Below are 121,896 nucleotides of genomic sequence, written 5' to 3'. Positions count from 1 at the left end.
CAATATAGCTCTACTGTACAACCAGAAGCTCTGAACACCGAATGACAGTAAAAGGTTGGCTCTGAGTTCCTGTCACTTTTCCTTGCAAAAGTAGGAGACTGCTACCTCCTTTCTTACATACCCTCACCTCCCACTTCGGTTCCTCTTTTCATAAACAAAGCCTATCCTTTGATGGCTGCTTATAAATTCAGGGGTAGTAGACACTACAGAAGAAAAAACTGTGTGTGTGTCATCCTAGGATAAGGGTCTCCTTGCCCTTCTTGCCTGTTTTGTCATGCAGATTTATCCTCTGGCTTCCGGCAACAGTGGCCTTAGGCTGCTGGGAGTTGAGAAATTCCCATCTATATTGCAAATGAGAAGCAGGAGGTAGCCAGAGATGGTGGTTCTGAGATCAGGTGCATGGTGGAGTGGGTTGCTAGAAAAACAATTTCTTCTAATCCATCCTGTTGTTTGGGGAGGCATTCAGAAATGAGAGTGTGCCAATGGTTTTGCCCCTGTTGAGGCTATATTTCTGAGGGAAGCTAAGCAGGATTAGGCCGAGGCGTTTCTTGGTTGGAGGAGGCCATCAAGGGAAGAAAGCATCAATGGGAAGGCCACACTGTTGCAGGAAGTGCTTGGTGGCAGTGACTCAGAAGGTGTGGTGCTCTTCTTTGTGAGTCACTTTGTGACACTTTGCAAGAGTATCGATGAGGGCTTTGATGATTTTTTCCCAGAAGTTGCTGGGAGGATACATGTCCTCATGGGGGTTCCTATGATGGTTTTATTTATGAATGGATGTGCTTCAATTTGGTTAGGATGCTGGAGTGGTTTAAGTACCTTCAAGCCTTATTTTTTTCTGGGTTTCAGTTGGACAGTGAGAGCCTTTACTTCCTGTCCTTATGCCTTTGTGTGGTGTTAATTGTGGGATGGCAGATGTCTTCTAAGCCATGATGAATCATCCAAGTAGGTGTGGAAGGAAGGTTGAAAGATGTTTTGTACATGTGAGCTGTAATTAATTGTTATTGTTAGTCTTATTAATTGCCAAAAGGAAGACACCTAGCAGGCAGAGCCTTGAAGGTTTCTGACATCTTTCCCCCTCCCCCTCCATCTTTAATATGGATCCAGTGTTGTAATAATTTACAATAGCTAAGCAACTCCAGAATTAGCACTTTCCCAACCATGCTGGAAAATAGGAAGACAGATAGTGAGGGGGGAGGGACCCCGCTGCGCCTACAGCACAGCTACTGTATATCTATGTTGTTTTCCTCCACTGGACTCTTAATCTTTCCATAATGTGTCTAGTCTGATATAACCTAAGAGTGTAAAGCAGGTAAGATGATGTAAACCTAAAGAAAAAGCAATCAGGCTGTACAGAATAAGTTGAACTCGAGAAGTTCTGATTCAAGAGGAAGACAAAAGGAAACTGCTTATACACAGCCAACAGAGCTCTAGATACAATAGGACTAATTTGGTTTACCCATTGGGAAATTAGGTTTACCTACATAGGTGCTTTATCATAGACAACACTTACCGGTACACTTTTTAAAAATCCCTCTCCTAAACTTTCCATTTATTTATAACATTTATATGGGGACAACATTGGGAAGTTAGTGCTCTCCTCCCTAGTAAAAATTCCTTTGTGCACATTACTCCTGAGTGATGAGGATGGAGAAATTATTTTGCAAGGTCTAGAAAGGTATTTGGGGATGGTTTCCCACTTGCACACCCCAGCTTCTACTCTGCACACCAGTTTGTGCACCAGTAAAGTTCCCAGACTATTGCTGTTTTCAGATGGGATCCAGGCAAATTCAAGCTGCACAATTATAGTTGATTGGGAGGCCTTGTGCAATAAACCCATTTCCTCAAAAGATCAGATATTTTTCTCTAAAGAAAGTGATGGGGGAAAGCATTGGGGAGTATAGATAACACTTGTTTTGATGCAGTGTCATCTAACCTTCCCAGACACAAATGAGAATAAATGCTAATTAAATAGTCAACACGGCCTAATCTCTCTGCAAACAAATCAGGGGAAATGTTTTTTAAAATGGTCTCCTGGAATCAACTTTTGTCTTAACTAAAAAGAAGCCTAAGTATGTTTAACAGCGGACTTCCGGGTTAGCGCCATCGGCGAATGGCGGAGTTCCTCCGACCGGAGGAACTGGCTCCGTGGAAACTGGGTCTTCCCGCCACGGCGAAGGTGGGGACCTGCTAGAAATCCCAGGCGGAGGAAGCCTGGGAACGTGGGGTTCGGCAGGGTACCAGGAGCGCCCCCACGCACCGGGAACCCCATTTTGGGGCTCCGGAGTGAAGTGGGGTGAGCGGCGCGGTGCTGCAAACTGATTGCTACTTTCACGGAGTGAAGCCGCACAGCCATTGCCGGACAGCGCTGACTTTTTCCTGTGGACAATTGGATTTAAAACAAGTACCCGTGAGTAGAAACAGAAAATTGGATCAAGAAATATCTTAATTTGGCACCGAAGCGGGAAGGTTCAAAACAGGAAGTCCGCCTTCCGCTTTTTGTACATAGACTGAAGCAAAAACCTTGTAAGCTAAAGTCTGGAAAGTCGTTTAAAAAGTTTAAATTTCCTTCATTTATAATTACTGAAACCCCCTTGGAAGCAGGAGAAAAGGGAGGGGACTTTGTTTAATGCCTGCAGGAGAGGGAGTGAAGAAAGATAAGTTTCCACCGTCTCTAACCTGGGAACGGGGTGTCAGAGACAGAAATTCTTGGAGAGGTTCATTGACTGTGAATGGAATACTTTGACAGATAGCTAAAAAAGAGAAATAAATTGATTCCAATGTTGCCTTCTGCATTCTAAAGAAACAAAATATCTGAAAAATGAAAGTAATTTTCCTTTGTTGGACTTGCCTTAAAAAAAATGGATACAAATAGAAATTGTCTCCTCTAGCGGGAGCTTGCTAAATTGTTGCTGCGTCTACTTGAGGACTCTATAGCTGTCAGATTAAGATCGTGGGACCAGTCCTTTTTGACCTTGACTAAATATGAGCTGGGAGGAGGTTTTGGTGCTTGCTTTATGCAAGACAAGTGCCTTGCTGGAACAGATGCATGAGAAGATGGATTTGATGAATGAGAAAATGGATTGTGGTTAATAACTGTTGTGGTTAATAACTGTGGACAAACAGGGAATATTGATACAGAAACTATTCAGGGACCAACTCAGGAACCTGTACTGATTGGGCAAGTGCAGAAGATAATGGAGGAGGTTGCGGTTGCACCTCAAATAATACAAATGGAGAGACCCGAGGCCCTACAGGAGTATAAGCCGCTGTCTTTGAAGATTGAAGTTGGAGTCGGCCAGGGGGAGTCTGGAGCTGAGGAGGTTCTTAACTTTGGAGAGACCTCGGAATATGTTTTCAAATATTTTTTGGACTACATTGATGATTGTGGGGAGTGGGACTCTGGTTGGATGAAGGGAGATGAAGATAATTTTGGGTTGGAATCCCCCAGAGACCTACTCCCCAACGAGAAAGGAAAGAAACTAAGAAAGAGACCAACAAAGACAAGGAAAAGTGCAAGTATAAACAAGAAGAAGAAGATCTGCAGAAGGGACATGGAAGAGACTTAAGGGCCTCGGACATTAGATTACCAGGTTGATGGACTAGATGGAATGGACAGTAAGGACTGACACGACCCGAGACCAGGAAGAAGAGACGTTGGATAAAGATTGGAAGAAAATTTATAAAGAAATTTTTTTTTCTAGGGAATTAGCCTAAAATTAATGAACATTAGAGAAAATGTTGGAATGAAACTATATGACTCTAGTAGAAAAGATATCAGGAGTTATGTATAATTGAGTATTAAGCGTTAAGCTCTAAAGTATTTTTTGGTAAGATAAGGTTAAATAACAAGGTAATTTGAATAACAGAATATGGGGAAAGGATGGAAAGGATTTGTTGAGTTAATTAATAGGTTAAATTGTCAAGATACATTATTTAGTAAAAATTGAGAAAGATGGAAAGAATTTGCTGAAATAATCAAACTAGAATACAAAAAGGGAGGTGTGAGGAGGTCAATGAAACAAGCAAATGGAAGTTAAAGATATGTAATATGGGATTTGTATCTTTTTTTCCTTCTTTTTTATCTTTTTGCTGTATTGTTGCATTGGTTTTTATGTCTTGTTTTTTTCCCTTGTTTTTTCCTATGTATTGTAGTGTTGTTTTTAATTTCTTTTCTTTCTTTTCTGTAATTTTGAAATTATTAATAAATATTATATATATTTTTTAAAAAAAGTATGTTTAACAGCATTTATTATCATTATTCCCTTGTTACTCTTGGCTTCCCATCGTAAGTTGGACTGTAAGCTTTTAGAGGACGAATCTGTGCTTTGTTTTTGGTGCACTGTAAAATGCAGTAATTGCCTTTTTTTATTACCAGCAGAATTATCTTTAGCATACAAGGAGTGTGGCTTTGTCCTCTGGTAGAATCAATAATAGAATTGTAGTATTGGAGGAGACCCCAAGGTTCATCTAGTCCAACCCCCTACAGGGCAGGGATCTCAACTAAAGCATGCATGACAGATGGCCATCCAACCTCTGCTTAAATACCTCCAATGAAGGGAAGTCCCCCACCTTCTGAGGGGGTCCGTTCCACTGCCAAACAGCTCTTACCGCCAGAAAGTGCTTCCTGATGTTTAGTTGGAATCTCCTGTCTTGTAACTTGAATCCATTGGTTTGGGTCCTATCCTCCAGAGCAGGATAAAACAAGCTTGCTCTGTCTTTTATGTGACAGCCATTTATGTGACTCCTCTCAGTCTCTTCTTTTCCAAGCTAAACATACTGAACTCCCTCAACTGTTCTTCATAAGGCTTGGTTTTCAGACCCTTGATCATCTTGGTTGCCCTCCTCTGCACACATTTCAGCTTGTCAATATCCTTCTTAAATTGTGGTGCCCAGAACTGAACACAGTACTCTAGGTATGGTCTGACAAAGGCAGAATAGAGCAGGACAATTATTTATCTTGAGCAGTACACTAGACTTCTGTTGATTCACCTAGAATAGCTTTAGCAGTTGTTGTTTTGCTGCTGTTGCTGCATCACACTACTGACTCATGTTAAGCATGTTAAGCTAGATCCTTTTCATATGTACTGCTGGCAAGCCAGGTGTCCCCCATCTTATATTTGTGCAGCTGACAAATATAGAATCTTACATTTGTCCCTATTGAAATTCATTTTGTTTGTTTGGGCCCAGTTCACCAAGGTCACCTTGAATCCTGATTCTGTCTTCTGCACAGAACTTTGGTGGGCCCAGCCCCTTCACTAAAAATTGGGAGAGAGGGGCTCAGGTCCCATGGCTTCACATAGATGGCACCCCTGCTTAGCAGGAAGAAGGATGGGGACTATACTAGAATTAGCTGGCTCTGCCTGTCATTGGCTAGGCTCTACCTACTGTTTTGGCTACCTGCATTCCATCTCACTAGTCTCAATGGGCACTGGTCGCCACTGGTTTTGAGAGGTCGCCCAGCTCACCCAACAATCCCACAGCAGTACTGAAAGTAAGCTGTTAGACGCCAGAGTTACAAATTATATAAATACAAATCGAATAAATACCCCAAAAGCAACTTATACATTTACATCTAACTAATTTAGATTAGTAGCTAGGCAGACCATGATTTTTAAAATGTCAAGAAATTGGAGCTTGTCCCACCACTTACTCTTTTATTGATGGTTATCAGTGGAGAGGAAAGAAACCCCAGCATCCATGTAAAACTTCCACATGTAAATTATAAATTATCAAAGAGAACCCACCACACCACCAATAATCTAAAGAAGTCAAATTCTCCTGGGATTCAAAGAACCAAACAATGGCTAGTATTGACTGTTAAGTATATATAAACACAGGAAGTGACTATTTGATAGCCTAAGACCATTAGCTGGTTCCAAATCCCTTGGCAGTAAGTAACTTAACAGAGACTATTTTTCCTCTGTTTTGTTTTGTAGCGTCCTAGAGTTATGGACCTTCCAGAACACTGCAGCGTAAAGCAGCTGTTTTGCTGGGGCTTGAGCACTGTTCCTTTTACAAGGCAAATGCCAAGGACATGTGTGTGCATATGGTGTTGCCAACTAGACCTACCCTGTGAATATGTGTTCGTGCTTATTGATTCTGCAAATTCTTCTTCTTCTTCTTCACCCAGTTGCATGTTGGAAACATTCAGCAATACCAGTTAAGCTGTTCTTCCTGTTCACACTATCTCATTTGCTTTATATCATCAGACAAATTCTTGTCCGCAGCAGACAGTCCAGATAGAAGGGGCTTTGTTTTGATTCCGCCTCTCTGGCCCAGACTCAGGACAACCTGGCCATGATGTGCTACTCGCAAGCCAGCTTCCCATCGAAGCTGGATAGGGCGATGGCAAAAGCTTGCACAGCACACAGTGGGTAGTTGTAGTCCAGGGTGAAAGTATCATCAGCTACGCGGCCAAACTGCAAGACGATGTAGTCCACTGTAGGAAAAGAGGTGAACACACCCATCAGTTCAGCAGATGGACCAAAAATAGGCTCTGCTACAATGCCATAACCCTCACCCCAAAATGAGTAATGACAACTTCTGGTCCTCTGTGCCTTCCAGTTGAAAAAGACTCTTCACCACTGGCCCACTGTCATGAGAAGAATGGGGTTCTGGAGAAAGACCCATTTCCAGAGCTGCCAAACTTTCATGCTCCCCCCCCAAAAAAAACAACCTTGCAGCATTTCTATCTTGACCAGAACCTTTTGATGTTATTATCTTGGCATAGCTGCCTCCAGACATTTGAAAGGAAGTTGGATGTTCCTAAGATGTCATCACCAAAGGTGATTTCCCAGAGAATGCCTGAAGAGAACAGGTTTTCTACCATATGGCTTATATCTCTATTTCCAGTGCTAAGGGAGTGTGGCTCACATGGAGCTGAACAAAACCTTTTTATTCCGGACCCTCCTATTCAAATGCTAAGGAGAAAAGAACAGGATGGGACAGGGAAGAGAACAGCAGAGTTCAGGAGTTGACTGGCCACCTGCTGGGCAATGAATGCCTGCTTCTTCTTCAACAGAGCTACCAAGTAAGTACATTTCTTTTTTCCAGCTGGGTGGACAGAGCACAAGACCCAATATGTGCTGCCTCCCCCCTAGAGACCTGCCCCCTCACCAGAATTCCTAACCAAGACATTTGTGGCATTCTAGAGGTCTCTCTGACTCACTGCTTCGGTCACGACTCCCTTTGTTACCAGTGAGAGCAGCAAGAAATCTGTAAAAATAACTGGGGCCCTGAGCAGGTTCTTTCTGTCCTGTAATCCTACACCCGAGACAGTAACATCCCCTGATTGGGCTGGACAGGTGACAAGCAGACAAGTCATACACTCAGCGAAATTGCTTGGCTGCCTATGTTTGTTGCTCTCATGTGAATTCTGCAGGGTGCTCACAGCCCCAGCACTCGCAAGGGGGATGGAAGTGTCAACGTTTTGTCCTCTTTTTGTATCAAGAGTTGCTTCTTTGAGCATCAACTAGCACAAGATCAAAGCACACACATGCACGCACCCCCTCCCCAAAAGGCTTAGGCCCAGATTCTTATAGTCACACAGCAATGTGCACACCCAATCAGATTTTTAAAGACTATGGATCCTGCTTGCATAAACTTTCAAGTTTGCAGCTGATTTCAGCATGTTGGATACATACTGGAGAGACTTTTGAGCTCATTGATCACAAAGCTTGGGCTATGGTTTCTAACGTGGTCCACCTGTACGCTCTCTTTAGGAGGATGTAATGTGGGCCAAATTAAGTGAGACACAAGTAGCAGTTGTGGGAATAGCTTTTAAGAATGGAATAGGAACGCTAGGAGGGTGGGCTCTAGATGTTGACCCTGGTGGTAGGGAGGCTTTAGCCTAGTGTGGTCCCAATCAAGGCTAAGCCCCAGTGCCTACCACCCTCTGCCAGGGTCCTGATCAGAATTAGATACCTCAGTCCTGCTACTTACTTTTTAAAAGCCCTTCACACAACTGCTCATTTCATGAATAACATTTCTTCCAATTTGACCTTGTCACCACCCAGCCGAGGGGGCACAAAACTGAGAAGCCTCCCAAAGTGGCTTGGGCAACCCAGTCAGGTGCGCAGGGTACAAATAATAAAATTATTATTATTATTATTATTATTATTATTATTATTATTATTATTAAGATCCGTTTGTGGTCTTGCTCAAGGCACCATATTACCAGAGATTATCAAAGTCCACCCCAGTCTTAATTTTGTTCTTATTTAGTAAATGCATCCCATATTATCTCATTTAGCAACCCCTAGCTCCTTCGGCCAATAAAGCGAGATGAGCGCCGCAACCCCAGAGTCGGCCACGACTGGACCTAACGGTCAGGTATCCCTTTACCCTTTACCTTTTTAAATGAATTGCACTTCTGATTAGTACGTTCAAGGATGAATCGGAGCTTGAAAACTAGTTGGCATCCCTTGGCAAGATCAGGGGCTCTTAGCTTAGTCACCCTTGGATCAATGATTGTGTATTTGCTGTTATCCTTGGAGGGTGTTCATAGAGGCATAGGAAAACTTACATTATGAGCTGTGTGAGTGACCCAAATCATCATCAAAGGCATAAGGGATCCTGGAATCCCTTGTTCTGCCTGTAGAATATGCTAACTCAAAATATCAGCACTGTGATTAGAAAAACACCCTTTAGATATTTATTACATAAATAAGTCTAACACTATTTGCACATGCCTCTTGAGTGAAATCAATGCAGTCCTTGGCATCTTGTACCCCAAGGTATTTCATGACCAATGGGAAATGCCAGAACAGTTCTTTTGAGTTGGAGGCTACATATCAATTGGGCAATTAGTGCCCAAGTGGTACCCGTTATTGGCCATTTTGGATTAGCTCCATCAGAAACTGGATGACTATTTTGAGTAATCAGGAACACCTTGTGTACATCATCAGAGTTTACGAGTGTCTCATAAATTAACATTCAAAACTTTGAAGCATACCCAGGAAGAATTCCAACCTCAAACAACACAGAGACAAAACCAGACGAAAACTTGGCTCCAAGTCATTCAGCAGATCCAAGGGGCTTAGCAAGGAACCCAAACCCTTATTATTCCTGTCTTCCGACTGTCATGCTCCCTCTCGTGGATGATTTGTGCATGCCTCCCTTCCTATCTACATTTAGGCAAACTCCTTAGAGAGTTTGGTGGCTCGTTCAGGTCTGGTTGTAAAACTCAACACATTCCCAAATTGTGATTACAGAGAACAGGCTTCAGGAAGGTTCTTCTCACAGCAGATAGGTCAGGTATCCTTGTATCTGGAAAGTGGACATTCTGGTTTCCTCTGGCCTAAATTACACAACAACTCAGACAACTTATTTCCAAACTCTGCTGCCTTTTCTTTTTAGGTCAGTCCTGGTCCACACATGTACTCTGTGATATGGCTGGCATTTGGGGGGAAAACACAACCAATTGCACAGAGGCAACTCCATGTGGCAAGTCATTCATGGGAAAGAGCTTCCCATGCAATCACAGAGATTGTCAACGTGCCACCATAAAACTCTCTCATCTGAACCTCCTCCTGAGTGTTGGTTTCATGCAGTTGCAGTTTCAAGTGGCTACTATGCCACAGATAGATGTGTGGTTCAGGCATGAAGCGGTCACCTGAGCATGCTATTATGTGTGGCAAACAGTCCTTTTGATGCCATTGTGTGACCACACAGCCCTCGTACAGCAGACACAATTTCAAGTCTGCTTTGACACTCAACTAGCATCTGAGTCAAAAGCATCTGCTTATCCAGCTTTCTGCATGCCTTGTCTCCAAATCTGATTGGTTCTATAACTATTGTTAATAATGAACCAGCATCCCAAGCAATTTATTAGCAAAACATAAACGTGAGAGAAAAGCAAACCCCAACATAGGTAATATAATGACGCTGTCATTATACCTTTCCTTTCTGCCCCATCTCTTTTCGGATTACAAGCTGTTTGGAGAGTATAATATAAGGACTACCTTGCTCCACACACTTTATTGCCTAGAGTAGCAATAATTCCAGAGCCAATCCTGGTTGACCTCCTAAGTTAGCACAATGTAGGATTGCTCAGTCGGTAGAGCATGAGAATCTCAGGGTTGTGGGCTCAAGCCCCACGTTGGGTAAAAGATTCCTGCATTTCAGGGGACTAGATGACCCTCTATGATTCTTTGAGGTCTGCCTTCACTCTTATGGGCCAAGAGAATTCCATAGGACTTACCGTCATTGCTGTGGACAATCTGGAAGTTCTTGACAGAGGCATGAGTAACTCTGCCATGGAAGTTGAGCACATAAGACTGGGTCTCGTCATTCCACACTGGGGCTTTGTTATGCAGTTCGATTAAGTTGTCCATTATCCTGTTCTGCCATCTGATGAGAAGTCCATCATTATCCTGGCAAGAAGTGTGAGAAAAGCACAAAATTAAATCATTTCCATACACGCTTCAGTGCCAGCTGCAGCATTTGGTTTATCTGTCTATGGATATACCTTTCTGGTTCCCAGAGATAAGGGACCATGTATAATATTATAGTGCTATACCTCACTTTCATTATTTTTTTTTGTGGGAATGAGAGGACTGATTAAGAAATAAAATAAAACCAGGGCCATAAATGGCACCCACTGCAACAGTTATACTGAATGTGGGCTGAGTTGCAAATGGACCCACTTATCGCAGCTTCCTCAAGGCCACCAGTGTGGCCAAAACAAAGGTTCAGGACTCTGAATGTGGAAAATCACTTGCAATTCCAACTTGTAACGTAAAATAGCAAAACAGTGATTGGATAGCACTAGTAACATCCTATCATAATAAGATACTATGGTTCCAGTATATTAAGGGTGTCATGCTATGGTGAACATCCCATAGGACAAGGATAACAGCTTGCTAGACGGAATGACCCCTTTTTCCTTCTCCTGTTCTGAGGATTCTTCCGATGCCTCCGAGCCAATTGGGGGGAGGGCCTGCAGGGAGAGGACAGAGGGGGAAAGCCCCCTTTGTGACAGCGGAAGACCTTACACGATTTGCACTGAGGGGACTTGTTAGGTTATTCTACCCCAAGTGTGTACACAGCACTGAGAGACACCTGCCAATCCTTCCAAGGTCTTCTGCCCCTCCTACTTTTAGTTGTTCATATTTTTTGAATGGCGGTCCCTGCCCCCTCTGGCCCTGGGGGCCCTTTTTAATGTTCCATTGGTGGTGCCAGGCTGGCTGGAGACTACAATGCTGGCATCCAGGCATCAAAATCTCCCATCTCCCTTTCCCCAGATTGCCTCTAGGATTGTGTCGTAGATGCTTATCATATTGGTAACTTACATTTCGGGGTCGTATTGGCACCCTCTCATTGTCTGAATTCATTCCAGGGATAATCACTGTCATTTTTCGAGGTCCCTTGAACCCTAATACATTTGTCTCCTGAAACAGAAACCCCAGAATGCTTATAACTTAATCACAGTCATGTATCCTCAAAACATGATTAATTTGTTTATATTTCCCCAAACTATCTGATTCGTAACAGCTTAAAGCAGCTATCCTGTCAGTCTCAAGCTTGTGCTACAGCTTTGCCATGGTAGTGTTGCATCCTCCCAACATATAAAACAAAAACAACATTGCTATAACATGAAAAGGAGTTAGATACCACTGATTTATTTATTTTTTAAAAAACCTTCCTTTCTCTGCCTTCTTAGCCTGGCAAGAGTATTTGCCAGTGATGATCAAATGTCAGCATGTGGGATCTACCTTTTCTCTCTCAAATAACCCCCCCAAGGTTTTGTGTTGTTTGTTTAAATAATGTTTTTATTATATGCTTCACAGTTTATTTTGTGTATGGAGAAGAATGGCTGTTTGACAATACACTCTAGCTGAGAACTATTTGTATATCTGGAAAAAAAAACTAATAAAAAGTACTTAAATAATAATAAAGACCCAAGGTCCACCAAGCAGTCAGATGCAAAATAGTGACTCAGGAGAGAAGAAATACGGTACATTTAAAATTAAAGAACAGGGTGCCTCTGAGCACATGCTGCTCAGCTCAATAATTTGTTTTCAGGGCCAGGATCTATCTTCTGCCTCTCCCTAGCCTAGAGAATGGAGGAGATATTGATGATATGAAGGTGCTTGCATCTGGAGATGGCAAACATGATTGTTCTGTTAGGTAAACACTATTGCTTATTATTTCCCCTCTAAGAATTCTGGGTAGTGCAGTTTAACCCTATCAGAGTTATAATTCCAAGCAACTCCTAACCAACTACCATTCTTATAAAGGCATGTGCCTTGAGAGAAGCCCTGGAGCATCCATGTCTGCAAAAATGGAGTCGGGTGAAGCTTGTGCCAGCTGCAGCATTTGCTTTACCTGTCTGTGGATGTAGATACCTTTTTGGTTCCCAGAAGATAAGGGACCACCCTTGGCTGGACTGAAATATGGCGGGTGGTTTAAAAAGTAAGCGGATTGGACAGGGACTTGGCTAATGTAACACATGCCTTGGAAACATCTGGGTTAGATTTGAAAAGGCATCAAGGTATGACAAGCATAACTCCACCCCCAGCCTTGAATTATCCCCAGCCACTCCATGCAATGTAGATCCTGCAGATTTTACCTGCATTGGGTGACACTAACTGGTTGGCATTAAGACTCTGTTCTACTCGGGAACAGTTTTTACAGCAGACAAAGAGTTCTCAAGCCTCCCTTGGGAAAGATACCTACAAGCATATTCTAGCCCAGGGCTAGGCAACCTAAGGCCCAGGGGCCAGATGCAGCCCAATCGCCTTCTCAATCCGGCCCGCAGACGGTCTGGGAATCAGTGTATTTTTACATGAGTAAAATGTGTCCTTTTATTTTAAATGCATCTCTGGGTTATTTGTGGGGCATAGGAATTCGTTCATTTTTTTTTTCAAAATATAGTCCGGCCAACCACATGGTCTGAGGGATGGTGGACCGGCCCACGGCTGAAAAAGGTTGCTGACTCCTGTTCTAGCCACTGCAAGCAGCTGCCCAGGAGATTATGGCTAGAAAAGATGGAGTGGCACAATGTGGTTCCTTACATAAACAACAGCTGCAAGCTCCTGGCGCACATTTGACCAATCCGAATTTGCTCTGTCAGGATTCACGCCATTATCAAACACCGAAAACCGAGTGCCCATCAAATTGGATCTAAAAGCAAAACAAAAAACCACAACAGCAATCAGGCAAAGCAGAGGAGGGTTTCAGAATCAAGGAGCCCCTTTGCACAATTACCCCTTTTCTGTTAAAATAAACACTGTAACATTGAGTTAACTAGGTATACTGTGCATCAGTGTGGGTATAGTCTATATGTGTATGTGTGTAAGAGAGGGAGGGAATATGGGAGTGGGATGGGATAAGGAGGGAATGGAAAGGTCACTCAATCAGGGCATCTTCAGTATTTCCAAATGCCCAGGCCTATTAAATTGCGACATGCCTCTCCTCTGGATAAGAACCGGCTAAACCACTTCTGCCCTGCCCCGAGGGACAATCTTGATACCAGATCTGATAACAGGGTGCGTCTGGCTTGCTGGGCTAGGGGTGTAATTATTGACAAATCTCCACACCAGGGGAAAGAGAGGCCACACTTTAAGGGAGAGGCTGTAACTTGGTGGCAAGCTCAGGTTTTGCATGCCAAAGATCCCAGGTTCAGTCCCCAGCATCTCCAGGCAGGGCTGGCAAAGACTGCTTGATCACTTAATCTAGATGGAACAATGGTCTGACTCTGCATAAAGCAGCTTCCTGTATTCTGGACATTTTTGATTTACCTGTGAGCCCCATCTGCAATGTAAATATGCAAAGACTCCCCTCCCCCTCCCCTCACATATAAGCTTGTTTGCAATCCTGCTACTTGGGAGGTCAATATGGGCTGCCCAAATAAGCTAAAGTAGCACTGAAAATGTGTGACTTTAACCATGCAACACTGTAAACTGCCATGCACATTTATGGTGCTGTATACAAAATAATGAGGGACACGGGTGGTGCTGTGGGTTAAACCATAGAGCCTAGGACTTGCTGATCAGAAGGTCGGCGGTTCAAATCCCTGCGATGGGGTGAGCTCCCGTTGCTTGGTCCCTGCTCCTGCCAACCTAGCAGTTCAAAAGTCCGTCAAAAGTGCAAGTAGATAAATAGGTAGCACTCCAGTGGGAAGGTAAACGGCGTTTCCGTACGCTGCTCTAGTTCGCCAGAAGCGGCTTAGTCATGCTGGCCACATGACCCGGAAGCTGTACGCCAGCTCCCTTGACCAGTAAAGCGAGATGAGCGCCGCAACCCCAGAGTCGGTCAGGACTGGACCTAATGGTCAGGGGTCCCTTTACCTTTACCTATACACAATAATAGTAATAACCAGTGGGACCTGCAACAAAATATTGTAGTGTGGAGAGTTCCCTCCTTAGTAATTAGAGTTGCTTTTGGAGTACCGTAATTCCAAGCAAGGAAATCCCAGTTTGTGGCACCTTGCAGCAACAGAATGCATAAAGCAAGCCATCTATCGCAGAGATGGGGAATTTGAGACCCTTTTTTATGTTGTTGGACTCCAACTCCCATCAGCCCCAGCTAGCATGGCCAATGCTCAGGGATGATGGGAGTTGTAGTCTGGAAACATCTGGAGGGCCATAAATAAAAGGCTATCTCATTGGCTCCCTTCTGTGTAAATGTGCCCCAACTAGGCAGAAATTGGGAACCAATCAGAAATGAATCTTTCCCAGACCCAAAAGCTAGCTTGTTTTTATCAGCCTTCCTGTATTTAAAGGGAACCCTATGTTGTGTGATGGCATTGCTCCCTGCAGAGTGTCCTGTTATGTCTGAACCATATCTTGATGTCAAGCCTAACCTCAGCTTTCCAATGAAGTTCTCTCCATCCCGAGACAAGTCAGTGGGATCCATGGAAATCAGGTAGTTAGAGGTCTTGCTCTTTTTGCGCTTGCGACCAGCAAGTAGGAAGACCTGCAAGAGACAGGTGGAAGTAATGGCGGCTGCAGTTTCTGTCTGTAATGCATACAAAAATCCCAAGCTCCACAATTATTATTATTTTATTCTAAGTCCTCAGGTAGCTTCCACGCTACATGCCTTTAGGGCTGTTGAGGCATTACTTTTCCACAGATGGGAAATGAATTAAGGTGGTTGTGCCACAGGGTACTTAGTACAGGACTGTGTTATCTCGCAACGCCCATCCCCATGACCCTCCTATGAAGTTTTCTTAAAAGTAAGTCCCATTTGGCAAACATCTCCTGAGACTTTAGTTAGAAGCATCCTTATTGCCGCTTCCATCTCTAGTTGCTTCAGCATTAGTGATAAATTACCCCCTTCATTAGGCAGTTTCTGTTCCATGCACAAGGGGTGGAGGGGGTTTAATTACTGGTTTCCTCTTGTTAAGAGTCTTTAAAATTGTGAAATAGCTCCGTTTCACAATTAGAGAAAGAAGAGACGCCAAAGAGCCACAGCAGCAGTGAGCGCATATTGGTTTGCCAGAGACAAATTGGGCAGAGGCTCCCGTTTCCAGAGTTGTGTGCATTCTGTAGATAGGAATGGAAATCGGCTTAAAGCTTTTTATCTCAAGAGTGGTTTGATCCATTTCTTCCCCTATGTATAGCTGCACTTGTGAGAAGAGATCGCTGTGTGTGCCTCTCCAAGCAAGGGAAAACTTGAGCAGCCTTGAGACTGTACAGTGGTACCTCAGGTTACATACGCTTCAGGTTACAGACTCTGCTAACCCAGAAATATTACCTCGGGTTAAGAACTTTGCTTCAGGATGAGAACACAAATCGTGCGGCGGCAGCGGGAGGCCCCATTCGCTAAAGTGGTGCTTCAGGTTAAGAACAGTTTCAGGTTAAGAATGGACCTCCCGAACGAATTAAGTACTTAACCCGAGGTACCACTGTACTGGGAGAGTGTGTGTTGAATTTCCTTTCTCCTTTCCCTATGGTTCTGAGGCCACTCAGGCTTCCCCTGCAGCTTCAACATACATAACGAAAGAGAGCACGCGCGTGTTTTGCAATTAATGCATGCAACCTGTTTGGCCCTTGGAAAAGAAGTTGACAAAGGATCTCTACCAAGTGGGATATATTATCAGCCCTTTTTGCCAATCCTTATAAGTGGCTTTGCTGCAGGGCCATCTCTGTTTCCGCACAAAAGGCAACACTCCCACTGAGCAACTCACCTTTTTGTCATTATCCAAATGAAGGTAGTATGTAGGATAGAGGCCCCGGTCCATCCCCTTCTTGTCTCGAGTGACCCGACACTTTATGGTCACTCCTTGCGGAGCTGGCTGCAGCACAAATTCCTCCAGATTGTCCACTTCAATGACTGGGGAAGGCGGTCTCTCTTCCTTCTACAGTCCAGCACCAAGAAAGAGAAGGGAGGTTTGTTTCAAGGACATTGTTCTGCCCCAGGCTTTCCAGCATGACCTCCACTAGTCACCTGCTGTTTTTGTGTTTCTTCTTCATCATCATCATCGTCACATATATGGCTTCATCCCCAACCATGTCTATCCTGGTTGCTTGGTTGGCTAATTTCCCTGCCCTGTCTGTTGCAGTAGATCTTCTGCTACCTAAATTCCACTTGCTTAAAAACCTCAAGTGCGACCCCTGGATTCTCTGAGCAGAGCATCCTGGGACAAAGGGCCAGATTGCACTGGGAAGGAGGTGTCAGGGGCAACAGTGGCTGGTCTCTGTGTGAACTGAGACTGCTGCACTCTCTGAAATCACATGCCCTCCCCATCAGGGAATCCATGGTTGGCTTCTCAGATCAGGAATGTCGTAGAGAAAAGCCAGACGGCAGCAAAGGTGAACAGGGCTGCAACCTGGGCTGGAAATTTGCTTCCCCAGCTGTAATTTAATTGTCTATTCTGGAAGCTGGTCCTATATAAAGAAAACGGAGGAAGACAAGCTGGGGAAGTGAACAGTGTGCCTGTACAGTGCCTTTGTTTCAATGCACAGAGGTGGCTAGCACTGTTAATAATACACCATAGCTTCATTCCTGCTTTTGGTAAAGATTTGTAGTCCCTCCCCCATGAGAAATGACTTCGCTAAAGAAACTGCTCTGACTTTCACAAAGCACCTTCTTTCAAAGGGGATTTTGAATCCCTCTCATGCCCTCTAGGTGCATTCCCAGCTATCTACCTTCTTGGATTTCTTTGTTTTTCCTTTTTTGTTGGTGTTCTTTTGAGCTACTGCTTCTGTGGGCTCATCCTCACTTTCATTTTCAGTGGCTTTGGGAAGAGCTGCAGGGGAAAAAAAGAACACTCTGCTTAGTGGCCACCCAGTGAGTCTGCAGACTGGCCTTTGTCAGAGTCCTGGTGGAGCAGGTTGGAGACCCATCTAGTCCAGCATCCTGTTCTCTAGTCTAGCATCCTGATGACTTGGACTTTTCTGTATTCAATCTGTGAAATGGGGGGTGGGGGTCCATACATTTTATGAAGTCCCCTAAACGATCATAAAATTTCCTTTTAGAACACGAACCAGTAATGGATACAAGATAACTGTAAGACAACTCTGCTTATTTCTGGGGGTGTAACAAATTAATGAACACAATTGCATCAACCAAGGTCAGGCTACAGTAGCAGTAACTATTATTATTATTATTATTATTATTATTATTATTATTATTATTATCAGTAGTAGTAGTAGTAGTATTATCTGAGCATGTCAACAGTGGGGGGGGGGCAGCAATCTGCATTAGCTAAAGTTGCTGGACCAGCTGCAATGACTGTGTTTCAGTCTTAACCGAATGCACCTTCTTGCTCCATCTCCTTACCCTGCTCACTGTTTGCAAGGGGCTGATGCTGCACCTACCTTTCTTTTTAGTTTTCTTCTCCTTGGCGCCTTCTGCCCCAGCCTGAAACATGGAAGCTGTGCTCTTCTTTTTTTCAGTTTTTGTTGGCTTGGTGCTAGAATCAGAATCACCTTCTGTCTCACTATCTTTCAGATCTAGTGTTGTGAAGAGCAAGGTTGTTAAATTGTAGAAAGGAATCAGGCTGTATTTTATTTTTGGTAATGATACCTGGCTATATCCTAATGCACGGGTCAGCAAACCATGGTCCACGGGCTGGATCTGGCCCAATTGCCCTCAAGATCCAGTCCACGGACGGTCCATGGATCGTGTAGATTTTGTTCATTAATTTTTTTTTCAGTGCCGCCATTTTTGGGGGTCACCATTTCTCCCTCCCCTTCTCACACACTGCTGTGCCTCCTCCCTCCCTCCTCCTGGCTTCTCCCCACCCTTCTCCCCACCCTGCGTAGAGGAGGAAGGGGGCTGGGCTGAGCTGGCTGAGCACCATTTTGGGCAGTGCCTCTCTGGAGCCAGCCAGCCCTTTTGGGCTGCTCGTCCCGCCACTGCTGCCACCAGCCTCTGCCACACACAAGGGCAGGCACAAGAGCCGTGGTTGGCAGAGCGCAGCACAGCGCCTCTCCAAAAGGGCTGGCTGGCTCCAGAGAGGCGCTGCACTGCGCCCTGCCAACCGCGGCTCCAGTGCCTGTCCTTGCAAGTGGCAGAGGCTGGCAGCGGTGGAGGGGCGAGCGGCCTGAAAGCAAGGGCAGGCACAGGAGCCACAATTAGCAGAGCGCAGCGCAGCACCTCTCCGGAGCCAGCTCGCTCTTGCGTTGGCAGCACCATAAGTAGGCAAGGCGAGGGGAGACAGGAGGAGGAGAGAGTAGTCCTCTCTGCCACAGGCACACAATGTGGCCTGCCACAAGGTCTGGGGGACTGGGGAACCAGCCCCCTCCAAAAAAAGTTTGCTGACCCCTGCCCACCTATGGGTTTCCCCCCAAACCCTCAGGAAGTGCTGATTAGCAGAAGAGTGTTTCTTAACATCGTATTTGCAAAATATAAGCATTGGCAATAGAACAATTCCACATCTTCATTCTAAATAATGAAGCTTGGATGCTTTCTCACTCAAAGTTTTGGAGACTTCTCATGCCTCAAACTAGGAACAAAAACACATACTTAGACTCACATGTGGGGTGGAAGAGTCTCTCCTATCAACCCCAGCTACCATGTCCATGCTGGCTGGAGCTCCTGGGAGTTGTAGTCCAGAGAATCTGGAGGGCATCAGGTTGGCATAAGCTTCTTTAAGCCTTCTTTAAGAGGCTACCAGAATTGTTTTGGTTTTCACTACGCAGCTCTAAATAAACATTTTGGTTCCTTCCCTAGTTCATTTATCTTTGCATGGCACCATGGCATCCATGTAAACTTAACTTTTAGAGGGGGGGAGATTATAGCACAGAATGCTTGCTTGACCCATTTATAAACTTCCTTTTTCATTTCATTTCATTTCATTTATTCTTGCCAAAGTAGGTACTTTACAATTTAAAATGCAAATGCTACAAAATACAGAACAGAGAGTTCTCTCTGATGATACAAGCTCTTTGATCTGGTCTTTTGGATCTTCTGCCACCCCCTCAGGGCATGCAAGTGTTATGTAGTCCTAAGAAAGGTGGGTGGGACTTTTATCATTCTTCCTCTGGAACCTTGAAAGTTCAAACTTGATGTTACACAAACACCTTATAACAAGAGCCCTTTAGCCTTTGTGGTGGTGGTGAGCCTGGAAAAACCACCTCAGTAGGGTACCATCTAGAGCAGAGAAGTGCTAGGGGAAGGTCCTCTCTAGTAGCTTTCCCTCCTCCCCCAATGCCCCCAAACCACTGTGCAGTTTTGCCCTGGGAGACCCAAATTATTTGAGAGAAATAACAACTCTCAGCACCCTTAACAAACTACAGCTCCTAAAATTCCTGGTGGGAATCCATGACTGTCTAAAGTGGTATAATCCTGCTTTAAATGTCTGGTCACCAACAGCTAAAGGGAATCCTGCAGAGGGTGGAGCTGGGGGAACCACAAAGCAGATCCCAGTGCAGGGGGGCGGGTTTCACCTTTCTTTTTAACTCTTTTCTCCTTTTTGTCCCCACTGACTTGGAAGACAGACACTGGTTCCTTCTTCAGCGTCTTGACAGTTCTTGTCTTGACATCAGCTTCAGCTTTGTCTCCTGTCCAAGGGGGAAATGATTAATAAAGGGATTCATCAAGAGGTTGGAGAAGACAGCGACTGGAAAGTGGCTGAAGAGAGAACAGTCAAGGGAGATGGATTGGGGCAGATGGGGCGGAGGAGGATACAGCAGGGGCTCCTCCAGGCTTCATTTTCTGCCAGGTTTCTAGGCAAAGGTTTGAGCTTCAAAGCTGAATGTCTGAGCAGTGTTGTTTGTTTGTTTGTTGTCTTGGCGCTTTCCCCAGGAAAACCCACGTTTTACCGCTGAATCGGGGCAAATGACAATTGGGTTTTCTATAGATGGACACTTGCTCTGATTCAGTGGTGAAATGCAGGTTTCCCTGGAGAAAGCGCCGGGACAACAATAACAATAGCTACTCTTGAATGCAAAGCCTTAAAGTGCAGGCCTGTGCCTGGAAAATGCAGTGCAACAGAAGTCAATGAGACTCAAAGAATGGAAACAACAAAAATGGAGAAACATTGCTGAAGAAAGGTAAGAGTTTTTATTCATTTAGTGCTCTTGTGCCTGCTATGAGCCAAAAAAGGCTGAATCAATCAATTAAGACAAGACACTCCCTGCCTGTAGGGTTTTAATCTAAAAGTCATGAGACAAAATGAGAAAGGCACAAGGAGGGAAGAAGAAAAAAGCAAACTTGGGCACAAATTATTTTAAGATAAATAGTATTTCTTGCAATGACCAGCTGGAATGGAAATAGTTCAGGGGCAGTAGGAGGTGGTTGATGGAGCCTGGCTTCAATCTAAACATATGGGCGATGAGCAGAAAGCAAGGGAAGGGGGGAAAGGATGGCTATAGGACGAGGAAGGGGAGGTGATTGCAAAACATATGAGTCTCCATTGTAGCTCACCCTCAAATGCCTTTCCTTAACAATATTTCCTGCAAGACATAAAAGTCATGTGCGGCTGTGTGTATAACTCTCTCCCATGGGAGGCAATGACGGTCACCAAGCTTGATGGCTTTAAAAGAGAAGTAGACACATTCATGGAGGAGAGGGCTACTGATGGCTACTAGCCATGATGGCTATGCACTGCCTGCACAGTTGGAGGCAGTGATGCTTCTGAATACCAGTTGCTAGAAACCAAAGGAGGACAGAGCGCTCTGGTGCTCAAATCCTGTTTGTGGGTTCCCCACAGGCATCTGGATGTCTCCTGTGAGACAGATTCCTGGTCTTCCTCACAGAATTACGGTTCCCAGGGGCTCCTAAGGAATAGGAAGTGACTCTTCAACCAGTATCTATGGCTTAAAGATGGCCACTGAAAGCCACTGACCTTTACTTTTGGGCTTCCTTTCCTTAATCCCAGCAGATGGAACATCTTTGTGGATCTTCCTTTTGGGTTTTTTGGGAGGATCTTCGCTTTCTACCTCATCTTCCTCCTCTTCATCATCATCATCATCTTCTTCTTCTTCATCAGAGTCCTCTAGAAGTTTGAAATTTGGACAAACAGCCGTTAAGGAAGGGAAGTGAGAGGAAACAACCACATCAATTGATATTATGAACAGAACCCAGTCGCATTGCACCTTGATGTATCCTTTAGTTTTGGAGCTGAGGACTTTGACACTGCATAAACAATCATTGTTGTTATTGTTGTTAGCCGCCCTGAGCCCGGCTTCGGCAGGGGAGGGCAGGATATAAATAAAATTATTATTTGTTGTTGTTGTTGTTGTTGTTGTTGTTGTTGTTGTTGTTGTTGTAGGATATAAATAAAATTATTTGTTGTTGTTGTTGTTGTTGTTGTTGTTGTTGTTATTATTATTATTATTATTATTATTATTATTATTATTATTACCTACCTCCCTGTAATAGTAACCCAAAGGAGGAGGTGGAGATTCCAAGATGTTTCAAGGAGGAAGGTGGTGGTGGTGGAAAGAGGACTGGCAAGTTGCTTATGGATTAATACTAATTAAGTTTCATTAACTATTCATTTTATCAATAAGTGCACCTCTGCCTCTTCTGCTTCAGAACAGATGTCTCTGTGACCTTTCTGTGAACTGTACATAGTGTCCTAGCCTATTTCTTTGATGCAGAAAAATTTAAGAAAAAGGGCTCCCATGAATGAATGAATGAATGCTCATTTCATTTCCATTCACACAAATTCCCATTCATTATTTTTTTTTACCATAACAATGGATGAACAAATGAAGTGCACACTTTTAATGACAAATGGGCAGCCACACTGAAAAACTGAAACTTTGACATAGAATCATAGAATCATAGAGTTGGAAGAGACCACAAGGGCCATCGAGTCCAACCCCCTGCCAAGCATTTCTGCTCTGGGAGACTTTTAGCATAACAGCCTCTGCCCTCTACACACTCACCCCTCAAATCTCTTGAAGAAAAACATTCAAGAGCTGGAAATCAGAGGCAGGGAAATGGAGCATCTTCTGCTGCTGCTGCTCAAAACACTGGCTGGAGCACAGAATGGGGAGCACCTTACCTTGTTTCTTTTTTGATGCCTTGGTCACAACGAGATGAGAAGAGGCAGCTTCCTTCTTCTTCCTGGGCTCTTTGGTGCTTTTGGCAGGTGGGTCCTTCTCACCTTCTTCTTCTGGCTTCTCTTCCTTCTTCTTTCTCACTTTTTTGACAGCAGCTTATGACAGAAGACACCAGAGTCAGATGTCTTCTGACAAAAGGCACCGGAGTCAGGATGGATGAGAAAAGAGCACTAGAGGTGCGCATACAATGGCAGACAACAGGAGGGAGGGAGTCTGTAGCTCAGTGGTAGAGCATCAGTTTTACATTCAGAAGGATCTAGATTTCATTTCCAGCATCTGCAGGAAAGATTCCCTGACTGAAATCCCATAGAACCTCTGCCTATCCGTGTAGACAATATTGAGCTGTATGGACCAAGGGTCTGGTTCGGTACAAGGTAGTTTCCTGTGTTTCTATGAGGGGGAGGGGTGTAGTGATGTGCAAATGGCCTGTCTGAGAGCCAGTCTTAGGATTTGTGAGGCTGCACATTTTATAAAGTGCAAGGGTGCCTCCAAGACTGTCAGTATTCTGCAGGAGGGATTCACACACATACTGGGGAACTGGATTTAAAGCACCCTGTCTCCCTAGCACAACAAACCCACTTTTAAACAGCATCAGACCCGTTGTAGTTTGGAAAGTGACAGAATGAATGAACAACTATCAAAGAAGACAGAAAAACATGCTGCAAGCAAATCAGGATGAATGCCAATCAACGCTCATTAAAGAGCAGTTGTAATCGAACCTCCATGTAAGCTTTGTGCAAGCAAATCAGGATGATTGATGCAATAAACAGGTCATCTGAAGGAGCCCCAAGTAACTCACAGAACCGGTGTTTTGGGAACAAGCACTCTCACAGCTGGGCCATTGGGAGAGTGGCAAGCACCTTACCTGTGTGAGAACAGAAAGAGTTTGCCCAGTGCTCTCATTTGAGGAGAAGGAATACCAGGAAGCTTTGGCTACATGTGGTAAAAGGATGATTTCACAGGAGCCAGTGGTGTGAGGGGCTGTTTGCAATGTCCTTCTGGCTGAGCTGCCTGCCTGTTGTGTTTCTGCCCTCTCCTGGATGAAGCAGATTAGGACACTGCGACCGCACTATGGCTGCAACATCAGGGTAAGGGCCAAGCTGAGGGGTTATCCCTGTTCTTTCCAGGCACAGGTTTGCATTTTAAAGCTCTGTGTCCGAGCACCCTATCTTTTCCTCTGGAGCTTTCTCTGTGAAAACTGGCTGAACCAGAGCCAACGGCTATTCGGGCTTTCCACAGATTTTGCTCCGATTCAGTTTTAAAGAGTGGGTTTTCATAGGGAAAGCTCCAGAGCAGAAAAAAGTGGTGTTTGTACATGGAATTTTAAAATGTGGACCATGCCTAGAAAGTAAGGAGGAAAGGTGCTCCAGGAGCATGGCATAAGTGGGCTCATGCCAAATTCCTGCAAAATGGGTATTTAAAGTACTGTAGGAGCGAGTGGGAGGAGGAAACTGAGCTCATCCCATTCCAAAGCACTTCTCCCCAACTTCTTTGTTTCCCAGTGGGGTTTACTTCTGGCATCAGCATCTCACCAGCATCAAATAGTGAAAAAACAAACACATGCAGGAAAAAGCATTAGCTTCTGCCCCAGCCACTATGCATGGCAGGGTTGTAGATGTGGCACCATCATAAACCCCTCTGAGCAGTAGCTAGCATTAGGGTTGAAGCCTAAATCACCTTTTACAACCCAGCCATGCAAACTGCTGTCACCTGAGCCAGCCCCTGTGTGGTTGCTGGCTGATGGAGACAGCAGTAGGGCCGGCATAAAACTTGTTTGTGGACCAGTACTTGAGATGACACTGCCATACTTCTGGTTTGGCTGTGGGGTGTAGGATATCCTGTGGGGAGGTACCTGAAAAGGGGAGAGCCCATTGCTCAGTATTAGATCACAGGCTTTGCATGCATAGGGTTTCATAACTGGTAGCATGGTTGGGAAAGACTCTTGGGGGAGGCCTTGGAGAGTCACTGCCAGATACGGGGACAAGTGGTCTGGATCACCATATGGCAGCTTCCTGTGCTAATATACCACAATTCCTGGAACATTGGTTGTGTCCCTTACCTGGTCGGGGGGCACTTGGCTCTTCCGCAGGGCTTGATTCCTCCTGCTTTTTCACTCTGGTCTTTCTTGGCTTGGCCTCCAGTGAAGTAGCCTCCTGCCGTTTCTTCTTTGGCTTCTGCTCCAGCAGGTGAAGCTGCATGAGGGGACATGGGTTGTGAAAACCAATGCAACATCTCTCTCCTGAAATGACCCCCCCCAAATGACCCTCTTCCAGACACCTGCTGAGAGTAGCCTGGTGACGTGCTGCCTTGTTCTCCGATAGTAGGTTGGGAGGCTTTGGGCTTTTGGGGAAATGGTAGTCCAAAGCCTACACAGCAAGCGTAGCCCATAAACAGTGCCCTGTATCTTGTTTTGATAAACTTGTGCCCCATTCTTGTTAGGAAGGGGCCCCAGTTTTGAGAGAAGGAAGCAGGCCCTGATGGCTACCATGAGAACAAGGTGTTGGACTAGATGGGCCATTGGCCTCATCCAATTGGCTCTGCTCATGTTCTTATGTTCACCTGACAGGTAGGTTGAAATCTTTACCATCTTGTTGCCCTAAGCTTTGCAACAGAGAAGAATTCCAAGGTCCTGTAAACTCAGGAGAGAGTGGCATAGTTCAGTAATTTTAGACTTATGTGGAGGCTCCATCTTTAGATGACAGTAGCGTGCCCTTCCTACCAAATGTGGAAAGCTAGCCCTGCTGCGTTTGGGGACCCTGGACATCAGCCTCAAAGTCCTGCCCTGATTGAACCACTGATCCAAAACATGCTCAAATGGAAGCGGGACTTCTCCTATGTAACCAGAATGTGGAGAGACCTCTGTAGCAGAGCAGAAGCATTGAATGTGGAAGGTTCAATCCTGGCATCTTATAATTAAAAGGTACCAGGTGAGGGAAAGGTCTCTGCCGGGGATCCCAGAGAGCCAGTACTGCATTAGGATGGCCAAATAGTCTGACCTGGTATAAGGCAATTTCTTAGGAGAACTGTGGATAACAGATGAACTTTCTAATAAAATCTAGTAGCAGTGGAGCCTGGTCTATAGGGGTGATTGGGACTCTGTCCCACCAACCTCAGCCTGCTTCCTTATTATACAACCATTCAGGGGACAGGGCTGCCTGTCATGGACTCTGGCTACACCTCTCTGCCTTCTGCTCCACCAGTACCGACCACCACGGTCCAATAAAAAGGATGAGGGCTGTGTATGTTGCGAGCAGAGAGGGACCGAGAGCCTTACTATTCCCACCGCTCTTCTCTGCCCTGATATTAGGCTACAATGGAAAGAAAATTGTGCAGCAAAGTACAGTAAACTGGTGACAAAGTGTGGGGATGGGGCACTGTTGGAAACAATCTCACATTCAGGTGATTCAAATGAGCAGCACTGATTTATAAACCAAAAGAAGGCTGAGCATGACTCCCTGTGGTCATGCACATCTCCAGGACTATTATTCCTTCACCTTCGTAAGTAAGTATCCTTCCTAAGGGACTGTCCACCTTTTTCATTTGATGAGCTATCTGGGCCAAGTCCAACATTTTTTAAAAAAATTAAAGGCCCACAATAAGAGAGAGCAGGGGCTTTGAAGTTGCCCATCAATAGAGTAGGCCAACAAAGGGCACAGATCACCAGGTCTTTCCCCACTGTAGTGAGATGTACTGCATTTCTAGTTAAATTACGGTAATTATTTCTAAAATTGAATCTGTATATATACGAATCAGCACGTGCCATTTTAATGCAAATCTTGTTCCTCTCCCCCCCCATTCAGCAATAAGTGACTACCATAACATATTCCTGAACTTAATGTCTTTCTTGCCACTCAATTTACATTTTGAGTCTTTGCTACTAAAATAATCCCAAGGTGAAAATGCTAATGGAAAGGGAAAATAAGCAAAATGGTTAAGCTGGTTAATTTATATTGGGTGCGGATTTTTCCCCCTTCTCCAGCTTGGCATCTGCGGGTGAGAACATGAACCAACCACACAATATGTGTGCATATGCAACATGCTTACAAAAGCAAGTGAGTTGAGTTGGCCCTGAATCAAAACCGTGAAGTAAACAAAGCACTCTCATATTTGCAAAGCGCGAAAAGATGTAGTAACTCAGGCCCACTCAGAACTGAACAATGCAGGGAGGAGTAGATGAGACACACAGCCTTTAGTTGAGGAGGGCCTTGTAGGCACCAGGATAGTAACTGGGTGTGTGTCAGAATAAACAGACAAGCCCCATGCAGCCAATATGCAAAACCAGTCCGCTCCTGCCAATCCCACATGCTTAAAACTCATGAATCATGCCTTTAGAATGATAAGGTTGGTAAAAATGAAAAGAGATTTAGGGTCTTTTTTATGTGGCTTCTGGGTGTTTTTTGTTTGTTTTAAATAGGGAACAAACCATAAGCACATTATCATGGTGAGGTGTCTTATAACCATCAAGGCTAGAAGTGGCTCCCCATCTGTGGAATGCTCTCCCCAGGGAAGTTTGCCTGGCGCCTTCATTATACACCTTTAGGCGCCAGGCAAAAACACTCTTTTTAACCAGGCCTTTGGTTGATCCGATTTACATCCTATGCCCTTTAAAATGTTTTTTTTGGGGGGGGGTATTGGGTTGCTGTTTTTATTTTTATTAGGTATTTTGTGGTTTTATATCTTTATTTTATTCTGTGAACTGCCCTGAGACCCGGTATATAAATTCAATAAATAATAATAATGATTTAAACTGAAGAGAAAAGTGGGGTGGGGGGAGAGACTTTAAAAAAGAAAACAATACTTTGTTTTGCATTTATCTCAAGTCAATTATTTTTTAAAATAATTGTAGTTAAGAAATTTGCTCCTGTCACCCCAATAATTCTGGGCACGTTTTAAATTTCACAACCAAGCAACCAACGAAAATGTGACGAAACTACACAGCAACTGAACAATGATGAATAGGGCAGAGTCAAATACACCCATCTCAATTATTTTAGGCTGCATCACAATTAGCACCACTAGGTGGCTCACTGATACCTATGGAGAAACTAAACCGTCTGGTTTATGTAGTGGTAAAAAAGAGAATAAGGAAAGGTGCTACTCAGCTCTGTTGAGTCATCTGGAATTTTTGCCATAGGGTGATGAATGTGTATTGCTCTCTAAATATGTTGCAGAAAATGCAAATGCGTATGCTGAAATAGTGTGTGGGGATTTCCCAGAAAACTGCAAGGTTAAAGTCAATATTGCCATATGCACCAGTTGTTGGTGTGGTGTCCTCTATCCAGCTGCCAGTACATACAACACCTCTCTGAGGTAATGGTTATTGGGAGTTTTAACAAAATTGCAACTAAAAACAGCAACCCACTGATGTGTACTTAAGTCATGATATCCAGACAGCTGGGAGGAGTGCAGTTGTTGCGCCAGTGTGTCTGAATGCAGTATGAGGAGACCTCTGAACCTAGTCACACCATGACATATTATTGTCAGTTGAAGAGACACAAAGCACCATATGAACTAGCTACTAGTTTCCTGAAATTCTTAAATGGCAGCACCATGACAATGTTTTTGTAGAAGGGAGTAAGGTACTGATTTATGAGTGGTGCAGAAAAGTAGGAATGGTTCACTGTGGAAATGCTGAAGAACTATTTAACTCAAAATCATGAAGGATTTTTTTTTAATACCACTATTAGCAACTGGTGTGGCTGCATTCTTAGACACCTTGCTGTGCTAATGCCCAGTCCTTCTGTGTCAAGGGTTTTTACATGGACCTCACCACTTCAGAAACAATAATAAACCAACATATCACCTCTCTGAGGTAATGGTTATTAGAGTTTTGAGAGAAGTTACTTCACTAACATCACATTAGTATACTTGTTTACTTAGAAGTTATTGAATCCAACAGGGCTTGCTCCCAAAGGAAGTGAGCATAGGATTGCCGCCTAAATACTCTACTGTGACTTCTGAAGTAAAATATCCACTGAATATTCAATAGCCAAGATTCATGGTTAACATTTGACATCCAATTTTCGGTAACAGTACTTCCAGTTGACAGAATGTGAAGTTGAAGGGAGAGAGAAAACATGAGAACATTTACCTCAGCTTCTCACATATAAACAACATAGCAAGAGCAGAACCATGTTACTAATTTAAGGCAGAAGCTGTGCCGGAATGTTCCCCACAGAGGTAACATCTGTAGTGTCTCCTCACCTACACAAAAATAATCTACTGAAGACTTCTATTTTGCAGTGGTGGTGGATAAAACCTTGACCTTCTTCTTGTGCAGAGAAAAGCTTAAATTGCAATAAAATATGCCTTCTTAAACTTGACAAGCAGAGTTCATACAACACTAATCTCATTATAAGGGTTATTTATGTGTTTTTTTAAAAAAACAGTTTATTAAGTACTACAGCCTTGTACCCGGCACTGCTTGGGAATCCTAATAATTTTTTTAAAAAAAAATGAGTGCAGTTTTGAAAGATTTAGCTCACCATCTTGATTCAAAATGGAATCTAATTGTATCCAAACGTAGATAAAAATGTGCTCTCAGGTACCATGATGCCAAATTTTGTTGAGTTATCGTAAGAGGTGCCCAAATGCAGAGCAAACAAAATATATAGCTGTCAGGGAACTGCCATCGGAGCATCAGGCGGTGGAGGGTCTCAGGGAGGAAGAAAGAGACTCAACAGCTGAGGCAGGAACCAGCAGGGGGAGGAGTGGATCTCTGAGGGAATGCGAGCAGGAGGGAGGGCTCAGAGACGCTTCCAGCGAGAACAGCGGGGAGGTATCTGAGTCTCCCATAGGGAGACCCACACCTCGCCGGAAACTGTCACGCCGTGAGTCCAGGAGACGCGTTTCCGTTAAGGAGCTTCTTTGCTGGAAACGCTTCCGCAGACAGCCACTGTCAGACTCTACGAGTGACTAAGAGCAGACATGTTTGTGGAGCTCTGTCACACACAGAGGTTTGTGGAGTCGCACGAACTCTGAGGGAGCACGATTTTACGCACAAGCAGCTAATCATCCCATTACAGCAGTCTGACAGTCTCTGTACGCTGCCTGTGCAGGAGAAAGCATCATGAGCGAACCAGCCGGAACCGGAGGAGCAGGAGTTGGCGCTGGTCCAAGCTTGGAAGAAAGGTACCGAGCGTTGGAAGTCCAACTTGCGCTGCAGACGGCGAGGCTTGAGGAGAGAAGGGCTCAGGATGCAGACAAGAAGGGGAGAGCCACTCAGTTCCCCAGAAAGGTACCAGGATTGGTGCAGAAGTTTGGGGGGGACCCCAAGGATTACCATGCCTTTAGGACAGAGATGCAATATGCCATTAATGTGCAGTTCGATGAGTTCCCTGATGAGGAATCGCGAGTTGCTTTCGTAATTGGGCATCTTGAGAAAGGGGCGCGGGACTGGGTTCGACCCCTAATGGCAACGCACAATGACGTCCTAAAGGACACGATGAAGTTCTTTAGAGCAATGGATATCATGTTTTCCAGCGATATTGAGGAAGGGGTGGTGCGCAGACAGCTAATGGCTTGCAAGCAGGGAAGCCGATCTGTCCGTGAGTACTGGACTGAGTTTACCATGCTGATTCACAGACTGGGTTGGGATTTATCGGCGGCACCTATTCAGATGCTGTTTGAAGAAGGTCTTTCTTCGGCTGTGAAAGACGAGCTGTCCCGGAGCCCCAGGGCGGTGTCTATGGATCAGTTGACCAAATCTGCGCTGACCATAGGAGCGCGTCAGGAGGCAAGAGCCTTGGAGAGGCGGGAAGGGAGAGGGGAACGTTGGAAGGAGTTCCGCATTCCAGACATTCCTGAGCCAGCTTTCCCGCCGGCAGAGCCGATGGAAATTGGAACAGCGCGCGCGCGCGCATTTTCAAAACCCAGTGAGGGGGTTAAGAAGGAGGGAAAAGGCGCCCGGAAATGCTATCTCTGCCAACAGCCAGGCCACTTTGCCAGAGTCTGCCCCCAGAGGAAGGAATGGCAAGGGATGGTGGGAGCTGTTGAGGGAGGAGAGCAGGGAGAAACGGAGCAGGTAAAAGCCAACGCCTGGTTGCCACAGTCGGGGCACTGCAGCCAGGCCAAAGAGCAGTGAAAGTGCCCGTGCCAGAAGCTCCTCAACCTGCTCTAGTTATTGATGTGTCGCTAGAGCTGCAAAATGGACACCCCCTAAAAATAAAGGCGCTGTTGGACTCAGGCAGCTCCTGCAATTTTATGAGCAAGGAGTTTGCTGCTGAACACCAGATACAGACGATCCCTTTAAGCAACCCCCTGCAGGTGACCACGATCGATGGCAGGGAGTTGTTGGGAGGAGGAGTCAGCTTGCAGACCGTCCCAATGATAATGAGGGTGGCAAGGCACACAGAACTGATAGCGTTTAATGTGGCCACCTTGGGAGGCGCTCCCATTATTTTGGGAATGAGCTGGCTAGCGCTACATGATCCGCTGGTGGGCTGGCATCAAAGAGTGGTTTCCTTTGGTTCAGCACATTGCTTAGAACACTGCAAAGGGGAAAAGGGTTCAGCAGGGGCCCAAGCCACCCTAGCAGGGACAGAAGTAATGGAGAAGGTGAAGGTACCACCACAGTATGCAGATCTCAGCGACGTGTTCAGCGAGAAGGAAGCTGACCAACTACCCCCTCATAGGCCCTTTGATTGCCAGATCAATCTACTCCCTGGAGCACAGCTTCCTGTGGGCAAGTTGTATGCCATGTCAGACAGAGAAATGCAGGAGTTGTGAGAATTTATTGACAAGAACCTGAAGAGGGGCTTCATCAGAGAGTCCAAAGCAGCGGGGGGTAGCCCAGTGTTTTTTGTGGATAAAAAGCACACGTACAAGCCGAGACTTGTATGTGATTTTAGGAGGTTAAATGCAGTGACTGAACCAGTGACTTTCCCTATGCCCAGGATTGATGATATTTTGACCAGGGTGAGGAAGGGAAAGATTTTTACAAAGCTGGATCTAAGGGGGGCGTACAACCTGATACGTATAAGGAAAGGGGATGAATGGAAAACCACCATGTTTACCCCTTTGGGGGCATTTGAATATCTCGTTATGCCTTTTGGATTACAAGCAGGCTCAGCGTGCTTTCAATCTTTTATGAACCACGTACTGGGTCCTTTGCTCTACAAGAATTGCGTTGCCTTCCTAGATGATGTGTTGGTGTATTCGGAGAATGAGGAGCAACATGTGAGAGACGTCAGAGAAGTGTTGAGCAGGCTGCAAGCCAACAGGCTGTGGGTGAAACTGGAGAAGTGTCAGTTTCATACCAAGGAGGTGGAATTCCTGGGGTACCGCCTGTCAGACAAGGGATTGGCCATGGATCCCAGTAAGGTGCAGGCGGTGCTGGATTGGAAAACACCCAAAACCAAGAAGGATGTGCAGAGGTTCCTAGGGTTTGGAAACTTTTATCGTAAGTTCATCCGAAACTTCGCCCACCTGACGGCGCCCATTACGGACTGTCTCAGCAGTAAAAAGAAGTTTGTATGGACGGCGGAGGCGGAGCGAGCGTTTGAGGAACTGAAGAGGGCCTTCGCCTCGGAAGAACAACTTCTGCATGTGGACTTACAAAAGAAGCTGAGGGTCGAAACAGACGCATCTGACAGAGCCATAGGGGCGGTGCTTCTTCTGCAGTCGGGGAAGGAGGAGTCAGAGTGGCGACCGTGTGCCTTCTTTTCGCGAAAGCTGAACAAATCCGAGAGGAACTACACGGTGTACGACCGGGAACTTCTTGCTATTCATGAAGCTTTCCGGAAATGGAGGCACCTGCTAATTGGTGCACAACATAAGGTGCAAGTGTGCACGGACCATAAGAATCTAGAGTATTGGAGAACTGCGCGAGTGCTCAACCAACGGCAGTTGAGATGGGCCCAGGAGTTCTCCAAATTTAACTTTGAGATTTGTTACGTGCCAGGCCCAGAGAACGTTAGGGCGGACGCTCTCTCACGCAAACCTGAATATTTGGAGGGGGAGGGAGCACCCGAAGAGACCCATGTCATTCCAGAGGACCGCTGGGTGTGTGGGGCGGCATTGGTGGGGCAAAGGGAGTTGGTAGAGGGTACGGTGCATGATGAATACGCCCAGGACAAACTCAGGGGTCTCAGGAGGGAGGGAGACAAACCCGGGGGTTTTGAGGAGAGAAACGGGGCATTGTACTACAAGGGAGCGTTATATATACCCGAAGGGGAATTGAGGGAGAAGGTACTCAAGCAACTGCACGATAGCCCCACAGCAGGGCATTTTGGGCAACACAAAACCATGTGGCTGGTTACCAGGGAATTTTGGTGGCCCAAGGTCAGGGAAGATGTGCGGGAGTATGTGAGAGGGTGTGAACAATGCCAACGAGCCAAGGGGGAGAGGCGGGCACCGGCAGGTTTATTAGAACCACTACCCACACCTGAAAGACCGTGGGAAGCAGTGGCCATAGATTTTATGACTGATCTGCCAAGGTCTAGAGGGAAAACAGCCATCATGGTTGTGGTAGACCTGTTAACTAAAATGGCCCACTTTATAGCCTGCTCACATGCGGTCACAGCAGAAGAAACAGCCAAATTGTTTGTAGAAAATGTGTTTAGGTTGCATGGCGCCCCCTTGAGGGTGGTTTCAGACCGAGGGAAACAATTTACTTCCAGGTTCTGGAGGAAGCTCATGAGCTTACTGCATGTTGAGGTTAATTTCTCAACGGCCCGTCATCCAGAAACCAACGGGCAGGCGGAAAGAGCTAATGGTGTTCTCCAGCAATATTTGAGGTGTTATGTGAAGGACAGAGAGAATGATTGGGTGGAGAAGCTGGCGTTGGCAGAATTTGCCTACAACAATGCAGAGAACGTGTCCACGGGGATGAGCCCCTTTTTGGCTAATCACGGGTGCCATCCCAGAGCCTTCCCAGGGGGGGAAGGGGAGAACTGGAGCGTTCCAGCTGCAGAACAGTTCGTTGAAGAAATGGAAGCGATCCATCGCCAGCTCCAACTCAACTTAAACAGGGCTAAGGAGGAATATAAGAGGCAGGCAGACAAAAACAGAAGGGAAGGTGAAAGCATCAGGGTGGGGGACCAGGTGTGGCTGTCAACCCAAGGGTTGCCATTCAAAGGGGGTTGTAAGAAGTTAAGACCCAAAAGGCTGGGACCATTTGAAGTCATGCAGCAGGTCAACCCAGTGGCTTTCAGACTCCGGTTACCGAACCACATGAAGCTGCACCCAGTTTTCCACAGGTCATTGCTGTCACCGTATAAAGGGGACAGTGAAGGGAGGGTCACTAGGGGACCAGCAATGGAGGAGAAGGAACACAGCTACCATGTAGCGGAGATCCTCGATTCCAGGTGGAAGGGAGATCAAGTTGAGTATTTGGTAATGTGGGAAGGGGAACCGGAGTCGGAAAACACCTGGGTTAGGGCAGAGGATGTCAATGACGAATTTTTAATAGAAACTTTTCATCAGAGGTTCCCACGCAAACCTCAGCCTGTAGCGAGGTTCCGAAGGAAATACTTTGCCACCACCGACGAGGAAGAGGAGTTGGAGGGGTTCACAGATTCCGAAGAGGAGGAGGATTCAGCGAGCCAGGACGGCGATCGATGGAGGGAGTTGTTCGAGACGTCTGAAGATGAAGAAGATTCTTTTCGGGGTTTTAACCCTTCACCTCCCAGGGAAGAGGAAATGGGAGGGGGTGAGGGGGGCCCTGGAGGGGAGGTGGATGTCAGGGAACTGCCATCGGAGCATCAGGCGGTGGAGGGTCTCAGGGAGGAAGAAAGAGACTCAACAGCTGAGGCAGGAACCAGCAGGGGGAGGAGTGGATCTCTGAGGGAATGCGAGCAGGAGGGAGGGCTCAGAGACGCTTCCAGCGAGAACAGCGGGGAGGTATCTGAGTCTCCCATAGGGAGACCCACACCTCGCCGGAAACTGTCACGCCGTGAGTCCAGGAGACGCGTTTCCGTTAAGGAGCTTCTTTGCTGGAAACGCTTCCGCAGACAGCCACTGTCAGACTCTACGAGTGACTAAGAGCAGACATGTTTGTGGAGCTCTGTCACACACAGAGGTTTGTGGAGTCGCACGAACTCTGAGGGAGCACGATTTTACGCACAAGCAGCTAATCATCCCATTACAATAGCAGAAGACTGACATACGATAGAAGGTTATATTCAAAGCACCCCAATAAAAATAACAACAGTAATAATAACAAGAATAACACAACTTACCAACCAGGTCCCCAATTGATGGCAAAGAGGGAAACAAATAAGATGTTTATTAACTTGGTCAGGTTAAAAATGGAATACTGCTACGTACTGAGAAAATATTGCACTCCAATATGGAGAAATCTTGGAATATGTAGATATAATTTATCTCAGCATTGTTACAATATGAGCTTCTTACTCAACATCTGAAGGGTCATAATTTCCCTCTCTGTGTTGCATTAACGGAGAGAGTGACTTCCTTCCAAATACAATATTCTAGGATCAATCCTGTCCCAGCAGGCTGAGGGGAAGCATATTTACTCATTTTTATTTTATTCATTAATTTTTAAAAAATTGGACTGTAGCTGGAAATAGCTAGTATATGTAAGTTCAAAGAAAATAAATGTTTTAAACCCACAAGGGAGGGATTGCATTGTGCATTATTTTCTTTCTAAGGGGCTTAATGAGAGCTTGTGTATAGGGATCCATTCCTTCAGTCTACCTTGGGAGCATTTTCACATTTCCTTTAAATGCTGGAAGATGTTTAACTCTGCCTGAACTGGCCACCTCATCTGCTTATGGAAGTGCTTAGGTAACTAAAGCCCTATAGGGATTTGCATTGTACAGAACACTGACCATTAGACAAAGAGACAAAGACTGATACTAGAAGACCTTTTGTAAGGAATGGACACCTCTCTCTCTCTCTCTCTCTCTCTCTCTCTCTCTCTCTCTCTGTGTGTGTGTGTGTGTGTGTGTAATGTCCTTGACGGGAAGACTCCACGTTGCAACATTTTGTTGCAGCTCCCGCTTGTTGTGTAATAAAAGGAGGGCACAAGCTGGACACGAGTGGAGAGTGATATGTGCCACCTTCTTTCCTTATGTCAACTAAAGGCTTGTGTGTCTCAGTATTTTCAGCTGCCTCTTATTTAAAAGAATCATCTTAGAGCCTCAGCAGCTTTAAATTTTCATATTGGCTTCCAGAAAGGGCATAAGCTGCAGACACACAATATGTGGAGTGCTTTTGTTGAGAATGTTCCTTTCCCACTCAGTATTCTGCTTCAGTCAGTATTCCATGGCCACTGAGCATGCTCAGTCCTCATTGGGTTGTTTTGTGTATCACTCCCCCCACTGGATATATTTTTTATATATAAAAAACCCAGTCATTCTGCAAACCTTGATTCCCCCACTTCCAAGCCTGTTGATACCTTCCTTTTTTAGTTTGAGTGGTCACATTCTAGCTACATAAACAATGGCACTCACTGCCCGCACATCAGAATTAGGGGGAAGGATTAAAACGACACTAGACCTCAACTAATCTGCACAGTCAGATGCATATACATGCATGTGCCTAAATGTGGGTGTCCTGAACAATATATTGCATTTGAGGCATCAGTGGACAGCTCACCAGTATACCGTCTCACACAGAGAGTAAGAAGACCATGACAAATATGGCTGTGTTTACCTATGAAACACTGGCAGTATAGAACGAGTATCGCGAGCCAAAAGGTGCTAATAAATAGCCTGTAACAACAACTCTGTTCTTCTGAGATTGAGGTCACTCGGAGCTACGGTGCAGAGGAAGAAGCAGATGGATCAGATTAGGTGCCCTGCATCTAATCCCATTTATCGAGGGCTATATATATGATTGATCAAACGGGAAGTCATGTATCTTGCGCAAGAAAGGTGCTAATGCAAAACTGCAGCCTAGCGCTTGGGGACACCTATGGTCTTCTTGTGCCACACTATTGGTAAACAAATTATTTCATTGGCTCAGACTGGCTCATCCAACCCTATGCCTAAGCAAGGAGGAAACAGGACATGGTCCAAGATCTGACCTGGACTAGATATTTCTACAGTGGGGTAATGAATAGAGATCTGTACTAGAGAGATGTGGATTCAAATGTCCACTTTAGCCATGAAGATTACCGAATGTCCTTGAGCTAGTCACTATCCCTCAGCATAAGGCTCACAGGGCTGTTGTAAAGATAAAATAGGACAACCTCCTGTGTATCTGTTGCCCCAAGCTCTTTTGGAGGAAGTGTGCAGTACAAATGTAAGAAACAAAGGTTTGGTCTTGGTTACTGTGACCCCACTGGACCCACATTCTTCAAGCACATTCAAAATGATGTTTTTGAGATAAACCAGTCTTCACTGAGATATGCTTTGAGGCATTTCTTGCACCATATACCCTCTTGAAGCATGAGCTGCAGAAATTTCCTGCACCTTTGTCCAGCTTCATGGTAATAATTAGGTCCAGGGACCTCACCTTTGCTACACCCTTGTGCAAATTAATTGAAACAAAGCATATTTTCTATCTTACACGTAATCCTGCACTCAAAATGAACACGGAAAGTCAGTTGATCATTATGGTGTCAGAAGCCTGCAGCCAATAGAAGGAATGATGCACTCGCCACAATATATTGAAGTTCTACTAAAGAGAGTTATTCCAGAGCTGGAAAAGATATCCCTGACGATACTGGGATACTGCAGCAGGACCTAGCCCCCTGTCACACATCAAAAGTGGTGAAGAAATTCATGACAGAGCAGCAAATACAGGTACTTGATTGGCTAGGGAATTCCCCGGATGTAAATCCCATTGAGAATTTATGGACTATATGCAAAAGTCACCTCCTTGCTGTAGACTGTATGACTATGGAGAAGCTCATTCAGGCGCTGATTCAAGTGTGGTACAAGGATCCGAAAATCAACAGTGACTCTTCAAAACTAGCAGACTCCATACCAAACCATGTTCAAATGCTGCTTAAAAATATCAGAGGTCATATCCATTACTAATGTACATATATGTGAGTTTTGTACAATAAAATAGTAAATTCATTGTTTGTTTCAATTTATTTGCACAGGGGTGTATTATGTAGCAACCACCTTTCTCAATTATTATTTTTCAAAATCATCAGTTGCTCAGAAGAAATGAAGCATCACTTCAGTTCATTGCTAGACATGGACAGGATCTCGCACACCGGCTCAAACAACTAACATTAGCCTCTGCTGTAATAGGAGCCCCAAAGAGAAGCCAGAGCTTAGACAGACACATTGCAGCCTAGAAAAGAAACCAGGTAATAAGGGTGGTTGGGACAAATTTTCCTACCTGCTTATTAAGTCTCTGCTGCTGAGGGCTCCCAGGTTCCTCACTTGCACTGAGGGAAGATGGAGAGGAAGACAGGGAAAGCAAATATAAGGCATTAGGCAGACTTACTGTATTTTTCGCTCTATAACACGCACCTGACTATAACACGCACGTAGTTTCTAGAGGAGGAAAATCCGTGGGCATGCCACCCGTAGGCATTCCCTCCATAACACGCACAGACATTTCCCCTTACTTTTTAGGAGGAAAAAAGTGAGTGTTATGGTGCAAAAAATACGGTACTTTAGGTTATTACCTGAACATATTTATGGAGGAATTCCTAGCCATGTCATGATATCCTCCAATAATTAAATGAGCCTGAGCACAGCCATGGTGCCCAGAAACTATGTGTGATCCTTTCTCATGTCAGCAGGTGGCATTATAGCTTATCTAGGGTGCTTCCAGAAATTCACGGGTGCTTCCAGAAGGGATTTTATTGTGGAATCAGTGCTACTCATGCCCACAAGTTTTTTTGTATTTTCCACATGACTGATATGATGGCTCTCCAACACAATTCCTCAAAGACAGTGTCATTGCAGCTCTGAATAGGAGATAGTTCTAGTTCCTAGGCTGTCCAGTGTGGAGCTTCCTGGAGGAGCCACTTCTGTCACTGAACTATGATGGCTAGTGGTCCGACTCCTTGGGATGTCAAGAGAGCTCTGAAGAGAGATGCCCACCACAGAAACCTCATTGCCCCAAACAAGCCAATAGCTGGAGCAGAAGGCAGTTGCCCTATAACTAGCTGGAAGGTAGCCCTCAGTGGATGGGGCATCCTGTTAATGATGACCTAGCCTCATTATAAAACCAGGACTTTGCTAAGGCAACTTGGATCTTTGGCTTCAGCTGCATGAGTACTCTCCATGGTCCTGAACCCACACCTTGGACTCCCTCCAAGGTGCTGGCGCCTTTGAAACCATAAACCTCTGACCTCCCCTTGCTTGGGCCACCACACCTTCTTGTTGGTGGGCATCCCTGTGAATCACAACAAATGCCAGTAAAAATAGAGATTTCTAGGATGGGGTCGAAACCCATCACACTAATAATACTTAGCATTTATATCATGCTCTAAAGAGCTTCACATCCATTGACTTGTCCAAATCCTTACATCAGCCCTGTAGGTCTGGGATGGGGAACCTGTGGCCCTCTGGATGTTGGTGAACATCCATCTGCACCAGCAAGCATGTGGATGATGGGAGTTGTAGTGGGGTTTACTGATAAATACTGCTAAACCTCTGGAGAGCCACAGGTTCCCCATGTTTGCTCTAGGTAGATTAGCAGATGGTGGCAGGGGGAGGTTCAGGCTGAGAACTTGTGCCTTGCCTGAGTGACTAGATGTGTTCATGGTTGAGATGAGACCTCCACCAGGGTCTTCCTCACTCTCTTACCACCACTGCATATTTAAAAGTTACCCCCTTCACAATATACCCAATTTTTTGGTGCTGACCGTTGCCCAGTCAGCTTTTTAGCTATTTCCATATCTGCACTATTCAATAAAAAGTGATATTTTGTAATGTACCCCAGCATTAAATTTAATATAGAATCATTTCAAGACAATTTCTTGGAGTTTTATGAAGATGTCAGGACAGCATAGAATGTGGTTAGTTTTCATTATATTGCCCACCACAAATTCGACACTTTCTGGTGCAGGGGTGGGGGCAGTTTTTCTGTAAAACCCATCCAAAACCCTACATTACATTGTTTCATGACTCAGCTTAGTAAATGTCCTCTGAGTATTGCTATGGCCTAAAGGTAGGTTAGATATTTCTCCAAGCAATAGCCTTGGTATTTAATGGACATGTAACAAAGACAGCTGGGAAGTACCAATAAATGCAATATTATTCTGAATGGCTCTTTGAGTTATTTGATATTTGATAGATGCATGTAACTCCTAAAAATTAGAGACAAATCTCCAACTGTCCCAAATAACTTATAAGCAGTAGCCTATCTTTTAGTTGGATTTTGGTTGCCAGAGCCTATTGTTAGCTATATTTCTGCACTGTTTTGAATAGTACTTTTAATTGTTTTTATGGTGCATTTATAAATTGCCATGAGACTCACATGAAAGGGGATTAATAAATTAATAAAATAATAACATTAACTGGATCCAATGAGAGCCAAAGGGACAGGGCCTTGCAATTCAAAGAACAGAACACTGGGATGAACTTTCATTTTTGTTTTGGTTCTGCTATATTCCCTTAATACCTATAAATTTAATGGAATTTAAGCTGCAGGAGGGGAACACTTGGTGATGCATATATATTTCATACCAAACTGTATGATGGAAGAAATACTGATTAAAGCATAAATCAACCCCCTCCCCTAATGAACAGTATTCCAGGATTCAGATTACGCCTCTTTAAAGTACAACATATTCCACAACATAATTTAATGTAAAATTCAATAAACTATAATGTACAATGCTAAATTTTTCCTTTACAGAGATCATTGCTTTGTATAACCTAAGATCAAAACAAATGACTCAATTAATTAGATCCACATTTCATTTTTCTTAATTTGCCTAACTCTTCTTCGGCAAGGATAATAATATCGTATTTCTAAAATCTCATTACAATTCAAGCCTAAGAGCTAAGAATGTTTTCAAACACAAAAGCTTAAAGCGGTTTTTGTTCATTAGATTTATATTCAGGCCAGAGATTGATGCAACATTTCCATGTGACTACCACAGGACATCTAACCCACTTGGTCCCAATGTGCCAGAAAGCTGATTGTGTTCCCAGTGAAGGTTTCCAGCATACAGAAAATATGTGTGTTCTTCCTCCCCTCCAGCAGATTAATTTTTTTTTTTAAAAAATATGATCTTCTTTGTCTGCCCTAGAACAGAATATATCACCCCGCACTAAGAGCTTCCCCACCATGCCTACCATGGTGAGGTCAGAAGGACCGTGGGACATTCACTGGGCGCCTGCTGAGGTTCATGGCCCTGAAAGGGACTCACGGCTGATCCCTGAAACCTCCCAACCCTGCTCTTCCTTCTCCTTCTTGCTGGCCTTGCCTGTTCTCCCATGACCTCTGACCATGCAAGCAGTGACTGAGCAGTATCCTCCACAAGCCTTGCACTTGCACTCTGGGGAATTATGTGGATGGAGCCCAATGGAAGAGGCCAAGCAAATGCATGGCAGTGACGGTGCTGAGGAGGAGGAGGTGGTGAGCCCACTTGAGAGCAGGGATGAGTGGGAGCATCTTACTTAAGCCTCCCCCCCCCACAAAAAATAAAGACCCTGGAGCCTGCACTGAAGGACCTGATAAAATAGGGCCCCTTCTCACTTCCTGCTCAGGTTTCCAGGAGTCTTCCCTAGTGACTATCTACCCACACCTAAGGGTGGAGGGTCCTTGTACTTACCCATCTGATGTCCACACCTCACGGAGGATGTCTGACTGAAGGGGCATTGCTAGCAGCCAGTCTCCCTGATTTATTTCAGAGGTCCTTGGTCCAGGAGAGAGCAGGAATGCAGACCTGGGATTCAAAGCCACTTCACTTGCAGACCTATGGAAAGACGGCTCCTTCCTCTTTCCTTCCCCGGTGCTGCCTTGATCAAAGAAATCTGTACAAGAAGCTGTTTGCTGTGAAAATCAAATGGAAGACTTCAATGCAGCCGGCCTGTGGGTGTTCTCCTTTGCCTTTCCCATCGCCCTGTCCTTGCAAGGCAGCTCTAGCACTTCGTTCTGAGTATCTCCCCCCACAGTTTGAAATGAAATCATTGATTTATATACACTGTGCAGCGGCATATAACTTCAGCATGGGCTTCTTGGGCAACCGAGAGAGAAGTTAGCGATGCCTCCGTGAAGCAGGTGATGAGAGGGAGTTGGGAAGCAGAGGAGATGATTAACTTTTTTATTTATTCAAACTAGGTAATAGGATTTCAGGGGCTGACGGACTGCCAGCCAGGCCTCCTGGGAGATCTGTAGAATGGAACATCTGTCACTGTAATTCATTTAAACAGGGCCATGGGAAGATTATTGTAACTATGCAACACTGTGTCTGCCTTGCCAAGGACTGGTGCAAAATGTGTGAAACCATAGATCCAGGATGGAACTTTGCATGCCTGTGTGCCAGAGTCTCTCCGCCGCCCCCCCCCGCCCCCTGTTCACAGCCTAGGACAGCTTTGCAGTTGCATCTCTCCATAGGAAAACTGTATACACACCATACGTTTAAGACATATGACTTCCCCCCCAAAGAATCCTGGGAACTATAGTTAAGGGTGCAGGGAATTGTAGCTCTGTGAGGGGGTAAACTACAGTTCCCAGGATTCTTGGGGGGGGTGTCATGTGCTTTAAATGTATAGTGCATACGTAGCCCAGGATGCAAATGGAGGAAGAGTCTGATGTTGGGGGGGGGGGGAGAGCTGATCCTGGAGTTAGATCCACAATATCTGAAGTCATGAAAATAAAACAAATGGGGGCAGGGGAAATGTCCAAATGAAAGCAAATGAAATGTCAGGTAATTCAGTACATAGGACAGTGATTAAGATTCTCTATTACTGGCCAAAACAGATGTAAATGGGAATTTGAAATGCCAAGGATTGCTTTATTAGCCAAAGCCTGGGAGAAGAGGAATGTTTTTGCCTGACACCTCAAGATATGTAGCGAAGATGCCAGGCAAGCTTCCCCATACCTGCCTAGAACTATTCCTCAGTTTGTATGCTTCAGTCTGTTTCCCATGCTTTTCATAAATCATCTACAGAGCCTCTTATCTATTTATATAAGATTGAATAAGTCTTGAAACCAAACCTTTCTCCCTGTCTCCACCATTTGCCAGGTTAGAGTGTTGGACTAGGGCCTGGGAGACCAGGGTTAAAATCCCCACTTGGTCATGAAACGTAGGCCAGTCACTGCCTCTCAGCCTAACCTACCTCACAGGGTTGTTGTGGGAATTTAATGAGGAGTGGGAGGACCATGCACACCACCTTGATCTCCTTGGAGAACAAGGTAGGGTATAAATTCAATAAATAAATACATGATACAATACAATACAAAACAAAACATTGCATTCTAATGGCATGTACAGTCAGTTGTAGAAATGCTGTTCCTAAGCAGCACTGAAGATCCTCATGCAAAAGCAGCCTCTGTTTATATTTGCCTAGCAGAAAACAGACTTATTAGCCATGTCTCCCAACTGAAAAGGAAATCTGCTTGCTAGGCTCTCTTCCCAAGGAAGACTAGAACCTTTCCCTCCATTCTTTTCAAATCTCTCTGTTTTAGACTCCTCAGTGATGGTGAGAGTGTACTTTATATGATGAAGCATTTCTGCTGAAGTGGCTCCATCTGGAGATTAGGGGAGCTATTCTGAGAGCTTCAGCAGAGCTGCGCTCAGCCTCTCCAGTGAAAGATTTCAGCCCTGATCGCCTTAGGAGAGATGCAGTCTGACCAACAAGGGCTGTACAGTGTGCTGCAACTTCCTGACACATTAACTCCATCCTGACCTGCTGCTCTAGTATAGCTAGGTAATAAACAGACTCTCTGCTCAACAAGCTTACCCCAGTTTTGAAGATGATAGATAGAGCCGAAACATTCACAAGTATTAATACTCCCCCAAATTGCCATTTTCTCCCAAATTATAAATGAGAAACACAGAATGCCAACTTCATATTTTGCAAATGGAATTTGTACCTTATAGTTCAAATGCATTGGACTTTACATCTCCTTATTTTCATAAGGTTCTCTTATGAAATCTCAAAAAACTGTCAGCTGTCAAATGCTAAATACTGCTGTGTGTTATTTATCAAATGCCACCAGGCTGTTTTCCATTCCAGTTCACAGGATTTGGAAAACATTGCCTAACTCTGCACTATGAAGGCCAGATCTTCCACACATTAGCTCTCACACAATCCAGATGACAGCATGTCAGGCACGGAGTCAGTGCATCATAAAGCCAGATGACTCAACCAGACAAGAGAAAGTTGCTCCTTACAAGTGGAATTCCCTCAACCTCCAGCATCACTGGATAATTTGACTGCAGATGGAGTAAGAGCTCTGGTAATAATAATAATAATAATAAATTTTATTTATATCCCGCCCTCCCCAGCCGAAGCCGGGCTCAGGGCGGCTAACAACACTAAAATAGTGCAACATTATAAAAACATCAAAGAATTAATTAAAATCAAAATTGATGGCAACCATAAACTAAAGTATTGTAAAGATTGCCAAAGGAGGGAGTCAGGCTGCGCCCTGACCAAAGGCCTGGTGGAACAGCTCTGTCTTGCAGGCCCTGCGGAAAGATGTCAAGTCCTGGAGGGCCCTTGTCTCTTGTGACAGAGCGTTCCACCAGGTTGGAGCCGCAGCCGAAAAAGCCCTGGCTCTAGTTGAGGCCAGCCTAACCACTCTGAGGCCTGGGACCTTCAAGATGTTTTTATTTGAAGACCGTAAGTTCCTCTGTGGGGCATACCAGGAGAGGCGGTCCCGTAGACCCCACCCACCGAGTCTTCCAAAAGGGGTGTGTGTGTAAGAAGCATGAAACTGTTTCAAAGAAAAAAATGTTTTGTTGGAATTGGAGAACTACAAATGCGCTAAGAGTATCGCCTTATAAAAGCCCCCTGGCATGAACACATATTGAAATGAATCAGAGCAATGGAGAACCCCGTAGTTCACCAACATTTTGTTAGGTTTCTGTTATGCCACTGTGCAGTGCTTGGAGTCACAAGACTCTGTTTATATTCCAGACTGTTGGAAGTCTCACGGGAGATGGGAGACGGATGTTGATGTTACTGGTTTCCTGTTTCTTTGTTCCAGTTGTTCTCTGCCTTTCACAGAGAGCAGATGCATATTCTTTTCTATCCTGCGTAGTTAGCAATAAAACGTAGTGATGTAGCACATATTTCGGCTTCTTCTTCTGCTGTTTGGATACCCTGTGTAATGGGAACATGCCTGAAACCTCATCAAAGGCTTAGATCGTTAATCACCGTCAGAGGAGATTCTGGAGACTCGACCGGAGGAGTGGCTTGGTTGAATGGAGATTCCGACCCATGTTAAGGCGAGGGGTTTCAAAGCACAACGGGGGGGGGGGGACTGACTTCAATACACTCTAGGGTGAAAATGTGAACATATCCATAGTTAACCTAGTACAGCGAGAAAGTTTATGACAAAAATATATATGTATTTCCTATCAGTGGGATAGATATCACGGGGCAAATTCCTCCTGATCAGAGGAATTCCGCCATTACCGGAGGCACCTCCCCGGAAGTCTCATTCTAGGATAGATAGATACCAGAGAGTTAAACTAGTTTCAGAGTCACTTCTCCCAAGGCAAGTCCATGATGGAGCTTTGTGAGGGGATGTGGGGGTGGGGTATGTGTGATAGCCCTCCCTCCCAGCCATATCCCCAAACTACTATTCCCAGGACTCTTTGGGGCATGGTTGTGGAACTTGTGGCCTTCTAGATGTTGCTGAACTGCAGCTCTCATAATCCTCGACTTGGGCCACGATGACTGGGGCTGTTGGGAGTTGGAATCTAACCATATACAGAGTGCCACTCCACTCCTGAGGCGTTCTCAAAGTAAATGGAGGATTGAACTCTGATTAATAAGAATACACACAGAGGCTTGAACCAGCAAGACTCTAGGAAGGGTGCATATAATAATCTCTGGCTGTCTCCAGCCCCTCGGCCCAGGTCGTTTTATTCACAAAAGAACTTTTTACAGAGTGTTCGAAAGAACCAATCAGATTTCTTCTAAGCATTTCAACAAACCCAGTGGGGAGAAAGTTAAACTACCAAAACTAATTAAGCACAGGGTAAACAAAGAACAGAACTACAAAGGAGTACATTTGGCAACCCTGGAGGTGATAAACAAGCAATATACATGATAAGGAGGATTGCCAGGAGGACAGCGATCATTATCACCTTTATGTGAGATCTGTTTCATGGCCCTAAGATTAACATCCTAAGATTAACATATCAGAAAAGCTACATCAAAGAAGCTGCCCACTGTCTTTGATGACCCAGGAGCCTGCCTGGTGAAGCAACTGGGCTGTGTACGTGACTTGTGAAGAAAGAGAAATGGAACAGGGATGCACAGGTGTGGATTGATCAAGAATCATATCAAAATAGTTTAAACCCAGTCAACGCAATGCTTTCATTGCTGACATAGATGGCTTACTCTATATTTGCTATAATTCCTCATAGCAATCCCACCTGATCACTACACGCTCCCAAGCTTTAGAAGAAATCTGGCCACAGAACTGGCAGACGGAGATTGGTGGAGCAGTGCCCCATCTGCCTGAACCATTTATCACAACTGTGATTCACAGCCTTGTTCTCATCACCTCCCTCTGGATCTTGGTGAAGATGCCGAGATATAGTTATGTGCATCTTCCAACTTCTCTCCTTCCATGGAATTAATTTGCAACAGCCAGTTTTTGGTCTTTTTTCACAAATAGTTGCATCTTTATCCCACTAGGTGGCAGTTTACTACCATCAACTTCAGCTGCCTACAAGGAATTTGGTGGTGTGTGGGCAGAGGTGAGGGGGGAAAGCTGAAAGAACCAAAGTCCCTTCTGTACAATGGCAGAGCAGTCGTTTTCTGTCCTTCCAGCTTAGAACAATGTTATACTTACAATTTCATTCTGAACTTTGCCCATGTGCTGCCTTAATGTTTCGGGTGGACACTTCCTTCACACACCTACTTGAGCACTAGGAAGCTCCATTGACAGTGCAGCCAGGTCTGGTTCCCTTTGGTTTCCACATATATCTTAAGTGACTCCAGATCACAATACCTCAAGGAGTGCCTCTCCCCATATGAACCAACCTGGGGCCTGTGATCATCATGTGAGACCCTTCTTTGTGTGCCTCCTCCATGAGACATCTGGAGGGCGGCAGCACAAGAACAGGCCTTTTTGGCAGTGGCTCCCTGCTTGTGGAATATTCTGCCCAGGTAGACTCACCTGACACCTTTGTTACCTATCTTATAGGTATAGAGAGCCAGTGTGGTGTAGTGGTTAAGAGCGGTAGTCTCGTAATCTGGTGAACCGGGTTCGTGTCTCCGCTCCTCCACCTGCAGCTGCTGGGTGACCTTGGGCCAGTCACACTTCTGTGAAGTCTCTCAGCCCCACTCACCTCACAGAGTGTTTGTTGTGGGGGAGGAAGGGAAAGGAGAATGTTAGCCGCTTTGAGACTCCTTAAAAGGGAGTGAAAGGCGGGATATCAAATCCAAACTCTTCTTCTTCTTCATCTTCAGGTGTCATTTCTCCCAGGCCTTTGGCTATTTAAACAATCTATGGCCTTTAAAACTGTGGTGGGGGGGAGGGATGTTTACGATTTTTGTTTGTTATCATGCTATATATTTTTGTGTTTTTATATTGCAAACCACCCTGTGATCTTTGGAAGAAGGCTGGTATAGAAATTTAACTATCTTCAGACCACACCCTGGGACCTTAGACCAGGTATACGGAAATTTTGACTTTCCACATGTTGTTGAACCACAATTTCCACCAGTCCCAGCAAGCATGGTCAATGGCCAAGGATGGAAATTGTAGCTCAGCAACACCCAAAGGGTCAAAGGTTCCGCATACCTACATCAGACTAATGTGTCTATTAGCAGAAGCAATGCCTTAGGCATGCAGCTAGAAAATGTGATTCATTCCCACACTGTTGAGTAACTATAGCTGCGTAGATTAACAAAACAATTCCTCTCCTGCCACACCATGACTTGACTATTCCATATACATCCCCCCCCCCTTAATCTTTAGAGGCTGAGTCCTTAGTTTGGGGGACCATTCAAGCAAGGGACCACTCTTTGCACTGCAGCATACAGACTCTTGCATGCCATATTCCTGCTTTTGATGTTGAGAAAATATCCCCCAAATCCTGTTTTATGGCGGCTGGATATAATGCAGGGGAAGATGTCTAACAGGATTGTGCAAAGGGAGAAGGTGACATTGGGGTTGTGCTTTCCAAGGCGACAAGAACCACATCACAAATTTGCAGTATCCATTTACTTCATTTTCAGTTCTGAGCACATTTGAATGGCAGTTGCTTTTTAAAAAAAAGGGAATCTAATAAAAGTATTGACTGGCACAGCAACAGTTTTTCTCTATCTAGCTAATGGGCTGCGAATGCCTTAATGATGCATTCTCTCTGACAGTCTGTCTCTCATACACAAACATCTACCTCTCTTGTTTGTATTGTAATGCAGGACTGAAACCAGATCCATTTCTAAATACTGCAGGCAATGTTGGTTTTACAATGAATCTCAATGTAATGCCATGGAAACCCACTTCAAGTGCAAGATGATTCTGTGGACCAGTGCTGCTCTTCCATCACCTTGGGCATGAGCTGTGTCGAGAGTACAGCCCAAAGGGAATTGGGTGGCCAGTAGGCTGGATCGTATTTGATTACTGTGCACTTGACAACGGACATAATTGAAAGGCATCACTATATAAAAGCTCTGTCTGTGGCATATGATCTGTGATTGCCTATTTACACAATGGACATAGTTTGGCAACTTGAACTAGAAGGGCTCCAGACTCTACTATAACCCCAACTTGGCAGCCAGAATCTCCATTCTTCTTGAAATAATCATCTCTACAATGTGACATTTACACTCATAACGATATTGTTACCTGTGTCCAGTGAGTCCTCACATGCTTATTCCTGTGTTGTAGCAGTTTATTCCATCGACTTCTCCTTTTTTTTGTTACATCGGCTGTTGTATATAATAAGAAATTTAACTCAGTGGGACTTCCAAACATTCATAGGATCCTGCTGTACATTGGTCGTGCAGTACTCTCCACTCTACAGCACAGAGTGTAGTAGTAGTAGTAGTAGTAGTAGTAGTAGTAGTAGTAGTAGTAATAATAATAATAATAATAATAATAATAATAATAATAATAATATTTATACCCCGCCCATCTGGCTGGGTTTCCCCAGTCACTCTGGGCGGCTTCAAGCAGAATATTAAAATACAATGATTCATCAAGTATTAAAAGCTTCCCTAAACAGGGCTGCCTTCAGATGTCTTCTAAAAGTCGGATAGTTGTTTATTTCTTTGACATCTGATGGGAGGGCATTCCACAGGGCAGGCGCCACTACCGAGAAGACCCTCTGCCTGGTTCCTTGTAACTTGACTTCTCGCAGTGAGGGAACTGCCAGAAGGCCCTCAGCGATAGACCTCAGTGTCCGGGCAGAATGATAGGGGTGGAGATGCTCCTTCAGGTATACTGGACCGAGGCCGTTTAGGGCTTTAAAGGTCAGCACCAACACTTTGGATTGTGCCCAGAAATGTACTGGGAGCCAATGTAGGTCTTTCAGGACTGGTGTTATGTGGTCTCGGTGGCCACTCCCAATCACCAGTCTAGCTGCCACATTCTGGATTAGTTGTAGTTTCCGGATCACCTTCAAAGGTAGCCCCACGTAGAGTGCATTGCAGTAGTCCAAGCGGGAGATAACCAGAGCATGAAACTACTCTGGTGAGACAGTCCGCGGGCAGGTAGGGTCTCAGTCTGTGTACCAGGTGGAGCTGGTAGACAGCTGACCAAGACACAGAATTGACCTGTGCCTCCATGGACAGCTGTGAGTCCAGAATGACTCCCAGGCTGCGCACCTGGTCCTTCAGGGGCACAGTTGCCCCATTCAAGGCCAGGGAGTCCCCCACACCCACCCGCCCCATCTCCCAAGAACAGTACTTCTGTCTTGTCAGGATTCAATCCTCCAACCGCCTCCAGACACTCATGTGTATGCATAATTTCATGTGTATGCAGAATGTAGTTACTTCAAGTCAGTAGCTTCTTATTACAAGTGTAGAAAAGAAATACGGAAAACAGCAAACCACAATATGGTGGAAAAAAATGTCAGATTTTATTTTTATTTCATGTTTTTGACACAAGTAGGGGTAAAAGTTTCCCCAACACTGATAAGTGCTTTAAGTTTCTGTAAGAGGTGTTCTGAGAAGGCCCCACTCTCCTAGGATATAAAGACCAGGAGGACACCCTTGGGACAACCCACCTCTGCCCCACCCCAGCAGTGTGCGATCTTAAGCAGTATGTAATTGCCTCTCTACTCCATTTAATAAAAATTGTTCTCATTCATTACCTTCCACTCAGCAGAGTCGTGCCACATTAGAAACTGTATTACATTGCTGTGCTATGTTTTAGTGAGAGGCATATGGTAGTTCTGCCACACCACCCTTTGCCACTTAAAATTGCACTGGAGGCATTTTCTTCTAATAACTAGACCCTGGTACTGGAAAGAAAACAAAACAGGCAATGCCAACAATGAGATTCGGAACAGCTTCTGATGTATGTGTACATTAGAACACAATTATTTTGCGTGATGCCCAATTGGCAGAGAGAGCTTGTTTATGACTCTTTTTCACTGTGCAGAAAAGAAAATAAAGGTGCGTGAAAGCCGGAAACAGGTGGTTTTTTTCTTTTTTACTGAATGACTTCTAGTTTCTAGCTATTATGTGCGCATTACACAGGGATATGCAATATTACTGGACTCCAAGTATATATAAGAAATAGAGGGTAAAGTCTTGATCATCAGTTTTGACCCTCTCATTCTGCTTCAGGTACACTATGCATTATTTTTATTTTAAAGTGGCACATATACATTTAGTCATTCTTCCTCAACGTATTAAAAATGTAAACATGCAAGAAAGATGCAAAACTGCTGTGAGGACTGATGTGCACATATGTGCAATGATCAGGCCACCGGCACTTGCCAATCTGCACAACGCAGCTGGCTTTTCTTTGCTTCAAATCTAACACTGCAGTTTTATGGAACTGGTTTTTAAACATTTGCCCAAAAGAGGAAAATATATGTTTAAATTGAATATGGCCTCTCCACTCTAAAAATGTTATATGCCTTCACCCTCAAAACGCATGAAAACTGAACCCTTCCACAGATTTAATGCTGCAGCTGTGCTCCTTTGTTCCAGTTACTGAAAAAGAGGAAATAGATATCACTTGTGGCTATAGACTTATTTTGCCTCCAGCAGCATGGAAGAGAGAGGATTCAGATGTCTGCCTGAGTAGCAATACCTCAAATCCAATTGGTGAGAAATAAATGGACTCTGAAAAACCTGTAGCTTCAGGAAAGGTCTGAATGAAGAGAGAAAATACAGTGAATGAATTTCACCTTAAGGCCATGGTGTCTGGGCCTCTGTTGCATTTGCAACAGGCTTTGAGGACACTTCAGAATAAGGTATCTTTCCCTTCCTCTGTTCCTCTAAAGTGCTGAAGCTGGACTGAAAGCAACTTGTAAAATGCTATTTAGTAGCCCTGCCCTTGTATCAAGAGCAAGGCATTTATTCTCCTGAAGAAGGGAGGTACAGAGTCTCTGGCCTGGAGAGGTAGGTGGCTTGCTCTGAATTTTTTCCTGTAAATGGTAATTGAAATTCTCAGTCGCCTCTCTCTTACAAGGCCACTTCATGTTATTTTCCCCCTTGACGGGGAGATAAGCATTCAGGTTAGAAAAGCTGCATTAAAAAGTAGCATGTGCTATTTCACTGTGGGGGGTGAAAACCAATGTGGCCTAGTAAAGAGAGGCTGGACCAGGGTTGTGCAAGATGCCTAAATTTAAAGTGCGGGAAAATAGTAGTAGTACAAATACAACACCTCAGAACACTATCGCATGCGCAGACAACCTGGCTTCCCAACACATATGCCCACTGCACTCATGCAACCACCTGTGTATTTTTTACACCCGTCCTGTAGTTTGATATTTACCTGTTCACAAGGGGCAACTAACCATTTCCCCTGGGCAACTACTATGGCAGCTAACTGCTCCTGCCAACAGCTTCCATAGTTCTGTGCTGTCTCTTTGGGTGCCAAGCATGCAGCTTTATTTCCTGGTATTAAAGTTCATAGTACTTTGGGGAGAAACAGCACACAAGGCCTGTAGGCTCTGTATCATAGCTCTTTGCATACCAGAGACCCAATCTGTAAGGGTTGCATGGGCGTAATTCTAACTCTCTATTAAACTGTACCCCCCCAAAAAAAAACACACCTTCAGCTCCTATAGTTTGTTCTGTGCATTATGTTACTAAAACACCAGTTGCATGTGAGCTGGGAGGGGGTGGACACCTTCCCCCTTAGTAATTTAGATGGCTGCTTTATACAGTTTCCCCAACACTTGCATTAACCTTGTATTATATATATGAATGAATGAATGAATGAATGAATGAATGAATGAATGAATGAATGAAGTGGTCTCACATGCCACCAACGATTAAGCAAAGTGCAGTGGCTGCCTCCGGCAGAAGTTTCTGGGTGTTGCAAAAGTTGCCATTTTATTCCAGCAGATAAACATTTGTGGGATTTTCTGCCTCAAATGCCAAAATAACCTGCCTGCCTCGTGTATGCACCTCAACTTTTTGGGGGTGTGGGTTCTTGATGTTCCACCTCAGACAAAAAGGTGGGCTAGCCCTGCTCACAAGTATGAGTTCTGAATCCTTAAATAATTTTCAGAGTACACAACATAGTTTCTCTGAGTGTTGCTCCTCTCTGAGCACAATTCTCTGCTGCACACATGCTTGGAGTGGGCTTTCTGATTCTCAATAGAGCGGACAAGAGAAGCTTGATCTGTACAACACAACACACAGAATCCTGGGCAGGAAGCACATTTTTTTATATGCAAAGCAAAGCAAAGCTTAGTAGAGACCTCAATTCACAAGGATATGAAAATTGCCTTAAAGGATTAAATAAAAGTTCATTTATTTCTATTCCCCATAGTGACCAGGTAGATACTGCTGGAAGGATCACAGGCACGGCATGACGGTGATGACTTTTCTCTGTTCTTTTTCTCCAACATCTGTTAATTTAGAGGTACCTTATCTATGATCATGGAAATTTCTAGCTAGTTATTCTAGCTAATAGCCATTCACACCATCTGTGCATCCATCTAACCCACCCTTTTAAACCTTCTACGTAACTTGGCTCTCCCTATTCCAAAGTTTTCAGGATATGTAGTGGTCCAGAAAGTTAACAGAGGGTCAGAAATCCTTTGTATACTATCCTTGTAACATGAGACCTCTGGTAAAGTAGCTGGCTACAGTGCTTCATTTCCCAGCTACCAAGAATACATTAATACAGCTGTGTCTTGTCATCTTCTGTTTTTTGTGTGTTTTATTTGAAGAAAAACTTTCAAACTATTAAGGTGCAAGACACAGTTAACCCACTGGGATGATTACCAACCTACTTGTTCTTTCAGGTACTGATTTCTTAACTAGGCACTGCAAGGTCATTCTAGCCGGAAAAGAAATTCCATGCACAATGCAGAAACTTTGCTGACTTGGGGGAATTGTGTTGCATCCAAAATTTTACACCACAGCAAATAGCAACACAGTTATGGGTCCACAAATGAACTTGCCTGTGGCAAGCAAAGGGAGGAATTCAATGCAATGCTAAGCAGATCATTCCAAGCATGAACAATTCGCCCCCTTCTCTCCATACACTGTTCTGAGGGTTCTCCTGACCTGCCCCTAAAGCCAATTTGGGGAGGCACAGGGGAGGAGAGTGGGAAAGGCCTCCTACACTAGGATGGGCTTCTGCTGACAGATTTCATGGGCTGAATCCTACCCATAACTTTTAACCTTAGCAGTTGCAGACACCAAGGGACAGAGTGCTAGGTGTTTATCTCTGAAGGTGTTTATCTCTGAAGTCACATTGGAGTTCAGAGGTGCTCAGAAACAGTTTTTACTCCTTCTGAGTGCCTCAGAAAACCAAGTCCATCATTACTGCAGGCACAAGCCTGACCCCTTTTCACAAGTGGGCAACAGGCAGGCTCAGTGGTAACCACGCAAAATTTATGTATCCCTGGGTGTGAGCATCATGGCAGCGAAACAAAATAGCAAGAGGGGGTAGTGAGTCAAGCTAAATTTGTTACTAATTCTGGCTGTTGAATTAAGACTTTGAGGAAACTGATGAAATTTACAAAATGTCTAGGTTTTCATGATGCCAGGACAAATGGCTCTGGATCAAAAGAGAAAGAGGAAAAAGTGCCTCAAATAAGACAGTATTAAGAATCTGAGTATTTGGCATTGCCTGTACTTCAGATGGATCTGAAGTGGACATTGAGTAGAATAATATATTGTGAATGGTGGGTGTGAAATTTTGAAGCTGGCTGGATTTTTTAGTCCGCTGTTACAACACAGACACAATGAATACATAATTATGACTTAGCAGAGTAAAAAGGCCACCTGAGTTGGTTAGTCACCCCATACAGGCACAAGAACTAGAGAGGGAGCATAGAAAATAGAAAAGGCAGTGCATGGTCAGCAATGTTTTGGCACATTAAGAAGTCATTTTAGCAAGTGGTCTGCTACTGATTCTGCTTTTTTCTTCTCAACAAACGATTCTAACAGGTAAAAGGTGGTTTTTGCCAAGGAGAGCCACCACCCTCTGATAGCACAGGATAATTAGACTCACCCCACAACAAGGATTCAGCTGTTAATAATAGGGTGTGATCCTTTCTTTCTGATGAAGCAAAAAAATTACCACTTCAATGCCAAATACCAACGAGGATTTAGAAGTCACTTCTTTTTCTTTTATAAGAGTATCCTTAGCATAACCTAATCTAGGTACTACAGAGTTTGGGCTAGTGCAAACAGCTTGGAACAATACAACAGAGGTTCTAGTTCAGCGTGGAATATAATTTTAGAAAAGAGCCAATTTAGTTTAGAGCATGGAAATGAACATCAAATGGCTATGTTCAAGAACAAAATGATAGCCACTTAATACTGAGGTAGATGCAGTTATCTTGATGTTCCAACAGATATAAAACTAAAAAGAGTCTACAGATCTACAGGATTGCAAAACAGGAAATTGCTTGAACATCCACCTTTAGAGGTTCAAGTTTGCAAACCACAGCAGGCACAAGACATAAAATTGTCAGGCATCCTCAGCAAAGTTCTATGATTAGTGGGCAATTTGATGATAAACAAGCGTAACTGAGCAAAGATGTAGTGAGAAGAGGAAGAATTAGTTAAGCCAAGAAAAGGGTTGCTTGAGGAAATTATGGAATGCTCACCACATGACACAGCCACAAGAGAAAACGGGGGAAAGGTTACAATGAATTCTGGCAGAGATTGATAAACTAAGGCTGTAATCCTAACATCATTCACCTGGGAATAAGTCCCACTGAATCTAACAGGACTAACATCTGAGTAGATATGGTTAGGATTGTGCTTAGTGACTACCTTGTCCCAGCCATAGGTTTTAGAAGAGTGCAAAAGTGAACTTAAAATACAGTATGGAACTCTACAAAACTTGGAACATATTTTGAATACTACATGGCCATCATTCTCCTTATTCTGAAATTCTATCTTTGGAGGACATAACATAGTAGCTTCTACTGCTGCTGCCTACTAGGGAGGGGCCTTTATGGACCAAAGCTAGGTCTCTTTTAGATGAAAAGTCTTTCCTGTATGGTCATAGCAAAACTGAAATTATAACTACATAAAATGTGTGCCTGGTATCATTTCACGTTTTAAAAACAAACAAACAAAAAACTGTGCTGAGTTGTTTGCCCTTTCTTGCATTTGTAGCAAGAACATATGGAGGACTAAGTCAGTTTTATCACTGGAGGCAGATAAATTTTGTCAGGAGCAAAAGGTCAAGGCTACCAATTTGGTCTCTCTTCCTAGCACTGCAAATCACCAACATCTGGGAAAAAACCCCATACTGAGAGCCCACCCCCAGGGCAGATTTTATTTTCTTTCTAGTTTTTTATGGGCGAGTTTAAGACTTTCACAATAAGCCATGTGGCTTACGTAAATATCATAGAAAACAAAAATGAAAATGATGACATGCAGTCTTGAAGAACTTGCTCCCTGTTATGCCAATTTGGTTCATGTAAGCAGAGTTTAAGCTTAAGATTTGGTATAGAAATGCAAAACACTTGGTATACAGCAAACTGTTGTATAAGCATTATGTCATGCGGCCAAATTGCTATTCTGTGAATGTTTAGTACGATTTTATCCCTTCATCTCACACTATCCTAAACCAACAAAATTTGTAAAAGAGTAATAATAAAAATAATAAAAAAATTGTCCAGTAGTACCTTAGAGACCAACTAAGTTTGTTCTTGGTATGAGCTATCGTGTGCATGCACACTTCTTCAGATACACTGAAACAGAAGTCACCAGACCTTTATATATAGTGAAGTCTAGTGACTTCTGTTTCAGTGTATCTGAAGAAGTGTGCATGCACACTTAAACTCATACCAAGAACAAACTTAGTTGGCCTCTAAGGTGCTACTGGACAATTTTTAAATTATTTTTATTTTTATTATTTTTATACATTTCTACTGCATCAGACCAACACGGCTACCTAAATGAATCTACAACAAAATCTGGGTATGGAAAAGTGCTCAGCAACTTTCACTACGTAGAGAGATGTACAACAATTTACAGGTAAGGACTGGCTGTTGACTGAGTTTTAGTTTCCTTTAAAGTTGACAGAATAACCAGCAGGAAACTACCACACAAATTTCAAGTGCTGAACTCCACCAGAAGAGAACACCTGCCTTTTCCCCCTGTTCAAAGACTGTTTAGGGACATCCTCATGTCACCAGGAGAAATGGCACCATACCGTAGCTGGTTTTATTTGAATAAGTTACCAATAAGGTTTTAGCTCGTTTAAACAACCAAACAGTGAAGTAGAAAGGAGAGATGGAGAAAACTATGCTTCCAGCAGAACCAGGAAGAGATAGGAAAAAAGAAAATGCATTTTTAAAACAGATGCTAACAGGAAAAGATGTTAAACATTTGTTAATTCCCTTTTTTAAAATTAGAGCATTTTTTTTTAAAAAAAAGTTTGTTTAAAAACATAGCAGTGTTGTCTTTCTGGTATATAGGAAAGCAAAATGCCCTAGTCTGTAATGGTGCTATAGCAGTATATGCTGTGGATTTGTTTGCATTCCGTTACAGATCAGTAAACTTGCTGACCCAAACTCAGAAACATTTTTTGCACTTAAAATCATCATAATTTCAGTGGGACTTGAGTACAATTATCTTTCTCTAGGAGTTGCATTTCAGTGCTGTTACGTGTTTTGAGAAACAATGAAGATTGATATGACTCTGATACTTCATCTGCAGTGAACATTTGCTGCTTTAAGCTAAAATCATTTCGGGGGGAAACATTGGTTGGATGCAGAATGGACCCTCTTCACTTTATAAAGCAAACAAAAACAAGACAGTGGCAGAGCTTCTGGGGAGAAATCCAAGTAAGAATTTGAGATAGAACAAGCAAGGAATTTTAAAACCAAAATATTATTTTGGTTTCTTAAGATGCTTATAATGTGATGGGAAAACAAAACTGGATTGCTAATAGGATTAATGGCAATAATTTCCTGAAACGAAATGTAATTTTCTTAATATCTTCATTACTCGCTGTATTATAATCTCAGGAAAGGTATCTGGAAAGCCCCTAAAAAAGGACTGAACACATAATCCAAGTCTATCACTGCATACTTTCCCCGCAAATCTGCAAGACAAATCCATAAAAGGAATCAGGCTACAGTACTTGACTACAGATGTGCCCTCACGCAACTGGTGTTGTGGGGAGAAGGGGGTTCCTGACTCAGTCCAGGTGCACCTTTCATTCTACCTGCAGCAGGTTATTGGGTGGGGATAGAAAAGATACTCTTGCCTTGAAGGTGGCACGCTCAGTCATCCATGGGTCAGGGACCTTTCCAGCAAACAATCATTTAAAAATAATAGTGTGATTTGGACTGCTCAGCTCCCTGAGAAACCAGTTTGTGCTACAGAAACCCATTGGAAATATAAGACAGACTGAAAAAGATCCCAGGAGTCTGGCTTTCAAAGCCATAAACTGCTTTCCACATGGTTCTAGTAGGGCCAGAGGGATGCCTTGCGTTGGTAGCAGTTGCATCTTTTGTTTTGTTTTTGTTTAAGACAGACAACATACACCCATGTGGTGCTACTACAGTACACCAAATGCAATGCCAAAATTATACAGCTGACAGCTCCTAAATGCTAACTCATTTTATAGAACCCTGGTCACTGCCTTTAGAACTGATGCAAACTGAGTTCTCTTTGAGCCACCTCAGTAAAAATCTTCTATAACCAAGACTGTGTGTGTGTGTGTGTGTGTGTGTGTGTGTGTGTGTTAAAACCATTTGTTCCACTTGGAGTGGTCCCATACTGTCGCTCTGCTCATGTTCCACTGCCGAGAATGCTCACAGCAGTGGCTGTGATTTTATAGTTTCTTGTGAAGCTGCTGAATAGGCTTTTTGCTTCCACAATAACGCCTACTGTAACAACCTTTACAATAAACACTGTTGAATTCTGAGTTCTTCAGAAACCTGTTTGAATGCAGGCAGAATTCAGAAGGATTGTCTTTCTGCTGCACAATCATACGTGGCCCTCTGCTTCTTCACCTTCCGTCACTGTCTCCTTAAGCCCAATTTCAGAGCAAGACTTTTCTTCTCCCTCTCCGGGGGGTTTACTGGCCTCCTCCTGTAACCAACAGCAAACACACAATGTGGAGATTAGTGAAGAGGTAAAAACAGAAGTTCTTAAAGCATAAATTCAAAGATTCTCAGAACTTTTAAGCTCCAAAAAAAAAATAAAAAAATAATGCAAAGAGAATTGCTTCCTAGCAGTATTTTAGAAATACCATTCCATTAATTTCTGTAAATGAAGTTGGGCACATGAAACTCAACATGGGAAATGAATGTTTCAGGTACCTACAACTCTAACAACCTCTGAAGTTACAACGTGAAAGGGACTGGAAGATATGCCTCTGTAAACTGCCTGTTACCTAAACCCCACTCTGAGTGTATGATGAACTGTGAAATGGTAGAAGCAGGTGAATCCTCAATGCTTACAAAACACTCTAGATTTTATCTCAGGCCATCTCTGATACACAGAGGTGAACAGAAAGAACTACCTCTACTTCTAGAGATAAGAAAAGGAATACGATGAATGCATTCATTGTATTACTAGTCTTTGCTAGCTGTTGTAAGGGTTTCTGGAAAACTTTCAGATTATAAAAATCGTTTGTCACAAAATGAAAACGCATCTGGAGCTTACAATAATTTATGCATATAGATGTTGGTTGTGATCCAGAAGCTTCACACATGCACCTCTATAAGGAAATAGAGAATTTCAAAGCCTATATAGCCTGGATGAGCTATATAGTTAAGGTGCCACTGAACAGTAATCTGAAATAAATTAAAAAATTGTCCAGTAGCACCTTAGAGACAAACTTGGTCTCTAAGGTGCTACTGAACAATTTTTTAATTTTCTTATTTATTTTGACTGCGTCAGACCAACACAGCTACCTACATGAATTGGTAATCTGAAAATTATTCAACTATGGGCTCACGGCTGAGTGTCTACAATCTGACTTAAGCGTCTCCTCAATTGTGCCATTTTTTGTGGCCCAAATGAGCATTCATCATAGGACTGAATACCCCTCCGTAAACAAAGGGGGGGAACCCCTCTGTGGTGGGATGCTGGAAGCTGTGCCCCTGAGACTCTGAGCCACCTCCTCCATGTGCTGCCAAACCACCTTAATTTCCCCCCAAGAAGAGAATTCTAAGAATCCATCACCACCACCTGTGGAAACTATACTGGGTGGTATTCCACTAAGTTTTATTCAGAGTAGACACACTGAAATTAATGAACATGACTAAGTCAGGTCCATTAATTTCACTGGGTCTACGCCAAGTAAAGCTTCGTGTAATGCCACCCAATGCATTGTTAATATTTCTGTATAATTATATACCACACCCCCTCAGTATTTTGGCACAGTTAAAGTTGGACAGAGGTTGGAAGGAGGCCATATTGGCATGGTGCAAACCTTTGCATCTCTCTCTGCGAATTTCTTGAACATGTTGGCATATATTTTTCGGTCACGTTCATTGTGCTCCTTTGTCTTCTTCTGACACACAGTGATTTGTGACCTGGCTGCCTTGTTTTGTGGATTCACTTCTAGCACTCTCTCAAAGTCACACTTTGCCAATTCAAATTCATTCATGAGTAGTCGTGCTTCTCCTCTTCTGTATAAGCCCTTTTCGTTGAGCTGGTCCAGTGCTAATGCCTGCAAACATACATCAGCACATTTAACATAGCTAAAATGATTCCACAGACAGAGACAACAAGAATGAGGAAAACGGGACTCAAGAAAGGATGTGGGACAGAAAGAAAATATGGCAACTGAGTATGTCTGCTCAACATGACTAACCTGACCCAAAAAACACACCCCCTCACACACATAAACAAACCTCACTACAGCCAACCCAAGACAACCAACCACACAATCAGAGTGTTTGTTGTGGGGGAGGAAGGGAAAGGAGAATGTTAGCCGCTTTGAGACTCCTTTGGGTAGTGATAAAGCGGGATATCAAATCCAAACTCTTCTTCTTCTTCTTCTAGGCCACCCCAACCTCTCTCACCACCAAGGAAATATAACAAGCAAATAGAAAGAGAACCCACACAAGTGACACTGGCACAAAATCCCACACATTCACTAAGTAGAAGAACAGAAGCATTGCCCACCCCATGCACCCTCCCCCTCTTTTCTTTCCAACCCAACAGTGCACGCAACACTAACGTCTCAGAACAAATGAAACTGATCTGTAGAAAACAAAACTTCAAAAAATAATAAAAAATATTCTTTTAGGGGAAAAAACTGAGTATGTATGCTGGACATAAAGTCCTGTGCTGAGGTGTTATTACAGCTTTTGTTTTAATTAAGGTTGACAACAATAGAAAAACAACAACAACCGCATACAGCTGTGACCAGGACTACCTTATAGAGGCAGGATAACCTAGATTCTCAACTTCCATTTATGGAAAATAAGAGAGGAACATTTTTCCCCCAGTCACATGGTTTTCTAGAAAAGCCTGATTCTGCCAAGTCCAATGAAAAAGAGGGCTTTTAAGCGCTCAAGAGCAAGGACATGAGTCACTGACACAGGAATAGGTAATATTCTAGAAAAACGACTTCAACCCTTAAAATGCAAACAGTACAAGGCATATCCTTTTATTTTAATGTCTCTTATATGACCAACTGGTGTCATCCAAAGATTACTGTGCATGCACAGAATGCATTTCTATGTGCACATGTGAGTGTGGGGGAGAGAGAATTACTCCACCACCACATACAGCACTTTATCCCTAAAAAAAACCTGCAGCAGAATGGCATACCATGTGGGGGGCAGAGCTGCAGAAGGGGCAGGGGAAATGGTCAACGCATGCTGAAGTGCTTGTACATAATAATCTTGGGAGCCACACTAGACATATCAAAATGACAAAGCTGAGTTTCTAGCTTATTTATTGACCTTTGTAACAAAAGCTGTTTTTCAAAAATTAGTGAAGTAACAATTAAACCTCACGTACTATATATCTGCTGCATACCCTGAAATTTTGGCATTTGAACTTCTTAATCAAAAATCCAAATCCAGATGCCAGATGTTTTTATCAGATGTTTCTAAGCTGCCTCAGTTACAGATGTAAAAATAAGAGCTTCAATATTATTGAATCAAGCATAGAATTTTAAACCCAACAAGGTAATTTTCTCAAACATCCTGGCACTAAAATGGTGGAAATCTCTCCACTGATCTACAAAATGGATTTGTCTCCAAAACTAGTTGGAAATGTGTATGTTGTAGATGACAAGTCATCTTCAACTACAAATAGAACATTCAAAAATGAGTAATATGATACAGTGACTAAATGCAAACGGATATTATGCTTAAAGCTTCCAAACAGAGGCCCAAAAGAGAGCTTACAGGCAATGTTTAGATGATGACTCACAAACCCCAGATATTTATAGTTGTACCCGTAAGCACATGCCTTACGTTTGCATAATTATTTTACTAATTTAAATGCTCTGGCTCATTTTTTAACACTTCATTCTAGCTGTGTGCTGCATTCAGAGACCTAAAGCACATAATAGCAGTTCCATTCTGCAGACTTCTAGCCAAACCCAGAATGTGGCCCATTCTAAAATAATACCTATGCATGCTTAACTGATGGAAAACAATATGCAATGCAGATAAACTCTGCTGTAGCAACACGACAGTATTAAAGAATAAACTTATGGAAATTGTAGCTATTATGTGACTGACTTTAAAACTGAAAAGGCCACTATTTCATGGCACCCCTAAAAATTTGCCTTGAGATGCTGTCATAGTTCATGTATTCCATGTACACCTGAAGGTGTTGCCTAAGAAAGTTCTTGCAACAGCAACCCCCAATTTGTGCAGGGGTTGTGTTCTGGGTCATTGCATGCTACGTCGGGGTGCATATAAGCTCACCCCACCCGCTTTCCCTGCCACTTCTAGGTTTGCAGAGATGCACGTGTGCATGGTCATGCATGCTTTGAACATGAGCAAAATGGTTGTTGCCTGCATTGTGTTCAGTTAAAGAATCATATACATTAAGGATCATATGCAGTTCTTCCCAACTCAGTTTACTACTCATGTTTTCTGTAGTTAAAAGGGATATTCTAGAAAGGACAGCCCTACTCCTGTAATGGTCATGAACAAATCGTAGAGCAGTCAAAATATTCACAGTGAAATCCTATACATGTCCTGTCTTTTTTAACATTTTTATTTGCCTTTGCTTTGTGCTTTCTTTCACTCATTTTTTTTTACAAATGTCAATAAACAAACAAATAAATGTCACCGAGTTCAATGTGGCTTGCTCTCAGGTAAGTGGGTACAGAATCACAGCCATAATGAGGAATCATTCCTCTCAGTGTAAACGGTACAGTACAGGGACTAAACATCTAATGGATTTGTTAAACTTAACTCTTTGCATATATTTGCACTTTGCTTCCAAGATGCCACAGAACTGTTGTATTCTGCAGGCAATGGCCACACAATCCATCAGCATAGGAGTATTTATAAAGTAAGGTCTATTTCTAAATCTATCAGATAGTAGTTTGTTGCCTTTTTAAGTTTTTAAAAAGATATTTTGGTATCTGTCTCTAATATGTTAAAAGAATCAGGGTCAAAGGTTGTTTGAAAGAGATATAGGGCAGGATATGACCACCACCCACCACCACTGGCCTCCCAAACCCCACATGGCCAAATGTCTCTTTACCTTATTGCAATACTCAATAGCTTTCATATACTCCCGCAACTTCAAGTTGCACATGGCGAGATTGAGGAAGGCTGCCAACAACAACGATTCTGAAGCTTTAGATTCCCTTTCTGATAAGCCATATTCCATTTCTAACCAGGATACAATCTTCCCGTATTGAATCATTGCCTGTAGGTACTTGCCTTCCTAGCATGGGGTAAAGAAGATCAGATTATGAATGGTAATGAATGCGAAATATATTTGACTATGAAATATGTTATAATTTGAACAGCAACAGAATGAGAAGAAGGAAGCAATACAGAAGGGCTAGGTGCAACATCAATGGGAACTGAAAGTGTGGAAGTCAGGAGAGTACTAGCAAGCAGTAGTGTCATATAGTCTGGGTGCTGTCACATTCTGCCAAGACTACCATGTGCCTAGAAAGAATATTTCAGAAACCCTCCAAACCACCGCCAATATATCTCATGCCATCTCTACTCCTAGCATCAGTCCAGCTCACAGGCAACGCCACCTTCGGAATGAGAAGCTGAGGTGGAAAAGAGGCATCATTAGGGTTGCTTGAGAACCACAGTGCTTCCGAAATGTCATCACTGGCAATTAAACTACAGGGCATTTATCAGAAGAAATTCCAATTATTGATGCTACTATTTCTAGACATGTTGACACAGACCTTGAAGTACACAGTCCCTTTCTCTTTGACGATGCCAGCCTGCTCTAATTTCTCTTTGGTGTCCATCTCCCAGGATTCTTTGGCCTGAAAGCAAACATGTATAGCAATAATTAGGTAATTATAAGGACAACAAACGCTGCTTCTTTCTTAGAAATTGTCTTCAGACCCCGAGACATGGTAAACTACACAGAATCTCACTATTTCCAACTTTGACATTACTTGACATTACTTATTTCACGTAATGCAGTAGTGTTAGCAATGGGATCAGTGGGTAGGAAGGAATAGAGGGTATTACTATACACAAAGGATAACCCACGAAGCTGCCTTATGCTGGGTCAGGTCATTGTGTCCATTTAACTCAGTATTACCAACACTGACAGGCAGTGGCTCTCCGGATTCCAACAGGAGTCTCTCCCAGTTGGGGATTGAATCTGGGGTCTTCTGCACAGAAAGCACATGCTCTACCATCAAGCTATAGAGGGTACTAGGTAAGCTACACCTGGCTTTAGAAATTAAGAGCAAGTTTCAGAGTAACTAAATATTTATGGCACTAAAATTAAGGCTATGTCTTGCAAATCCATTTATTCTTCACACACATTTGGCATGTGAGGGTTTCACTCACTATATTCATTGCTATTTTGCTGCTTGTCATGAAGACCACTGGGCAGAGATTGTTAGAAAATATCCTGGGTGAGTTTTTTTGTCCCTCCTCTCAATCTCTTTCTTTTCCCCAGCAAGCTTACAGGATTAAACAGCAATTGTTTTAGTCTTAAAAAAATGTTTTAGTTTTGCACAATTCTGATTTAGCAGAATTGCACAATATCTGTAATAACAGAAACAAACCAGGCATGTTTAGTGCTCTGAATGTGTTGGGGGCATGTGCCAAGTTTTCTATAAATTAAGGTAATTCCTCTTTCCCACTCTTGTCCAACTAATGAGCAACTTCACCTCAAAGGCGAGTCTCCTGAACCTCTTCATGCCATTTTCCCAAACCTCTGTAATGATGCTTCCAGACTTGTTATTTTCAGGTGGGATTCAATCACATTCCAGAAAAATAAGTTTGCTTTGGAGCTCTTGTACAATAAACCCTCCAAAAGCGACAGGAACATGCACTGGAAAGTGTGTGATTACTTTTGTTTGATGTGACATTGTTTATCCTCCTCACAAACAAATCAGAATGCGTACTCAATAAATGGTCAATGTCATCTAACCTCCCTACAAACCAGGATGAGTGTTCAATGAAGAGTGTCTTGTACAGGGTCACAGAGTGATGGTGGGTGAAGTAAGAGGTGGCAAGGGGGGCTTCCTGCTTGCCTCTTCCTGCTGTTTCTCCCCTCCCCTCCCCACCACCCATCATCTTCAATAGCTCTGTGCAGCAGGGCTTCTACCTACAGCTATAAGAGACTCTTGGAGGGGATTGGAAAAATAGTGAGATGACACTCAGGACTGACTTGATTCCCCTCTCCTTCTCAGCAACATGAACAGATTCTCAGGTCCATTACATTTAAATTGAATGTTAGTTGGATAAGGCAAAGAGAGAGGTATCGTCTTAATTCACAGAAAGATTGGCACACGCATTTCCCCACCTCCATTCAGAGCATTAAGCAGCACTACACATTTGTTTTTATTATTACAAGGTTTGTGCAAATCTGCTCCATGTGGGGAGCAACTGGTAGCAGAAGTGTGGCAATGGAAGCTACCCACTGAAACATCACTACACATGTGCCAAATTATTCCCCCACCCAAAAAGCACTTAACAGGTTCCACACCAGCAATGACTGCAGATGCATAATAATATATTTATCAGATTTTTCCCAGTAAGGAGAAATCTGGATTAAAGGTACTTGCTGACACTTTAATGAGGATAGCATTCTGCGGATGCTGCCCTAAACATGGGGACCCACTTCACAAATGATTATAGCTCTGCTAAAAATCTCTTTGGAAACACTGTCTTGTGTGATAGGATGAAAAAGTCATGAAAGTGTGAGAAACCTCTACAAATCTTTCAAGAGTAGAAAGCGTGGAGAAGAAACCAACGCCTTCCTCCTGCAAACATTCCCCAGTATAGACTATAAAAGCACAGCTCCACCTTATGTACATCTTGTTCCTTTACTATACGGTACAGAGATGGGTACATTCTCCAGCACCCCAAAGAGGGCACAGCCTGTTTGGCAATTCTGCCCTGCCCTCCTCTTAGTGCTGTTTGGCAGGACATGATTTTTTTTGTCTGCAGCCCAGGGAAAAAAAAGAAGTACAAAAGGAACAAGCCCAGAACAAGTATTGGACCCCACCCAAAACAATAAAACAAACACACTCACAAGAACACTGTGACCTTAGTTGACGTATCTGCCTTACCAAGCTTTGTCACAAACATGCAGGGGCAGGGAGGGGGAAAGAGAACAGGACATCCTAAATGTTTTCATTGCAGAAGAGATATTGTAGGTAAATGTCAGCCGTGTGTGTGTGTGTGTGTGTGTGTGTGTGTGTGTGTGTGTATTATAGCTGTTTACAATTGGAAAAAAATCCCATTCTCACCTTTTCAAAGCTTTTCAGTGTAACTTCATACACAAGTTCAGCATTTGGCCCTATGCCAAATTTAAGCTTCCCTGCTTCACCAAATCCATATCTAAAACAAAGCATGGAAACAAAATACTAAACAAAAACAGCATAGGATGAGGCACTTAATTCAGCATTCTGAATATTTGCGCTCACGTGGAGATAACAGTGGGTAGCTACACATCGGCCCCTGGAAACAAAACAGATGTTGCCTAGGAAACCAGTGGCCAAGTAACTCATCTGTGGCAACACACACAGATTGTACACGCTATACTAGGCTTATCATTACTTCCTTTGTATTCAGATTAGATACTATTATATACCTTGTTTCCTACTCAATTTTAATACCTTCTTCAATGGAACATGCATTTATTTTTCAGTAATGAGATTTTTCACAAATGTCTTAGGATCTTCAATAATCACACTAAACTTTAGAAGGGTAAATAGATAATGATATTTGGAATTATTGCCTAAATTCTTTCTACTCCAACCCTTAAAATCTGCCAGATGTGAATTATGTTACTCTATTTTTTTAAGAGAGATAATACATCAGAGGACATATGTAAGATTCCTACTATTAGCTAGCAATAGAATGTAGTTCTGGCACTATTAATTGCAAGAGCTATATTACGATAGAAAATCATTTAACAAAAACACTTTACATGCACAATTGGTTTGCTTTAACATATTTTAATCGCCTCACTTGCGACAAAGGTTAACACAGAATATGCATGTGTTAGTAGCTTAAAGCACAGCAAGGTAATTTCCTCCCTTGCATTTCAATTTGCATTTGTATGTTGCTGTATATACCTGAGAGGGGACAGTGATGTCGCCACCCATTGCGCTTTACCTGTTTGGTTTCTTGCCTATATCCCGCAACTCCTATTCATGAGGCTATTGTCTGCACATGTGCAATAGCTGACTCAAACGTACACACCAGAGCTTAACTGTAAAGTTTTCCTTTCAGATTGAAGCTGCTTTGAAGTAAAGTTACCAGACATCCCCGTTTCCCGGGGACAGTCCCCGGATTTACAAATCAGTCCCCATACAAAATCCATTGAAGTTGAAAAGTGTCCCCGGATTCATTGAAAAAAATCTGGTAATCTTACTTTGAAGGAAAGCTGATCAAACAGCAGTATTTTATTTTTTTAAAACTACAGGACTGCTCTGCATTGTGGGTAACTGTGTGTGTTCAAAATCCAGCAATCAAAACACTCCGGCACACTGGAGCCACAGCCACAGAACCTGTGGCAAAATAATGTCTAAATGCATCTTTGCTTACATTAGAGTCGAATGCTGTAGAAGCTGTGTAGCGTGTGCATGTGTAAGAGACAGACAGTAGTGGCCAGTATGGTGAGGCAGAGCTGTGGAGTTGCCCTCCCCAAACCAGCACTGCTACAGCTTACCTGAATGGGACCAGGACAGAGCTGTGTGGTGGTGATGTTGTGGCTGTGTAAAAACATTGACAGGAGCACAATATTGGCTCTGTCAGTACATCCACACAGCATCAACCTCAACAGCTGCCCTGCTCAAGCACCAGCTCAATAAACTGCAGCAACACCTGTGTTCAGAGGGTGGCTCCACATCTCTGCTTTATCACACCAACTACTGAAAATATTGAGAGAGACAGGAGAAATCTCAAGTTTCTTACTGTGCTCCAATATGTAGGATACAATTTTCTCCCCTTTGCATCTTCTCCAGAGCTTTGTCAATTCCAATGGGAATGTCATGGTCTTCTCCTTCTCCAACAGTGAATGCTACATCTCTGCAATCAAACATTCTGCCATCACAGAATCCTTTCAGATGGACTGTATGAGAAAGAAAACAACAATGCACTGTAAAGCACTGTTTGACTGCAAATATTTTGACAGGCATTAAAGCACTTCATGGCTAAAACACATTTTTGTCAGCATTCGGGCCCCAATATAAACCCCAAAGCCACATTGCCCATGACTCTCTGCAATAGAAATTCACCAGGAGACTTCTGTGCCATCTTTTAAATGCCTGCTGAATTTTTTTCTATTCTGTTCCATTGATTTTATTGTTTGGTTTTATGTCTTTATATTGTGGTAAACTGCTGTGATGTATTAAACATCAATATATAAATACATTTCTAAAATGAGACTTCTAGCCAACAGATTTGAGTACTTCAGATGATTTCTACAGTCTTTGAAGTTTTCAGAGTCTAGTAAAAGTTTTTCTACAAATAAATTAGTTTAGTCATGTTGTGGCCCCGTTTTCAGAGCCATTGCATAGACATCACAGCTCCTAGCACTGGGCAGTAGGCTCCTGATGCAGAAGTGAGCTTGCAACTGGTGTTTTTGTATTTAAACTGGGACACAGTGTTGTAAAAGCTACTGGCACTCTGCCCCAGCATAAGAATACTATACAAGGACACCTGCATGGCACTGGTAGGCAGTGGCAGAGCTTCATGCTCCGGCACCGGGGTGTGGAGAGTAGGCGGGGTCGGGGCTGGCACACGTCCCGGGGGCGTGGAGCACCGCCCGCAGAGGTGTGGCATGGCACCTGCAGGGGCATGGCACCCACCGTGCATGGGTGGGGGGAGCCGAAATGGCACCCTACTGGGATTGTGCTGAGGGGGGCGGTGCGCTCCCCCCGCACTCCTCTTCTTCCGCCAGTGCTAGCAGGGAAAGTTTCCTCTGTGACCCTGTGCAGCAATCTAGAAATCCTCTGTGTTTACTGGAGTCATGAAGGGCTCAGTTTAGAGAAAGGACTTGTTTAGCCAGGAAGGGCTACTAGACAGTCTTGCCTGGTCTTCCCTTCCCTTACTAAGCAGAACATGCAACAATAACTGCTGTAGAACAGGCCACAGGTTGCTGCACTGTTATAACTACATACTGCTATCCACTTGTAAATCTTTGTACTTCCTGTTTGTGACTGGGCCAGATTGTGGTGCGAAGTCAAATAGTAAAATTACAGTAATACACTTGCACAATAGAAATATTACCTGGATTAACAAAGCTATGTGGACATTCTGACTGAACATCTGTTTGCATATATAAGTGCCTCCCAGAAAGAAAGAAAGAGAGAGAGAGAGAGAGACAGAGAGAGAGAGAGAGAGAGAGAGAGAGAGAAAGAAAGAACAAGTGCTGTATAAAACACTATGTTCCCATAAGGACTAACTGTGCCTTTCTGGAACAAGGACAAAGCAACACATAATGGTTAGTCTGCTTCCTGGTTTCTAAGCAGCTCTGCTGGATCCAGATATTGAGTTTTGACATGCTGACTTGTAAATCTAAGATTGATTATTGCAAAGTGTGCAAATATTGTTATAGCTGTATCTGCTAGCCACATGCAATAAGAGCTACAAAGTTTTCTTTAAAGGAAAACTACATGATACTTAGTGCTAGAACACAACAAGGTAAAATAACACATTCACTCTCAGATATTAAAAAAACTGACTTGAAAGATATGCAACAAACAGTTCTGTGGCACATCTTAAAGATGAACAAATTTATTGCAGCATAGGTGTTCATAGCCCAGAGCCCACTTCATCAGGTGCATGAAGTGTTCTCCTAAACCAGCAGGGGGGAATGAAATGAAAGATACCAACTTTTATTCTTCCTAAAAGAGGAAACTGCTGATCTCAAAATATAATTACAGAAACCTGGAGAACTGAATGTAAGATTGGAAAAATGAAAAACAGAGATAACCTATCCCTAGATGCCATATAAGATGGCAGGTAAAGACATGGCTGAGTTAAAGAAGGTTTGCAGGCACCACCATGAGCTTATTGGTGGCATCTGTAAAGTCTCATGCATGGACCTATGAAAGCCCTGTGAATCAGCTGATGGTCAGGGTTCACATAGCTATGTGTTTCTGATAGCTAGAGATCTCTCCTCTAGCCAAAAAGCAAGGAACAACAAGGTTCATCCTTTAAACTGTACTTGGAATGGAATGCTCACATTGTACTTGGTGCACTGAATAAGGTGGAGGGCAGGCAGCTGAGAGATCAGCACTGTTAGTGCCTCTTTCCAGAACATTCATAATAGCTGGAAAAGCAGCCCTGTGAACAGCAGGCCAGTCTCTGAATTTAGAGCAATACTTCATTAAGTTGTAGATAGTTAGTCATTCATCACACACAGGGCTACAGGAACTGTACTTTCTACTCAGGTTTCTACTGGAGAGCAGCAAATCAAAGAACACAGGCTGCAAAGAAACAATTTCAATCCTGGCACACTTCCACCTCTTTGCCTAATGCTTCTAAACCTATGGTCTTCTCACCCCTAAGCCAGCACTGTATGTTCAACCAAAAAATAAGTTTCTCGTGTAAATAATAATAAAAAGAAACCAGAACAACCCTCTCCCTTGACCACCATTTGCATAGAAAGCAAACATCAAGATTTCTAGATGTCTGCTGATCATCAAGCATGAACACCACGCAGAAACAAAAACATAACTAGATGCCAGAACTCAGCAGGGCATAATGCAACAGTATTGCAACCATCCATCATAAGCTTCATTAACATGAACAAAGACAAATCATATTAGGTATTTCTGAAGGGTGAACTTCACTTCAGTCCTAGTGACATGCACAGAAGTATATCCCTCACTTTCTCCCTATGTAGCAATCTCTTCAGTTCTGTCCAGCTCTCTACTGAAGATAACTAGCTCTTGAAGCAATTACCTACGGTGACTGGCAATAGCTCTCTGGGGTTTCAGACAGGAGTCTTTCCCAGCCATAGAATCAGAGAATTGTGGAGTTGGAAGGGATCCAAAGGGTCATCTAGTCCAACCCCCTGCAATTCAATGCAGCCCTACTCAGGCGCATGCAGAGTAGGGTACACTTGCCCAAGACTTCAGAAGGCTAAGCTGCCTCAGACAAACTCTGCATGCACCTATCCCTATCCCGGGGATGCCAACACTGAGCCTTTCACATGTAAAACATGTGTTCTGTCACTGAGCTAAAATAATATACCGTAATAAACATATGATACATTATAGTATAATATATAACTGATATATAATATTATATAATTATAAAATGCAAAACTGATTTATAAATACTAAACATTATAAAAGAGCATTTCTGGAGATTAAGGACTTCTTTTATGACTCTTTCACATACAGTATATTGCCCAGCAGTGTGTAAGTATGCTCCCTATGGTAAGTCGCTGGGGAGTGTTTGGAAGGATTCCAATTACACCAGCAACATGGGAGTCTTTGGCCTCCTCAAACTGATGCTCAGCTTAGATGGGTGATGTGATTGGGTGGAAAAGACCCATGCAATCAACTCCTCCTAGGTTTCCCTTTGTTTTTCAACCAACATTGTCAAATCTGTGGCTGGGTTCAAAAGTAACAGTCTTCAGCCAAATAAGCTCCTTCCAGAGTTTGTTAAACTACCATTACCCAGCTGATGACACAGGAAATCATTTCAGTTTAAGAAATGGAAGAAATCTTTGTGAAAGCTGGGTGCACAAGGGAAAGAGTAAGGAGGGAACACATGGCACACAGCTCATTTTCGCCCAAATAAATCATGATTTATTGCACTGAGATCAATGTGCCTGATCGTGGTCTATGTCTCAACGGCTCTCAACCTGTCCTCAACTCCTCCCACCCCCATTATCCCCAACTGACACACTGTACTAATATTATTTCTCCCAGTTGCTTTCAATCATACACTGCACAAAAAGTAGCAGCAAAAAACCTTAGTTCCTGTATTTGGGATTCATTCAGTGTGAACTTTGTTATCTCTATGCCCTCAGTCCTTGAAAGTCCTCACAAAGCCATTTTTGGAGGGTTTAGATTTGCAAACTTTTATACTTCTCCATACCCAGGAAACCCCCTAACTGTACAGAAACATGTCCCTTATTTTGGGGTGCTTTTCTTTTGCTTCCAAGTTGATAGGCACTTTGGACAACCCCCATTCATTATTAGAGGAAGTGATTTCATATGAATTGTATAAACATGATATCAGAAAAACTCCACAACTTGATTATCAAAGTTACTTAAGTGCTGCCTAAAGCAGATCATTTGGATAGAATTACACTTGGATTACACAGTCAGAAACTCTAGCCAGACCAGGGAACATCACTTCAGCTGCTGAGCTAACTTATTGTTCTCTCAGTGCCTAGAGCAATTTTGTTTTGAAGAGCACAGAACACTGTGTTCTGAATGTGGCTGGCACATGAACTCTGTGCACTGACAGCAATTTGTACTCTGATTAAAACAGCAGAGGGGCTGTAACACAACTTGGAATGCAAATATTCAACTGCAGCCTGTGTTTTAGGAAGCAGAGATGTGAATTATGCCCCATCAGTCAAGCTAATAACACTGTCTACAAAAATCCTGCTCAAAGACTTCAGTTCTACTCCATGCATATTTCCTCCCATTCTAATTATAGCAGTAATATAATTGCCAGGAATCTTTGTATCAGCTCCCAAGTTAACATTGGGTTTTACTAAAACTGAGCAGAAACACTATCAGTTAAAGCACAGTTGCCGAGGTTTTACCACCTGCTTGGCTTCTAAATGCAATCATAACTACTCTTCTGGTTTTCTGCCAACCTGCTCTATTCAAGTCAAATTATCAGCACATTTCCACTTCACAGTAGCTGACAACGAGTCTGAAATGCGGCTCTCAATCCAGAGGCATTTATCTACTGGAACAAGAAACAGAGGTAGCAAACATAAATTTAGTTTCTTCAAAACATCCCATCTCTACTTCTGCTTTACTGACAATATGGGGACCAACTGGGGGCAGGAAGGTGGACACTTGGTATCACTGTCTCTTAACGTGCCCAATTTCCCCTGGGTTATACTTCATGTATTCTGAAGACTGCTGCAGATGGTTTATTTCCATGATTCTCACAAAGCAGCTGTTCAAAGGGAATAAACTTAATCATTAAATTAATATCTCTGCTTTAGTTTAAGAGTCATGTTATTTTCGTGAACCACACAACTAAATCTATAAGTGAAAACACTTCTGAATTAATAAACTAATCAGGAAAAGAACAAATTGCTAATAAATTTACAATTCAGTTCTGAACATGACTACTCAGAATTCTCATTGGGAGTTGAAATCCTAATTGAAAAGCCTTTTGCTGTAGGCATACTTTATTGCAAGGAAGTCTAATCTAACTCAGTGGGACTTGAGTACACACGTCGGATCATACTACAAAAACTTTTCTTATTCCATGTCAACAAGCAAGTATTACTTAGGCAGATAAATTACTTGTTGCATAATAAACTGTAAAACGTACTTCATTAGTATACAAATAGCAACCTTAAAAAAAGGTGTCTGCAGCTTACCAATGAAGTTTCGTTGGTTTGTTTTTCTCATGTGGGAGTTGTGGTCTGGCACAAATGTTCCAACCAAGAGGAAGGGAGGGAGAGCCCTTGGGAACTTCCAGCTTGCTAGAAAGAAGCTTCTTGGAAGACTCCACTAAACTACCCTACTGTTCCTGCAACAACCCCTTTGGACATGTTTTTAAACTTGAAATAAACCACAGACTTCAACAGCTATTTCCTGTAAACCTCAATCATCAGGGATTTAGCCAAATGGGGAGGGAGGAAGAATAGGTAGCCTTATTCCCAAAGGAGAGGCAACATAAAACTGACAATATGCTACCTGGTTTTGGATACCGTATTTTTCGCTGTATAACACGCACCCGACCATAACACACACGTAGTTTTTAGAGGAGGAAAATCCGTAGGCATGCCACCCGTAGGCATTCCCTCCATAACACGCACAGACATTTCCCCTTACTTTCTAGGAGGAAAAAAGTGAGTGTTATGGTGCAAAAAATACGGTACCTATCACAAATGTGCCTGCCACTACATGCCTTACATAATGAGTTCAGAAGAAAAACCTATGTGAGATTGCAATCATAATCATATACAAAGCATGGTTTTGAGACTGATAAAGGATGCTGTATGGTGTGTCCCAAAGCACTATCATTACAATTATGCATCCAGAATAGCAAGCTGTCTTATTCCAGGTAAGATCGCTGGTTTATATAGTTCTGTGCTGCTGACAATGATTGACAGCTGCTCTCCAAGGTTTCAGGAAGGACCTTTCCTAGCCCTACCTGCAGATACCAGGGACTGAACCTGAGGCCTTCTGCTTGCCCAGCATGTGCCCTACTACTGAACTTCAAGATCTGAACACTGTAAATGAGGACACTAAAGCCTGGATTATCCATTTTTACGCCTTCCAGCTTTCTTCCGTTTATCAGTTAGAAATCCTGCAGCCAAAAATTTACAGCTGTAGAATTTAAGGATGGTTTGCAGTCATTACCACAGGGGTCCTTATGACAGAAAAAGGATTACTATGACTCAGAACTCAGGTGACCTACCAGCAAACCCTTCCCTCAGCAGCTAACTGCCCTCGCTTTATAATATTTTCCATTAAGCCATGGGTGAGGAACCTGTGGCTCTTCAGATGTTGTTGGACTCCATTACCCCCAGCTAGCATGGCCAGTCATTAGGGATAAAAAGATCCGTAGTTCAGCGACATCTGATGGGCCACAGGTTCCCTACCGCTGGGCTACACCCTCAGAACCCAGTAGTCCTGGTGCTTATTCAGTTGGATTTACCAAGAAAAAAGAATCAGTGTGTTCTAAACTGAAACCAGGAACTGGATAGCAGAAGAGGAAAGGTCTTTGTTACAGATTTTAAAACAAAAACACAACTGTTTTTCAAAGCCTATTGAGTGTTAATACTCAGCTTTTCAAACAAGAACAGTTCTCAAACAACAACACCCCCATTGCTTTTGTGAACTGAGAGAAAATGAAGCTTCATGTGGAACATATATTTGGTAGATTAGATGTTCATCAAAGCCTGCAAGAATATGGGGTGTGCAAAACTATGGAGTTAATCAAATTGTCTGAAGCTGCCAGTTCCCCGGCAGATGAAAGTAACTGAAAGTGCTTAAAGTGCTAGATGTGTCTTTGTTAAATAGGTCAAAGCCTTAAAAGAAACATTACGTGGTCATCAGCAAGCAGGTGCACATTCTGATCTGTACTGAATTTCAGCTGTGACAAGAACAGAAGAAACATGGAATTCTGAAGAATCGGGAATGAACCCCATGAAGTAAGTGGCTACTTCAAGCTGATAACAAAGCAGAGAAAGATGAAAAGGCTCAGGTTTCAAGAATGTACCTGATGGAGGGTAAAAAAGGAATAGGCAAAATTGAGAAGAAGATATCAGAAAATAGGGTGACATGGGGAAATGTAGCTGTAAGAATCTGGGCACATGAGATCAGGAGTAAAAACTGATGGTTGAAAGGTGGTTCAGCACAGTGGCTAAGCAACTGAGCAGTGAAATCAGAAAATCTCTGGTTTGATTCACTAGGCCTCCTTTGACAAGCTACTCTCTCTCAGCCTCAGCTCATCTGCAGTATAGTGGAATAATAATACTGATTTTCCTTACAGGGTTGTTGTAAACATTACACTTGAATCCTCTAAACAAAGCTAAGTATTATTATTATTATTATTATTAGGTTGGAAGGACAGGTTTTGGAGCTGATGTTTGCCAGGGCAGTTAGTTCATATATTTCTGTCTCTATGAATAAGAGCTGGTAATGAACAGAGATAGCAAAGTACCCCTAGATTTCAAATGCTCCAAACAACTGACATGAACATCCTTGCAGTCCTGCATGCAAACCAACACTCACTTTGTACAGCAGCTCCTTCGTTGGGATTGGAGTATCCTTCACCTTTCTGTTTGATTCTGCGGATGATGCCTCCATTCTCAAATAAATCCTCTCCCTTGAAATCTAGCAGCTCAATCTGAAAATAATGGTAACAACAATAAGACCAAACTTCAAATGTGTGATAATCCACAAGGGTTGGAACACTCACAAACACTGGATCTATGGGCTAACTCACATGGGCCATCCTTCTAGTCAGCTGCTTCCACTACCACCCTACACATGACAAAAGGGCTATATGAATTATTCACTCCATTCGTAGCATCTGCTCCCATATTTCTCATGGATAGCCATCTCCTTATCACACAGATTTACCATAAGCAACAAAAAAGCATCAACTGCAAGCAGAGTTCTCATGTGAATCCAGCCCTAAACTACGGCTCTTAGAACCAATGAGTGGGGATCAAAATATGCCCAATCTACAAAGAGTCTGACAAAACAATGAGAAAGAGAAGCAAGCTAGTGAAGTCCCACAATATAGCAAATGCTACCTTATCTGCATAAGGCCTCACTAGAAAAAGTCATAAATTGTAGAAATCTGGAAACAACTTTCCCCCAGATTTAGGGTGCAATCAGTCTACTACACTGCATTCTATAAAGAATTATAAGACACAGATTTGATGTTTTGTTTGCATATACAATGGAACCTTGGGTTGCGAACGTGATCTGTATGGGAGGCACATTCACAACCCGCAGCGCCGTGTCTGCACATGCATGTGACGTGATTCGGCACTTCTGCGCATGTGCAAAGCACAATTTAGTGCTTCTTCACATGTGCGAGCACCGAAACCCAGAAGTAACCCGTTCCAGTACTTCTGGGTTTGGTGCGTCTGTAACCCGAAAACGCGCAACCCGCAGCGTTCGCAACCCAAGGTATGGCTGTATTCCAATGACTCTGAGGTGACTAAGAGCTTGCAGGCACACAGGCATATGAGCAAATCACTGTGCTGCTCCCCCTGGAGGGTTGCTAGGTGCTCAAATATCCAGGGCGCAAACCAAGAGGGTACCAATTGGCAAAAATGTTGCATATGTTCATTTATATGGATATATGTGTTAATTTGGAAATAATTATTGGAAGGCAAATGCTGTGGAGGAGTGGGGGCAAGGACTCCTGCTGTGGGCAAGCTGAACCCCAATATGTCTGCTTTCTGTCTTTGCTACTTTGCAACTTTCTGGCTTCAAAATACAGAGAAATGGAAATGGTTTTTGGAAACAGTTGTGTGGGGTTCACTTTTTTCAGGAATGTATTTTGAAAAGTAATTACAGTGGTACATCAGGTTACAGACACTTCAGGTTATAGAAGCTTCAGGTTACAGACTCCACTAACCCAGAAATAGTACCTCGGGTTAAGAACTTTGCTTCAGGATGAGAACAGAAATCATGCTCTGGCGGCACAGCGGCAGCAGGAGGCCCCATTAGCTAAAGTGGTGCTTCAGGTTAAGAACAGTTCCAGATTGAGAACGGACCTCCAGAATGAATTAAGTTCTTAACCTGAGGTACCACTGTATTATTATTAGTATTCTGGAAAGATAGGAGCTGGGAAAAGCAGCGAAGGATGGTTCCTTCTTGGAAACTAAGTTCCTATGAGGTGGAGAACAGTGGCAAGCCAGCACTGGCTAAAAAGTAAAAAGTACTTAGTGCTTACCCAGTCTCTGTCATTACTGCATATGTTAAGAATAGAGAGTCAGGCTGACCCAGAATGTCTACCTCTGTTCACCTTCTGCCACAGCCTGCAGAGCCTTAATGTGCCCCTGCTGCACAATGCTAATGAATTTATTCATGAATCACAACTCCTCCCATTCCAGCATGATGTCCACAAAATTTTGAAGAGTTGCAAAATTGGATAACAAATACTCTCAAATCTGCATTTTCTACCCCAAGCTGATTTTCCAACATTTGAAGCCTATGCCTACTCACTCTCCAAATTGCATATCCCATTATAAAACAGTGACAGCATAGGAATTTCCCCAGTCAGCAAGGTTTTCCCCTCTGTTACATTTGAACAGCAAGCATTACTGCAGTAAGAGTAGGGTAATTAGAGGGTAGAAGAGCGAAAATGCTTGCATTGTGCCTTAAAATGTTTGCACAAGCCCTAAGCTTTGGGGCTAGCTATATATCACACAAAAAAGCTAATAGGGCCACAATATTAACTTCAAAAATACACACACACCATTTTGGGACAGGAGGGGATGATTCTGAGTAGGCAAAAAGAGGACACAATTCTTGTCCCCCAAATCATAGCTTAAAATTCTCTCCTAAACAGCTTTTCTCCCCATGGGGTCCAAAATGTCTGGGCTCAAGTAGAGAAACAGCAAGCACCAAAATAATTAAGCACCCTTCCCTTTTGTTTTACGAATCAACGGTGTCCCTTGGAAGCTGTTTTTCTTTGAAAGAACAAATACAGGTAGGTTGGTTGATATTGGGGTTCAACATGTTTCCACATAATGTGTGCTATAGCCCCTCTGTCTGCATCCTTGCCAACTCTTCCAATTCTGGTGGGCAGGAATAGGGAGGCAGAGAGATTACTGGGAAAGAGGTGAAGAGTTGCCTGAATTTAGTTTCACCTTCAATGGGCTGATGATTAGTGTTATCAGAATTAACAGTGGCACCCCACTTTATTTAGATCCAAAAACAGTATATGTATTTTTCCTGGGCTATCAATCAAAGTGGTCCCCAACTGCATTTTAGCCTTTACAGGAAGATTCCCATGACAATATCCTATCTAGTTAACTCAGGGCCTCTCCCAACACTGTGGAGTTTAGTGGATGGATTCATGATCATTGCTAGTTTGCTTCACTTCTGCCCATAAAACATTGTGCTGCACATCTGCTATTACTGGCAAATTACACTCACTAGGTAACAATGTACTTAGTCAAAATAAAATAAGCAAATAAAGATACACTTACCTCAAAGAAGAGTGTTGCATTTGACGGGATCTTTGGGACACTGCCAGCAGAACCATATGCATATTCTGGTTTACACAACAGGTGGCAGATCTCCCCCCTTTTCATGGTGGCAACCCCAATATCCCATGCCTTAATGACTTGGCCTAATAACAAGAAATTTCAATTAAAAAGTTTCAGTTAGTAAGCTTACCAAAGCAAGACACAGACACATTTTTTAAAAAACCATTTACAATTTGTGATCATTTAGACATGTACAGTGTAGTAGTCAAATAACCGAACTGTTATGCAAAATCCATGATACTAAACTGTGTGTCTCTATTGCTTCTGCATCAGACAGTTGCTCGAGTAAGTTGCAGTTTATTTTTGTTTACGTACACTGTTATCTGAAAACAAACCAGAATATCACACAAGGAATGTTAAACCATTTAGCACTAGCAGCCTTCACTTGTCACTTTTAACCTTGGTTATGATTTAAAAGTGAGCACACATCATGCTGTTTCCCAGTGCAAAAACTGACTGCTTTGCACCTCTCTGCTCCTGCCATGGCTGCTGAGTGCTTAGCATTATGTCTGAACCCCGGTTCAAGGTTTGTTGAGAGAGAGAGAGAGAGAGAGAGAGAGAGAGAGAGAGAGAGAGAGAGAGAGATTATCAAGCTTGGGTTCAGTTTAGCCCTTGGCATTACAGCAGGACTGGTAAAGGAGTGAAATAGCTGTGATTTTCACACTGTGCAGTAGCAGGCTGCATGTTCACTTTTAAACCACATTTAAAGTTTATGGTTGAAAGCATGGGTGGAGAAGATTTTTCAGCTCATGGGCTGTGGTGCCATCTAGGCAACTTTCCAGGGTGCACATGGCAGTGGTAGGTGGGGCCAGAGGCGAAAGTGGGCAAGACCAAAGCAAATGAGAATTTTACCTCTGCAAGGTAAGCTAGTTTCTACACACACTTACACACTCCTCCCTACCTTCCAATCAGGCAAGCAAGAAGCATGATCAGATTTCAAGGACACTTTCAAGGAGAGTATAAAGTAGGGTCTGGGGTGGGGTCTGACCTGGGGAGAATCCAGAGAGGGCTGGAAGGCTATATATGGCTCCCAGGCCTCAATGTTTCCCATCTCTGGCCAAGGCACCTATCATTTAAGAACTAGAGCAAGGCTGGGGACAGAAGAAAAGTCAACGTACCCCAATGGAAGATGGAGCACATGTTAATTCCAAACATGGCCATATGAACAAATATCATAAGAACTGCTTGCTGGGTCTATGGAGCTGTAGCTATTAATTTTTGGTAATCCATTTATTCCAAAGAACTCCCAAAGCATAACAAAACTTACAAAAGCAAAAGCAAAGAGGCAAGTAAAGCAAACCAATCCTTTTTTGAAACCATTAAATGCTTGCCAGAAAGCAATGATCTCATTTCTGCTGAAAGATCCTCAGCTTCAATATTTCATATACCAGTTAGGCAAGGATTCTACAAAGATGGGCATAATTACAGAAAACGTATCTCAGTGGAACACACTGTAGCTGAGGAGTAGAGCACACTCTCAGGGGCAACTCCATCCGTAATATTTTTTTTTTTTTTGCATTTCTTCCAGTTTACAGTAACTGCCAATTAATATGCTCATTCTTGTTTGAATTCAGGTATAGAAGACAAACTTGGGAGTTTAAAACCTCTAAATAATAATCATAAGGGTTTGTGAATTATTAGTGATACTTCATGAAAACATTTGCCCTAATAAATCTGTTTCCTGCATTGCAGGGAGTTGGACTAGATGACCCTTGGGGTACCACCCAACTCTACAATTCTGTGATTCTATGATTAACACATACTTTGTTTTACTACATTCTGACAAATCAAAGGAAACAGAAAGATGTCAACACTCTCAATGCGACTGTGTCCAGAGAACAGTAAAGGGAAACAAAAAGTGAACATTTTGTTAATGATCAAAAAGGATTGTCCTAGAGCAGTGGTCTGCGGATCCTAGGGGGTCCTTGTAACCCACCCAGGAGGTCCGTGGCACCATTCACATAAAAAAAAACTACCATGGAGATACATATCAATTTTTTCAGAAGGGGGTCCATAGTTTGGCTTTTGAAAAACAGGGGCCCACTTAGCTAATTGAGAACCACTGCTCTAGAGCCCTAGAGTTATAATTTAATGAGTAGTAACTACACTCTTTTAATCTATTATTTTCTTCCTGCCACTAAACAGATTCCTAGTTATTTGGATTAACTATAGTAGGACTGATGAGTACATTTAGAGGTGCCCTTTCTGGTAGCAGGTGCCAAAGAGGACTGTTGCCTGAGACTTAGGAGAGGTGCTGCCAATGGCCTCTTTCAGTAGAAGGCAGCTTCATATGATCACACAGGTTTCTGCCATTGAGATGGCAGGCTGAACAACGAGATTCTTTTCCTTTGTTGCTCTGTGATTAGGTCTGAAAAGTAATAGCAAAACAAGACATCTTCCAATACTCAGCTTTTTCCCTGCTTGCTCTCAGTCACACAGTCTTTCTGAAAACAGGATTATAAACCAACTGTAATTTAATTGGCAAGAACCCATTTTATATCCCTAAGGCTCTCTTTACCTTTCTCCACCTTTTCCATTCTTTACCTTTGCCCAGGCTGAAGATAAATGGCTCATTCCTGTCACGGCTGGAATCAAACTTTTTCCCATTGGCCAGCTTTCCTTTGTAGTGGACATAAACCTTATCTCCAATCATGGGAGACTCATCATTATTCCCTGGCCTCTTCACAATCTAGAATGAAGATATGGGGAAAAAATTGATATAAGAAATAAGAGCTCATGTGCATCGGATAACCTATTCTAGAGGGTCTTTCGTGTTGGTTCAGTACACTGATTTGTAAATTTGCGCTCTACATCCATATACGGGGAATGAGGGATATCTGAAAATCTATCACTAGATTGCAAATGAGGAACTGTATATGGATCACTTCCTAGAAATTATACTACTGTCAATCCATTCACAGTTGTATTTGATGAACTTCAATCTATTAGTTTTCATTGTTTTCTAACCCAGAAATACAGGGCTGATTCATACAACCAAAAGCTGTTATTATATGTTTGGTCAATCAGCCATATGAGGGCCAATAAAAATAAACAAAATCGCAGTGGACAGTGGCATACATTACAGAAGGCCACACAAAGTAGATCTAGAAGAGTTTCATTATAGGCCCAAATCTCTGTTCATCATATGATGATGCCTAGTCTACCACATATAGCAGAATGAGGTAAAGAGCTTTACCCACTCCAGGCTAGGTAAGGTAGGTTGTGATTCCTTAAGGACAAGCCTTTTAGTTGTAACATTTAATTTGTCCATTCATCTAGCTCTTCCTCATCCTTTTACATTTACCATTCAGGTGCCAATCTAGACCTCCAAGGGCTGCCCCCAAACTTAATTTTCCGGCAAACCCAGTCTGAGTATCTTAAGATTTTCAACTGGTTTTGATAGCCAAGAATAAGGTCAAATAGAGATGGAGTTTTAAAACTGGCAGAACCTGACAAATATTATTAACTAATTGTTACAGTGGTGGGGAGGGATACATCAGTGGCACTTCATAAGACTATTTCCTAATTGCCCAAGGCCCCTAAAAGAGGGATGGGTGTTGGTCTTCATCTGTATTCCTTCTCCTTGACTCCAGGTTTCTTTTGACTTTGAGGTAAGCTTTGGAAGTCCTTTATGATCTGGTCTTTCAAATCTACTGTTCCTTACATAAGGTTTTCAAAAACATTTTTAGCATCTTGTGATTTTCTTTCCCCCTCTGTTCACAAGCCTTTGGAATGGGTCAAGTGATGAATAAAATAAAATGAAATGAAGGTGAGGTAATTGCAAAATCAATGTAAAGCACTTATATATTTGCTCCAATTACACCATTCAATGGATTTATCACACACTGAGAATTTTTGTTTTGTTGTATTATGTTAAGGGGATATTTTCACAGCAGAATTAAGAATCTCTGCCTTGCTGTAATGGGAACAGTAAGATACTGGTGTTTGTCCAGGAGCTAGAAAGGAACATTTAATTAGCTTCTTCAAAGCCTCACCTTCAGAACTCCTTTGTCTTTGTTTGGTGTGATATCCTCGCCTTGTTCAACAAGAGTTGTTCTCTGGACATCTCCTTCCTTCTTTGTAGCCTCATCAGTTGTCATGGTCTCATTTCACAGACACAACCTTTAGAAACACACACAGATGCAAACAATGAGTGAAGAATGATAACCTGTCCTATTTGGGTTCAAAAAACCCTTAAAGACTGGTATTTATTATGTCAGCATTGTAAATAATAAAAGCTGAGCCAGTATGAATAGAGTAATAAAACTTAACTCCTTATTGGAATCCCTGGACATTCTAACAGAATAATTCAGAGGCAAATACTCATGAAGTAGGAGATTACAACACACATGAATCAATCAAATTCATTAATCTGTGTTTTAGATATTCTCCATTGTACATGGAATATGTGAGAAGAAGTTGGCCCAGTTATGCTCTCTCAGCCTAACCTACCTCACAGGGTTGCTGTGATGACAAAATGGGAGTGAACCATGTATGCTACCTTGAGCTCCTTGAATGATAGGCAGGATATAAAACGTAATAAACACAATAAGTAGGTCTAGTCTTCTTATTAGTCAACCACATACTCTGTCACTATACCAAATGACTTTCAATGTATTGTCAAATACCAGAGCAATCCAAATTCCTAACCAAGAACAACAAGGTGGTAGCTCTAACCCCATACTGCCCACGCCTGCCAGCACAAAAGGTGATGGTGCCGTAACATGCCCCATTTTGAGGTTGTTAGCTACTACTGGTGGTGCAACCATGGACAATACCTTCGTATCTGCTGTGGCAGAGCATCCCCAGCAGTGATTTTCTCTACCAGTCTCAGGCCTACACACATTAACCCCTTCAGCCATCAACATCAGAGGGTTAGTATTACGCCTCAAGACTAGCTCTTCTCAATAAGAAAACTAAACCTTATGCTCTGAACTACTCACTGTTTAATGGTAACAGCACAGTTTGTACCAAAATGGCCAACCAACTGGAATTACACCAAACCAGACTGTTTCCATTCTTCTCCACCCTACCACCACCAAACTTCAGCATGCAAACTTAAAATACAGTATTTGCATTCTTCAACAGACATGTGTGGTTAAGATTGTATATGTCTCTGGACACACTCAACTGGACACAGCTCCTACAAGGAAGACAGGCAGAAGGTAGATCAGAATCTACTGGCAGATGTATGGATGATCTGTGGTAGATCAGAACAGTTCTTGACTCCCAGTATAATAAGAATAGTAAGCAAAAAAAACCCACCTAGTCTGCCATAGCCTAAAATCAACGGCTTTTCTCTCAGCCTCCATTCCTCATCTGTGGAACAGGAGTGTTAATTGGTTGGCTTTGATCAGGTTTTCTGCAGCCCTGCTGCCTAGTTTTGGAGTGCTGTTAGAATCCCTAATCTATAGCCAGTCCAGACATAGATTTGGACATCCATAAACCAAGCTAGTGGGAAGGTGATGAAGCAGGTTTAGGAGCTGAACAGATATAGCAAACTAACCTACTGTAGATACCTCATTAGATATAACAGAAGATTTAGTAAGCTTAGGGGCACAACTTTATAAAGATTGTAGGACACAACCGAATTTTTTATTTTTTTAAAATCTATACTCCCTCTATCTAGACTGAGGCTCATTACAATCCACTGTACTTTACCAGTGAATGTTTGACAGCAAGGTGATGTGTTAAAGCTTTATTTAATTGTGACTCTTTTCAAGATATTTCCTGACATTCTGAATAGCACCTGAACTATAAGATAGTTTTTTAGAAGAAGCTAGTTGATTTTTAAAAAATGCTGATTATAAACCACCTCAAAATGTAAAAAGTACAATGCTATAACGTACTTAAACAATAAACTTAAGTGTGTGCACATGCGCGTACACACACATATATTTGGGAACTGCAACCACAAATGTTTTTAACAGATTTCACAATTTAAAATGTTAAAAATTTAAGGCCAGAAACTCAGTATTAGGATCTTTGAATGCCTTGGATTGATGTTTGGAGCTGTTTTAGTGTGTTTCTAATTTTGAAGTGGTTCCAGGAAGAACACAATGTGCCTTCTTTGGTAGTGAGTCAGGTATCAAAATAACTGACTAATGTGGTAATAGAGTAATAAAGATTTTTCTTTTCAGAACACCACAGCTGAGCTTGCAGGAAAAATTAATGGCAGCCATGAAGAGCACAATATTACTTAATGTTATTCTTGTTCCAGTGAGAAAAGCTTAAGATGTGTATTTTGTAATAGCAAGCATCTTTGTTAGAGCCAGGATTATGCTCTCCAAATAGGTAAATCTCAGGATGTCAATAGATTAAACCCCATTTGGTTCCCCTGCAGTAGAAATCCAGAGGCAGCATGAATCCAGAGTGCCTTATACAAAAATACAAATACAAAAATAAAATATGTTTTTTTTAAACGAGCATAGCTGAGCAATAGTAGTTATGATGACAGCCTCACATATGAGATTTTCTTGCACAGATATAATTTTCATGCATGTCAAAATGTGTACACAGTGCCAAGTGTTAAAGTTAATGAATGAGTTTATTCGCTACAAATTCATACATCAGGAAGTTAGGTATGCCCAGGTTGTCTTAATGAAAGGAGTCTTGATTAATTCTTCATGGCAAATGGTAGAAAGGGTTCAGCAGGTTAGCAGATGGTGCAGTATGAAAATAAAAAACTTGCATGTATTATCACTATACTCAGCTAAGCTCTCAGATGGGGAGAAAGTTCTGCAATCGGACTATAACCACCAAGAATACTCTGCATCTCATGGCTACCCATCATGGTTCTTAGATGCCAGGGGCAGGGTGGTAGGTGTATTTTGAAAGTGTTGTTGCTGTTGTTGTTTAGTCGTGTCCGACTCTTCTTGACCCCATGGACCAGAGCACGCCAGGCACTTCTGTCTTCCACTGCCTCCTGCAGTTTGGTCAAATTCATGCTGGTAGTTTCGAGAACACTGTCCAACCATCTTGTCCTCTGTCGTCCCCTTCTCCTTGTGCCCTCCATCTTTCCCAGCATCAGGGTCTTTTCCAGGGAGTCTTCTCTTCTCATGAGGTGGCCAAAGTATTGGAGCCTCAGCTTCAGAATCTGTCCTTCCAGTGAGCACTCAGGGCTGATTTCCTTCAAAAAGGATAGGTTTGACCTTCTTGCAGTCCATGGGACTCTCAAGAGTCTCCTCCAGCACCATAATTCAAAAGCATCAATTCTTCAGTGATCAGCCTTCTTTATGGTCCAGCTCTCACTTCCATACATCACTACTGGGAAAACCATAGTTTTAACTATACGGACCTTTGTTGGCAAGGTGATGTCTCTGCTTTTTAAGATACAATATATTATTTGGCAAGGTTTACAACAGGACTTGAAAAACTATTTTCTGGTGAGGGTCTTGGAACCAGAACCAAGGTTGGGTGAGCCGACTTCTTTTCTCATTCTTAATGCCATTCTTCTCTCTTTTTCTGCCACCACTTTCTCCTATTTTTTCTCTTCCTCATCACCTGTTTGATATTAGGTCCTAAGCATGTTTGGATTATTGGTGCTGAATATCGAAGTAAATTCTAGAATAATGTAGAAAATATTCCAAGTCTGTGACTTCCTGTTGCATATATAACATTCTTAGGTGGATTTCTTTTTCTAAAAGAAAAGGCTCAATAATTTGTATGACTGACTTGCAAAAATCTGTTTAGTCATGAATGCATATTTTTTGAATTGTGAGAACATTAGCACAGATGGGTGCTTTGTTTTGCTACAGTATACTGATTATGAGCCATCTCAATCTGGAGAGAGGAAACTGTTAAATGAGAGCCAATATTTTCAGTTACTTGTGCTAATGTGCTGCCTGTATTTGTGAAACAACAGATATGCAAGAAGAAAAATGACAGAATTCTCCTCTTTAGCACTTTCTAAATGCATTTTTCTTTAGCTGGGTTAAAAATGAGAACTCTAAAAGGTACAGAATTCTTTCTGGGTCAATAACATATGATGCTTTGGCATTTGTGTGTCCTGGTTAATAATCAGACATGGTAGTTGTTCACACTCTCTCAACTACTACCTTCTCAAGTAGGGCAGCTTTTGATTTTTCCAAAGTTCCTTAGTGCACCTCAGTTAAGCAAGTATATTATTTCATTTTCAGTTAATGCTGTTTGTCTATAACTACACTTTAAATGTGGACTAGCCTCCAGATGTTGGGTCACAGACTTTAAAAAGGTTTTCAAAACTGATTTAAAGAATATACAGGCATATTAAGTTTAGGGATCATCTGTAACAAAGTGGGAGAACAAAACAAATGAGCAATCAGCCCCCTTCTATAGTTCTATAAATGAGTTATGTAGCTGCATGAAGCTAATTTTTACAGCTTATAACCAGCAGGAAACAATTTTCTCAACAAATTGAGGAGGTAGGGAGAACAACAGGCCAAAACCCATTAGCAGAATCTGGATGTTAGGGATATGACAGATTGTCTTGAAATAAAACTTGGGTCTCGCCAATCAATCATTTTCATTATTAGAGGTTTTCATATGCTTCTATAAAGGACCGTTCACCCACTGGAAAAGTAAATTGGGGGTTGCTCCTGCTGGTGGGGAGATGCAGATCCAAATGTTAGCACAGCCACCCCATTTCTCTCCATCTTAGAGTTGGGGGTGACTGCAGTTGCACAGACGTGTCTGCTCAAAGCAAGCATTTTAAGGGTGGGCATGTAGGTGGAATATTACACATCTTTCTGACCATCACCACTGCTTCCTGCTCATGCTTGAATTCAGGTCATTGGCTGGATGGCTTCAGGAGTACAAATCCTCCCTTTTTGTATACACTCTTACAAGTGGGACAGTTTCTGCTGTAAGGAGGATTCCACAATATTCTCCCCCCCTTCCCTGCAACTATCACACAACCAGAATCCACAAACACTACAATTAGCAAGTACTACATGAACAACCAAACCATTATAACATCAGCCTCCTGCTTTCTGCATAAACTCTAGATAGTGATGGCTAACCCATGGACCTCAATATGTTGTTACACTATAGTTACCATAATCCATATCATGATAAAAACAGCTGGTGGAGGGCAGTTTCAGGCGGAACCTCCACTCAATATATGATCTACTATATATTTTGGGAAATGGATTGTCTGTCTGTCTATAGATTGTCAGCTCTCAAGATATTGTCATCAAATTTGGCATGAGAATTCTCAAGGTGGGATGGCAGTTTTCATTGATGTTGGGACACTGGCCGCCATTTTGAATCAAGATAGAGGACCAAAATATGACATTGGTATGACTTTGCCCGTTTTTTGCTTCAGATCAGCCGTATCTTGAGACATTATTGCCAAACTTGATACAAGGGTCCCAGAGGTGGGGGCAGCACATTCTGGCACTACTGGGACACTGGGTGCCCCTTTGAATCAAGATGGTGGACTAAGACATCATTATGGTGTGACTTCACCTATTTTTTGGCAGGTATCACCAAACTCAGGAGGGTTCACAAGACTGGGTTCTTCATTGACCATTGGGTACCAGCTGCCATTTTGAAATCAGATGGTGAACCAAGACATGACTTTGGTGACTGGCTTACACAATTCTGAAGGCATGACTAAGTGTGTATAAAGAATACAGCGGGCTGACTTACAATTTTGTGATCAAAATATTTTGGTAGGTGTGAATTATTATTTGACCAGTTACCGTACTTATGTAGTCTAGTACCTATCAGTTTGCCAGTGAAATAGGACCACTCAGAAATGTGGGGAAGGGGGATATAAATGAGTAAACTAAAAGAAAATTCAAAACCCCTAGAAGTGGCACAAAAACGACCTATTTTCAGTGGTTTCCAGAGCCTACGGAATGTTGGGAGATTAGGATTAGGGGCTTTATGAGGCTAAAAATTCATCTCCCTGCACTCTGTGAAGAAGCTGCAGGAGAGAGGAAAGAAAATGATATTACTTTTTCCACTCTACAAAATACTCCTTCCTTTGCTATACTATACAGCAAAAAGTGCTTGGGCAGCCAGCCTAAGAATGAGCCCTTTAGCATTACAGTGGTGCCTCGCAAGACGAAATTAATTCGTTCCGCAATTCTCTTCGTCTTGCGGGTTTTTCGTCTTGCGATGCACGGTTTCCCATAGGAATGCATTGAAAATCAATTAATGCGTTCCTAGGGAAACCGCCTTCAGACCAGGTCCGGGGACAGTCTGTCCCCGGACCTCTTCTGAAGGCTGGGGGGGGGGACAAGGGCTTTTCTTCCCACCCCCAGCATTTTTAAAAACCCTGGGACAGCGGAGGACTTCTCCGCTGTCCGGGCGATCTTAAAATGCTGGCGGGCGGCATTTTAAAATCGCCCCGGACAGCGGAGGACTTCTCCGCTGTCCGGGGCGATTTAAAAGCCCCTGGGAAGGCAGGCAGGGGGGAGCAAAGACTTTCGCCCCCTGCCCGCCTTCAGAAGGTGTTCCCACCCCCCCGCCCGGCTTCGCAGCAGCGCTACGAAGCCCGGCAGCTGGGGCAGCTGTTCCCGCCCCCCCCCCTTCGGAACATCGTTCCGAAGTGGGGCGGCTGGGGCAGCTGTTCCCGCCCCACCTCCCCACTTCGGAACAGCGTTCGGAAGTGGGGCGGATGGGGCAGCTGTTCCCGCCCCACCTCCCCCCTTCGGAACATCGTTCCGAAGTGGGGCGGCTGGGGCAGCTGTTCCCGCCCCCCCTCCCCCCTTCGGAACATCGTTCCGAAGTGGGGCGGATGGGGCAGATGTTCCCGCCCCCCTCCCCCCTTCGGAACAACGTTCCGAAGTGGGGCGGCTGGGGCAGCTGTTCCCGCCCCACCTCCCCCCTTCGGAACATCGTTCCGAAGTGGGGCGGCTGGGGCAGCTGTTCCCGCCCCCCCTCCCCCCTTCGGAACATCGTTCCGAAGTGGGGCGGATGGGGCAGCTGTTCCCGCCCCCCCTCCCCCCTTCGGAACATCGTTCCGAAGTGGGGCGGCTGGGGCAGCTGTTCCCGCCCCACCTCCCCACTTCGGAACAGCGTTCCGAAGTGGGGCGGATGGGGCAGCTGTTCCCGCCCCACCTCCCCACTTCGGAACATCGTTCCGAAGTGGGGCGGATGGGGCAGCTGTTCCCGCCCCACCTCCCCCCTTCGGAACATCGTTCCGAAGTGGGGCGGCTGGGGCAGCTGTTCCCGCCCCACCTCCCCACTTCGGAACAGCGTTCCGAAGTGGGGCGGATGGGGCAGCTGTTCCCGCCCCACCTCCCCCCTTCGGAACATCGTTCCGAAGTGGGGCGGCTGGGGCAGCTGTTCCCGCCCCACCTCCCCCCTTCGGAGCATCGTTCCGAAGTGGGGCGGATGGGGCAGCTGTTCCCGGCCCACCTCCCCCCTTCGGAACATCGTTCCGAAGAGGGGCGGCTGGGGCAGCTGTTCCCGCCCCACCCCCACACTTCGGAACATCGTTCCGAAGTGGGGCGGATGGGGCAGCTGTTCCCGCCCCACCTCCCCCCTTCAGAACATCGTTCCGAAGTGGGGCGGCTGGGGCAGCTGTTCCCGCCCCCCCTCCCCCCTTCGGAACATCGTTCCGAAGTGGGGCGGATGGGGCAGCTGTTCCCGCCCCACCTCCCCACTTCGGAACAGCGTTCCGAAGTGGGGCGGATGGGGCAGCTGTTCCCGCCCCACCTCCCCCCTTCGGAACATCGTTCCGAAGTGGGGCGGATGGGGCAGCTGTTCCCGCCCCACCTCCCCACTTCGGAACAGCGTTCCGAAGTGGGGCGGATGGGGCAGCTGTTCCCGCCCCACCTCCCCCCTTCGGAACATCGTTCCGAAGTGGGGCGGATGGGGCAGCTGTTCCCGCCCCCCCTCCCCCCTTCGGAACATCGTTCCGAAGTGGGGCGGCTGGGGCAGATGTTCCCGCCCCACCTCCCCACTTCGGAACATCGTTTTAAAATGCTGGGGGTCGGCAGCGAACGCTCCCGACCCCCAGCATTTTAAAACCTCCCCGGGACAGAGACTTCTCTGCTGTCCCTTGGAGATTTTAAAATGCTGGGGGTCAGCAGCGAACGCTTCGCTCCCGCCCGCCAGCATTTTAAGATCGCCCGGGGCAGGTGGGGGGAAGGCAGGCGGGGGGGAGCAAAGACTTTTGCCCCCCGCCGGCCTTCAGAAGAGGTCCTCTTCTGAAGGCCGGCTGTGGGCGAAAGTCTTTGCTCCCGACCGCCAGCATTTCCCTATGGGCTTTCGTCTTGCGATGCAAGCCCATAGGGAAATTCGTCTTGCGAAGCGCCTCCAAAACAGAAAACCCTTTCGTCTTGCGGGTTTTCCGTCTTGCGAGGCATTCGTCTTGCGGGGTACCACTGTATAGCACAGTAGGGAAAGTTAAAAGAGGGTGGAAACGGAAATATTGTGATTTTTTTAATGAATGACAGGGGCATCTGGAGGATTGGGTCTAAAGATGCTATGGTATCAGAGTGCTGGGTTCAGAACCTTTGAAGAGGAAGGGTCTTGTTTCAGTTCTCTTGAAGTTGCTTGTAATATGGCCTAGTCCAGTGTTTCCCAACCACTGTTCCGCGGCACACTAGTGTGCCGCGAGATGTTGCCTGGTGTGCCGTGGGAAAAATTAAAAAATTCGAAAGATTTTTTTTTTAAGTCAAATTTTCGATTGGGGCGCCCTCACTAGATGACCCCTGGGGTTCCCTCCCTCCCTCCCGCTCTGCGCCTCCCTCCTCCTCCTCCTCCTCCGGGGAGGCCCTTCCTGGCTCTCGACCAAGGCTTGGCGGCTGCCACTCACTCACTCGCTCGCCCACCCGTCCCTCCATCCCTGCACCCGGCCTCTCCCCCTCCGTCCCCGGCGCGGGGGCTGCCGGGATCCGTAGTCCCCTCGCCCTTGGGCTCCGCGCCCGCGCGGGGTGCACAAACTACGTTTCCCAGCGTGGCCTGGCGGGCCGGGCGTTTTGTTTGAAGCGCTCTTCTCCCGGCCATGGAATGAGCGTGGTGGCGGCGGCTGGGCGGGCAGGGGCTCTTCCGCGTGGACCCCACGCAGCCTGCCTGCGCCCCCGCGGAGATCGGGCGGCAGGATGGAGCCCGGGGATCCCCGCGGAGGCGGAGCGGCGGAGGCGGAGGCTGCCCCCCAGGTAGGGCTGCGTCGGGGGGGGGGTTATTTTTGCAATGCTGTATCCGCGCCGGAGGGGACGCATCGGACCGCGGGGAGACCCCTTGGCGTGCGTGCAAGGCAATGCATGTGTGCAGGCGTTGCATGGAGTGCAGTACAATGCAATGGCAACGCGGCGCCCTGCATGCATGCATGCAACTTCCACCGGCGCTCCGGACTTGGCAGGTGAGGGGGGTCCCCAGTGGGCGGCAGAGAGAGCCGGGAGGGCAAAGGGGAGCCGGGGGGAGCAGCGCTGCTCCCCGAGCCGAGCCCGGGGAGAAACTTCGGCGTCGTTGCGCCGGGTGTTGGAAGCGGAGGCTGGCGGGGGCCCCTCATCTGCAAAACCTGGTCGCCTCTCATATATTTCGTGCATTGCATTCATCGCCCGCTTTCTCCTCCAAGGAGCTCCCGGGGGCGCGCGTGGTTCTCCCCGTGTTATCCTCGCAACAACAGCCCTGCGAGGTGGGTCAGGCGAGTGGCCCAAGGGAGCACCCAGGGATTGTCCTGGCCAGGTGGGGTGATTTGAACCCTGCTCTCTGCCCGGTCTTCGTCCTCATTTAGCCCCCACATGTGCATGACTGTGCATGACTGAGGTTTTTCCCCCTCGTCTTGGCTATGGTGTGAGTCTGTGCTGTTAATTAATGGGGTTCTGCCTTCGGAGAAGATGAGCCAGCCCTCAAGGAGGTGATTATGTAATTTGCTAGCAATTCATGTCCCTCCCGGCGTGACGCTGCGCGCTGACGTCACGGGGCTGTAATGGTGGTGTGCCTCGAGATTTTTTTCATGAAACAAGTGTGCCTTTGCCCAAAAAAGGTTGGGAAACACTGGCCTAGTCAATCACTCTGTTGACTTGGATGGTGCAGCTGCAGCAGAGAAAACCAGCTGCCTGATGGCCACATGCAAAAGGCTTGCTAATATGAAGCTCCCCTCCGCATTTTAGCAAGCAGTTCTAATGCAAACTGTTTTGTGCTAATGTACAAGCCCCTTTGAAGATGAACTCCCCAAACCAGTCCTGGGGATGGCAACGTCCCTTCAGAGGTGGTTATCATAGCAGCCCATCAGTTGATGGGCAGTTACAGCAATCCCCTTTGCCATCTGTAAAAGTTCAATCACCCGATGTCATTATGACCAATCAAAGTTGACCTGCAGAGAATGGAGGATTTGGGGATCTGGCCCAGCATCTGGATCAATTCATGGAAATGTGATATATGAATGAACACCTAAGGATGTCCTTATTAGATGACACCATTTTATTTGCATTTTAGCAATCTGAGTTTTCCATAATTCCATATCCACTCCAACAACTGCAGGTTAGGATGTGCATTTCATGCAAAAAGAATAGAGGGTGGGAATAGTTTATATTTTCCCAGACTTCAGCCCTTCTGCTTATGAGTGCAAAAGATAGAATAATAATAAGAACTCCCTTGCTTTCTCCCTCTCCCTTCTCTTTCCTGCCCAGTAGCCTCATTGTTTTCAGATCTTTCTGGTCAATTCTTTTCAAAAAAGAATGGCTCTGATCTGTTTAATAAATATTTTAAATCTACTAATCATGTATTTAAATTATATATATTAACTGCGTATATTCAATAATATTAACTACAGTGCAACTTCGGTTTTCGAACGTCTCAGCTGCTGAATGTTTTGGAAGCCGAACGCCAAAAACCCAGAAGTGAATGCTTCCGTTTTCAAACGCGCCTTGGAAGTCGAACAGCTTCCATGGTGCATTTTTCCATTTTCACTATTCACTTTGCTGACAGCCCTTTGATTTTCGGTTTTCAAATGTTTCGGAAGTCAAACGGACTTCTGGAATAGATCATGTTCAAAAACCGAGGTTCCACTGTACAGTATATTGCAAACACTTTAATTTATGATATGAAAATTTAGGGGGAGAAGGAAGGCTTTACCCACCCTATTCTTGGAACATTTCCTAACAATGGTCTACACTATTCATGTAACAATATTGCAGAGTTTACCTGCTTGCTGTCTTCTCTGAACAAGATTTTTACAGAAGCTGGGCTTCCCCTTCATAAAATAAAATTAGCCAACAGCAATCTGTACTTCCAGATTTTTACAAGTTTGAACATTATATTTGGTGCTGTAAACTGCTACAAAGGATTAATAATACATGGCTTTCCCCAAGTTTTCCTTGTTTTCTCATCAAGCTTAATGGGATTCAGAAACAATTTGGAATTTTAAACTGTCCTAGCTCCCCCAAGTGGCAGTATCAATTGTTCAAAAACCTCTGGAATACAAAACAAACACTATTGGGTTGCTTTAATGGACCAATCCAGTTATGTTTTAATCAACATTTCTCAACATGAATGCAACAATGAGATTGTGTATCAATTATTCATTTAAGTAACATGGCAGGCAAGGAGGGAGATTGTTTCATATGAAAACAATTAATCATAATGATAGCATTCTTTATTACACACTAAAAGACTGATTTGACCTAGAACTGTAAGTTTCTGCATTAATTAGGATCTGACATTCTAGGACTACAATCTTACGTATATTTATGTGGAAGTGAGTCAGATTTTCTTCTGTAATAATTACCTCCAAGAAAATATGCATAGAATCAAGCCGTATAATAATGTTTCCTCTCCAATTTGCACTGAAACCCCACTTTTAAACCAACATCAGACTGATCTCATTCAAGTTGAAAGCAGATCATTATCTTCCCTCTCATCTCCACAGTCATTAGCATTATTATCTTCTATTGTAACTGCATTCCTTACAGGAGAATCCTATGCTCAGCAGCAAGTTCTGCTGTGTTCAGTGGTGCTTGGTTTGAAATAAACGTACACAGGATTGCAACCACAAGCTCCATGTTGCTGAACAAAAGAGAATGGTTGGAATCAAGAAACAACTTCTCAAAATCCAGTATTTCTGTTTTTCATTCAGTCTTGGGAAGCTGAAACAGCTGAATATATTCATTTGTTGACTGGGCCAATTAATATAATTACAATACTGCTGAACTTTTCCTCTCATTCCTAGGACCAACAGTGTATCAAAGGAGTGGAGAAAAACATGGATTTCTTTGTATGCGTGCTTGCCAGGTAAAATCATCTACCGTATTTGTTGAATGAATCTCCAGAACTAGTTGTATTCTCATAAGATGGCAAACAAATGATTCTAGCTGGTTAACATGCAAAGTTATAAATATTCACAATTTGATAACTAAGCAAATTGCAGAGCCAAGTTTAGACTGAGGGCGTGAAATAGGAACACTAGTTCACCCAGGAGGGCCAACAGTGCGTGTTTGTTTATGCAGAAGCAAGTCCCACCGAGAACAATGCAAATAAAAATACAAAATGCCACATACACTATGCAGTACACACAGAGAGACTTTTCCACATTTCTCTAAAGATGCTACCCTGAAATACTGGGAGATCCTTCAGAGCAGCACAATAGGAGAACCACCCTAAACAAATGCACAAAAGTGCCACATATGCAAAAGCACTGTGTGGGTATTCAAAGGTCTCTGAATCCCTGCCTATATGGTGCGAGTATAGCTACCATTCTAATGCAGATGCATAAATTATGACTAAAGTGTTATTTATTTAGGGAGCTATCCTAACTCTCCCTCTCCAGAGCAAAGGAACCACTGCTTTTCCCTGTACCCAGGGTAGCCACCAGATGTCACACACCCACACCCTACCTACTTATAGCTCATGTTTATACATTTTTACTAGGAAACAATTATCACTGATTTCAAAGAAGCCTAGTCTTACTAAATTTCATTTAAGTCAACGATACCTACTTTTAAGTAAATATATGTATAGGCTCAGTTGCTGTGGAAAAGGAAATCACAATTCCTGCCGTTGTTGCTCAGAGCATTCTTTGTCTACTCACAAATCTCTCACTAAAAAGGAGTTAAAATAAAAAAATTCCTTCCAGTAGCACCTTAAAGACCAACTATGTTAGTTCTTGGTATGAGCTTTCGTGTGCATGCACACTTCTTCAGATAAAAAGGAGTTAGTTTAACAGTGGAGGCTTCAATATGCATATGAAATGGTAGAAGGTGGGGGACTATGAGCTGGGAGACATCAAAATTGCAGATTACACGTGTTGACTGTAACTTCTTAGCCAAATCTTGTGCTACAGGCCTCTAGTATTTAAAACGATTCCCAATAAGAAACTCATCTGATTCCTTCTATACTGCCTTGTTCCCAACACTGGCAACCTAGCAACCCATTCACAAGCATTCCATGATCTGCTGGTGGATTCAAATAAACTCTCTTAGAAAACTAAAGCATAGATTAAACAATAGTCTATTAAAAGATATTGATCCAGCTATATATGCACACTGAGCTGTGTGATACTACGAATAACCTATCACTTCTAATCAAAGGAACAAAGTAGACCAGTAGGACCTATATCAATACTAACTGTAAATGCAACAGTCTCACCACCCCTTAATGACTCACCTAAGACCCTGTCATTAAAATTCACCTTTTTTTAACACAGCATTTTTTATCTTCAGCAATACCATTTGATTTCTGACTGTTTTGTTAACCATGTTTTCAGGGATTTATAACAACTCTCAGAGTTGAAGCCTTGAAGAACTGTTGCTTAGAAGCTCAACCGTATGGTTTTTTTTAATGCCATTTATAAAAACAGTTTCCCTACTGTTGATGAAATTCAAATGATATCTAGAAAGCAGATTTTCTTTATTTTTCTGGGGGGAAATCTAAGGCAACTAGTCACTTCCAAAGTTCTCCTGTGCATCAACAGCAAAGGGCTTGTATACTTTGGACTTTCACCAATATCATTTTCCCCAATTGTGCTTTATATTTTTATTGATTCAAACGCAAATGTTGTGTATCCTAAAAGCTTAAGACGTGTAATAGTATATTAAACAAAAACATAGACTACCGTTAAAATAATACTACACCTCAAGCCATCTACCAATTTAACCCATACCAAGAAAAGTTAGTTAGAACAGAAAGATGATACTACACCAAACAAGGAACTTCTGAAGAAAATAACTGCAGAAGTATGAAGCAGCCACTAGTATTGCTTTCTGGAATATCTTTCAACACAGCTGCACAGCACACAAACAGTACAATTAAAATGCAGTCCTAGTCAGTCTCTGAGGGTGCTAAGAGAAGAGAAAAGAGAGTTCACAGTAAGGCTTTCTGTGTTCAATAGGTCTTAGCCTCTATGGAGTCTTTCATTTTCATTTTTAAATCATTTTATTCTGCATCCATTATGATTTGTGTTCATATCAAGGCAATTACCGTATCTCATTTTCAATACCATTTATGCCTACAGAAGTTTTTGGGTGGACATACCGCTTTGCTTCCAGTCAGTGCATGTCCCGTAGCTTTCTGCTGAATTTCCGTAACTTTTTATACCACAAACATTCTGTGTGGGGGTTTTTTGATCCTGTTTTGATTGCACTATGGCACAATAGTGCCCCTACAGGTGGCAAAAACCCAGTGACATATGCATCTTAGGTCCAGGATGTGGATGGTTTAGTAAAAAACAACAACCCAATACTAATGCATTATTATTGCATCAATGGCATGTTGCAGAATACACCTACAGAAGACCACTAGTCTGAAGGAGCCCCTAGGTGTGCTGGTGTATCTTTTTAAAAATACATATTACCACATTGCACAATTGGCACATAGCCATTTTATATTACTGCACTTTTAATTCTGTAATGCCATAAGTAAATCCATTATTACATTTTAGGAAGCTTGAATAGACTGCTTTTCAGCATTCATGTCACAGGAAGCATCTGAAGTTGCAACTGAATTCTATTCCATGTAGAATTCTGCTCTGGAATCTGATAACAGAATCTGCATCCGTGTACTAATATTATTATTGTTGTTGTTGTTGTTGTTGTTGTTGTTGTTGTTATTTATACCCCGCCCATCTGGCTGGGTTTCCCCAGCTACTCTGGGCGGCTCCCAATAGAATATTAAAATCACGATAAATACATCAAACATTAAAAACTTCCCTAAACAGGGCTGCCTCTCAGGTAGTTGTTTATTTCCTTGACAACTGATGGGAGGGCGAATCCAATAGATGTCCATGATATTCGAGTGGCCACATGATCTAGTTGCGATTCCTGCATAGCAGGGGGTTGGACTAGATGACCCTCGGGGTTCATTTCAACTCTACAATTGTATGATACTATGATTAATTGCAATAGCTATGTTAGATAGAAAAACAACAGTACCATGTTCTCTGCTATACAAGATACTGTGCTTTCAAGATTTGAAAAAATGCTACCTTGAAATAAGATAAATTTATTGCATATTGACTGGTTGGGGAAAAAAATAGTAAACCCTTTAACTTCACAGTAAATGCCTGCCTGAATGCGATGGTTATAATCTGTATCTTCCTTTTACAAATTTGTTGTCCTCACTTATTTATCCACAAAACAAGGAAGTTCCCACAACTCATGGAATTACACTAAAATTTTGAGGCTCTTTATCTAGCCATATTAAATCTTATTTTAACTATATATCTGTGAAGCTTGACAACATTAGACTGCCTTCTCCTATCAAGACTTTCCCCTCTCATTTTGATTATATACAGCTTTCAAATCTTTCCCATCAGGCCCCTTTGCTACTTATGTGCACATATACCCATAAAGGTGTGAGTGTATATTGTGGGTTTTTTAAGATGTAATTTTTGCAGTGAAAACTAACCATTCACACCCAACTGTGGGAGACAGGAATACATGATCAAAAAGAGCAGACCTGCTGCCAAAAACAGTGGACCCCAGCTGTTTCACTCTAACCAGATGGAGTGAACAGAAACACCGGAATTTGGATGCTGCCATTAGTTAAGCATCTAAAGCACCTAAAGCTATTACTGGCTTTTAAAAGTTTATTTTTTTAAAAAAAAAATCTATTTAATCATATCAGGTTTTTACTGAAGTATATGCTCACCCATGTTTCCATTACTTTCTCAACTGTAATGAGGTAGAAACTTACTTCTCCAAAAATATATTAGTTTTCAATACAGTAAAATGAAACTTTCTTCTTAAAATAAGAAGTGCAAGAATCCTTGCAGTTTCACCATTCCCAATCTCAATAATTCTCATGCATTCTAATTGTATTACAGTGCTTCAATTTTGATTCAATATAAACATCCTTTCAGTTAGGTCTGGAAAAACATTTCAGGGCGCAGTCATGATCAAGATTTACCAGCTGAGGTGCAAAAGAATTTGGCAGCATCCCAGCTATGTTTGCCAAACACTAGATATGTTTCCACAATGACAGATAAAAATAATAATTTAATTGTGCACTCCTGGCCACTGCCCAAACCTGGGTGTTCTAGGTTCAGGGATGAATCCAGCAGTATACTCAAACTGCAAACCTAAGTTTTCAGGTGGGGGGCAGGAGGGATGAATCCCTATCCAGCACAAGTGCCTTTTAACTAACCAGGAACAAGTTCTGTCTTGTCTAGATCAAGTTTCAATTTGTTCACCCTCATCCAGTCCATCACTGACACCAGACACTGGTCTAGCACCAAAACAGTTTCCTAAGATTTAGGTGGAATGGAGGGCAAGGATTCCATACACAAGTGGTGGCTCTCACCTCTCCAAGGAGCCTGTCTGCATCCTCAGGCTGCACAAACTGTAAGGTATTCTTTAACACAGGACAAGCAGGGGCCAGTTATATCCACAGGACTGGTGTCAACTATAGCATCCACGACAGATATGCTGACAGAACACGTGAATAGGATGGGCTTATGGGTGGGGCAAGGATGGCACAGGGAAGAAGGACAATTATGCTATACAGTGGTACCTTCGGGTTAAGAACTTAATTCGTTCCGGAGGTCCATTCTTAACCTGAAACTGTTCTTAACCTGAAGCACCACTTCAGCTAATGCGGCCTCCCACTGCTACTGCGCCGCCGGAGCAGGATTTCTGTTCTCATCCTGAAGCAAAGTTCTTAACCCGAGGTACTATTTCTGGGTTAGCAGAGTCTGTAACCTGAAGCGTATGTAACCTGAAGCATATGTAACCCAAGGTACCACTGTACCCTATATTCCCTGGTCATGTCCACACCATACATTTATAGTACGTGGCTTCCCCAAAAGAATCCTTGAAACAGTAGTTTATTAAGGAAGCTTGGAACTGTAACTCTGTAAGAGTCAAACTGCCGTTCCCAGGATTGGGGGGGGGGCGAGCATGTGCCTTAAATGTATGGTGTGGATGCAACCATTCACTCCACAACTATAGCCCCTTCAACTATAGCCCCTTCAACTATAGCCCCTTCAACAATGCAACTTTACACCAACCCTCCGGCTGCTTGTAAAAAATATATTTCCCTCCCTGGGTGGATCTTGCTATGTGTGCTCTCTGCAGGTCCCCTGCCAAAGCTATGTGGGTACTGTGTTGTGTGGGCTCTCCTTCCTCCCTTTTGGTGCTGTGTTTCAAAATGCTGATTGCAAAGAACATAAACACTATTGGCATGTCCAACATTTTAATGGCATCCTTGTGTGTCCCCCCCCCCCCCCAGCTAAGTGTACCTTGGATATGGTGGCTCTTCTGCTAGCATAGCAGTGGCGTATCTCCACTTCTAACATACAATGAGTACTGTATAGGAATGCTCTGCAAAATAATTGGATGCATTCATAACGTTTAAGAAAACAGAATAACATTTTAAAGCACCAGCTCTGTACAAAGATGAAATACGGTACTTTAATTCTGAGCCACCAGCACAAAATATTTAGAAATGGGGGTGAACGGAAATTTCCAGACTTGCCCTCAGAACAGATTCAAAGCAAAAAGGCCAAAGGAAAGTCATGTTTCAAATACAGCTATTTTTTTTTGTTAAATATATAATTATCTAATTACATAAAGGTGGCCATGTTTGTTTTTACCGCAAGACACTGGGTCTAATGGCACCCTGACCACTAACAAATGTAGTATGGTATAAGCTTTTATGGGCCAGACAAACAAGGAAGGATTATACTTCATGCAGTTGATGAAGTGGTTCGGCTGCACAAAACCTTATACTGTAATACAATTGTTAGCCTTCTAGTGCCACAGGATGCTCTATTTTTTAATGTATTGTTCCTTGGCCAACACTTAAAATATGGATTACTTATGTCTAGTTCCTAAACAGATTTATATGAAAATAAATCTAAATTATTTCAGTTAAAATACAGTATATTTGTGCAGAACTGGATTGCAAGGATCAAAACTTTCCCAGAAGAGAGGAAAACTCAATGCACAAGAGTAGGAGAGAAGCAAAGAGGATTGATATTGGAGGAATGCTGTGAACAATCCTAGGCTGAACCAGATGGCCACAGGAGCACTTATCAAGAAGAGGAGTTTGGATTTGATACCCCACTTTATCACTACCCGAAGGAGTCTCAAAGCGGCTAACATTCTCCTTTCCCTTCCTCCCCCACAACAAGCACTCTGTGAGGTGAGTGGGGCTGAGAGACTTCAGAGAAATGTGACTAGCCCAAGGTCACCCAGCAGCTGCATGTGGAGGAGCGGAGACACGAACCCAGTTCCCCAGATTACGAGTCTTAATTATCGCTCTTAACCACCACACCACACTGGCTCTCAAGGTATCAAGGTAGTGGCAGTTGCCCCTAGGCAAACAGGGAGCTAAGTCCCACCATCAAAAACAGGTTGGTTGTGTAGGAGACCAAGAGTGAGGAACACCTATTGCCCCTTCTGAGCCTAAGGAACTGTTTCTTACCAGCACAGCACTGAAAGTACAATATTTACAATTTCAGTTAAATGCACAAGATTGTTTTCAGTCTACCTAACGCAATGGGCCTCCTTTATCTACACCAAAAACAATAATCTGGTCAACAGCTCTGAGTTTTCACTACTTCAAAAGTGCAGCACTCAGCTCCATTGGTTTCTCTTTCATTCCAGCTAAGATGACCTACTGGGATCCTCCCTAGAAGCACCACAACGCATCAAGGGCCCAGAGATGCATTTTAAATAAAAGCACACATTCTACTCATGTAAAAACACGCAGATTCCCGGACCATCCGGGGGCCGGATTTAGAAGGCAATTGGGCTGGATCCGGCCCCCAGGCCTTAGTTTGCCTACCCACATATAAGAGCATGTACTCATTGTAAGCCAAATCCCAGGCCTTCGCATAAAACCAGTTGTTGCAGCCTTGTATACATCTTGCATATTTCTTAATCATAATCAATCCTATAAACTGTGTCTCCATAGTGACTCCAAGAGTTCAGCCATTAAACGGTATATGACTGGAACAAATAAAATAACAACTGGGTTGCTAAACAAAACAGATGAATGAATTAGTTGTTCCATCTCACCTATGCTAGAATGAAAAAGCACTCAGAGAAGTTTCCACAAAACAAGTTTACAATAACTTTAGTTCTTTCAAGTCCCCTTATACTTTGTAAGGCACTCTTGAGAGCACAGAAGCTGTGAAGGGGAAAAGTGCTTTATCATTCCACGATGAATTGATTTTCATCCACAACTCCTGGCCACCAATCTGCCTTTATCTCCTCCCCCACCCCATCCCCCAATTCTAGACACAAGTATATTTTGACTTAGAGGTTATTGACAACAAACTGCATAGAAACGAGTACAGTGGTGCCTCGCAAGACGAAATTAATCCGTTCCGCGGGTCTCTTCGTCTTGCGGTTTTTTCGTCTTGCGAAGCACGGCTATTAGCGGCTTAGCCTATTAACAGCTTAGCGGCTATTAATGGCTTAGCGGCTTTAAGAAAAAGGAAACAAACTCGCAAGACGTTTCGTCTTGCGAAGCAAGCCCATAGGGAAATTCGTCTTGCGGAACGACTCAAAAAACGGAAAACTCTTTCGTCTTGCGAGGCATTCGTCTTGCGAGGTACCACTGTACTCTTCATAAAGTACAACTAGTATACTTTTGTATTCTACAGAAAAAATCCTGGCAATTTAAACACTGAAATGCATGCTTTTATCCTTCACTTAGTATTGGTTCCTGAAGGATACACATCTGACCACTGTCAACAGGTAGTTGTTTTCTACCTACCAATATGTTTAACCTAAGGATGGGTAGACCTGGGTAATAATAGTTCTTGTATTTTCAGAGGTTGGGAATCAGCCATTTTTATTATTCTTGTTCCTGGAAGGCCACGGTACAACCTGATGCCAGCATAGCAGCTAAATACTCTCATTTGAATGTCTGCTACCTCCTCCGCAATTTCATCTTAACACCATGACCATATGCAGATTCCATGGCTGTACCATCAGCCAAAAACAGATTTGTCCAACAGATTGCCTTGTTTACCATTGCCTTGTTTACCATTATTTTGTGAAATTTCCTTGGCCTAATAAAGGCATTGCCCTAATACAGATTTTAGAATTTTCCTATGAGACACGGCTCATGGCTACCTTCCTTTTTCTCAGAAAGAGGTTATATCATGAATTTTTAAAACTCAAAATGTCTGTTAAACTTTACATTAAATTCCATCTTCCTAAAAGGAGTATGAATACAGTGAAAGTGTAAAATGACGGATCACACAAAAATAACTCAATCAATTAGCATGCTAAGGATCCATGGCATTAGAATACTTTTTGTTGAAAATAATTTATGTTGCTCTTTGAAAGGCACTATGAAACATGATTCTAAGGATTCAAATCAGAAGTTTATTCTTGTTTGTTTAGATCAGATGATAAATTACATAGCCTTTCAGTTTTACCTTTCATAGTTTTTACAATCCCTTGTTATCAATATATGTGCCTATTTATTAGTAGTACGTTCATCAAATAAAAAATAAATGCAATAAACTAGCTATTGAAGTTTACTTTTAGCATTTTGCCATTTGTGACCAATATAATCCAGCCTGAATTACAATTGTGTTGAGAGCAACCTTAATTCTTCTAGTAGGGGTAAATTTATTTTAGTATTTCTAATAATTTGTACAGGCTTTTGTCCCCCTAAGTGTGTGTTATAGGACTGGAAAGAGGATCCTTTAATCCTCTGGCTTGCAAATGCTCTATGGCCCTCCTATGTCATGATTTTGCAGTTGCATATTGCTTTGTTTGTTGACTTTATTATTTCATTTTATTGTACTTTTATTAAATATTTTGTTTTAACATGTTGTTTACCACTTTGGGGGCTTTGGGGCAGAAAAGTAAATTATACACACATATATTGACTGTAATAATAATAATAACCCACAGATTTGTTCTTCCTTTTCAGAAACCATTTTTGGCGTGGTTCTCTTGCACAGGCCCGCTAAAATGATTAGGAACTCCTTAATAGGACTAATGTACTCACTCTCTCTCATATACTACAATGTTTTCCTCTTGCTAGAAATTTCAATGGGATTTTCACTTTAAAACTTTCTAGTGGATTAAGAGCTCCCTCTTTTTATGCATTAGGGCATTTCTATGGAAACTCCAAATACTGTTTTGGTAAAGTATATAATGTTGGGAATATGATGGTGTTTCTACCTCCACTATATAAGGAGCCTTTGTACCATTTTGGAGATGAATCTACACGAAGCTTCGAAAGGCAAGATTAGACAAAAAGTTTTAAAAATAAACATTTTTAAATACAAGTGGGAAATGCCCCTCTAATAAATGATATATTGCAGCTTTGGACAGACACTGCTGTTTGGAATAAATAAACTTTGTCAACTTTTCATTCTCAATTTCCCAAAGACAGAACCCTGCTCGTTTATTCTGAGGTACACTCATAGCTCAAAAACAAAGAAGTCAGGAGCCCATGAAACAACAAAATACACCGAGACATCAGTTCTGTCTCAAAACTTCCAACATACCACTTTAGCAAAAGGGTGCTTTTCTTCCAAAGGTCTTTTCTCAAATCTTTAAGTCGGTCCAGTTGCCTAGCTCCAAATCAGCCATCACCCAAGTAAGTCTCCGATAGTATGAAAAAGGGGAAGTAACATGAGAGCTTAAATTCCTTCCCCCCAACTCCATCTCCACCTCCTCCTTACATAATGAAGAGGAGACACTAACGGGGGGGGGAGCTAATAACAACATCACTACTTTCTCTCCGCAGTTCTCCTCCACTGCAATGACTGAGGCAGCAGCGTTTGTATTTATTTTGTAAAAAACACTCTCTAAACCCGGGTTGGAAATGCCAGCTGTCTTGTCATCAGCATCCGAAGAAGTGATTGCTCGGTGGTGGTGGTGGTGGTGTTGGGGGCGCGAAGCGTCTTCATCCTCGCCCTGCTCCCAGTTCTTTCATTATTTCCATCGCCCCTCCACCCCCGACCCCAATATACACACACAGCATCTGCCATTGTTCCTCCCCTCCTTTCCCACCCCCCTTTTAGTAAGAATGGGGCTGTTTTCTTTTGGGGGGGGGGGTTCTTCCAAAGAAGAGGTCGGACAGAACGACGGCGAGTGAGAGAAATTCGATTTCCAAGTCTCCCAAGGCAACGCCTGGCTGGGGAAGTCGTGGCGGGGAGAAGAACAAACAGGGCTTGGATCCTACGGGGAAGTGCGCGGCCGGCGCCTGTTGTTATGGGGCTGCGGGGAGAGGGTGTGCGAGGCGCGCCATGGTGGCAACCAGTGCCTGGGCTGCCCGGAAGATTTCCCCTCAGGAAGGAGGGCGAAAGGGGCCTCTCCGAAGGGGCCGGGGGCCGAGAGAGAGGCTGAGGCGGCCCCTTGAGCGGAGGGAGACCGGGCTGGAGGTCCCGCCAACCCAAGAGCAGCGCCCCTTCCTTCCCTCCGAGGGAGCGAGAAAAGCGCGCCTCTTTCCCGCCGGACCCGCCAGCCAACGCCGGGTACCTGCCCTCGCCGCTGCCGCCAGCTTCTGCTGCTGCTGCTGCTTCTACCGCTGCCGCCGCGTTATCCGACCGGGAATGACATGAGCTACCGGCGTTGGCCGCGAGTCCCCTCCGCGAAGCCCCTCCTCCTGCTGCCTACTGGCCCTGGCGCTTGCCCGTCTGGGAGAGCGGTCCCCATGGCGCTTTCTCATTGGGCCGCTTCTCCCCGCCCGTATGTAAATAGCGCCTCCCGCTCATCCACAATCAAACTGCCCTGAGGGGAGTCCGAAGTCTCGAGTTCCCATCCTCCCTCCGGGAAAATAAATAAGAGGCCGATAGATCGAGGGAGGGGAAGCCATAGTCCCACCACGCTCCCAGTTCCCGCCCGGCGCTACAGCCCCGGGTCCTCTCAGGCAGCGGCCCGCCGAAGCCGCCTCGCCCCCCAGCGAGTCCCAAGGATGTCCCGGGCAGCAGTTCTGAGAAACCCCATATATCGCAGAAGGCGCTCTCTCGCCTCAGGCAACCCGGTTCTCCCTATGTAGAGCAACTACTACCGCATTTCACCCTCTCTTTCTCACACCACAAACCCCCGTGTACTTTTCCTGCTCCTCTCTGAAAGTTTAACAAGGGATCGGAAAATGTAGGCTGATTGAGCAACTTAACCTCAGTCAACCCCACCGAAGCAAACTTTTTAGCGACTTGAGGAGGCAGGTGGAGGGCAGGAAACGCAGCAGACTTCGGTAACTCTCGTGAAGATCACTGCTGACTGCTTTGAACTGTGTAATTTGATCTGAGTAGAGAGAGAGAGTGAACCCTTCCGACGGAACGGCTCGAACACAACTTTTGCCAACGCCTTTCAAAATAAGAAGAGGAGAGATCTCGCTTTCGGCTTTTCGCGTCGGGAGCTGGAGAGGAGCGGACAAAATTATGCTGCAAAAACCAAGGGGATGGGGGGGAAAGAGAGAGACCTGAACGGTGCGGCGTTTCACATAATATCTCGAGAGACTGTATTGATACGATGAGTTCAGGGCCGGATTTAGGTTTGATGAGGCCCTAAGATGCTGAAGGTAATGGGGCCCTTTATATGTCCCGCTGTCCTTTGTCAACAACAAATTGTCGCTATTTTTTGTGTTGACTATATATGCTATATGGTAATTCATGGACCTAACATGTAACTAAAGCCATTTGCACATAACAAAATATGTAAGTTTTGTTTTTTATCTTATATTTTGGAAATGTACATCCAGTTTTTTCCCCTTGATTTTTTGGGGGGTCTCCAAGAGAGTGGGGCCCTAAGCTATAGCTTGTTTAGCTTATACGTAAATCCGGCACTGAATGCGTTCCAGTTTAATGCGTTCCCCCTTACCTAACATTGAGAGAGTCTCCTTGCTGGGAGATCGTTTCTGTTGCTTTTGAAAGGAACCCATGCAGGGCAAACGCAGCACGTGCACAACTTCAGCCACGACTAAATGGCACCCGGGCTCGAGCCGGCTAATCTGACTATCTAATTAACGCAGGCAGGCGGGATTGCATCTCCCCGATTCCCCTGCAAGGTGCCAGCCATGAGCCACCGGCGACTTGCCTTCTCCCTCCGCTCAGGTGGTTGCGTCGCCGGGCCACTCTCGCCGAGCTGCGCGCTCTTCTGAAGGGAGAGGAGGGCGGCGGATCGCGGAGCATGTGTACTTTTTTTGTTTTGTTTTTCCGGGAACTTCCACAATGTTACGAAACCTCGATCCGTCTCTCCTGGCCAAATTCTTTCGCGTGGAGACCACTTCTATCGCTCAGCCTAAACACACACACACACCGCCATTTCTATGAATGTTTACGACCAGCTTCTCCAACACAAGAGGTCACCTAGCGGCTTGTTTCTCCTGAAAACGGGGCTGGGAGATCGCGAGCAAGCCGGCCGTGGACTGGATCGATCCTGAGGAGGACTATCACGAGACCCTGAGGGCCATCAAGGGAAAGCTGGCTGTTGACGTGACGACCTCGCCTCTCTCTCCTCCTCGCACCCCCCCCCACGTGTGCATCCACATTTTTGGGGAGGGGGGTGTAGATGAAAACTTGCCCCACCTCCCCAAGGAAGGTGGTAAGTTTGTGGGTTCCCGTTGTCACCCAAAGCCAGCAAAAACACGAACTGCTGTCCTTAGCTCACCCGTGTAGATGCGAGTGTGGTTAATTGCGTTTGCACATCTGCTATGTCACTTAGCAGAAAACAACAAGGAGCGAGGATGGAGTTAAATGCTCACTGAAGGCTGCTTTTCCTTGGTTATGTGGGCTTAATATCAGACTGGCAGCATTATTCCAACGTATAATTCTTTCCTAGTTTGTCTCCTCTTGTGTATGTGTATGTAATATATATATGCGCCCTAAGGAAACACATTAGGAAAGAATTATGTGTTCAGATGATACATAATACGACTAGAAAAATGACCTCTCAGAAGTCAAATGGTGGAAAAAGCAGAAATGCAATTGCTGTATGCTTGTGGTGATAGTGACCCCTATATATTTTTCCTCTAAAGGCTCAATTAAATAATCTTGCAGGATTAATTCTTTGAGTTTTGGACAGTTAACTGATTAAATCTGCACCCATTTTCTTAAGAATAAAGGAATCCTTCCAAAGGAAAACTTCCCAGTGATGTATGCCTAGGTTGCAACAGGCACCATATTGGGATACCTCTTCTAAGTTGACCAGGAAAAAGTGGGAAGGAGTAGCTTCAAAAGAGAAGATGGAACCTGCCACCTGTAGTTTTGTAAGATTTTTTAAATAGGACTTGTAAAAAAGCAGGTGGCATTCCCAATAATGAACACACACACTGTACCCAATTACTTTTTTATTGATCAAAAGCAGTTGATGAATCTAACTGCTTAGGCAGCTAAACATTGCAGTCTTCTTTCCAGTAATCATTCCCCTGATATGACCATTTTAATCTTCAAGGTGAGAGTGCTGCTGTTTGTGTAGCCAAAATGGCACCACCAACATGCAACTGAGAGGTATCAGCAGATTTTGGGGGATCTCAAGGTTTGAGAAGTACAAATTATCAAAAATGTTCCCTCCAACAGCCTAATGAGAACTGAGCAATGCTCTGTGGCTATAGAATGCTGACCAACTTTTTTGGGTGAACAGAAAAACCTGTGAGTATGGGATGGGATGGAATGGAGAACTGAATGGTGTAGCCTGGCATCCTATGCAGGGACACTTTAAACTGCTTTGAGTGTCCTTATGCAGCCAAACAGTACCATCCCCATAAAGGAGGGATGTGTCAGCAGGCTTGTGGGGAGTACAACAATCACAAACAGACCAGTGAGGACTGAGTGTTCTCTATGTACTCCCAGACCAATGAGGGGGGCAGAAAACCCAGACAGGAAGGGGAATGGCATGAAATGGCTGGAATCCTAAACAGCAGTACTCCACACTGCAACATTTTGTTGCAGGATCCACTTGCACGTTCTATTGACTTAAATATTAACTTCTCACACAAAATTGCCAGCATGGACAATGAAACTACCGGTAGTCTTTCTAATTTACACAACCAATTAGAGTTCAAAATGTGTGTGGAGGCTTAAACTGGTTATTCCTGCATCTATAATATAGATGTAAAACCTACATACCTTTGACTAGGTCAATTTCATTTAAAAATAGCTGTATTCGGTACCAGGTAAACATTTAGACATGTGCAGCAGCAGTACAAGAAAGGTTCATAAGGCATGAGTGTGCAAAGCCTGAGTATGGTATGTGGTAGAATTGTTGTGAGATTGTTTTGCCGTCACCTGACTTCCAACTTAATCCACATGTTTGCATCATTACAACACAGCTGAAAGTCAACTTGCACATTAGGTATACATGCTGAACTCTGCATGGATCTACTCAGACCACATTCCTAGCACACCAGTCTGCTGGATGTGTGTGTGGCATGGGCATAGCAAAGGGGGGGGGAGCAGGGAGGGGCAGCTGCCTCACGCAGGGTAAAACAATAGAAATATACTTAACTAACTGACCAATCACACTGGTTCTGCCCCCCCTTAACAAAAATCCTGGCTATGCCCATGGTGTGCCTCTCACTGTTTTTCAGTATCACTGGATTCATGCAAAAAGTTGTCTCTCCCTACCAAGGGGGGTAGATAATCAAACTATTCCTAGGACTGTGTATGTATGTGCTATGTGAGTCCGTGAATCTGGTACAAGATTCATCACCTAGCATGCCAAGAATCTCAGCTTTCAAAAAGCAATTTTCTCACTTTGAAGCAATAGCTGTGAATTCTGATAAGAACAGGAGAAGCTGTCATGGCCCTAAGATGGGGACCTTGGGGTAGAGTGTTGAATGGCCTCATGAAGAGAACTACATCCATTTCAGTTTCAGATGCAGCAGTGAAAGGCATGTGGCATTTCTTGGACCGGAGAATGAAAACCCCACCACCCCTGTCTTCTGCTCCAACTCTCCTACTCTCCTTCCTTAAAAACGCCCTACCATCTTTATCTCTCCGCAACACCTCTCTATCTCTGCTTCTCTCCACTGACATCCAACCCCTCTCTGCCTTTTCCCCTCCCCAAAGCCCCTGATTCTCTTTCATAGTTCTTCCTCTTGAACTGGCACTTGAACCTTACCTCTGTCACACAGGCCAGGCCACATGACCCATGTATCTCTCTATCTTGCCTATGGGGAAATGCCATAGTGCCATGGCAGAACATCTACCTTGCATGCAGAAGGTCCAAGGTTCAACCCCCAGTTTCTCCAGGTAGGAAACACCCCTGCTTAAAACCCTGGAGAGCTTCTGCCAGTCAGTGTGAGCAGCTTTCTATCTATGTATCCACCAACAGAGAAGAACAGCTATGGGGCGTGAGGCTCTTCCATCACTGGACTACCCCCAGCATCCTCTGCCTGAAGCAGTCACCTCATTCTGTTTGTAGAGCCAATCTTGGCTTACACTGTCCCTATTCCAGGAACCCCGTGGCTCTCTTTTTGGCTCTTGCTGTCTCACACGGCAAAGTTTTACCTTCCCCCATGGCAGCAAATAGCAACCCCTCATTTACCTAGGAGAATGGAAAAGGAGGCCCCTGGGGGCCCTGCCCTCCCCAGCCAGTCACCCACTCACTGCTGCCATTAAGAACCCTTCTGCTATCCCAACTTGAGCTCGATTTCATGGTCAATCTAATTATGTGGGGCAGAATGTTGGTGAGCCTGAATATGCAGAACAAGTGACCCTAGATGTTCATATATTAGCCCTAATGAACTCAGATGTATATTTGGTTGTGAATCCATCCCATCTCAGGAAACCTGCTGGTCTTCATGTGTATGGTGCTGAGTAAGGAGCTCAGGAGGGGCAGGGAAGAAAGCCCTGATTAGTTTGCACTAATGAAGTTGGCTAGGAGCTCTGACGAACTGGATAACTCCTTTGTTGGCATAAGGCTTTGTTCACACTCCCGTTGGCTGTGCACCCGCTGCATTTCCAGTGCTGGGTTTTTAATCCATGCACACACAACGTTGCCCAAAATGCACAGTTTCTTATGAAGTGCTACTGTTTGATGCATTGTTTCTCAAACCACCTTCACACTGGTTGGAGCCCTTAAACCATCCTTACTTCATTTCCAGCCAAGGTGTGAACACCTTTGCAGAGGGCAAAGGCATCCTTGCCCTGTCAACGCTACCTGGTGTGTGCAAAAATAGAAACAAATCTGACACTAACAAAGCCATGCTGATGTGAACAGCTAGCAGGAGTGGGGAGTTGACAACAACTTACAGTACATCCAAGCTTTGTGCTTTTGGGTTTTTGAGTCTGAGGAGCCGTCCTGGGAACCTTTGATTAGGAAAGTTACGTAGTTTTGAGGAAACAAGTGGCTCATTTTGTTCCTTTTGCTTCCTCCCTCCCCAGCCTTTAACCTCTTTATATATATTGGGTGTTTTAAAAAAAAAAGTTTGTTTGATGGTTAAAATTTGGTTTGCTAGCCAAGCAGGGCATTGTTACAGTGAGTGCATTTAGACTGATGGAACGGGGAGCGAATGATTTGGAAAAGAGGAAGAAATAAATGCAGTGCGGTTTTTTTTGGGGGGGGGAAGACTTACTCCGCTTATAAGCAACCAGTCGCATTGTCAGCTGTAACAAAGTGCCTGCAGGGAAGCTCAGCACAACATGTGTCCCCACTGCCACACCCACCTTTAGGCGACACATCATCATTCATAATAAAAATAATAATATGAATAAAAAGATTAATAAAATAATAACATCCATAAAATTCAGTGATGTATAATATGACATTTTTATATTTTCCTTCCTTCAAGGATCTTTTGATGGTATACATATACATAGTTCTACCCTACACCATTTTATTTTCACAACAAACCTGAGGGATAGTATTTTTTCAATTATTGAAAGTTTGGGATATTACTATTACGAATTTCAATTCCTTTTCTGCCATTCACTATGCAGTCCCAAGGCAGGTTCATATACTAATATTGCTGTTCGTTTATTCATATAGTCATATAGAACAAAAAAGTACCCACCCTCCCCAGATAGCCCATGCTCTCTAAACCAAAATGAGACGTAAGTCCCGATCTCATCTTCACTGATCAAGTGGAAGGAGGAAGGGGATTGTGGCCTCTGCCCCCAGTTTTGGCAATAAGACATGGGAAGGGATCTCTTCATATACAGATAGATGCTTTGGCTTTGTACAAATAAACAAATTACTACTGAACAGGGATATAGAAGGAGGAATTGAATTTCTTTCAGGTTCAAGGAAGCAACCACAGTGTAAGAAAACGCGGTGGTCCACAAAGAACAAGCAAACTAGAATAGTGATTTGGACTGCAGAAACAGAAAGGTTAAGTATAATTGAGCCAGTCCAACTCCTCTCCTGAGGCAGCGTACCACTGTGGATGTTTCAGGAGGTGGCAATGAGGAACATCAGCTTTTAAAAAGGATGAATAACACGGGAGTTTGACTTCCGGTCGGTGCCAGCGCTTAATGGCGGTCCTACCTCCGAGCTCCGGAGAAGGACTGCTTCGCAAGTTCGGGTCCTACCCGCTACGGCGAGCGGGGGACCCCTAAAATCCCAGGCGCTGAAGCCTGAGAGCAAGGAGACTCGGTGGGCACCTTCGCGCCCCCCGGTACCGTGAAAGAGCCTTTTTAAAGGCTACGGATCGACATCGGGAGAGAGCGCGGTGCTGAGAGTCGCTACCCAGCCTGCGAAGTGAAGCCGCGTCGCCATAAGCGGAGAGCGCCGATTCCTTCCTGAAAAGAAAATCTGGACTGAATTCCCGTGAGTAAGAGCTGAAAAACAATCGGGACCCTTTAAATTTCGGAAATTGGGCTAAAAACGGGGAGATTTAAACAAAGGAAGTCTGCCTCCCCCCGGCTGCATGAAAGTGAAAGCAACGGAACTCTAAACTTGCATCCGTTTAGACCTGCTCTTTGATCATATAAACCGGACATTTAGACCCTTGATCTCCCCTCTAGCAAGCAGGGCAGAGGGGAGGTGAATTTGACTATTAACTGCATGATTTATTTGAAGGAAAAAACCTCTGCTATCTCATCTATTTGAAAGTCTGAAACGGTCTGCCTTCTTAGTACATTGAGCTGACTTTTCCCTGTGAAGTGACACCTTGATACAAAGTTTCCACAGTGCCTGACTTTTGTACATTATAAGAAGAAACAGTATAAACAGCATACTGGGCAACTGTGGCAATTGGAAGCTATAAGACTTTAGTAACATTGATTTTGACTGGGTTAATCTCCTTTCTTTCTACATCTTGGATGGTCTCCTTTGTTCATGTATTTGGAAATTTCCTTCTATGGCCATTTTGACTTGCTCCCTCTAGAGGATAAAGTGAAGTCCAGCACGGCCTAAGACAGTGGAATTTTCCAAGGGAGAATAAATCCCGTGGGAATTGACCTTGACATGAGTGGGCCACAAGAAGAGATAACTACAAGAGCCAAGACCAAGCAACAACAACAGCAACAGCTGCAGCTGCAACAAGCAAAGAAAAGAGGTTCAATCTCAGGCGTAACAGCCGGACTAGCTGGAACAACAGGACAGGACAAAGGAGCAGCCGTTTCTATGGAAGCTGTGACAGAAGCTTTGCTTAAGATAAACCAGACTCTGGAGTCTCTGACAAAACAGACTTCAGAGAACACACAAAAATTAACAGAAATATCAACAAGATTAAACCAGAATACAGAATCTATAAACAAATTGGTCGAGGAAAACGCCACCACGCGTCAAATTGCCGAAGAGGCCAAAGCCACAGCTGGAGAGACGCAGGAGAAATTAGAGCCACTTGCCAAGAAGGTCTATGAGCATGATGCAACCTTGGCCTTGTGGGAGTTACAGAGGAAAGAGAGAAACTTAAAATTAAGACTGATTCCGGAGAATGATAGTGACAACCTTGTGGAATATTTGACACGGGAGTTTGCGGATTGTTGGGACCTGGAGGAAGACGATTTCAAAATTACAACTGCCTTTAGACTGGGCAAAAAGCAAGATAGAAAGACACCTAGAGATTGTTTGATCACACTCAGATCTAAGGAGGAAAGAGATAAAATTTTAGGACTACACTTTGAAAAAGCCCTGCAAATTGGAAGTTCAGCTGTACAGATCTTTAAAGACATACCAAAATACATCTTGGACTTAAGAAACTTCTACAAGGATTTGGTTCTTTTGTTAAAGAAAAATCTCATCCGCTTCAGGTGGGAGTTCCCACAAGGACTGTCATTCGACTACAAGGCAAAGAAAGTGAAAATAAAGACAATTCAAGATAAAGACAAATTTTTGGCAAGATATCAGGAGGACCTACAGAAGGGGACTGTGGACGCACTTGCAGAACAGAGGAGAGCACTGGATATCCTGAATCTCTCGTTTGGACAAAAACCACCACCGTCAGAAGAAGAGCAACAACTTGGAGCCGTTGGAGGAGCCTTAAGAAAATAACAAGATGGCTCTGCAATTCCTTAGTTGGAATTGTAATGGACTGAATGGGCCTTTGAAGAGAAGACAAGTATTTCATATTTTGAACAGAGAACAATTGGATTTGATATGTTTACAAGAAACTCACATAACTAGAGCCCACAGGAGATTACTCACAAATAAAAGGTTAGGACAAGAATTTATTTCATCAGACAAAGTTAAGAAGAGAGGAGTGGTAATATATGTGAAGGAGAAATGGGCTCCAAAAATGATATTCAAAGATGAACAAGGGAGATATCTGGCTGTGGAGATACAAGTACAAGGAGAAAAACTTTTAGTTGTTGGAATTTATGCACCAAATGAAGGCAAATCTGACTTCTTTAAGAGACTTCATGAAACTTTGACGGACTATCTGGATTACAACATGATAATCATGGGAGACATGAATGGCGTGGTCTCCACTAATATGGACAAGGCACAAAGACTAACAGTCACTAAAGAAGGGAGACTCCCTAAGACTTTTTTCGAAATGACAGAAAACATGGACTTGATAGACATTTGGAGAACAAGGAACCCTCTGGAGAGAGAGGGAACCTTCTTCTCCCAAGCAATGATGACCTGGACAAATAATTCAACAATTTGGCCAGGTGGCTGGATTTAAGTTGAATAAGCAAAAAACTAAAGTCTTAGGGAAAAACCTAACAGATATGGAAAAGGAGAAATTTCAGGAGGAAACAGGTTTGACAGTGGTTAAGAAAGTCAAATACCTAGGGGTTTATTTAACACCTAAGAATGTCAATTTGTATAAGGACAATTATGAAAAATGTTGGTCAGAGATTAAAAAAGATCTAGAAATATGGTCAAATCTGAAACTGTCAATGTTAGGCCGAATTGCAGTAATCAAAATGAATGTATTGCCTAGAATGTTATTTTTGTTTCAGACCTTGCAGATTCTTGACAAGATGGAATGTTTTAAGAGGTGGCACAAAGACATTTCGAAATTTGTCTGGCAGGGCAAAAAGCCCCGAATTAAATTCAAAATACTGACTGACGCTAAAGAAAGAGGGGGTTTTGCCCTGCCGGACCTAAAATTGTACTATGAGGCAGCAGCTTTTTGCTGGCTGAAAGAATGGATGCTCCTCGAGAACACGGACATCTTGGATCTGGAAGGCTTCAATAATGCTTTTGGTTGGCATGCATATCTTTGGTATGACAAGGTTAACAGTACCTTTAAAAATCACATTGTTAGAAAAGCATTATTTAATGTTTGGATAAGATACAAAGACCTATTGGAAAATAAAACCCCTAGATGGGTGTCACCAGTGGAGGCTAAAGCAGTGAAGAAACTCAATATGGAGGTCGGATGGCCGAAGTATTGGGAAATTTTAGAACAGGATGGAGACAAGTTTAAACTACAAAGTCAGGAGAAATTGAAGCACAAAGTAGAAAATTGGTTTCAATACCGCCAAATAATGGAATTTTTTAAACAGGATAGGAAAATCGGTTTCCAAGTGGAGAAATCAAAACTAGAGACCGAATTGCTAGAACCCAATACTAAGAATTTATCTAGAATGTATAACTTGCTGTTGAAATGGAACACACAGGATGAAACAGTTAAATCTGCTATGATTAAGTGGGCGCAGGATGTTGGACACAACATTATGTCAGATGACTGGGAATGGTTATGGAACACCGGTACCAAATTTACGGCATGTAATGCCTTAAAGGAAAACATTATGAAAATGGTATACAGGTGGTACATGACCCCAGTCAAGCTGGCAAAAATCTACCATTTGCCCGATAATAAATGTTGGAAATGTAAAGAGACTGAAGGTACTTTTTATCACCTTTGGTGGACATGCCCGAAGATAAAGGCCTTCTGGGAAATGATCTATAATGAAATGAAAAAGGTACTTAAATGTACATTTTCTAAAAAACCAGAGGCCTTTCTCTTGGGCATTGTCGGCCAATTGGTGACAAAGAAAGATAGAAATTTCTTTATGTATGCCACAACAGCAGCAAGAATACTCATCGCAAAGTACTGGAAGACACAAGATTTACCTACTCTGGAAGAATGGCAGATGAAAGTGATGGACTATATGACACTGGCTGAGATGACAGGCAGAATCCGTGACCAACGCAAAGAGATGGTGGAAGAAGAATGGAAAAAATTTAAAAGCTATCTTAAGGACTACTATAAACTTAACGAATGTTAAAATGTTGTGGTTGCTAGAAGTAACAGGGTACAGGGATACAAGGTTAGACAATAAAGGAGGACTAAGATGACAGAGATTAGAAAGTAACAATTGGGAGTTGCTAGTTCAAATATGGACACTGGGATGCAGAGAGGGGGGGTATGGGGAAGTCCAAGAAAAGAGGTTTATGAAAATATCTTTGAAATTACTTTGTATGTTTGTTTTGTTTTGTGTTTGTTTGTTTTTCTTAAAAATGTTGTAAAACCAATAAAAATTTATTAAAAAAAAATAAAAAATAAAAAATAAAAAGGATGAATAAGGCATTTCCCGTAACTACAGAAATATCCTACCTAGAGTGTGCTCTCTCTTGTTCTCTATTTATCCATACATATATTCAAGAGGAGCATCCCAGTTCCTATGGCAATCCATAGAAACAGGAAACAGTTACAGGAAACATAGAAAGAACCAGCCAGTTAGTGTAGGGAGACCATAGGTCATGCATCCGGTGCAGCAAGAATGCCCCTGGCTCGGGCCTCCTTCCCTGTCTTCTTTCAAATGTAAATGTACAGAACTTTCTAACTCTCTTCCCTAGTGAGTAATCATTGCAGGGATGCAGCTTTTGGTTTATAGCATGCCAGCAGTTTCATGGCATCCGTCCTGTAGATATTCCGATAATTAGATCTATGCTTTCTTTGAACTTCCACTCTTATTTGAAATTAGTATGTCTTTTAATATGTTTCATTTCACAGTTTTGAAATGATGAGTAAGTGCAGGTTGTGCCATTTGAGTTCATTGCAGCTACATACATTTTAAGCTTCCTGCTCTACTTCTACCTTTCCTTCAACTCCCACGATGTAAATGCAAAATGTCTTTAAAACAAAACAAAACCCTTTGCTTATTTATAAAAATATTTATAGACCAGGGTGGTGTACAACAACATTGAGAGATCAAGACTCTGTAATTTTAAAGCTCATTATTTGTGTGGGGTCTGGAGGCTTTGTAGGGAGATTCATAGTGATTTTAAACGTTTCATCCCAAGCGTCTGGTGATTTGTAGTCTGTGTAAAGTATTTGCCAGTCTCCAATTTTTCTCATGATTTGCCCCGATAGAAACTGTACTAGTAGCTCATGCCATCCCACACAATACCACACCCTGTATCAATTTGCATTGCAAAATTAGTGCCTCACAAAGACACTAGTCTTCCCATGGTGTGTCTTAATGCTAATAAAAGGTTTTAGGACAAACATTTCCCAAAGCGTTTCCTCTTGGCCATTGGAGCAGCTCTACTTTGATCTTGGACAGTGCAAGCCCTGTGCCTGTTTAACTTGGTAATGCATGCAATGGGATTTACCCCATAGTATGTGTTTAAGATTACAGCTTAAAAAATAAAATAACATGGTTGCCATGTACTTCCACTTATTCACCAATGTTCATAACAACAGTTTTTATTTTTATTTTTAACTTGGCACATCCGATATAGTTTGCAAAATTGCTGTCCTCGTATATGTTTCCATCAATGATACCAAAACTTTTTTTTAAAAAGTTGTTAGCAATATCCAAGATGGGTGTATTTCCAGCGGTCTATTCCTTTGGCATTTTTTTTTTAATGTACACTTCCCCACTGAAAACCACATCCATGGAGTGCCACTGGTGGGAATTCCACCCACAGAGCTTCTGCCCATTTGGCAGACAGGATGGGGAGCTCCATGCTAGTAGAGGACATTAGAGTTGGGCAAAAGTGACACCTCCGCCCAGCCCAAACCTTCCCCCTGCCCCTGCCCCTGCTTAGTACAAAGCGGAGTTGAATTGCAGGCTCACTGCATTTATTGCAGCCTGCTTTGTGGTTTGGTGTGGGTTTTTTTCCATTATCAGGCTGCTGGCTGCTGGCTGCTTTGGGGTCTTTTGGGCCAAAAAGTGGTGTATAACTAAATCATAACGTATTAACATAAGCATGGACAATATTCAGCTAATGTACCTCCTTTCAGTGCAAGCTTTTCTGCTTATGTAACAGGACTCTTCCTCCTCTTCCCCACCTGCCCAGAGCAGATTTGGGGAGGAAAGGGGGGAGAGTCCTATTATTTTACAGGAAGAAATCCTTGCACACATAAGACGCCCTGCTCAGCTCCACTTTGGATACAACCCCATATGAATAAGAAGTGCACAACAGGAACGGCTGAGGGAGCTGGGTATGTTTAGCCTGGAGAAGAGGAGACTGAGAGGAGATATGAGAGCTATCTTCAAATGTCTCAAGCGCTGTCACATGGAAGATGGAGCAAGGCTGTTTTCTGCTGCTCCAGACAGTAGAACCCAAACGAGTGGATTCAAGTTACAAGAAAGGAGATTGCAACTAAACATCAGGAGGAACTTTCTGACAGTAAGAACTGTTCAGGGAGGTTGCTAACTCTCCTTCATTGGTGGTTTTTGGGCAGAGGTTGGATGGCCACCTGTCAGGGATGCTTTAGTTGAGATTCCTGCATTGCGGGGGGGTTGGACTAGATGACTCTTGGGTCCCTTCCAACTCTACAATTCTCTGGTTCTGCAATCTAATACTGGCTGTGCTAGTATCACCACAAAGACCTTTTCTAAGTCCCCCAATTGCTAATGGATGCTTATCTCCTGACATTTCCATGTTCAGCCCTTAAATCTTCCTCCTTCCATGCCAGTCATGTCCATCTAACACAGATTATACATTATCTGGGCGGGAATCATTTTATTTCTCTTTGCCGTACAGTGCCTAACCAACCATTGGCACTAAATAAATGTTTCTTAGTAGGAGTATGTACTGTAAACAGGATACAGTGTGCAGAGCTCACAAAGAAATAAGAAAGAACAATGCACCGAGAAACAAAATGTTAAGGACTGCATTGGGACAAATGCAGGTGTCTAAGTATTTATTATTAAAAACGATTTGAGGCAGGAGGCGGAAATGGGGCTTTGGTATTCATTTAACTTGTTTGTGTGTCTGTTTAATGCCGGGCACTTTCATTATCCAGGCAAAGAGTCAGCAGGCGGAGCTCCCACACTAGTATGAAAGGAGCCCACAAAAATGATGATTGGTTTGCTCTTTAAAAGTTCTCCATGTGTTATGGAATTTTGTCTTGAGCTGGCCTTTGCAATTCAGACAGCCCGGCCTAACTATCTGAAAGACAACTGCGCACACATTTCATTCTTACCTAGTTCCAAGCCCCTACTTAATGATGCCGATTTAAAGGGAAATAAAAATGGCAAAACCCACATTAAAATAACAGTGAGATTGACGTAAACTGACAAAAGCCAGGAAATTCACTGTTAAGGCAGCCACTCTGTCCTTGACTCACCCTATTGTGCCTGTGTATTGCAGTAGCCCATATGTTATGTAAGGTTGCACCATTCCGAGATCTGTGCAATACCTATGCTAAAGCAGTTGAGTTCCGGATCTAACCCATGCCTCGGAGTTGTTTTCTTCCCCCACCTCCAGCTGAGCAGGGAGCAGGTGTGAAAGCAGAGCAACCCACTGCTCAGACTCTAACTAGGTGCCAGCACAGTTGACCCACCGTCTATAGTTCCTCCTCCATCCTCCCAGTTCTGGTTTTAGGTGTGCTTCAGTCCACAGGCACTGTCTTTCAGCACTTGGCACTCTGGGCAGCCACCAGCAGCAACCCTTGTGTATTCCAAGCAGAGCAGTTGCAACTTCTATGAGTCATGAGCCCACTCAGTGCATCTTAGGACCTTTCCAGATACTGAAGCTACCAGTGCTGACATCATCACCCCACCGCCAAGCTGATGCTAGCAGTATGACATCCCACTCAATATGAGGGAAGAAGGAGAAATTGGCTGTGGGGGGGTAGATTAGCCTAGGAAAGGAGAAGGAGTCATTTGTCCTAAAAAAAAAAAGAGGAGGAGGAGGAGCCAACCAGGAGCAGAATTGTACTCTTGAACACAACTTTCAGGCAGCTAAATACAATAAGCCACTACATTTTGAGGTAGCAAAATTGTGGTGCATTACTTCAGGGGAAAACAGAAGCATTGTAGGCAATGGTCACTTTCCATATTCCAGTTTCGCTCTCTATATCTCTAGACTAAGGGAGTGAGCCATTCCCACCCACACCATTGCAAGAGACTATCTCGACAGGGCATTATGAAGCCATTTGCCCCTTCTATCTGAATTGACATCCATTTGCAGAGCCTATTTTATTGGTGGAACCCGTGAAAACGATAGGAAAAGATTGTGTCCTTTTCTCCAAGAGGCCAGAACATAGCATGGCACACAGCTGGCCAAGTTCTAAACCTGGGAAGCCAACTGTGGCATCCCATGGTTGACTCACATGTACAAGGCAAACATTGGCTCCATCAGGAAAAGATACGGGGGCATCTGTAAATCGAAAGAGCCAGAGGTTTTGTCTGCCAGAGGTCAACAAATGAGTGGGTGGTGCTTAACAGTCAATGGGTAATCCTGACTCAGGAGGGAAGCGCAACAGAGTTAGTAGGTAAAATAAGGAGCCAAGTAGTTGGGGTTATCAATTTGCCCTTGGCCAGCAATTTTATCCTAAGCCAGATATTAAATGTTTAAATAGCCATACGTTTCTTTGAGACCAATGCATATTGATAAGCACATACACATCAGGCTATTTTAGTCACTGAAGCTTTTTCAGAATTGCCAGTGAAGATCTTTGTTAAAAGCTGGTGTTATATTATCTACCTTTCAGTAGTCAGGTACCAAGGCTGAATTGAGCGGTTGTGTTACCATGGTTATTTCACGACTGTGTTGCTCCAGAACACTTAGAGCTGATTCAGATGCTGAGGAAAGGCACGTAATGCTGTTCTCATGGGACTGTACCATCTCGGAATGCACATGGAGATCACATGTTTGCAATCAACGTGCCCTCACATTAACAATCTCCCTACAAATGTAAAGCAATTGTACTAGTTTTGTCTGTAAACAAAGAGACTTGGCATCAGGGCTCTGTTAAGATGCTTGAATCCAATCTTAGAGCACATATGCATTGCAGTTTTGAGAGGGGTCAGATGAGCTTTCAGGCCACCTACACATTGCTGTTTACTATGGCTCCACTGCATTCCCACTGCTGGTGTGTGAAGCCATGTGTGCATGACGTTAGCCACAATCCATATCTATCCTGTAGTTTCTTCAAAAATACTGCTTTTTGATATGCTTTCCCTCAAACCAGCTTCCATCCAATTTGAAAACATAAGCCATGTTTGCTTTCCAGTTAAGATGAGGTGTTTACATTTGATATAGACTTTGCACATGAGCAGATGAGAACTTCATGAACAGGAGCGGGGGGAGGGGGGCTGCAGTTTTGGGGAAACCAAACTGGCAATACGCACCACCCTGTTCCCTCTC

General features: G+C 43.5%; 2 protein-coding genes and 1 long non-coding RNA gene across 7 annotated transcripts; 1 reads left to right on the top strand and 2 right to left on the bottom strand.

The window, feature by feature from the left end:
- Window positions 1-5,368: 5,368 nt before the first annotated feature.
- On the bottom strand, window positions 5,369-48,411 carry TULP1 (TUB like protein 1). The gene is made up of 15 exons (XM_081194593.1): window positions 48,333-48,411; window positions 41,122-41,342; window positions 37,725-37,773; window positions 24,523-24,655; window positions 22,406-22,558; window positions 21,239-21,388; window positions 19,839-19,952; window positions 17,766-17,900; window positions 17,094-17,194; window positions 16,133-16,303; window positions 14,807-14,919; window positions 13,017-13,125; window positions 11,292-11,390; window positions 10,202-10,373; window positions 5,369-6,439 (listed from the first exon to the last, which is right to left on the bottom strand). Exons 2-15 carry the CDS (start codon window positions 41,166-41,168, stop codon window positions 6,306-6,308), a joined length of 1,680 nt encoding a protein of 559 aa, XP_081050719.1. The 5' UTR covers window positions 41,169-41,342; window positions 48,333-48,411; the 3' UTR covers window positions 5,369-6,305.
- A 1,133-nt stretch (window positions 48,412-49,544) lies between these two features.
- FKBP5 (FKBP prolyl isomerase 5) lies at window positions 49,545-105,589 on the bottom strand. Of its 5 annotated transcripts, XM_081194598.1 has the most exons (12): window positions 105,484-105,545; window positions 104,508-104,605; window positions 82,648-82,774; window positions 81,197-81,341; window positions 78,593-78,735; window positions 75,651-75,765; window positions 67,666-67,822; window positions 65,994-66,084; window positions 63,459-63,542; window positions 62,789-62,974; window positions 59,538-59,777; window positions 49,545-58,189 (listed from the first exon to the last, which is right to left on the bottom strand). In XM_081194598.1, the coding sequence occupies exons 3-12, from the start codon at window positions 82,750-82,752 to the stop codon at window positions 58,085-58,087; spliced, it is 1,371 nt and encodes a 456-aa protein (XP_081050724.1). In that variant the 5' UTR covers window positions 82,753-82,774; window positions 104,508-104,605; window positions 105,484-105,545; the 3' UTR covers window positions 49,545-58,084. The 5 variants fall into 5 exon arrangements, with proteins under 5 accessions (XP_081050724.1, XP_081050722.1, XP_081050723.1 ...); XM_081194596.1 differs by lacking the exon at window positions 104,508-104,605 and having other exon boundaries at window positions 105,484-105,589; XM_081194597.1 differs by lacking the exon at window positions 104,508-104,605 and having other exon boundaries at window positions 105,488-105,584.
- LOC308587225 lies at window positions 59,784-60,357 on the top strand. The gene is made up of 2 exons (XR_014008294.1): window positions 59,784-60,002; window positions 60,113-60,357. It is a non-coding gene; the product is annotated as an uncharacterized lncRNA (long non-coding RNA).
- Window positions 105,590-121,896: the final 16,307 nt, after the last annotated feature.

The sequence above is a fragment of the Podarcis bocagei genome, assembly GCF_964188305.1.
Source record: "Podarcis bocagei genome assembly, chromosome: 5".
Classification (NCBI taxonomy): Eukaryota; Metazoa; Chordata; class Lepidosauria; order Squamata; family Lacertidae; genus Podarcis; species Podarcis bocagei.
This window is presented reverse-complemented; position numbering and strand designations above follow the sequence as displayed.

Bases quoted from the DNA above. Each gene is read 5' to 3' on its own strand.
- TULP1 (XM_081194593.1), bottom strand. From the start codon at position 41,168: ATGCCCCTTCAGTCAGACATCCTCCGTGAGGTGTGGACATCAGATGG. The intron at 22,559-24,522 runs GTAAGGGACACA...TTCTGTCATAAG, and splicing joins GCCAAGTGCCCCCCGACCAG to CTGCTGTCAAAAAAGTGAGA. The intron at 17,901-19,838 runs GTGAAACCCGCC...TCACAACACTAG, and splicing joins GAAAAGAGTTAAAAAGAAAG to ATCTGAAAGATAGTGAGACA.
- FKBP5 (XM_081194596.1), bottom strand. From the start codon at position 82,752: ATGACAACTGATGAGGCTACAAAGAAGGAAGGAGATGTCCAGAGAACA. The intron at 78,736-81,196 runs GTAAAGAATGGA...TCTTGTTATTAG, and splicing joins TATCTTCAGCCTGGGCAAAG to GCCAAGTCATTAAGGCATGG. The intron at 67,823-75,650 runs GTGAGTGTTGGT...TTTCTCATACAG, and splicing joins CGAAGGAGCTGCTGTACAAA to TCCATCTGAAAGGATTCTGT.